The sequence below is a fragment of the Pipistrellus hanaki genome (assembly GCF_964339955.1).
Source record: "Pipistrellus hanaki genome assembly, chromosome: 8".
Classification (NCBI taxonomy): domain Eukaryota; kingdom Metazoa; phylum Chordata; class Mammalia; order Chiroptera; family Vespertilionidae; genus Pipistrellus; species Pipistrellus hanaki.
This window is the reverse complement of record NC_140510.1, coordinates 48783694-48927872: the sequence shown is the minus strand read 5'-3', so window position 1 is coordinate 48927872 and position 144179 is coordinate 48783694. Positions and strand designations below refer to the sequence as shown.

The following is a 144179-nucleotide window of genomic DNA, read 5'->3' as shown; positions in this document are numbered from 1 at the left end:
TGAGGAACAACAGACACATGTGTGTGAACACTATTTGAAAAACATTAAGCTTGGCATAAATGAGAGCATTCATCACGCCATGCAATAGAAAATAAAGATCCTGTAGAGCTAAGAATAAAACAAGTTAACTTGGTCTACCTGCACCCATTTTCTTTCTTATGAATGCATGTCCTCTCTTCCCACATTTCAGAACATTTGGAGTGGTTTCTCCATATGAGCAACCCGTATTCTTTTTCAGCTTTGAAATAATACGCAGAGGCTTTTTTTAAGCTGTACTTGACTTGTCCTTGACAGAACCACATTCTATTAAAAGAACGGTCAAGTATGGCTCCTGGTTGGGATCAAAGGAAAGTTGGAGAGGACTTCTTTCCTCTACCTACTCCGTCCCTCTCACCCTATTTTTCTGGATCTCTTCTGCTTCCGCTGAACAGGAAACACAGAGGGCTCAGCCAGGCCGCCCCTCCTTCCCACAGGAAGCTGGACCATTGAGCAGAAATCCCAACAACCGCTGGGCCCTTCCTCCCAGGCATCTAATTGTAGAAGCTGCTTTTAATCACTTCACCAAAATGTCTCTTTCCTTCCTTATAGCTGCATTAAATGAACACATTCTCTTATGATCTGAACAATATCCTTTTATTTTCTTTCAAGAAGTGAAGAGAGCCGAAACCGGTTTGGCTCAGTGGATAGAGTGTAGGCCTGCAGACTGAAAGGTCCCAGGTTCGATTCCACTCAAGGGCATATGGTTGCGGGCATATTCTCAGTAGGAAGTGTGCAAGAGGCAGCTGATCGATGATTCTCTCTCATGGGTGTTTCTAACTCTCTATCCCTCTCTCTTCCTCTCTGTAAAAAATCAATAAAAAATATATATTTAAAAAAAAAAAAAAGAAGTGAAGAGAGGAGTATTAGTTACCTGTATTGCTACAGTGTGTTGTGAAATTCTGGATGGCATAATGCTTGTTGGCAAACATGACTGCAAAGCTCCAGAGTTAATCAAGTTGCTGAGGTTTTCAGGATCCGGATTTGGCAGAATTTCCCCACACCCCTATGCCAATTTAAATGTTTACATATCTAGGGAACAGTAAATATAGAATATGCAAGTCCAGCATTAAGAAAGAATTGTGGCTGCAGCCCTGTCTAACAAGCATGTCCCCCTATGTCCTCAAAACCTTCCTATGGAATGGATGGGGAATAATAATATGTATGCCCTCCTCAGTCCTGGAAAAAGCTCTGCTGTGGCTCTCCAAAAGGTTGAGGCATTCACCTGCCACCTCATTTGTAACAACCTAATGTATGCTCTGTAGATCAGAGAAATGGGCTGATTAGGAACAGATTTGTGTACATGCGAATCTGCACTCTGAATGATGGACATGCTAAAGCTTATTGCACTCTGGAGTTTAGAAGTTACTCTGATTCCATCAACTGTCTCCAGTTGTTACAATATGGCCTATAAAAATACAACCCAAAGAAGCCTGAAAATAATGAGTTGGCAAGAGGTACAGTATCAGATTTTACCAGCAATACCCATAGAGTTCTTTACCAGATATGTAAAGGCTGTATGTTAACCAAGATGTCTCAATATATCACTAAAGGAAGAACTGCCAAATCCAGGTCTTAAAACTGACCGCCAAATATTTTCTTCTGTTTTCCCCCAAAGGCAAGAAATAATAGTAAGAAGTCTGATCCTGCTAGAGTTATTCTGTGCCATGAAGGGGGAAGAAGGTCTGGGCAGGGAAATTTAAAGCAAGAGGAAATAATAGAAGGAAAAGACTATTCCTCATACCAATGAAATTCTGCCATTCGCAAGCAAGATGTTCTGTCAAATCTGGACTGTGTGAACTTTGTAAGTGAACAAATGCCCTGGTTGCTACGGAAACGAGGGAGGAAACAGTGAAAGGCCCAGAGACCCAGAGAGAAAAAGCCTGTGTTAGCTTGGAGGCATTGGATGTTTTTCCTCTCATCTTTAAGAGTTCAAATTGTAGAGGATATGAACAAATGAAAAGCCCAATGAGACTATGAGGAGGAGCAGCAAACCCACCTAGAGTAGGGGAAATTAACTTTCCCAAACAGAGCACCAGGCCCTTTTCTTTTTTCTTTCTTTTTTTAAAAAAAAATATATATATATTTTATTGATTTTTTACAGAGAGGAAGGGAGAGAGATGAGAGCTAGAAACGTCGATGAGAGAAAAACATCGACCAGCTGCCTCTTGCACACCCCCTACTGGGGATGTTTCCGCAACCAACGTGCATGCCCTTGACCGGAATCGAACCCAGGACCTTTCAGTCCACAGACCAACGCTCTACCAAACCGGTTTCGGCACCAGGCCCTTTTTGTAGGCACAACGCACAAGGTTGACGAGGCCACCCTCAGACTCCTTGGTGGCATTTTAGGACCTTGCTTTACAGCTCCCTTTCATTTCATTGGGATGTAAATAATTGATAACTTGATGGAACCCAAGAAACCCACTGCAACTGAACAGAGATATTTTTTCTGACATCAATTACAGGGCTAGTGACTTGATGAGAGCACAAAAAATATTTCAAACCACATTTTAATGATCTCCACCAAGAACTCCTAGTGTTCCAAATGAGAGCTGGGTCTCTGGGCCTTGTTTTTATTATTTCCCCCCTCCATTTGCCCTCATGGGAAATATAAGTTACAGCTGAACAGAAGAGATGGTTAATTATTTTCGTGTTTATACTTTGCAGGGGTGGGTGGCAGGCCCACTTATTCTAATAGAGGAGGAAGGCCTAAGGGAGCCGAGGGCTTTGAGGGGAGGTTCCTGGTGTACCCATTAGGGCCACGTGCTATGTGACAGAGGTGTTGTGGAGGTAGGCATGGCAAACTAAGGCTACGATTATAGTTGAGATTGTCATTTATGACATTACAACACCAGGGTGCATTAAACTGATACAGTAAGCGGTACCATGAAGGCTGTTGAAAGGAAGTCAGAGTTCAATTATTTGCACTCGAGACACTTTATGTGGTGATGACTTCTGAATTTATAGTTGTCAGAACAGAAGTAGAAATGTTGATTTGGTTTGACAACAGGTCTGTTCACGCTTGTGTCTGGTTGATTGTGAGGTCCAATTCATATTTCTTTTTCTCTGGGAAAACTCTTGAAAGGTTGCTCTTTCTTCATGAGGAAGGTCCAGAACTGTGTCTAGAAAGTTATCAAAAAACCCAGATGATGCGGTGCAGTGGGAGGTGTACCCAATACGCATCACACATGGCTGCTGTGGAAGGGTGCTTTAAGGTAATATTGGGGTGGGGAGTGTGGAAAGGACCTGGGTATGTCTCAAAATGAAGGGGGTACAGGGTAGGAGAGATGTTTCAACCCAATTCCAAGAATAATAAAATCCTATTCTTCTGTGATTCATGACATACATTGGATTCCACCATATGCCAAAACACATCTTTAAATATCAGGACAGGATACAGGAAAAATCTTCTAGAATTAGGTTATAATAGACACTTGGATGTATCTTTCCACTACCACCACTGTCACTGTTGGACTGCATTTCTTTCTTTCTGTGGAGAGGCCTGAATAGCCAAGGGACAAACTTTTTTGGTTAGTTAGTTTAGAACTCAAGAACTCGACCAAGTTGCTTGTTCTCAAAGTTGAAAAAGATACTGGCTGGCTGTTAGGCCAGGTTATTGAATCTCTCACACTTTAAAGCAATGTAATTCTAAGCTTCTATGTATTGTAAAGAGCTGTTCATTGACTTGGCTCATAAGCAGAAAGAAGCGGGGGTAGGGGTGGGTGACGGTATTTTGGGGAAGGCAGTGAATGGTGCAATGAAAAGAATAATTCTTTCTCTCCCTCCCAGGTTCTTTATACAAATACATCCTGTTTCTCCAGTTTTATTTCCTCAACATTCTTCTCTACTTTCTTAATACTCTCTATCATCGGAACATGTAAAATAAGTTATAGGACATAAGAGCTTCAAAGTGTCAGCAGCAAAGTGCTTCTTGCGGCTACCTTCCTGGCCTCTCTGTAAACAGCATCAGGAAAAATCAATCTGTTTTTATAAGTCTTCCAACCCAATTGGGTCTACTTAAGAAAAATCTCCAGATGAAATTTATTGAAATGCTCCTAAATGCCTTCTATTTATGTATCACAAATGAAACATTATTTAGAATTTGGAAGTGGTTTGTGGAGTAATTGAGCCATTTCAGATTCCGCCTGTAATAAAAACTTATCAATGGAGTAGATATTTTATCACATTGGTGTTAATGCGGGGCTGCTGATTTATCATTAATAGAGCATTTGGCTAGAAAACAATGGCCATATTTGATGGTCTGATGACTTTTTTCTCCTCTTTTATGCCACAATCACTTCCTGGTCTTACTGTTGCCCACTAGAAATGTGTAAAGTTTTATGGACTAAGTCATGTCAAACGACAGTGTCAAACAGATCTGGAGACAATTTTGGAGGATTTAGGTGGGAAAGGAAGTCATGTGATCTTTCCCAGCCTTACTTGTAGTTTTCCTGTGGACAGATACCTTTTTGCACACAGATTTAGCACCCAGAATGGTGATACAGAATTAAATTTAAATACCAGAGCTTCTACCTCAAAGGTCACTCTAAAGTCACAGCCATATTTGACTCAATGGTTTCTGGAGCAAGAGTTTATTAGAACTGTTCATAAAAGACTGCATGGCTGTCAGCTTGCCATGGAGAGGACACATGCATTATAAACTTCTGGAAGGCTGGTAAGCAGCTTTTTCAGAATCAGGTAAGCTGGATTGAGTTCTAGAGTCTCTTTTTAATAGCTATCAGTTGTCAGTATTGCAAAACATGTGCTGTATTGCTATGAAACTTAATGTTCAAATATAGGAAAGGAGAGAAAGAGAGAAAGGGGAGAGCGAGAGGGAGAGAGTGAGGGAGGAAGGAAGGAAAATACTTGTCCAATCATTAAGGTCGGCATAGAACTCACTCCCATACTTCCTGAGCCTGATGTCAGGCTGCCACATTTCTCTTTGATCATCACTGAGGCACTGCAGGGAAAGAGGAAGGAGCAGATAATTGGCCAGTGGACCAATTGCTTTGGGTTCCATAAAGGTCAAAGGTTATTCCTCCATTGCTGGGTTTAGATTCTGGGAGTGCACAGAGCATGGAGGGGGAAGTAGGAGAACAAAATGAGACTTATTCATGGCAATCTAAGTTGATCCTTTTTTGCTCACTTTTTCTTCTAATACCTTGGGCAATCCTATTATTTCTTCTCTTATAGTAGTAAAACAAGAGACAGATCCAGGTTAAGACCAAACCAAGGTTCAAGTGTGGATTTTCTCTTTTGCAGTATGAAAATGTGTAGATTTCAAAAAGGAAATAGTATAATTATATCTGGTCTCCCCATTAATCTATACTACTTATTAAAATTCAATAGTTCATGAGGTTTTGTAAAGAGTTAAATGTTGAATCGCTAACAAATTAAATATAACTTATTTCAATCAAATGACTAGGTGACTGAACCCTGTGTTTTACACAATTATTACATTTAATTTTCTTTTAATGAATTAGGCAGTTGTTCTCAAGGTGTGGTTCCTAGAACAGCAGCGTTACCTGGGAACTTGTTAGAAAAGTTACATGTTATCAGGCCTTCCAGGTGATTCTAATGCACACTACAGCTGAGAATAACTGGGTTATGGAGTACTCCCACTTTAGAGATAAGACAACTGAGACACAAAGAGCCTACAGCAATTTTCCCAACACCACACCACTAGAAAGTAGTAGAGTCTACATAACTACAAAGTCCTTGCTCTTAACCACTAGGTTATGCTGCATGATGGATCTCAGTTTACTTGGGTCAAGAATATGGACAAATGAGAAACATACTCCAGAGAAAGAACTTAGTGTTGCTTTTTTTATTATTATGATCTAAAAGAAATGGCTTTAAAATAGTCTTCCTTGGTTGACTGTCTATCTATAAAATACCTGAAATGAAAGTTATGATTCAGAATAATAAATTCAAACACCAGGTAGATGGAGGAAAATAATGCCTGGAACTAGAAGTCCCAGAGAGCAAACAGCTCCTGCACCCTGCGGAGGGCCCTCAGCCTGGCGCCAACAGAACAATGCTACATCAACAGAATCTCTCAAGAGACGCCAGGTATTCAAATTTGCAAGTGAAATCTTATAACTGTAAAACATTAGCTACTAATTCATGAATTTTGTAAAACTATGTAGATTAAAAAAAAAATAACATGGATTTTGCTTATAGAATGCCATTTTGCAAATTCTTACTGAGAAATCCTCATACCATTTAATGAACCCAGATCAAAAGACTGAAGGGGCTTAAGGCTTATGGAAAATATGTTTGTGGAGAGGCATGGAAAATTGAACTCATGGGAACTATGCTAAGTGCTCACGTTATCAAACACAGCCCAAACCTGATGGCTATGTCATAGGGGCCACTTTTATTAATGTATAGTTTGGAACATTATTTTACCACATTTTCATGCTTGTACAATCTTTCCTGAGATCTTGTGATTGCAGACTCTCGTTTCACAAACGACTATCTGAGTGTTGGGAAATTACCTTTTGAGATATATGTCAAGTGGTTATGTGGGCACCATTTTCAATTCTCATTGAAAAAGCCACTCTACAAACTGAAAAACATTCGGAGGAAGCAGGTTTGGAAAGGTTATTGCAAAATCCATCTCAACTGCAAACAGAAGTGATTTTAATGCCTGTTATTTTGGAAGCAGTTCAAAGTTGTTTTTTTCCATTGTAAATAGCATTAAAGTGCTCTGCGGAGGCAAGTATTACTTTTTTCTTGGCCGGCTGCACTTCAGTAATGGTTCTTATGCACTGAAAGCATAACAATAAGACTCAGGAAGTCATGCACAGTGTATCGAGGATTGCAGAGGGGTGGGAGGGAAGAGGAGGTCATATGGTAAGTATGGAGAAGAGAAATTGGGAGGGGGAGTGAGGGAGGGATGAGAATGCTGTGTATGTGAATAGCAGCCAAGACAGGGAACATCTGGAAAACCTGCTCTATATTATGTGGTCATTCCACAAACTTTTCCGAGGAATCGCATAAGGAGAATATTACATTTTAATTAGAGCTGGGATTGATCCAGAGAAAAGGGGAGAAAGAGAGGATGGGTTGGTGAACAAGCTGCATTTTAGTTTGGCTGGGTCCACTTAGCTCCCTCTAGATATGCTCTGCATGTTCCCATCGCTCTGTGACTTAATGAAACAGCCCACCGGGCTCTTGCCCAGCCCTACCCTGTAAAGTAGGAGCAGAAGCAGTGGATACGTATCAATTGAAAGAAAGAGGTCAAGCCTGAGACATTTTTTTAATATATATGTTTTTATTGTTTGGTTTTTTTTACAGAGAGGAAGAGAGAGGGATAGAGAGTTAGAAACATCAATGAGAAAGAATCATCGATCAGCTGGGGATGTGCCTGCAACCAAGGTACATGCCCTTGACTGGAATCGAACCTGGGACCTTTTAGTCCGCAGGCTGACGCTCTATCCATTGAGCCAAACCGGTTTTGGCCTGAGACATTTTTTGTGGGGAAGGCACCATAAAGCCAATGTGATATCCTTGTCTCTCCCTTCCTTTCCTGTTTATGTCACATGGCAAGTTTATCAGTTATTCTCTGATAGCAAGAAGGTAACAGGGAAAGGTGGGTTTAAGAATGTGGTAAAGTATGTAATTTCTTTAAGGTAATATTATTCCACTTCATTTTATGAGAAAATATAAGTATTATGCCAAGAAATGAAATAGTCCATATGTCTTAAATCCTCCTTAATGGAAATTAAATGCTAACAATTTATTAATATTGTAGTTAAGCATCTCACAAATTAAACTTAATAAAGCTAATAGTAATAGAAAAAAAAAGAAAAAAGTACTTTTCAGAACTTTTTTTGTTGTTTACAAATTCATCATTGTACATTTATTGAGTTCAAATTACAGCGTGGGTGCTATCCTAGAGCAACCAACCCCTTCTGCTCAAGGGACTGACAGTCAAGTAGGAAAGACTAAGTGTAGAGCCTTGAAATGTTAGTAGCAATATAAGACAATGATGCATATGATGGCAGTCAGTAAATTGCCAAGCTAATGGTTCAGAAAGAAGCACCATGGGCTGCGGGGGTAGAGAAAGCAGGGGTGGCTTCCTGAAAGAGGTTGCATTTGTCTGAACCTTGAAGGCAGGTGAAATCTGGAAAGGTGGAGGGGAGAAGGAGGATCCAGCAGGGAGATGGCTATGCTTGGAGCAAATGCCTCAGCTGGCATTAGAAGTGATTCAAAGAAAAGGGGAAGAGGCTCCTGGAGGCAACACAGGGAGGGTGGCATGTGACAGGAGCCAATGGCCAGATAGTATAAGGCATTGGCAAGTCCTATATAGGGCATTATTTAGGGTTATAAGGTCCTTGTATGAGGAAGGGTCCCTGTTGTAGGGAAGAAATGCTTATAAATAGAAAGAGTCCAAAGTAAGTATTTCAGGAATATACATATAAACATATACCAGGAGAAGTGGAAGAGGAGAAAAGATCATATGGTAAGTACAGAGAAGAGAAATTGGAGCTTGGAATACTTCCAAATGTTCAAGGAATGTTTCTTTTCTTGAATGGGAACTCTGAGGCATATGGAAGGTTGGACATCATGTCCATTGTGATTTCTGTTTCCTTTCCTTTATACCCCAGGCCCAGAAGTGTCCTGCCATCTGAAATACTCTAAATTCCTGACCCCTTGCATTATTGACCCCATGCCAATAACATGTCAACTCCTTTTCTTTCCTCTTGCAGCATATCTTCTCCAGACCGGATTTTACCCTTGTGCACGAGCTACAGATTTTCCAAAAGTTGGAGAAATCATGCAAAGAAAGAACATGGCATCTGATTCTTGGCAACACCTCCCCTGTATAGTCTTCCAGCTGCTGCACATACTTATACTGCTTAATTTCATTTAATAAGAAAGCTCAAAACATTTCCCAATTTGAAACATAACCCTGCATGCTGCTCCCTCTAGTCTAACCAGAAATCCCATTCTCCTTCTTCTCTAACTCAATAAACCAAATCTAATTGGAGGATAATTATAAAATACACTGATGTGCAATTTGTTTCACTAACCCAATAATTAATTAATATGCTACTTATGGTTCGGAAGAGCTCTTAAGACACAACACAAATTCCACTAGATGAAAGAGAATACCATAGACATAAACCAGGGGCAGCCTGGTTACATAAGACAGGCCAGGAGAAAAAGATAAGAGGGAGAAAAAGTCAAGATCTATTTGGCCTTTTTGAATCTATGGTGAGATTTGTTTTACTTCATTGGGGATTCTCCTCTTCCCCTTTTTTCGAAAGTGAGATAGATTGTGTGTTTTGCAGATGAATTGGCAGGATTACTCAGGCAGCTGAATCCAGCTGGTGGATGGACTTTTTTATGTTTAAACTTTCCAACCACCAGATGCTTTCCAGTGAGAGAATAGTCCTAATCAATGGAACACATCTCCTATGGACTCCTGGTTGGTTTGAGTATACATTCTGTGCTCATCCGGGCAATATACAATTCCTAACCCTTTTTGCCATTTCACAGTTGAATTTTTTTTCATTATTCTTTATTGTTTAAAATATTATATGAGTCTCCTTTCCCCCCCACTTACCTTTCCCTTGCCATCTCCTCCCCCAAGTACAAACCCTAACCCACTCTTCCTACTGTCTGTGTCCAGTGGTTTTGCTCATATGCATGCATACAAGTCCTACAGTTGAAACTTGCTGAAAGAAATGCTTTGGATTTTCCCTTTTGTTGTTTAAAATGTGCAGTGCACACGCTGAAACCGGTTTGGCTCAGTGGATAGAGCATCGGCCTGCGGACTGATAGGTCCCAGGTTCGATTCCTGTCAAAGGGCATGTACATTGGTTGTGGGCACATCCCCAGTAGGACTGATCTATGTTTCTCTCTCATCAATGTTTCTAGCTCTCTATCCCGCTTCCTTCCTCTCTGTAAAAAAAATCAATAAAATATATTTCAAAAATAAATAAATAAAATGTGCAGTGCACATAAACTGGTCTGGAGATTTCATTTGACATGATTATAAACCTAACTTCTATTTGCCTTTGGGAGTGCTGAAGTTGAATTGAACTTCTGGTCATTATTGCAATGAGCAATTATTAAATGATCCCTAAATCCACCAATTTTTTTTTAAAAGGTATTTCTTCTTTGTGGACAATTGAGCATATGCCTCAGAGCTCAGATTCTGGGAGACACCAGGCATGGTTCACCAATGCACCTGGATAAACTGGTATTTTATGTGGGGCAGCTGCAGTGCTTCTCATCTGAAGCTGATAGAACCTCCAGTGCCCAGAATGGTTCCTGTCTCCATAGCCTCCTCTGCACAAGGCCCCTGGCAGCCTTGCTTTGAATCAGCACCCTCCCCTTGACAAAGCACGTTTGAAGTGCTTCCCCAGCTCAGCCTGGGTGCGCCCGTGTCAGAACCCTGTTTTCCTGGAGACCTCATGTTTGTGCAGCAACACAGTTCCCTTTGGCAGGCCGGTACCATACATGATGAATGAGGACTCAAACCTACAAGTTCAGCTGATTTCCAGTCTATGGTAAGGCCTATATGAAGGAAATGGTGAATCCGCTGCTCTGTGGTTCTCTGGCAGGGTCTGCATATGAGTACTGATTTATATTTTTATTGCTGTTAACATGAGGTTTGAAATTCAGGGGAGACTTGCCTCCTCTTATAAAAAGCAACTGATCAATTGCCTACCTATTGTCTGCAACAAAGGATGTACTGCACGAAGTCATTGTGCTTTCAGTCCATATCTCTGTTACACAGGATGTTATGTAGAAATGGGGAGGCTTTCTGCTCACATGCAATGTAGTTAACTATTCAAATCTCTCCTAGGTGTGCCCCCTGACCCTGTTTATCCTGCATTAGAAGTCTCCTGAACTTGGCGGACAGAAAAATTGTATGCTAGCTTACTTTTTGGAAACATGGACCTATTTCGAGAAATTATTTTTTCCTTAAAAACAAAAACAAAACCAGCTTCTTTTACAGCCAGGGGTTTTTCCTGAACAAAGAGAATTAGGCAACCCAAATCTTATGGACTCATCCCATGTCGATTTATGAAAGGAATGCTAATTAGGAAATTCCATTTTATTACATGAAGCCATATTGGACAGAGATAAGACAAACTTGCTTAAATGAATTACTGAATTACTATTTCAAGATAGGAGGAATTTTCAAACTATAGAAAACTGAAAGGAGCAACTCCCTTCCTCTCCAGCTCTTCAAGTTCTGCACTGTGTGTCCTCAGTGGTGCTGCCCTATTTCAGGTTTTAACTGTCAGGAATCTAAGGGGAAATCTTTCTGCCTGTGTTTCTCATTCTATAGACACGTCATCATGGCACAGTATGTGCATAGATATTTTTAATAAGGATTGTGATGATAAGGCAAATAGATGCATTCAACACTACGATGCATCAAACAACCTGATAAAATAAATGAAAATAGGTTACAGACTTCCTACAGATAATCTCCAGAGAAGAAACTAAAATATGCAAGGAGCATGGGAGTTGCTAAATAAATGTTTATTGATGTGATGATAATGTTCACATAATACAATGCTCCTCGACTCTTTTATACCATAGAATTACTGGAGCTGTGTTAAAAGTGCAGCTTCCTGAGCCCATTCCCGGGAATTCTGATTCAGTAGTTGAGAAATGGGGCCCAGGAGTCAGTTTGACTAACTCCCCAGGTAATTTGGATGTAGGTGGTCTGTGGGCCATCCTTTGAGAAATCTGAATGCCGGTAGTCTGTGGTCTGTACTGTAGGACATGGATTATGAGTAAAGCATCATTTATTTCCAGTAAGTCAAGAAAAACTTCACAAAGCAAAAGGACGACAAACACTCTAGAAAGAGCAGGAGGAACACCACTAACCTGGAAGGACATTCTGTTTATTTGTTCGTTAGCCCATTATTTCCTCATTCATACAAATCCCACTGAGCATCTATTACAAAGCATTTCTTTGCTTGGCCCTGTGACTACACTGTAAGCCCCAGGCATAGACAGGGGTCATAGAGAAGCCCATTGTCAGAAATGGAATATCAGTGAAGAAGAGCATTCATTTTCTGCTCAAATTTTCCCGACTTTGAGGCCATTAGCCATCACTCTGCAAGCACAGTCTTTGCTTCCAAGAAGGCCCCGTGCAAGCCCACTTTCTGCTCCCTGCTTTCTGCATTGAGAACACCCTTTGACTCTGAAGCTTTAGTGGTTGGCTTTGAGCTTGAGCCCATATCACTGGACATTGAGTTGGACCCTCTTTGTTTAGATTACAGAGGTAGAGCATGGAAACCAGTTTAACACCAACCCGGGCAAAAGAGGAAATTCTGTACTGGAGGACTTGATACTATTTTTCTCAACTCAGCGTTATTGCTTTTTTCCCTCAAGCTAAAAGATAGGCCAATTAAATTTAGCCTTTTAAATAGATCACATCCCAAATTCCTTATAATTGTATGAATATAAATAATATTTAATACCATGGTAAGTATTACCTGGTATAGATCTTGGGTAAGTAGGGTACTCATGAAATCTCTGCTACAGGATTTTAATAACTCAAATTGGTGGGACATGCACTGCCGACCAGTACAGGGGAAGCAAAAACTGGTCTCCTTGTTCTACCTTTGAAGTTCTGGCTTACTGCAGTGCTGCCTTGAGATATGATTTAATTGACAAACAGATGCTTAGAAATTCTCACCTCAATTTTATATCTAGAGAAGTTCTATTTACAGAAATGGTGGGATAAGTATTTTCAGACCACATTTACTATAGAAAACAACTAAAAAAAATGAATAAAATATTAGCAAACACACACACACACACACACACACACACACAAACAGAAGGGAAAAAAAACCAACAACTTCGTGAATGTATCAACAACCTAACAAGGCTGAAGGAGCTACTAAGTCAAAATCTAAGGGAAACGAGACCTGAGCATCCAGAGGGCATTGGCTAACTTTTGTGGGTCTCAAGTAGAAGGGAATGTCAAGGCTCAAGATCAATACCAAAGGGGAGTCTAAGAAAAAAACCTTCCCACATTAAATGGGCCCCCAGAGTATATGCGTCAACCAGAAGTAAACTAGCTTCCACCACACCCACAGGTGGAGAAGGAAGGAAAGTTGGGGGGTGGGGGAGGGCAGAGGGATAAAGAAAGAAAACTAGCTCAGAGATATTACAACCCCAGGCCAATGCTCATGTGGATTTGCACCTAGATTTGATCTGCCTGGATGTTCCAGAGAAACTCAAACTTTGCTCTTGATTGAAGGTGGTGGAGGACCGGTAATGCCTACAGCCAGGCCAAAGCAAAAGCCCTCCAGAGGAATGTGCCTTCATGACAAGTCCCAAAGGCCCCTGAAAACAATTGTTCAAAGATGATAACAAGAAAGTTCCCAAACACCAAAACAAGACACCAGGAGCAAGTGTTTTATCAGCTGGAACTCCCTACAGTGGGCCATGTGAGAGAAGGATCCTTAGGAGAGGAGAGGACACCTGCCAGCTACTCCAGAACAGGTGCCCTTTAATCTACTTAATGTTTGATGAAAAGTTTCTGTGGCTAGAGCAGATTAAAAACCAGTGTCAGAGGAATGTAAACACTGGGGTTTCTCAATTAATTACATGATTCAGAGTGGCTTTCAACTCCCTGACAATTAAGAAGCGAAACAGAGTAAAAGTCATCGAAGTCCTTCAGGTGAGAAAATAATCTATTTGGAAACAAAACTTTGTTTTGTGTTAGGAATTCAGAAAGCACACAATTTATTTAGAAATGAAAAAACAAAAACAAAAACAAAAACAAAAGAAAACCTTGACAAGAGGAGGAAATTAGTACTTTTGTCCCCTTTCAGAGACAAAAACTGAGGGGTCAAACTGATTCCCAGGTACAGGGCAGTGTCCTGTGGTCTCCTGGGGATTCTACAGGGCAGATCCCATGAGTCCAAGGGCACTCCTCTGAATTCATCAGGCCTTTTGGTTTCGTTCATGTGTTTTAGATTCAGGGGGAAGATGTATTCTGCCAGAATTCCCTGCCCTTGATTTTTAAAACCATGTGTGTTTTAGGGTCAATTTAATCTGCATGTTTCCCATTTTCTTATAATTAAACCATCAAAATATTGTTCTTTTAAAAACTATTTGATGTCCACAAAACCTTCTGAGCCCTTTCAATAAGTTTCTTAAGGGTTTCATCCCACTTGAAAACAGAAGTTGCACTGTGTTATGGGTGACCTGATGCAGAAACCAAGAATCCCCTTTAAATTCTAAAATCCTTGAAGTCTGAATAACTTCTGAACGCGGAGAGAATGAGTTCACCCACTGCAGAAGTTCCTGTGCTGCTAAAGAAGACATTTGGAGCAAAGATGAGCTCCATGCGAGGGGGAGTGAGAGCTGCAGAAGCGGGAGGGAGGGGAACGCAGTGAAGGCCCCTGAGGAATAGCTGAAGCCTAACTTGTCCCACTGCCATCCACAGAGCGAGCAAACACTGGAGTGTACATCAAATGCCTGCGAGGATGAAAGAGAAACGTGATATCCATATGCAATAATATCTGCTCCCGGCACTAAAAAAAAAAACAATGGAATATAAATGTGTGGATTTCAGCACATCCTATTTGCTCTCTAGGATAATCCTCTGTTGATGGCAGAATCCTCTGTAAATTTACCAACACTGGCTAATTATTTCCTCAGAAAGGATAAATAGAATCTGTTATTCTAACATTAACTCCTGTTCCATGGAACCCGAGGACTGCAGTGGCAGGGCCAGTGGATGGAGAGGGACTGTCATGGAAAGCTGTGGACCACAAGCCAGGAAAGTGAGTTGAGCTCCATAGAAAACCCTTCCTGCGCCCCCCACCCCACCCCACCCTCGTGCTGCTGGCATTGACAAGAGCCCAAGAGCTGAGCTGCAGCAAGCACGCCTGTGTGGGGGAAGCTTCCAGCCAGGCTCCAGGGTGCTTTCAGCAGGCATTTCCAGGGAATCCATAAATACTTCTGTCCTGAGCAGTTCCCAGCTCTTGGAGAGCACAGGCCTGTTATCGCCAAGCATCAAATACTGAGCAGACAGGATGCAGGGGCTTCCCCACCGCGGGAACTGGCACACGAGTCTAAGGAAAAGGGATCTGAGTCGCTTCCTGCAATTGTGAGAGAAGGATGGCGACCCAGCCCTGGGGTATTCAGAGTCCCGTGTGCATTACTGTTCTCATGTGACTGCTCCGACCTCCGTTTGTGCGGGTCTTACCCTTCCACACAGAAATGCCCTCTGCGTAGGCAGCCAGGAGAATCAAAAGGCTGGTGTTTCTATTACAGATGATAAAATAATGCACAGAGTGCTTCAGCGGTGTGCGAAGCTCTGACACAGGCATTAAATATCACCTTTGATAATCTTGTTGATTTGAATTACACCAGAAACTGTAATAGTAATAATTAAAAAACATCATTAGAACCAGGGAGTTTAGCAAAGTTGCAGGATACAGGGTTAATATATAAAAATCAATTGTATTTCTAATACTAGCAATAAAAAAAACTGGCTTTGTTGAGATACAACTGACATATAATAAAATGCATGTATTTAAAGTGTATATGCACAAATATGCATTAAAGAAACCATTTCCACAGTCAAAAAAAAAAAAATGAATGTATTCATCACCCTAAAAACTTGTCTCTGTCCCCCCTCTCGCCCCTCCATGCCCTTTCTACACTCCATCTGTTCTCTGTCACGATAAATTGGTTTGCTTTTTCTAGATTTTTATATATATGAAATCATAAACTATGTTCTTGTTTGGCCTGGCTTCTTTCATTCCGAATTATTTTGAGGCTCATCCATGTTGTTGCTTGGCAGGTAGAGACCTTCAGCTTCTTGGATCTGTAGGTTTGTAATCTTCCTCAAACTTGAAAGTCTGTTTAGCCACTATTTCTTCAAGTACTTTTTATGCTCCCGTCTCCTCTTCTTCAAGGAACTTAGAGTACCTATATGACTACATTAAGGCTGATTATTACTTATTAGCTCCCCAATGCTATGTTTTCAGTATTTTTTTTAATCTCTCAGTTTCATTTTGAGTAATTTCTATTGCTTAAGATTTACCTTTTTTTGTTTTTACTTTTTTTTTTTTTTTTTTTTTTTTTTTTTTTTTTTTTTTTTTTTTTTAGTGTCCAATCTGCCATTAATTCCATCTAGTAAATTTCTTTACCCAGACGTCATAGTTTTCATCACTAAAAGTTCAGTTTAGGTATTCTTAAGATATTATTTGTGTCACACTTCACATTTTCATCGTTTTTGTTTCTTGAACATAGGAATAGTTATAAGAACACTTTTTAAAAACTATATTTTATTGATTTTTTTACAGACAAGAAGGGAGAAAGATAGTTAGAAACATCGATGAGAGAGAAACATCCATCAGCTGCCTCTTTCACACCCCCCACTGGGGATGTGCCTGCAACCAAGGTACATGCCCTTGACCGGAATCGAACCTGGGACCCCTCAGTCTGCAGGCTGACTCTCTATCCACTGAGCCAAACCAGTTTCAGCAATCTGGGTCAATTTCAATGGAATGAATTTTCTCTTAATTACAGGTCACATTTTCCTGTTTCTTTGAATAGCTGATCATTCTTATTGGAGGCCAGACAGTGTGAATGTTATGTTTTTTGAGTCCTGAATATTTTTGTATTCCCAAATAGTCTTGAGTTTAGTCCTGGGATGCACTTACATTACTTGGAAACAACGTGTTTTGCTGTTAAGCTTTGTTAGGTAGGACCGAAGTAGCATTTAGCCTAGAGCTCAGAAACTTCATGAGGTTTTTCTACTCTGACTGGTAGGAACAAAATCCATTCTTGGCACAGCATGAGCTCTAGGTCTTATTCACTCTAAACTTTTCTGAGTGATTCTTACTCTGACCTCTGGTGGTTTCCTCTCAGGCATGCACTGGTTAATACTCAGCCGAAGACTGCAGGTTTCTGGAAGCCTCTCTCTGCAGTTCTAGTCTCTCCAGTACTCTGACCTGTGAACTTAGCCACTGTGGCCTCCATGAACTCCGAACTCCTTTGCTCAGGGAGGCCGCTAGGCTCTGCCAGGGGCGCCGCCCTCTTTGCTGTGGCCAGGAAACACTCTCCAGGTGATGAGATGAGCAATCACGGGGCTCACCCCGTTCTCCCAGTCACTCATACATCACTGCCTTCCATTGCCTGACATCCCGTGACTTGAAAACCATTGTTTTATGTATATATTTTGTTCAGCTTTGATTGTCTCAGTAGAGAGGATAGATCCAGTCCCTGTTATTCCATTTTGGCTGGAAACAAAATTCCATACTTGTAAACTGAAATTGAAATATTTACAATAGCATTAATAATATAAAAATCTTAGGGGGGAAATTAGTACAATGTAGCCTGTATAGTGAAAATTACAAAACATCTCTGAGATAAATTAGAAAGGGACCTAAAGAAGTAGAGGTATTAACTGTTCATTTATCAGAAGACTCGATATTAGTAAGATGTCAATTCTCCCCAAATTGATCTATTGACACAATGCAATTTCAATCAAATCCCAATAGGCTTTTTTTTAAAAAAAAAAATTGACAAACTGATTTTTAAATGTATATACAAAAGCAAATGAGGATCTGGAAAGTTAATTTATTCTGAAAAGAAGGACAGATATGGTGCCCAATTTAAAACTATAAAACTATAGTACTAAACATGGTTTGGTATTAGAATGGTTTGGTATGAGCATATAGATCAATAGAATAGGATACAGAGTCCAGCAGTAGACCCTCAGATCTATGGGCAATTGGTTTCCAATGATTCCTTAGAAGAAATGTCCTTTTTTAGTAAGTGGTTCTGGAAGAAATGATCATATGGGGAATGTGGGGGGAGGGACCTGGATCCTCACGCCACTTACAAAAATGTATTTAAAATAGATCAAACACTTAAATGTAATATATAAAACTTCTAGGAGAAAACAAGGGAAATGTATATATTGGAGTTAATAAAATAATTCTTAAATAGAACACACAAAAATAAATGAACCACAAAAGAAAAACTATGATAAATTGGTCTTTCTAAAAATGTAAACTGTAATAGTCTGTCTCCGTTTTGATGTTGATTTTGACTGCTGACAGCTTTCAAGCCCCATCACTCCCCCTCCTCCTTCTGCCCCACATCTGGGGCAGCTGATAAGAAAGCCCAGGTGCTCCCACCTTTGTTGCCAACAGGAAGTTCAACACACGCAAGCCCCGGCTCTCAGGCGCAGGAACCCTACGACAGCCCATCCCCTAACAATAAAAACAAAACCAGGCTCTTTTCCCTGCTCTCTCAGCCGTTCTGGATCTGTTCTCCCAGAAAGTCTCCTTACTGAGTAAACAACCTTTTCATACCTTCTTGGTGGCATTAATAGTCTCAATACAGAAAGGAACTCATCCTGTTTGGGATAACCACCAAAAAAGTTTGTACTTCGAAGCCACTTTGGCAAGCCACAGACCAGGAGAAAATATTTGTAAACACATATCCATAAAAAGCATTTATCTAGACACATGAAACAACTCACACGCCTCAGCACAAAGGCAAAAAACATTTGTAAAAGTGGCTAAAGGTTTGTGAAGATTCTTTACCAAAGACGATGTACAAAGGACAAATAATCATCGGAAAGCCTGCTGAACATCATTCATCTGAGGATGAATGCTGCAATAGATGTGGAACAACTGAAAACTTTATACATAGCTCGTGGTAATGCAAAATGGTACAGCCACTTCAGAAAGCAGTTTCTTTCAAATTGAACACAGACTTGCTATGCAATCCAGTTAAACCACTTTCAGGTATTAATCCAACAAAAACGGAAACATATTCATGCAAAGACATATATTCAAATGATTATAGTAACTTTGTTCTGAATCGCCAGAAATTTGAAACAAGCCAAATGTCCATCAACTGGTCAATGAATAAAACAAAATCCTGTATACCCACATAATAAAATGTTAGTCAACAATAAAAAAGAGCTGATACATGCAATATCATGGATAAATATTAAATGTATTATGCCAAGTGAAAGTAGCCAGACACAAAAGATTACAGACTGCATGCACTTACATAAAATTCTACAAACAATAAAGACATGGGTATGGGAGGGAATAGATGGCAATGGAGCAAAATGGAACACTTTAGGGTGATGGAATCCTCTCTAATAAAAGAGAAACATTGACCACACCTTCGCTACACCCACAAGCCATGCTCATCAGCCAATCAGGCTGAGTATGCAAACTAACACAACCAAGATTATGGTTAATTTGCATATCCAGGCCAGAGTGAAGACATCGTAGAAAGAACCCACCAAGCACTGCAGAAGGGAGTGAAGCAGCAGAGAAGCAAGCAAGAGGGCTGAGGAGAAGGGAGAGAAGCAGGCAGGGCTGCGGAGACCACAACAGGAAGCCCTATTGCAGGAATCTTCCTGCAAGAGGCATCTAGTTATTCTATGACACCACTGTGGTGTCAGTTATATGATTATATATGTTTGTCAAAACACATAAAGTTGTACCTTAAAATTGTTATATTTTATGTATGTATATTAAACATTGATGAATGTTATGAAGGTTTTCTTAATTAATAACTAGTATCTATCAATGACTAAGCTCTGGGCTGAGCTCTGTGGAATGTTCTGTATCACATGCACTATCTCACTGGATCCTTGTTCATTTTCACTATAGTTCTGAAGGTTATTTCTACAAAGATGAGCTCAGTTTGGCCAGGGACTTGCCCAAGATCATACTATCTACAAATTGCAGAGTTGGAAATTTGTATTCTTATTTAGTGCTCTTTTACTAACAAAGTCTTTGTTTCATGGAAATCTATGTTTTTAAATCTTTTCTTAATGTTTTCAATGTGTTGCTTTCCCTACACTAAAAAGGTACTTTTATTAATCTTCTGTTTTTAACTAGTTACAGGTCAGTTATTTATGGAGGTCTTTATAATTCTGTACATAACCACCTTACTTAGTACTTAGTTTATATTTTACAATAATTCCTCACCCTGATAGAGTAAACACATTGCTCCCATATAACTTAGAAATGAGCATTGTCTCACTTTTAATGAGAACCTTAGAGGGATTGACTGAAGCTGATGAAGGAAATATCTCATAGTAGGTTGTCTACATGGAGTGAAAGTTTAGTGTTTAGTCCAGAACAAGCATTGTTTTTGTCACACTTGGGCTGGAAAGAAGAAGAAGTTATATGAGAGCAATGTGTTTACTCTATCAGGGTGAGGAATTATTGTAAAATATAAACTAAGTACTAAGTAAGGTAGTTATGTACAGCACTGTCTCATCTTTATATTCTCCCGCTTAACATGATAGTCTAAGAATATCACCATGAAGGTTTTTGCTGTATCCATGAGTCACTTATCTTATCATTCATTTTATTTTTTTTTTAAAGTTCCTACTACTTTTTGTATACATTCGAATCCCAAACAATAATATGTATGAAATCATACACTTGGTAAGTTATATAATTTCTGAAATACAGTAAAATAAAAACAGGATGTGAAAGGGGGCTTTTTTGGCCACTTCAGAATTTTGGCTAAAGTTTCAAAGCTTTAAAAACGGTGATGAGAAGATACCCCAGTAATCTAAAGCAAAGTGCTAATATGTGGTCCTTTGAGACTGGCAAGAGAAGTTGTGGTGGCGAGCATGCACTACAATATACAGATGATATATTATAGAATTGTACATCTGAAACCTATATAATGTTATTAATCAATGACACCTCAATACCAGTAAACTCAATAATAAATAAATAAATAGTTAAGAACCCTTCAGGAGGAAGATGCCTCATTAAAGAAGAGAGTACTATAGTGTCCTCCTGCCTTTTCTATGAGCTCTTCCACCTCAACCTTGAAATAAAGCAAGGAGGCCTCAAAAAACCCACTCAGAGAGATTAACGATACATCGAGACATGGAGGCTGGCCTCTTACACCCTGGGAAGATGGAAGCCTTTGACAGCTCCAAAGTATTAGTAGTATTAGTGAATTCTTAGGAGACCCCCAAATTGTGTTCCCTGGAGTTTGGAGAAATTAAGAAGTCAGAGGGCAAGAGGTTGGCAGGTGTTGTCCTGGACAGCGGCACAAGGAGAGAGGGCCAAGTAGAGCAGCTAATTTATTGGCCAAGGTCTTTTCAATGATGAAAAGTAAATATTTATTTGCTAATTCTAGACACATTTTTGCTGTATCTGACAGACAGAGCAAGGTACGGGAGCTCCTGTGAGCCACAGGGGTGATGCTCCAGAGAGTAGTGGTGTTAGACCATCTTGAAAGGATGCTGCACCCCAGCAGAAAAGGGGAATAAACTGCCAAAAGATTGGAACAATGGCGCTGTCATACAAAGTTAGAAAGAAGAGTCCATCAGCTCACTGCACAGTGGTCGTTTGTAGGGTGGTGGAAGCATCTCCTATAAAACACCACCAGAGAGAGCCAGCTTGGGCCTTTGTCACAGGAAGGCACTGACCACAAGCTTACAACAGCTCCAAGACAGCAGTCTTTCTGTCTTCTTCTAATCCATCTCTTCCTCTTGGCCTTGATTCTGGGAGAGACAAAGGCAATACTGTGAATTGAAATCCATGCATTAAGAAAATCAAAGTAGGGAGAAACCAAGATGGCAGCATAGGGTAGACACCCGAATGCAGCCTACCACAACAAATTTGAATTTAGAACTGAAAAACAAGGGAGGCATTGCCCTGAAGCACCGGACGGCTAGTTGAGAGGAGGGTCTGCCATCTGGGAAAAAGAGAGAAGGCACGCTGAACCTCAGGCATGCTGAACCTCAGGAACTGTGAAGGTACGGAGAACTGTGTGCACAAAAAGGTGCTGGCTTACTCCAGGCTCGCGGAGAGGAAGGGCTGGACTGAGATTGCTGCTGGCTTACTCCCGGTGTGCAGAGAGGGCAAACAGCTAACGCGCGGCTGGCTTTCTTGTTCGAGAGGAAAACAGAATCACCCTATTGCTCTGATAGACGGCCCCAGACAGGGAGAGGCCAGACTGTCAGGCAGTGGGCAGAGATCTCTTGGAGGTGTGTGAAACCAGAGGCCATTACTGCAGGACTTGGGAGCAGCTGAAGGGAAAACAAAGTTTGTCTGCACCAACCCGAGACTCTGCCCCATCTGTGGCTGAGCACAGAAGCTCTCCCAGAGGCTGGCTTTCTCTAAGGAGGGACTGGCCGGAATCCAAAGCTTGTCTGCGCCTTTACCAAAGAGGTGCACGCGCCTGCAACCAATCTTCCAAAACTCTCCACTAACAGGACTTTTCTAAGGCGAGACTGACAGAGAACCAAAGATTGTCTGCGCCACCCCGAGACCCCACCCTAACCAAGCAGAGTACAGAAGCCCTCCTAACTGAGACACTGCTGATCCTCACAGCCAATTGGCTTGGAGATCAATGCTTCCCAGTGATACCAACAATAAACAAGGGTTAACAACAAGACTGCACACACAGCCCGCAAAGGGCTACACCAAGACTGTCTACCACAGGTAACTGGGAAGGCTATGCTACTGGGCTCTACCAGAACACCTAGCACACAAAGCTATTCCATCAAATCAGGGAAACAACTAAAATGCAGACAAGAGGAAGGACACAAAGGAAGGAGATGGAGTAAAAGAAAAGATTGGACATTGAGTTCAAAACTGGTTATAAGGTTATTCAACAATATCCTAAAAAAGGCCGATAAAATAAATGAGACCTATAAGGATATGAAAAGGGAGCAACTAGAAATAATAAGGGATCAACTAGAAATGAAGAAAACATTGTCTGAAATAAAAAATATTATACGAAGTCCTAAAAACAGACTGGAAGATCGCAAGAATCAAAACAAAGATTTAGAACACAAAGAGCCAGAGGACACTCCTCTGCAGAAGGGAGAAAATAAGAGAATCCAGAAAGTTGAAGATAGTGTAAGAAACCTCTGGGACAATTTCAAGCGAACCAACATCAGAATTATGGGGATTCCAGAAGAAGAGAGAGAGCAAGATACTGAAAGAATACTGGAAGAAATAGTGGCAGAAAACTTCCCCCACCTGGGGAAAGAAATAGACTTACAAGTCCAGGAAGCCCGCAGAACCCCAAACAAAAGGAATCCAAGGAGGACCACACCAAGACACATCATAATTAAAATTCCAAGAGCAAAAGAGAGAATATTAAAAGCAGCAAGAGAAAAGCAGGTAGTTACCTATAAAGGAGCACCCATACGATTGTCAGCTGATTTCTCAACAGAAACCATGCAGGCCAGACAGGAATGGCAAGAAATATTCAAGGTGATGAATAGCAAGAACCTAGAGCCAAAAATAATCTACCCATCAAAGCTATCATTCAGAATCAAAGGACAGATAAAGAGTTTCACAAATAAAAAAATAAAATAAAAAAGCTAAAAGAGTTCATCACCACCAAACCAGAATTATATGAATTGCTAAAGGGGATTATTTAGGAAGAGGAAGAAGATAAAGATAAAAATTATGATCAACAAATACGTAACTATCAACAAGTGAATCTATAAACCAAGGGAATTAAAAAATCTGACGAACAATATTAACTGGTGAATATAATAGAATCAGAGGTATGAAAGGGGAGTGGACTGACGATTCTCGGGGAAGAGACTGAACAAAAACTGTGCACCTATGGATGAGGACAATAAGGAATGGGGAAAGGACAGAGGGTGGGGTGGGAACCTGGTGGAGGGGAGCAATTGAGGGGGGGAAGAGGATCACATTTGTAATAATCTGAACAATAAAGATTTCTTTAAAATAAATAAATAAATAAATAAATAAATAAATAAATAAAAGAAAATCAAAGTAAAATATTGTTCCCTCTTTCTACTGTTTTTCTTCTGGATCAAGGATCAGATGGTGGAGGGAGAAAGCTCTGAATTGGATAAAAGATTGAAATTTAGATTTTCATTTGACTGGAATCTTTAATACATGAGTCTGAGACTGGTCTAAAATATCACCCAGCAGCAGGATGGAGGTCTGACAAAGTAGTAAAGCAATAGGGAATTAAAAACAGTGCTGTTTCCTGATTGTACCTTATGGTGTCTGCCCACTCAGTAAGTTCAGTAAAGTATTAAAATTAAAAATATTCATTCATGTACACTTAAAATCATGTTGCATCCCATCAGTGACCCATATTTCATCGCTTACACTTTGGAAAAGATTGAGTCACATCATATAGAATTAGAAGGCCACAGAGACAGCATTTCAGCATTGAAAAGGCCTTGACCTTGGCCATTGCCAATGTTAAGTGTCAAATAGAATCATTTAGAGATAAGGATGGGATCTCAGAGATAGCAAATAATTTGCCCCAAATAACATAGCTCTTTAATCAGAACTCAATTATGCTAATTCCTAGATCAGAGTGCTTTCCTGATATTACATTGCATTGCTGGTTCACCCTTAGTAGGTTTTAATATTGTGTTGGAAATTTAATTATCAACTATATATAATTTGTCTGCCTGATTGTTTTACAATAAAAAACAATAAATAAACAAAGAAAAACAACTCTCTGAATTTCCCCAATTTAATTAATTCAATATTAAAACCCTGGGAAAATAAATTGTCTTCAGATTCCTACTCTATCTCTAGTATGTCTACCAGGCCACCCACTTATCTCAGAGGTTGGGCTTGAACAACTTGACATAGGAAATTTTATACAGAGTTTTCGTTAATTCAACAAATGTTTATTAAACCTCTCATGTGCCAGACCTTTCACTAGGCATTGGGAATACAACAGAAACAAGTTACAGTCCTTGCCTCCCAGTTGTTGGGTATTCAAAGATGAGAAAACAGGCAAATACAATGAGCGCTCTGCTGGAGGATTATTGACTGGATGATATAAGAACCAAGAGACCCCTGAACCAGTCTTAGGGGACCCAGAGGCTCAGGCAAGGTTTTGCTTAAATAAATACATATCAGTGTACATGGTTGACATCAGAGGTCATGACTAACTACAGTGACATCAAGATTTGCACTGGTGCCCTGCTGGTGTGACTCAGTGGTTGAGCATCAACCCATGAACCAGGAAATCACAGTTTGATCCCTAGTCAGGGCACATGCCTGGTTTTGGGTTTGAGCCTCAGTGGGAGGATTTACAACTCCTTCCAATGGAAAAACAAAGGTAGTGGTCATCAGTGAACCGGCAAGCCATAGGTAGGAATGGCCTGGATAAAGGCCTGAGCACAGAGCCCAAGCACTCATTCTCCTGCCAGTACTCTATGCTGCTGAGAATGTACCTAAGGAGACAGATAGGTTATTGTGGCAATAAAAACCAGAGATATGTGGTGAGAGACTCATTACTTGCTTTTACTGTCCAAACAATCAGAAAGAGTAATCTGTAAAGTATTCTTTCATAGCGATGTTGAAAAAGAATTCTTCTCCTCCCCTTCTTAGGCATGTAAAGGCACCCAGGAGGATATGTGGAATTGCATCATGAATTTTTCCTGTCCTCAGCAGAATCCTGCTTTTGCATTTGCCAAAAGTGGAATTTATGTGAAATAGTCTCCAATTCTTTCTAAAAGTTAACCCACAGGCACAGGTCAAACAATAATGGCTGTGTGATAAAGTACGTCTGTCCTGATGATGCAAGGAAACTGCCCCAAATGTAAATGCTTTGAAGATCTTTTCCATCTTTGCTTTCTCTGAAGTACCAATCATTTGTTGTTTTATTTTATTTTCCTGTGTTGCTTTTTGCACTCTTTCTATATTCACATTCCTCGTGGTGGGGTGTTGTGTTTGAGGATCTTTACATAATATCACAAATCCCTAGACCTGACAAGGTCTTCAAGAATCTATCTATCTTTCTCTTTGCCCAAGTCAGCTGAGGTACAACATGTTCTCCATATTCCTAAAGGTTCCTGCCTTGGTGACTGTTGTAGGCAGAATAGTGTCCCAAAAATTCATAGGCTGAAGTCCTAACCCCAGTATCTACAAGATGGCTGAATTTGGAGACCAAGTCTTTAAAAAGGCAATTAGGTTAAAATTAAGTTAGTAGAATGGGACCTAATCTTATAGGGGTAGTGTTCTTATAAGAAAAGAAGTTTAGGGCCCAGAACCACAGAGAGGGAAGACCATGTGAAGATATATTAAGAAGGTGGCCACCTACAAGCCAAGGAGAAAAGGCATCAGAAGAAACCAACCCTGCTAATGTTTTGATCTCAGACATCTAGAAGTGAATTCCAAGAGAGAGAAAAAAAACTTCTGTTTTTTCAACTACCTTGTCTGTGGTACTTTGTTATGGCAGCCCTTGCAATCTTATACAAAGACCAAACCCATTAGTCTATTTACTGTTAGGAGAATTCTTCTTATGTCTCGTACAAATTGCACTTGCTCTAACTAGTGACCTTTTATTTTGTCTCTCATGGAAAGGTTAGCAAGTTCTTTAGAAAGTACTTTACCTTGAATGTATTAAAGTGATCCAGAGTGTTAGAGAAGGAGTGTAGAAATTATTATTTCAACTACATTTTCTGGATGAGGAAACTGAACCCAGAGAGGTTCAGTAAGACCTCCAAGGTCACACTGCAAGATGGCAGTGAAGCTCAGGAGATTGGCACAGGGCCCTGGCCCCCTGCTTCCTAACTCTGCCAGAACAACCAGGAAAGGGCTTAGAGGAATGATGTTGGGAGGCAGAACATGAATCAAGTGAGTCAGGAGTGGAGTGCGGGAGCACAAGTTTTCTGTTTTTCCTCCTTTTTATCACCAATCCTTCAACCCCTCACATGGTGAAGGAATAGCAGAGTTCACACATAAAACTCAAAGCACTAAACTTCCTCACTTTGAGTCCAGTTCTTTTCCCACTGGAGCACATTGAGTCTCTCTCTCTCTCCCTGCACACAGGTGACCACTGACTCCACTGGGAGCCAAGGCAGGGGCCCACCCAGCTGGCAGTGGGAGTGGCCACTCTACCAAGACTCAGAAGCAACAAGTGGAGGCAAAACCTGCAACTGAGAGGTGAGATTTAGCCCATTTACTGGAGTACAGAGGCAGGAGCCAAAGCAGAGCTGGATTGTGAGTCATCCAGCTGTCAACTAAGCAGACTTGCCTCCTGTGAACCTTCTGACTCATTGGGCGAGTTCTCAAGGTGAAGTCCGCAGACCACCTGCATCACAATCACCCGAAAGCCTGTTAAAAACTCAGATTGCTGAGCCCCACCCCAGTTTTAGCAGCTCGTGAAAATCATGGGTGGCAGCCTTTAGTACACCAGCTTGATATTGCTGTGTTTATTTTTAAAAATCAAATAGACATTCTATTATATCAAGAGACTTTGGTGAGATAGTTACTTTACTATCCTTTTATTTAAAATAAAATACTATTAAATGATATTTTGAAACTATACAAACTGTTTTAGTTTAAGGGATCACCCCTGCTTTTGACATTTAAGAAATCAGAATCTCAGGGCCAGACCTTTTCTGTATGCTCATTAAGTTCCAGTGACTCAAGTTGACTAAATTTGGAAAACTACTTCCTGTGGATTCCTTTCCCTACCCTTTCGTTGATACTTTGAAGAAAGAAAAAGAAAAAAGAAAAAAGGATGGTGGGATGAAGTAAAGTAAAATCTCTATTGTCACTTTAGTTTGCCAGGTTCAATTTGGCCTGTACTTGCCCTGTCCAGCAGGTGCATTATCATCACATTTTGCTCTGTCCAGCATCCAACATTATCTCCTGGGTGGAGTGAACCATTTCCTAGGTGTAGTGTTGGTAAGGCACAGTGCCCTGCATTCTGTGGGCAGCTCAGACATAGAGGGCTTCTCTGGTTTCCCACTCTCCTCCCCTGGCAGCCAGGTCTTTCGCATGTGACCACATTAGGCCATCTGATGCTTCCACCACTGTGGTTTGTAGCTATGGCAACAGCATCCTGCCAGAGCAGTGATATCTTGGCCAGATCACATTGCCTAACTATCATCTACTTGATAATGGTACCATTTGATAATTAGACAGTTTGGTATGACAAAGAGCCCTAAGCTAGACATTGCAAATTCTATAGTAATCCTGGCTCTTACCACTGGTGAGCCGCCTGACTCTAGGCAAGTCTTCGTCTCTTCTGGGTCTTACTTGTATCATTTGTAACAAGGAAAAATCATTGTCTCTAAGCTGCTTAGCAGAATTATAGTGAAATCCAAACTTTAAATATATCTGTGCTTTGCAAATTGTAAAATGCAATAGAAATATTAATGGGGAGTGAATTTCTAGTATTGATACCTATGCTCACAGAAGCCAAAAAATTCCACTTAGCCAGAATATTTTTAGAAAGAGATTCTTGGTATTCCTGTATGACTTTTAGATTTAAAACGTGAGTATTTATATATTACCAAGTCCCTGTTGTTTCATCTATTATCAGGCAGGCAAATTCTCCAAAGGAATAAAAAGCAACAGCTGTTGCTTTTTAGGGAAACCAAATATTTTTGGAAAGAGCCACAAACATTCTGGATTCAAACCACTTATTAGCTTTGGAAGCATAACATGCAGTCGTCTTGCCAGTCTTAATCTTGCTGTTCCATTAAACACACCACAACTGCATCATAAAACAGAAAGGGGAAGAATTTATAAACAAATAAAGCAGTTAATTGGGGCAATAAAATAGCAGTCCCCTCCGAGTGTGGAATGGGTGTGTTTCAACCCTGAAATCTGTTTTTCAGGCGTCTAGTGACTACCAGAGGCAAACACAGATCAAAGGTTTCAGGACAGCTCCTAGATCCCCTCTGCCGCCAGGCCCTCACACCCTGTCCTCTCCCTGGCATTGACTGCACTGCACATCTTTCCAGGGAAATTTTTTTTTTTTTTTTTTTTTTTTTTTTTTGTGCAGTTAAATGGTGATGCCAAGTTCCTACTTCTGAGAGTTGTGAGAGTCAAATGAGAAAAAATTATATAGATAGATGGACATATGTGTGTGTATATTTGCATATGGTATGTGTTCACAAATATTCACTCCATTCAAGTAGCAGATGAGAATTAAATATATTATATGCAAAATTAAAATTATAATATCTTGTGTGTATGGTGGGGTCTCTCTTTTTCAAGTCCAACATGGAAAGAGGATGATCTGGTTCTTTGAGTAGAGGGGCTGGAGATTGAGAAATAAAAGAAAGAGACAAGACACAGAGAAAGAAGGAAAAGCTGGGACCGGGTGGACCGCTGCCCGCTTCTGATGGAGAGATAGTGACCCAGAGCTGATGCAGTGTGTTTCTTTTATACCCCCAAATACCAGGAAGTTTCACCAAAAGTCAAGAGGAAGGAGATTATTTGCATTATTGAGAAGGCCCAGTCCTATCCATTCCTGGTGCTTGACTGGATTTACATATCAAAACCCACTCCCAGGCACTTGGGCAAAGATAAGAGTCAATGCTGAGAACACATCTGCCTTTTTGGTAAGATGTGTATCCAAGACACGGCTTTGCCTGTCGCCTTGGGTTCAGCTGACAATTATTAAGGAAGAATGCCCATGTGCCTTCCCAGGCGCTATCTACATGTGTGGTTTGTTTTTATTTAAGAAAGAGACAGAGAAGAATTAGAGAGTCCTCCTTCCCCTCCCCCCGACTCCACTCCACCTCCAAAAAGAGCCCTGTCTTCACTCATATGACCTGCAGAATAGCCAGAGTGGATTGCAGGCTCCGAGGGGCTGTGGATGGAGCAGAGCCCATTGGTCCTTGTGGGAAGTGCAGTCATGACTTTCCTCTTGTTAATACCCAGGACCCACACTCTCTCCCACCCTGGAAATGTTTACGGTCCGCTTATGTAATCAGATACTCAAACTCTCTTGTCTCTCTCTCTCTCTCTCTCTCTCTCTCTCTCTCTCTCTCTCTTTCTCTCTCTCTCTCTCTCCCACACACACACACACACACACACACACACACACTATCTAGCAGGAAATTGTGCCTCTTCATAGAGGTCTGGCTTTTAGTAAACCTCTAAAGATAAACTGCCACTTACCTTTGTTTAATAGCCCTCATAATGCATAGACCACAGCTGCACCTAAATGATGTTCAGTTAATGACATAGTCCCTATGAATAGTTATTTTCCCAATTTAAAAAGAATGAGACTACTACAAGGTACTCCTGTAAACTATTTCCCAGGTCCTAAGTCTGCCAAAAAGAAGGAAATACCTGGCCGTCAAAACTTGGGAGCCACCTACATCAATGCATGACACTGCTTGGAATCTTTTTTTTTTATATATGGACATCTGTGTTTTTTTAATTTTTCTCAATTACAGTTCACATTCAATATTATTTTGTATTAGTTTCAGGTGTACAGCACGGTGGTTAGACAATCATATACTTTACAGACTGTTCCCTGAAATTTCCAGTACCCCGTTGGCACCGTGCAGTTATTACAAGGTTTGAAGTCTTTCTTGGACATAGCAAGGGAAAGGACTTAATCCCTTCTCCAGGTTAGTATCTTACATACTTACCATTCAGGCTGTGCGGAGAATGTGTTAGGTTAACTGGCTTCCCAACGTACTGGGTTTGCTCGAACCCAAATGAACCTTTTATTTTTGGAATCATCTGTGGCTGGGGAGATTGAACCCACGTGCCTCGTTCATTGGCACATTGGCTGTACAAACATGTTTCAGTTACAGTTACGCTCTGGAAGAGATCCGTACACCCAGAGAAAGCACACCACCTCTTCCACCTTGAGACCTACCGAGCCGCTTCACGGGTGACCGTGCCTTCTCCTGGTCCCTCAGGCCCGCGGGCTCTCGTCTCCTCTGACACGCACACAGCGCTGCGGTGACCCGGGAGCCGTCGGGAAGGCCGCTGGAGGGCTGTCCTTTCATCAGCTCACCTGGTGCGCTCATAAAACAGCCCTGAGGCCCACATCTGGTCGGTAATAAAACCCAGAGCGACGGAGGCCGCCTGGCTGCTGAAGTGCCCTAGCCGCTAGACAAAACCCTCCCGACACAGCTCTCCTGGCACGATTTCCACCCCAGCCCATGCCAGGGTTTTAATGGGGCAAAGCTGAGAGCCCTCTTTCTGGATGTTTTTCCTGCGCGGGCTTCCCTGGCTGAGTGGCTCCCACCCCGCTGACGATCCCCCTCCACAACACCATCCAATCGACTCACAACCCGGACAAGGAAAATGCTTCTGAACATGACAGACTCAAACACAATAACACTTATCTCTCCTCCCGTTTCCCCAGGGCCGTGGCACCGAGGCCGAATCTTCTTTTTCCCTCCACCTCTTCTTCTTAGTCTCCCAAATAAGAATAAATGTTCGATCTCTTTGCAGGAAGAGACAGTTATGCCAACCGCAGAGGACATGTTCTGACTGTCAGCGGTGATGGATGAGATTCCGTACATTTAATAAATATAAATGTCATAATCCGACCATCAAATTTAATAAACAAAAATACCACAAACCATCTTTTCTCCCCGCTCCATGTGCTCCTTGAAAGCTGATAACATTAGAACACATTTTGCCCAAGCTATAACCTCACCATCTGCCTGGCTCAACTTCTGAGGGCTTGGTATGGGCTAGAAAGAAAAGCAAATGACTTCACACTGAGGGGGGGAAAGTGGGAGGGGCGCTGGATGGCTTTTTTCACTTCTTTCCCTTCTGACCCACTTGTTCAGTACAGAGCCAGATGTAATGATGTGAGCGTAAGTTCAGGCCCCAAGAATTATTAGGGAGGCAGGTCACGGGCAACGTTTTTTTCCCCTTCTTTTTTGCATAAGCTACACAAACTGAACTCAAAAGCCTGCTTCATCAGGGCTTTGATTTGGAAATGTGGAGATGAGAGGCAGAGACTAACTTGTTAAAGATACACTTTTTTTTATGGCAAATTAATAATAATCCTGACCGTAACAATACACACGCATAAAAAATAAATAAATAAATAAATAAATAAATAAATAAATAAATAAATAAATAAATAGCTTTGTATCCCAGGGCATCCAGAAGGCCAGATTCAAAGCTAGAAAGGGTTTCTATACTGAATTTAGAAAACCTCAGGGGCTTAGGAAATGGTGAAGAGGATAACAAGTCCAAAGAACCTTAGAAAATGTCTAACAGGAAGAAAGAGCAAAGAGAAGCTAGATCTAACTTTTTATTTAAATTCCCTTTTCTGGAGAAAGTGTTATTTCCCAGAGGCTTCACATACATTTTTGCAATTTAATCTCATCGCGTCCTCCCAAGAGCCCACACCTGGTGATACTATTAACACTGCATAGCTGAAACTGGTTTGGCTCAGGACTGAAAGGTCCCAGGTTCGATTCCGGTCAAGGGCATGTACCTTGGTTGTGGGCACGTCCCCAGTAGGAGGTGTGCAAGAGGCAGCTGATCGATGTTTCTAACTCTCTATCCCTCTCTCTTCTTCTCTGTGAAAAATTAATAAAATATATATTTAAAAAAAAAACACAAAAAACACTGTGTAGAGGGTGAAGTATATAGAGGCTCTACAATGTGGTCCAGTTGACAGTGCTAGCATGTGGGCAAGCTGGTCTCACTTTCCCCACAGCCGCTGCTCCTTCCTCTCTGGAACGCCTCCACTTTCCTTTGGGAGCTGCACCTCCCAGCTCCAGGGCTCGCTGGGACATCTGGCTTGGAGCCCACCTTCACAACTACTATGCAGCAGTGTTCGGGAAATAGGCTCCGATGTCCCCGCGGCGTTGGTGGCTGGGTCATTGTCAGCTGTGGAAAGCACATGTCTTCACACCTACCAACCCCCAAGGTGTTCAAGCGAAATGAAAAGAGACCGTGGGTTTCAGGACGTGTCTGTTGGTTGCTACTATTCTCATTTCCCATCAGTAATGTCCAGGCAGCACCCTGTGCTCACACCTGCACCAGAGAACTCATTTGCCTGCTGCCAGGTGTGGTGTGATCCTCCTCTCTTCTAGGTAACCAACCCGTCTCTGCAGTTCTTCCAGGGCACGCCTCCAACCTCACACCATACACAGCATGGCTCCTTCTGGTTCTGAATGTCCAGAAGGAGGCTTAGCTTGTCCGGGTGCTGGAACTTGTTTAGTGACTAGCGGAGTATTATGTGCCCCAAGACATAACCCAGAAGGGAGAAGGGGGGAGAGGAAAAGGGTGGTGTTTGCACATTTGTCTCTCTAGGCAACCTAACTGGATTCTTTAATACATAAAACCCAGAAGGCTGTCGTGCTGAGCAAGATGAGGGATGAGAGGGTGGAGCCTGAGCAGAGGAGTTCTTTTACTTACGCTGAAGTCTGCCCACATTCTCCTGGTACACACTGAGGGAACATGCAATAGAAAAATCTCGCAGAGATTTTGCTACCAAATTACCAAGCAATTGCAATTGGAAATTATTATTTGGAGCTGGGTGGGATTTCAAATTGCAAAGGGTATCTTTCCCTTCTTAGTTTTGATTATACTACAAGCCATTTAGCCAGTGTCACAAAAATGCAATAACTTCAGTGTAACAATTATCGTTTTTCCTCTTGACAGTACTCTCCGGCAGTGGGAAGCAGCAGTACCCAGAATGAATATTGCTGCTTACCAGCAAGGAAATCAGGGATGGGCAAAATTCTGCAGAGACTCTTCTTCCCAGAGAGCCAGGATTCTAATTACACAAAGGCCATGGTCAATGCTACAGTTTGCAGACTCCTGCCAGTTTCATAGCATGATTTTATATCTTGAAGGCCACAGTTGACTACTTTGAATTTCTTCCCTCCGGAGTTTTCTCTAATAAAAATGGGGTGAGACGGAGGGGGACACAAGAACCAAATTTTCCACCCCTAATGCACTGCACCCCGTGTTCCCCCCCGGAAAAAAAGTACATAGAGGTGAGAAAGTAGAGGGAAAAAGATGGAATCCAAGCCTCCCTCTGTCCAGATCTGTCCTTTCTTACTTGCCAATGCTTTTTTAAAAGTAAGAGGTTCTATGGAGACATAGAACCTTGGGCTGCTTGAGGGAGGCTACCAAGCCTCTGGGCCGTATCGATATTCAACAGCAGAAGAATCGAGCATGTGGCCCTAATTACCTATTTTAACCCAGAATAATAGACAATGAGCTCAATACCCCACCTTCTTCGTTGAATCTAAAAACTCCTGTGTTGTTTTAACTGTCTTCCCCGGGCGCTGGAATCCAGAAAGGTTAAGTGTGTTGCCCAAACACGCACAGCAGGTGCTTAGAAATGAACAGTGGACATGGGACTTGTTTCTAACTCTGCGTGAGTTAACAATGGCTGACCAATAGCAAACTTATTTTGAAAGTGCTTGCTAGTTATTCTTCCATCACTAGATATTACCTGGTAGTTTGCCTCATAAATATTGTATTATTATGATTCCTAATATCTCCGTCAGAGTTCTTAACTTTTACGATAATAGGCAACTTAGAAACACTTTGCTAGACATTAGGCTGTAATGTACAAAAGAAGTAACTTGCAAATGGGTTGTAGCTATCTAAAGCATGTCTGGTAAACAAATAACTGACACAGGACACCAGGGAAAGTCCACGTTAAGTGCTGTCTTTGTGACATGAAATGAAATGGAATGAGGCCTGCTTTATGGTTCTTCACCTCACGGGGAACTGCTACAGCGGCTGCTCTTTCCTTCTTATTAAAAATAGCTCCTTGAAACAATAAACTCAGGAAGAAATTGTGAGAGGCCAAAATACAACTATAGCCATTCTCCAGCAGTACCTATTACTACGCTATCTGCTGAATGGCTCATGTAAACTGAACATCTAATTCCCTAATTTTTAATTCTTTAAATCCAAAGCAAACTGCCCTCATGAAGAACTGAGGCCATATTTTGAGGGTGGTGACCTAGAAACCAATTACTCTTTGGAATATTAGCACTCAAGTTCTAATTGAAAATGTTTTAATACAGATGAAACCAGATTTAAATAAATTTCAAGGGCAACCTTGAGAAGACAATTAAATAAAATTTTGAAAATTGCAAAGTTTAGAGGAACTGGCCGAAACCGGTTTGGCTCAATGGATAGAGTGTCGGACTGCGGACTGAAAGGTCCCGGATTCAATTCTGGTCAAGGGCATGTCCCTTGATTGCGGGCACATCCCCAGTAGGGGGTGTGCAAGAGGAAGCTGATCGATGATTCTCTCTCATCAGTGTTTCTAACTCTCTATCCCTCTCTCTTCCTATCTGTAAAAAATCAATAAAATATATTATAAAAAAAAAAACTTTAGAGGAACTGTAAGTAGAAGGATGAAAGGGTTTTTTGCTTGAGTAATGGGAAGGGTTTATTTGGAGAGTTTTACTTTGTTGAGTTATTTTATTTATTTTAATCCTCTGTCTCATTCTACCAAGGATTGGTGATGGTTTATAAAAATATAATAGGAAGGTATTTTTTAAATATATTTTATTGATTTTACACAGAGAGGAATTGAAAGGGAAGAGAGTTAGAAATGTCGATGAGAGAGAAACATCGACCAGCTGCCTCTTGCACCCCTCCACTGGGGATGTGCCCGCAACCAAGGTACGTGCCCTTGACCAGAATCGAACCCGGGACCTTTCAGTCCTCAGGCCGACGCTGTATCCACTGAGCCAAACCGGTTTCGGCAGGAAGGTATTTTTTAAATGGAAGAAGTGAAAATAAAAATTTTGGATGAGAAAACACTAACTCCAAGGAGTGATATTAGCAGAGAGGAATGTAGACCATATGGTAGCATAGGGTTGCTCCTAAGTTTCCAAGGAGCCAAAATAAAAAGAGAAACAGATATTTATAAGATTTAGCATGTCAACAAGACCAAGACAAACCAAATGTTCAGGAGAATCACACTTCCTGAAACAGAGACCTAGAAGCACTTTTCCCGTGGCTTCCCACGAGGAGGATACAGGCTGATGCCCAACACATCCCTGCAGCAGACGCCACCAGGAGTTCCTGCAGGCACATTCACCTTCGTGTCTGCTATGACATCAGGCCAAGGTCAATTGAGGGAGCACAATTTTAAGGAAGGTGGGGTACTGTGTTTTAGAACAATGTAATACAGTGAGCTTCAACGCTGGCTATGCATCAGAATCTTAGGTGGAGAGCTTTGAAATATCCTAATACCCAGATAACACCCTAGATCAATTACATCAAAATCTCTGGGGATGGGTCCCAGGAGTCAGTATTTTTTCAAACACAGTTTCCCAATTGATTCCAGCGCACAGCCATGGTCAAGAACCTTTGTGATGGATGCTATCTCTTCTTTCTCACAGAGGCACATTCCAATTCTATGCCCCATTGTGAGGCCCAGGGCAATAAAGACACGGCATCTTAGAGGTTTCTTTTTCTCCTGCCTCTACAAACCGTGGCTTTGACTGTAGCCATCTTCCTTGGAGGACCCTCCAGACTATCTCTGACTTGGCTATGATCTAGCTCCTACGGTCAATCGTCATGCATTAGCTTTTAATTAAAGACAACATCAATTGTAATCCTCAGGGTCGGCATTTGTCTCTTTAGTCATAGTCATACACACAGATAAATATGATTTTTAAATTTTTTCTTTCCTTTTTAAAAAAAAATAATGTAGAACAAATCATCTATTTAAAGGGTGCTATAGAAAGGCTCACTCAATACCCACTCTATCCCTCCACCCATTTCCTCTGCCCTCTGTGAAAAGGGCTGGAAAATTAGCATACCTTCCAACTTCCCGTACAACTAGGGTGACCCTCTGGCAAGGTCCTTAGGAAAGACTCCTATTCCTAAATAAAAAGAGGAAGCTTCATCAAGAGAACTGTTTTTGCTCAACTTTCTTCTTCCTTCCTGGGAGCAGCCAATTTAAAGTATGTGGATGAAAGGAGCACAGTAAGCATGAGAAGAGCGAACTTTGGTGGGACATGGAGCACAGGCACCAGCCCTAAACCGCCCGTCCTTGGAGCTCTTATTACAGAAGAAATATAAATCCCTGTTTGGTAGTAAGCCATTGTCGTCAAGTTTCTCTTAGACACATGACATGCAGCCTCAGCCAACACATGTATGATCTAGTCCACCACAGCGTTTTTCAAACAGCAAGTTACAGTCCTACACTTAACCTAACATTGATATGTAGATGCTGACATGGACAGAGATGCTAGACAGATAGATTTATTTCAGTTAAAATGAAGAGTTTCTCTAATTTTCCTCATTTTTCTCATTTTTTCCTCATTTACTATAAGTTAATATGGTTGTGCCTTTTTCTCTGCTGTACAAATTAAGAAAGAATACAAAGGCATCTCTTATCCCTTGAGTTAGATTGCCCAAGGGTTAAAGGAGGTGGACAAGGCCCAAAGGGTGCCTCCAATGCAGAATGAAAAACAGGGTGTGACAAATTCCTGAAGAAAGGAAGACCTATGCCCCACTGTCATGAAGAGACCAGTAGTAGGTAGATGGTAATAACCTAGAGAGTTGGCAGATTGGCCCAATGGCTGGCCTGCGGTGAAAGAGAGGAAGCCCACAGAAGCTTCCCAGCCAATAGTGCCTGACAACACTGAACAGAACTTCATTTAACAGAAGGTTCATTGTAAAGAGTAAAGCCACCACGTGCTAGGGTCATGGTGTTTCAAGTTTTCCTGGCACTGCTTAAATTCTTGTTAATTCATTGGAGGTGAAGGAAGCCCCTCAAATTAACTGATATTGGGCTCACTTTAATAAGAGGGAATTTAGGGGGGGGGGAATTGTGGGTATCAATGATTCTTGCATCTAAGCATTGAAGCATTCATTCCTATTGCCCAACAATTGTTGAAAGAGCCATCCACTTTGCACTCTAATCTTTGGGAGCAACCCAGTTGCTGAGGTTTATATTAATCAGAAGGTAATTAAACCTTAGAGAAAAGGCTCATATTTGTTTTTGATAGAACCAGAGAAACAGGGTGAGGACATGGCTTGCCCCTTTTGGTGAAGCTGTAGAATCATACAATTGAGGAATGGAAGGGACCTTGAAGATTATCTGGTCCCACTACTCATGTGATGCTCAGTGTCCTCCCCAACATCTCATCATTGTACCACCTCAAACTTTGATTTGAGCATTCTTTCTGCACACAATGGACCACAGTGGGACAAACTGGAAGTGAGGGCACAGCTCTGCCCTCAAGACATTCAAAATAAAAAGGTGAGAAGTGAGTACATAAAGATTTATAGCAACACCTGAGTTTGGGACCAAAGTGGGATGATAAGACAGGTGAAGTATGGAATGGGATGTTACCTTCAAGAACAAAGGTCTTCAGCAAAGGTCTCTAGAGGTAGGAGTGGGGACAGACTTCACCAATTTAACAATGTTGCTGTGGACCAATTGCTATGGGAGGGTCAAAGAAAGGTATAGGTCAAGTGGCAACCGGAGAAGGAAAAGGGTAAAAAATATAGAGATAAGCTAGGAAATGCTTCATTCACAATTCCAATCCTACTTCCTACAGTGTTCTGTAATATTAACTTTCCCCAAGAAAATTATTGTTTTCCATCTAGAGTTTTGAAGCCATTAGAAATGTTCTCAAGCTCTTCCACCACCTTGTCCCGCAATAAACATCACCGAACCCAGTGGCAGTCAGCCCTTCCAGCCGCACATGAGGGACTGTTGAGGGAATTTGAAAATTTTATGGTCTGAAAAGTGGGCCTTAGCACTTCAGCTTTTATTCTCTCAGAGAGCTTATAAATCCCTCTTCATTTAGCAGTTTTCAAGAAAGTAACAGCTTTTGTTAGTCAGGCTACCCCAAGATTAGAAATAAAAATTTCAACCATTAATCCTCACTGATTAAAGTGAAACCAGAAATCAAATTGTTACCAACTGTGTGCTAATTTCAGCTTAATTCTTTGGCAAGAGGCGTTGGAAATTTTCGTCTCGCTGCACTAATTTACAATGCCTTACTACTGATGGCAGCAAGTCAAGGTCTCCTTCCCTCCTGGGCCCAGGGTGTGAACAATGACTATTTCGAAATCAGTCCAATAAAATATAAACATTAAATCCTTAGCTATGCTGCTTTTCCGCCGTCACTTTCCGCACCGCTCTCCCCTTGTAGTCCCCGCCAACCTGGCCCGCCTCCACCAGCAGCCATGAAACGCCACCTCCCAGGAGACCAAAGACTCACAGCTGAATGGCTGGCCTTTCCGCATCTAACAGAAAGGCTGCAGCATCAAAGCAGGTGTCACCCCCACACAAGCCGTTTCTATTACATACAGTGCTGGGAGGGAGGAAAGTCTTCATGCCAATAAGCCACATCAATCCATCCGTCAAAATGAATTCATGCACTAATTAGACTAGCAACAACAGCAAAAAGTTTTTTTTAAAGGCATTTATTTGTGTCACAGACCGGGAGGACGGGGTGGGGAAGGAGATGGGTAGTTAAAATTCCAGGGAAGTGAAAACTTGACAGACACAACACCAAATAGAAAAGGCAATAAATACATCACTAGAATGAACTGTGAGCCTTTCCTTAACTTAAAACTAATAGATAGATAGATAGATAGATAGATAGATAGATAGACAGCCAGCACTCACACATGCCACAAATAAAATAAAAAATAAAAAAAGAAGGCAAACTGAAACCGGTTTGGCTCAGTGGATAGAGCGTCGGCCTGTGGACTGAAAGGACCCAGGTTCGGTTCCGGTCAAGGGCATGTACCTTGGTTGCAGGCACATCCCCAACAGGGGATGTATAAGAGGCAACTGACTGACGATTCTCTCTCATCGATGTTTCTAATTCTCTATCCCTCTCTCTTCTTCTCTGTAAAAAATCAATAAAAAAAAATTTTTTAAAAGGCAAATATTTTCCTGGTTGGGCCGAACAGCGCCATTAGCTGGAGTGCCCTCGGGGTTGTGTGCATTCATTGTGGAAGCCTGTGAGCAAAGGGAAACTCTAGCCCTCTTTCTTCATAGCCAAACCGGCCTTGTGACTAAGCATTTCTCCTCCTCCTTCTAATGACTTTCCGGTGCCCCTGCACAGCAGGTCACGCACTGACCAAAGCTTCGCGCCACGAAAAGCAGGGAGGCTGACATCAAGTACGCGTTTTGGTGGCCGAGCCGCACACACAGGTTGATGTCATCAGGAAGCAGTGCGTTTTTCTTCATTCAAACGTGTCCTCTGCTTGTACCCCCAGAGGGCCGCGACCCCACAAAGCTTGGTGGGGATCCTCACCCTGGCTTTTATTTACTTCTCTTGTCTCCTGTTTCTCTGTTTCCTCCCTCTGAACTTCGAACAAAATACTTCTTCAGCTGTTTCTGTATATCATGAATATCTGAACAAAAAGAAAAAGAAAAAACCTCCATTATCCACCCAAGTGTTTCATCTATATGACACCAAGTATCCACACATAGGGGAAACAACTTAATGCTTAGTATTGTGTAGACAAAACATCTGGTTGATCAACTTAGTTCATGTTTCTTTCAGATGCTTGGGTATCTTAGAAACACTTTCATACCCACACACAGTCTGGATCCTCCTTTGTAGAGGACAAACTAGTTGTTTTTCTAGGTTCAAAAAACCTAGTTCCGTAGAGTAGGGGTCTGAGAGATAATACAGAGAGAAAGGCACTGTTTTCCTCGACATTGAATAAACAGCGTTTCGCCTATATGCTTAAGATTACGGGGAGAAAAGTTTTTATCTTTAGTCCAGTGGTTCTGACGCTCCATTTGACAAGATGCTTTCACTGTTTCTTGTCTGTATTATAGTTAGAGTGGAACTGTAAGACTCGCCTCAGTTTTCCCATCTTATAAAGCCTTTCGGGTACCCCTTTTTCTTCCGAAGCCTGCTCTTGGAAATCAGGAGCCCAGATGAATGAGGTTCTCTAAAGTTAATATGAGGACAAATGATTGGCCCAGCCTCCGCTACTTTTGTTTGGAAAATGATTACAGTATATGGAGCATGTCCTTTGAATTGGGCCTCATTTCCGGAGCCCTCTATATCACATTCCCGTGAGGAAAATGGCAAAAAGTCATTCTCCCCATTTCCCAGACAGAGACTGGTCATGTGAAATGCTAGGTCCACGGTCAGACAGTGAGTGGACAGCTAGGTCCATGGTCAGAGAGTGAGTGGACAGCAGCCGGGAGCACTCTCGGGCTCTCGAAGATGATACACTTTGGTGCACAAGCGGGGAAACGAAAGCTCCTCTCTGCTTCCCTGAGGCCAGACCGTGAAACTGTAAAGATGAGCCGGCATTTTGTTTCATTTTGAGTAATAAACTGTTCTTTTCACAGCAGCGGGCCCTGGGGGAGTTTCAAATAGCGCTGCTCGGCTGCAGCTGTGGGTGTGGCCTGCTCCATCCAAAGGCAGCTTGGAGGCACAGCTGTGTCAGGATCTTAAACTTCACATCTGGGCCGCACACTTTCAAGTGCACCCCCCAAACACGTTGAGTCATTTTCACAAGCCAGGCCCCCTCAGATGGGGGTTCTGCTCTCCTTCTGCCTGTGGTTGCTGGGAGCACATCAGACACCCCCTGAGCCTGACCCACACCCGGCGCAGGTCAGGTTCCGCATCGTCCCTTTGCCGCTCAGAAGAAAACTAACTCCACTTTTGAGTTGGTAAGAGTGGCCAGCATTTGCATGCCAGCTATTGGATGATAGCTTTTTGTTTGTTTTTTCATTAGATTCTCGTGGGTTCTTTGTACGTGTGTGTGGCTCTCACCGTCCACTCTATCAATTGGGAAAGTCCCCAAATCCAGTAGATTCACCCACATTTCCAGAACACTTTTAAGGGCTTTTCTTTGCGCCCCTGCTGTCCAGCTGGAACTAATAACGGACAAAGTAACCCTCCGTCATTAGTGTCCAAACCCAAGAACGTGAACTCTGAACAATAGAAAGAAGAATCACTTTCTTCCTTGTTTCAGGAGGGAAATGCCTGGGCTTGTGCATGGCCTCTTTTCGGACTGGGATGCAAATGGGCACCGTCCGAGAGGGCCCGAGAGAGAAAGCTTAGCGCCGGGTCATGGGACTGGCTGCTGGATCACAAACTGCATTCTTGGTTGGCAGCTCGGCCGGGCTGCTGGGCCTGGTCGCCGTCTGAGGAGCCACCGCTAGGGGGCGCGCACGGCGGCGGAGAGCGGCGGGCGGGTGGCCTTTGTCTGGGTGCACTGAGCCAGTGGAGGGTGGGGACCCGCTGGGAACCGTCATTCCCTTTGCTGTGGGAATAACCGGCGTCTCTGGCCATCCGAATCGCATTCTGTCCTTTCGATGGGTATTCATTCCCGTTGCCTGGGGCTCATCCCAGGTGTCCTGTCTCCACGGAAAAGCCGGTGGGGCGCCCTAAGCGCTGTGATGATGTCCCCCTGCGCGGCCAGGGGATGGGGACAGAGACACACTGCCCTGCCTGAGCCAGCATGAGGAAGAGAGAGAGAGAGAGAGAGAGAGAGAGAGAGAGAGAGAGAGAGAGAGAGAGAGAGAGAGAGAGAGATTGGGGTTGGGGAGAGGCCGAGAAAGGAGAGGAAGGGAGCAGCTCAACCCCACAAAATCCTCAGGGCAAAGCGGAATGTTGTCCCCTGGGAGAGGCACGTGTCCTTTGGGACCCTGCCGCTTGGGGCAGGGAAGACAGAAGAAGGAAGCATTCATTGCAACAGCAGCCATAAACGGTTCGATAGGATTACCCACCTGACAATACGTGCACTCCTCTTCCCAGGGAAGTGTGATAAGGGCACAAAGTTCCTTTGCAGCTGGCAAATCTGAACAAGTTCCTTAGACCATGGCTGCCTCCTTCCCTTGTTGCTCCTCTGCGCCATTTCAGCCGGTCTGGCAGCCTGATATTCCTATAGATTTGAAAGCCCATGTCTGCAGCCAGGGCCAGCTCTGGGTGATTACCCTTAGGCTGATGTCACCAAGAGGGAGAGACTGGATGCGATCCTAGAAATGAAGTTACTGGGACCATTGTCAGACCTACTTTCCTCAGACTGGCATGGGGAAGGAGCATAGAAATGTGGCCACTCAGGTCTAAGCACTGCCTTTGAACTTGAAATTCCACCCAGGATACAATAGGAAACAGAGCATATATTGGTTAGTTTATTTGATTTCCTTTTCGGATTTGAGCCCTTTACCTCCTAGAATAAAATACAAACCATTTCTTTCATGTGAGCGTGGATGAGCCACGCAGTCTTCTTCATTTCTAAAACTGAGGTGTTGGACCCAGGTACCTTCCAACTCCAAAATTAGAAAACGCATCGTCTGTTCAGGAATTCGCAGAGGAAGGCTCCTTACTTAAGTGCGTAACGCAGTCACGAATGAAGAATAGGAAATACAAGTTTTCAAAAAGAGAGAATGAAACAGCATTTCATCCCGCTGATTCTCCATTTCCGAAGTTTTCATTGCTGATGTCGATACTTTACTCTTACCTGAGGTCACATCTAAAAGAGTTAATGTTCCTTAAAGGAAGGTAATGTCACCTCTGAGGCCCAGCATGGAGCTCCGTTTTCCTCCGCTCAGGAAAGGCTCAGACCCCAGACTTTGGAATCCTTGGGTTTCCAACACCCGCCCCTGGCAGGATGAAGCTGAGTTCTCAGAGCATCTAATCCTTTTGTTCGCATTTTCCCCCTTCTCATTGCTGTGTAAGTCTGGGGGTTTGAGAATAGAGACACCAGTCGAACTTTGTAGCAAGAACATTTCTCAGTAGGCATGTCAAATTGGAACGGTTATGAGAATATCCGCAATTAAGAGTTCTTTACCTAGCATTTCCCTAAGCTGAGAAGATTCCAGCAGTGAAATTTAAAGTCTGTGGCTAATGAGAAACACACTTTTTTGAAACTCCGTTTAGAGGGCGGAAGCCTTTCTGTGGAAGCTATGACTACGCGGGTGTCATAAAATATGACTTGGTTTCAAACTATCAGATAGTGTTATAACAATGTTTGGACGAGATTTAGTTCTTCTAAAGGTGGCAGATTGATAGGGCATGGATAAAGCAAGTCAGCTCCCAGGAATGGCTGCTGCGTGAGAAACAGGGCTCTCCTTTCTCCAGAAGGTCATGGACATTCCCAGACAGCATCCTTACTTGCAGAATTCCCAAAGCATGCAGCCCCGCTTCCTTCCCTGCTGAGGCCTCTCGCAAGCGTGGGGATTTCTGTAAGAATGCTGCAGCCGAATGATCCCTTCCTGAAACCGGGGTCACCAGGTCATCGCATTCTGATCAGCCGGAAGCTGCCATGGCTATCACCACACTAAACCTTCCGGAAGAAGCCTGTGAACTGTGTTCTCTGAGCCTTCTGATCCCCCAGGTCAGCCAGCTCCCCTCATGTTCTCACACTGACTGCAGCTCCACTCTGCAGTCTGGCGCTCCTGGCCCTGCTCTTTGGCTCTCTTCCCTTCCTCCGGGCCCCTTCCCCACTGCCCTTCCAGGTACAGCTGCATCTCCTTGGTGGGACTGGTCCACCCCAGGCCAGTGGCTCCCTGAACCAGGGATGGCTGTGTTGTCATCACTCCACAAGAGCATCTTACAAAGCTGGGCCAAGTGTTTTGACTTTAAGCGCTGACTAACATCACTTCTTCCAGAAGTTATTGTTAGCTCAAAACTTTTAAAGAAAAAGAACAATGTGAGATGAGACCAATAAACCTGCACTATGCAATAAGTAATATGTTGTTCACTAAATAGATCATTTGCATGCACTTGCACATGTTCACAGATGCAGATAAAGTTCCAAATAAAGTTACAATGAGCCAGGTTTCCCCCACGGTTTGGCTCTTAACTACATCCCTGTCTGTTCGGAAACTTTAGTGCAGATGGGCCAAAGGGAACATGTCTGCCTTCTTCACCTTCTTCTGTCCTTAGGGGATGGTCCCCTCCTGCATCTCATTGCTGATCCACTACTTGCAAAAAGTCCCGCCAGTGCTCACATGTTCAGAGCTCATGCTTCACAGAGCAGCAGCTCTCTCTTCTCTTCGGCCTCGCCGCCCCCCCCCCCCCCACACACACACACACACACTCTTCCTCCCTCCTGCAGTGAAGGGAGGGACTTTACCAAGGATCTTGGCATTTTACTAGATCTAATAATTCATGGACTAAGCACCTTGCCCATGCCTCGGAAGTCAATCCCCCCATGGTTAGGTCCTGGGTTGGCTATAAAATGTTCCTTCTCTTGCTCGCCATAGCCATCTCACGGGGAAATTGTTGGTTCGTCACATCACCCCGGTTTCTGAAAAGCTCCGTCGCATGTTCACAGGACAGACCAAAGTCAGAAGCCAAGTCTCAGCCAGACCACATGACACCCCTCCACCCCCACCCCCCAACCCCACCTTGAGATGGCTTAATCGCTTTTTTTCCTACAAGGAAGCAACACCATTTGCCCCACCTTCTGACTGCCTAAGCATCCTGTATCTGTACAAAAACCAAGCCAGCCCACATACATGGATTGCAAATATACTTAGCAAAGCACGGTGCTAGGCACTCAGCCACCAGACGCTGGATCAGGTGAGTGTGCTGAGAAGACTACAGAATTACTAAAGCTAGCAACAGAGCCCTGGGAAGGGGAGTGAGCGCCCAGGGGCCACCCTGCAGAGGATCCTGGAAAGCAGGGCAGGCCACGGGAGGTCCAGACGGCCAAACGGCTGCTCCGGCAGAGCAGGGTGTTTTTACAGAGCTCATTTAAACCAATATGTCGGGTATACTCTCTGTTTTTTTAAAATGATACATCACTGCTGACAGTTGGCATGTACTGTTTTCATAGCTTGCCCTTTATAAATATTATGAGCACATATCACAGCAGTATTGTTAGAACGAGTTACAGTGATGTGTTCTTTGAGAGAGTGCCAATGACTGGTTTATATCCTTGGTGATGTTGCAGCATCATAATAAACGTGGTATAAATCGTTTCCAAGGTTCAGCAGCCCCTTTAAGCCAAGAATGCTACATGTGGGCTGTTGGGTTCCCTATGTCACATCCCCCCCCCCCAACCTTTGAAACCCCTGCTTCCTCAACGCTTTGATATATGGCCCCCAATTTGTGAAGATTTGAATATGGTCAGTGATCTAACTGCACTCATTTAATAGAGGGCAGCCTTTATTATAATCTGGAAATGATTTTCATTTAAATAGCACCAAGAGCCAAACATGATAAAATATGTATAAGCCAAGTAACATTTCACAGAGGCCCAGAGGCTCCGGGAGAGGCAGCTGCAGCCGCTGCCCAGCCGAGGGTCTCAGGAGAGGGTGGGGTTTGGAGGTGCGCCTCTATTGGCTCTCACCGGATGCTGTCACTATGGGGGGGGGGGGTGGATGGAGAGAGCATCATCCTCTGGGAAGACAGCTCTGTTAACTGCAGGGTGCGGCCACAGCCTTTTCTCTATGAGCACCAGGAGCCCAAAGGAAAGGCCGGGATGTGGACTCACCAGCAAGCCAGACCTGGGGGCCTGAGAGAGTTCACCCCTTTCAGCCGTGAACTCACTTTATTTCTTAAAAAAAAAAAAAAAAAAAAAAAAAAAAAAAAAAATATATATATATATATATATATATATATATATATATATATATATATATTATTGATTTTTTACAGAGAGGAAGAGAGAGGGATAGAGAGTTAGAAACATCGATGAGAGAGAAACATCTACCAGCTGCCTCTTGCACCCCCCTTATTGGGGATGTGCCTGCAACCAATGTACATGCCCTTGATCGGAATCGAACCTGGGACCTTTCAGTCCGCAGGCCGACGCTCTTATCCACTAAGCCAAACTGGTTTCAACTGAACTCACTTTCTTGGTTTGAACGGTGGCCTGGACTTGATTCCCTTCTTCCTATGATATGGGACCAGGATAGGGCTGAGACACGGACCCATAACAATGGCGCTAAGGCCACGCTCACTTGGGCAGCGATGACCCTGCTGCACTTCCAACCCTTTCACCAGCTCCCGAGTTGCTGCCTGGAGGGCGGCACCACCTCCAACCTCACAGCCCCTGAATTTTGTCCAAAAAAAAATGGTCTCCAACGCACTGCTCCCTTCGAGGGAGTGGGCCTTAGGATGATTAGTTGGAAATTGTTGGTCGAGTGAAAACCAAACAGCTGGATTCTGGGTCATTAAATCTTCATTTAACACTGCTAATCGTACACAGGGGCCAAGAGCTGCCTTCAGATAATCAAGCTCAACAGAAATTGGCTGTGGAAGCGGAATTGATCTCCAGTCAGCTGCCCCAAGCTTGAGATGGTAATTCTTTTGCCAAACACTAATCTGTCCTAGATCATCAATGAAACCGCACTTTCGTGGGTCAGAACAAACCCAGGAGCTATGTTAGGAGAATGCAGAAAGGGCCAGAGTAAAAGCTCCCTGGATAAGGGACAGCAGGTCCTCAAACTGTGTCCTTTCGTCCAACATCCTTCTAACATTGACAAGGAAAATAGAAGGTTCTCAGGCAGGGCTACTGTCTTGGTGGCATGTGCATGCTTTTCCTGTCTACCTGAGTGCACCGTTTCCCTCCCACATCCCCAAAATGTGCAGATTAGACAAATGGGTGTGCCTCCATTGTCCCAGGCTGAGTGAGTGGGGGTGAGGAGAGGAGGGTGCCCCCTGATGAAAGGGTGCCCTGCCCACGTTGGGGTCCCACCTGGCACCCTGAGCTACCAGGATAGGCTCCTGCCACCCATAGCCCTGAACTGGAAAAGAACTCTCTTACTTGTTTTTATTCATCGTTCTTAAAATGTAGTTAGAGTTCACATTGACTTCCATGCTGAACAGGAGAAGCCTTTGAGGTCTTTATTTAGAAGTTTAGTGATGTTTTTGTAACCAGAAATATGGCTTGGGAACTTAACTCTTGTTCCTATCAATTAGCCCCTGGGAAAATTGGTTTCGTTGTAGGTTGTTTCTCTTCAAGTTGCAGTTGCCAAGGACCTGCAGGCGGGAGAAGTGAGGACTTAGTGTACGTCCTTCATTCAGGCTCTAATCGCCTCTGTTCCAGACCAGGCTGGGTTTACTTCATTACCCTTTCCTGTGAATTATTAATACCAGAAGCACTGGGCTCCAGGCGAGGGTTTGAGAAAACAGGCAAGGAGGAAATGAACCCCGCCTATCTTCAAGTGCTTCTCCTTTTCTTTCCCTGGAATTTCCGCGTTGCCCCCAGCCCTTTAAGTGTTTGTGCATTTGAAATAGAAAATGTTTGGGTCATTAGTAATCCAGTTTGTTTATTCTTTTAGAAATGCCTTTTAGAAAGAAAGGGGAGAAAATAGTTCCTCTAACCTTTTCACAGTGCATGTCCCAAGTGACCTGTGAGGACGTGAGTTCTAAGCAAATTCTCCATCCGCTCTTTCCTTTGGTACGAGAATAAAATGGTGAAAAATAACTTCCATCAGCAAACCTTCCTGTTGCCACAATAACTTGTAATCTCAAAAGACAGATGCTCAGAATCAGGGTGTCAGACTCCTGCTCTCACCACAAGCACAGATGAGCTCTCTGTGGTCTCCTAGGTTTCATCTCCACTCAGGTCCTCCCTAACCCTGATGCTCCCAGTACTCTCCCCTGTCCTTTTCCTCCTCCCTCTCCCTGACCCCAACCCTGGCAGCAACATGGTCTCAGGACCTCTAATTTGCCCTCTTGTCCTTGAACCTGCTCTCTGCAACAGATAACCTCCCTTGACTGCCCAAACATTGTGAAAGCCATCTTGTTCCAAATTAATTTTGTTGTATTCCCATCCCCCAAGACCTATCTCGGCACTAGGCTTACAGGAGATACTAGACAAATCTCTGTAAGGTGTTTGAAATCAGGGAGATTAAGTCAAAAGAAAATCTTGCAGTTTTTAATACATAAACCAAAGAAGACATAGAAAATCAGGAGATTGGAAGAGAACTGTGCACACTTTTTGGATCACTATTTCTGAAGGAGACATATTTCAGAAGATGTTGGGGATTAAGTTATAGTCCCTTGGTGCCAAGTGGCCTTCTAAGCTTGTGAAGGAAGTGTTTGACTGAGGTGGAGGTGGAGGGAAGTTCAAGAGGCTTCTAGAACCTCAAACTTGTCTCAGAAAATAGCCTCTGGAGGAATTAGGGATAAATGAAATCAGAAACATGTGGGATGCATTCCCCCAAAAATACATATGAGGCTAGAAGTTAAAGGAAAAGTGTGTAGCTGCAGTTATTCAGGGTTTGGCTTTACCCACAACATCTGAAAAATAGTTCAAGATGTTAGATGAACCCAAAGTGCAGCCACCTTCACCCTCTCCTACTGAAAATAGAGTGTGCAGAGCAGCTGAGGGGACGCATGCTTCATGTCAAGTTAATAAAAGGAGAAAAAGGTATGTTAGAGCTGAAAGAAGGAGGGAGTATTAAAATACACACAGAGAAAAAAAATTAAAAGCTAAAGGGACTCTGGTGGAGAGAAGGGGCAAAGGAATCTGAAGTCTTAGCACTGGTTTCTGAGATGTGTACCTCCCTGTGGCATACGATCCACTTAGCAAAGAATGCTTTTTACAAGACTTTCTTTGGTCACCAGACTTACCCTATAAAATTTAAGTTATTGCACCTTGGTTATAACAGAGATGTCTTATATGCACCAAAGATAGGTATGAAGTGAGACTGGCTTTTAGCTTATGTTTTTAAAGAATGGGTAGATTTTTGTGCCTAGGAAGTTGAACTCCAGGGTGCCCCAATACGCTCAGTAATTCAAGGACCACACCCAGCTACCTTGTGATAAGTATTTTGATAGTCTGAAAATAACCATAAATTTGAGTGTGTTCTTAATGCCTTAAAAATGCTAAGTCTGGAAATTTTTCAAACTATTTTTCTAAGCACCTGAAAAGTTTCTGGGTAAAAAAAAAAAAAATGTTTGAAATTTAGAATACAAAAAACTCTGTAAGTACATGTGCCAAGTCTTGGCTCCATGGATTCTCTAAGACAAAATCCTAATTCAAAAATGGACTTCCCCTACCATATACTATCAGTGATTCATACTCAAGAGAAGACAAAAAAAAATTAACATTTTTCTAAATAAAATGTATTTAGAAAAGGAAAACCCATTGCCAGAAATATTCTGTAAACTCTTACAAAGCTAAGCATGAATGCTTTCAAACTATCTGCTGTTTTAGATTATTCTTAGGTCAGAATTTTAATGCTTTTGGCCACTAGCCATTTCAAAACTTTCAGAATAAAAAAATCAAATATAATGTAATTTTCAGAATAAGTCATACATTATAAAACAGAACAGAGCTAAAACATTTCTAAGCATTCAGTCTTTAGTCAATTACGTGCATTTTCATTCTAATCCAGAGACCCGAATAATCAAAAATTAACTAATTATATGTAAATTTTGATGGCACCTTTACGCAATGATCTTCAAAGGTTCGTAGACATAATCTGGTGTCAAGTATAATTAATCTCAAATACAGAGGACTTGGGTGATTTGGGCAAAATTGCAAAAGCTTAGTGTAGCAAGAACTGTGTTAGGTATCATGAGTCTTAGAACCCTATCCCTCCCTCTCTGCCTGTCATATTCCTAAAATCAGCTCCACCATCCAATTTCTTAGCTGTTCATATGCAAAGTGAGAATATGAAGGCAGATGATTTCTCAAAAATCCACAATTCTATGAATTAACATACAGAACAAACTGTAATGGGAAAAAGTTTCTTCAAGTGAATCCATTTAAAGCAGAAACTAAACATTCAGTTAGAGCCTGATAATAAGGTTTGAATGAGACTTCACTTAAAAAAGCATAACTGAAAATTATTACAAGGCTAACTTTAGCACACTTAAAATTTGGGGTTATAATTGTTAACTATTAATTATTTTTTCAGAACCAAGAATAAAACAAATATGAGACTTTTTACAGAATTTACTCACTAAGCATTAAGATAGTATAATACCACATTATGATATCCATTACCATCATAAAAATAGTAAAATATCTTAGGATGTCATCATTTTCTCTAGGATACACTTAATTATTTAATTTTCAAACATTTCTGATGAATTACTATTTCATCATCATTCTCCTTGACTTTTTCCCTGTTACTATTGCTCATTTTTCTAATTTTTCCATTCCCATCTGTCAGAAGCTTTGTGTGTGATTTAAACAATTCTCAACCATAGCTTTTATCAACTTCACAAAATCCTGCATTTTTAGTAAGATTGGCAACTTCACTTTGCAATGGATTTATATTACTTTGTCAAAGTAATGACCAAGTTAGCATAAAAAAAAGAGGGTGATTTTTAAGTGAAGACTAATCTTAATATATAAAAACCCAGAGGATCTGTCAGGACCGAAACAACTGGACAGACTACCAAACAGCAGGCTGCATGGGGTGACCAGACCAGCAGGGGGGTTAGTGAGGGATGACCAAATGACTGAACAGCAGGCTGCATGGGGAGACCAGGCCAGCAGGGGGGCAGTTGGGAGCAACCAGGCTAGCAGGGGAGCAGTTGGGGGCAATCAGGTCAGCAAGGGGGGCAGTTAGGGGCAACCAGGCTGTCAGGCAGAGGCAGTTAGGGGTGATCAGGTTGGCAGGGAGGGGCATTTAGGGGCAATCAGGCAGACAGGCAGCTGAGCAGTTAGGAGCCAGTGGTCCCGGATTATAATAGGGATGTCCAACTGCTGGTTTAGGCCCAATCCTGAGGCAGTTGGACATCCCCCAAGGGCTCCTGGATTGGAGAGGGTACAGACTGGGCTGAGGGGAATCTACCCAACCCTGTATATGAATTTTATGCACCAGGCCTCACGTTTTATAAATAAAAAAATAACATTGGTGAATGTGCTCATGATGGGTCACTTTTGCTTCTGTTTCATAATGAAAGACACCAGATAATAAGGACCTGTGTTTGTGAGTTCTGGAAGTTATTTCTCTTTCTGTCTACACAAACCCCTCTTATATAAAAATAAAAGATGTTTCCCTATTCCTAATACTTTGGAACATTCCTATGGGGACATTCTACATGTTAGAAACATAATATTAACATTAATGGAATTCTCTTTTGAATAATTAATAAATGAAAGACTTGGTGAAATAATGCTGATCAACTTCAAAACAACTCTTTTTTTTTTTTTTTTTTTTTTTTTTGCTAGGAAAGCTTATAGCAAAATTGTGATCACTGCCTTCACAGGCTATTTCACAGTGAGAAATATTCTTTTTTTTAAAAAAATATTCTTGGCAGCAGAATTCATGATATCTTTATGGAAAAGTCCAGTTATCAGGTAATAAGTCAGCAGATCACTTCACAGGGATCCTCAGCATGAGGTCATTTGTTTCTGAACAAAGGTGGTCTCAGTGGGGTCAGTGTCCATATTATGGAAAAGAGAAATGGATTGACCTATTGATGCTGGAAGGTAACGTTCAGAGTATCTAGTGAAAACAAATCCCTTTATAGAAGGTGCGTTCAACCAGCCATTCTAATGATTTTGCTTTCCCTGTGCTGCTTTTTTGTTTGTTTGGCTTGTTTGTTTGTCTGTTTGTTTTAGCTGCAGATGTGTCATTTGGCTCCAAGAGGGAACCCTAATGTCCAGGTGGCTTAATGGTGCTAAACATGGTTTTCTAAACCAGAATTCTCCCTCAAATCTTTTCTCCAAACTACCACTTCCAGGCAGAGTCTAAGACAGCAGATTGCATTTGATGAGAGGCAAACCCAGGAAGTGGAAGTGAGACATTGGGAACAATGAAACAGGAGAGAAAGTTGTGCCCTCCAGTTGGTCAACACTGTGGATGACGGGGGCTCTACCTCACCGGGACTTCTGAGAAGCTGTGTGTGGTGTGCCTCAGAATCATCTGCCTGAGGAGCCGAGCGGAAGCATTCCTCCTCCAGCTCAGGCCCGTTGACCCAGGGCTGCCTGTGAGGCCTTCCCTGCCTTTCCCACTCTTCCAGGCTGCATGTGTGAATCTGGCAGATTTGGTGTCTGGCTAGACCACTACTTCATTGATGAGTATCTTCTAAGTGTGACGAGGGACAAGAGAGCTCTCTGGGATATCTATCATAATGGCATTAATTCCATTTGTGAGAGCTCCACCTTGAGACCTAGCAACCTTTCAAAGGCCTCACCTCCTCATATCATAACATTGAGTATCAGGTTTTCAACATATGACTTTGGGTGGGCCACAGCCATTCAGTCCAAGCAGTGGGGTTTCTGTAGGGGGATGCCTGGTTTGTTATTGAGAACACTGCTGACAGAAAAATACTTCTATCACTAGTCATTGATGAGACTAGGTCTGGCTCTGTATATTCCAAACCTCCTGTCTCTTTATCACTCACCTGTTTCTGATGCCTGGCCCTGTATAGCATGTTGAGGCTGTGACATGACTTCTGTGCTCTGCTTTTTCTGTTCTGAAGCCAAGTCAGCACAGTGAGCAGCGGAAGTACTGCAGAGCATGGTTTCTACAGTGGGATGGTTAGCAAGAACTTCACTAGACATGGAAGTGACTACAGAACACCTAAATACATCTCAGAAAACCCAAACTAAATGTTGTTCCAACCCAATTTCCCTCAACTAGATCTCCAAAATACTGGTGGCCATTCCAAACACACTAGCTACCAACTAGAGGAAATAGTGAGCGGGAAAGTTAGAGTGGACAAAAACAAGGGCCTTAAACAGTAGCTTTGAAATGTCCAAACTTTACAAAACATGTGGCCATACTACCTAGTTCCTGCCCAGGGTCTTGGAAGAGATGGTTACAAATGAGGAATATTCAATTTTAAGGTTCGCTAACCATATGGTAAACTTATGTCTAATCAGAATGATAGCCGAAACTGGTTTGGCTCAGTGGATAGAGCGTCGGCCTGCGGACTGAAGGTCCCAGGTTTGATTCCAGTCAAGGGCATGTATCTTGGTTGCGGGCACATCCCCAGTATGGGGTGTGCAAGAGGCTGCTGATTGATGTTCCTCTCGCATCGATGTTTCTAGCTCTCTATCCCTCTCCCTTCCTCTCTGTAAAAAAAAATCAATAAAATATATATTTTTAAAAAAGAATGATAACAGGTACTCAACAAATTATTGTTCTGCCCTTTTCCCCCCAGAAGCTCTTCTGAAGTTATGCCTCTCAGGACTCCCATGCCTGGAGCCCAGGACACAGCTTCTTGCAGGATTTGCTCAACCCACACTTTACAAACACTACATTTTATTTACCATCCTCAACTTGACTTAACTATACTTTGGATAGATTTTTATTTGAAGTAGGTCCAATATTTGTAAATAGAAAAATAGACTTAATATTTGCAATACTCTGGCAGATTTCTTAAAATGTAATCTATAATAACCATACTTCTAAAAATAAAAGAGCTGGAGATTGGCTTTTGAAGCCCAGATAAATTACATCGGAACAACACCCTCCTAATAAATTTAACTAACACTTCATTCACAGCAATATTGTACAGATGAAAACAAAGAAATTTATTATGAAGCTTGGCCCCAATCCACTCTCTTCACTATAGTGTATTGGGTTTGGATTATTTTTTTCCTCTGCCAAGTAAAGAAAGAAAGGATAATAGCAAAAAGCTCCCCCTCCTGCAATAATTTATTACATTTACTTCTCAAACAATTAATTTTTCTCAAGAGATAAAAAATACATGTTTCTATAAGCTCTACAGAAGTAGAAGGCTGTCTTCTCCAGAAGCTTGAATGCTTTTTGTTCTAAGCAAGATTCTAATAAATGCACACAATTTATAAGTGATACTTTGAGGACTATCTCACAGAATTTAAAGCAATCCAGGATTTAATAGCAATCAACAGAATCAAGGCAAAGTGAAACTATTACGGCTGAACACACTGGAAAAGTGGAGTTTGAATTGATGCTGCATATTACTCATTTTGACAAGTGCAAACTCACATTAAAGATAGCAGGAGTGGAGACGGGGACTGCAAGGAAAGGTAATACAAATGTATTATTAACAAAGAAACAAATCTGACTTTAAACCTGGCGTGTCTCCTGGTTAGCAAGAATAATAATAAGGCCTTGAATTCTCATTGTACTTTGCATCAAATGTAATCAAAGAAGCCCCAAATTTCCATGGGAGATATAGAGGTTGGTCTACATCAATTATATCTTCCAGAAGAAACCTATTACCAAGTTATATGTATGCATGTTGGGGATGGATGCAGATAGGCAACGTCAAAATGCACTCAGACACTGAGAAATGTGGAAAGTGTGTTTCAGTGTTCTCCCCACAAAGGTCAACCAGGCAGCTAATCAGAGATTGACCCAATCCATATAATTCAGTGATTCACTGAAGACACTCGCAATGTAGTGTACCCCACCAAGTCTCTGAGCTTCTACTACAAACCAGTGGGGGAAACTCTAGTGAAACATCTCAGCAGATTGCCTGTGAGCAGTGAAGTCCAATACATGCCACAAATACTCCAATAGGATGGAGAGTGCAGAGGTACAATCAGGATTCGACTGTGCATAGCAAACGCCAAGCCTGGGAACGTGTATTGAGCCACCTGCCATGTGCCTATACAGGCTCTGTGCACATGCATTCGTCTTACATACATACTAGTACTCTCAGAGTAATCTTAAAAGGGGAGGCCTGTTGATATCCCCATGTTACTTAGGAGGAAGTTGAAGCACAAAGAGGTTGAGGTACTTGAGAGGCTCACATCTAGGTGATGCCAACACAACGGCAGAAAAGGAAGAAGCTTAGTTAAGTGGACATAACATCACCTTTAACAAGCGTTTGTATCTTATTTGTTTACTCACTGGGTCAGTGGATTGTTTCAAGAATCTCAGATGCAGTCGAAACCGGTTTGGCTCAGTGGATAGAGCATCGGCCTGCAGAAGGTCCCAGGTTCAATTCTGGTCAAGGGCATATACCTTGGTTGCGGGCACATCCCTGGTAGGGGGTGTACAAGAGGCAGCTGATCAATGATTCTTTCTCATTGATGTTTCTAACTCTCTATCTCTTCCTCTCTGTAAAAAATCAATAAAATATATATTTTTTATTAAAAAAGAATCGCAGATGCAGTTCAGCATTCTGGGTGCTGATTTCCCACAACCTCTGTCTCTTCACTCTTCTCCAGTGACTCCTCAGTAAGAAATGTATACACACAGTTGCTGACCTTATACCCCAAACCAAACCGAACAAAAGGCGGAAGATGTGGTTGGAATGCATCTCCCAGAGAAACTGCTCTAGACAGGGGATTCCGGCGTGTGCTCTGCGGGAGAATGACCACCGCCTCCTGAAGAGCTAAAGCGGCTGCTCAGTAACCCCCTGTCACAGGTGGCCATTATTCTAACACCACTGCACCTCCTGAATTAGTGTCAGGTAAGTAGGCCCAAATTTACATTAGCATAAATATTGAGGAATGTTTAATGCTGGGCTGTATTCTTGATTTATAGGAGGACAAAACAAAAAGATAAGTCATTTTTCTTAAGCGCCAGAGCAATACCTCTTTAAATATGCAGCCCCTCGACTCCAAAGGCACGAGTTTCTCCTTTACCCACGTTTGTCATTCTCATGAGCATCCAATGAGAGCTGTGTCCAGGAAGGAAGAAAACTGCATCGAGGCCTTGTGCTTCCGATTTTCAGAGTAACGTGAGATCTTTTGACTCGATTACTGTGAAGCAGTGCCACAGAGCAAAAAACACCAGAACATCAGAAACCCCCAATTAGATGCTCATTAACATTGAGCTTCATTACATTCAGCAAAGGTGGAGATCTTAAATGGGTTAATTCCTTACAGAAATGTCACAGGCTATAAGGAGAGGAAGAACATTTAAATGAAAGCACATCTTACTTATCGGCCCAAGAAGTCTGGGTCTCCGATCCACCAGGAGTACATTGTTCTTTAAGAATTAAAAAGGAGAAGTAATTTTCAATAATGTAGTCAGCTTGTGCATGTCAGACAGATAAAGTCAAGCCACTCTTAAAAAATCAATGAGATACAGAAAATGAATTTGTATTCTGATGGATGGGCACAAATAAAGGAGGGGAAGGCATAACCACAATACTAGACTCAAGATTGTCAAGTCGGGTCCAAAATTTTCTCCTAAGATGCTTCTTAGCACTAAAAATAAGAGTGAAAAAGACTGAAGAGACAACTGCCAGAGTGAGCTAGCTTCTAACTGGCTAAGAGCCTTTTGTTCAATATTCAGGAATTTACTGAACTAGGCCTTAAACTGATGGTAGCTTAAAATCAGCTATGGTGGGAGTGTTTACACAAGGGAAATCAGCAGATGCTGCAAAGCAGGCTCCCCATGTTCCACCCACCTCCCAACTCACCCCTGCCCATTTACCTGCACACCACAGGGCCACTTTAGGGATGCGTGTGAATCTATCTTTAGACTACTTTCAAAGTCATAGGCTTCTCCCACACTTTTGAATATTGAGTCGAAATAATGCACTGGTTGTCAATTGAACAGGAAACTTGCCATTTTGTTTAAAATGCAAGGGGCCTGGCCAGGTGGCTCAGTTGGTTGAAGCATTGTCCTGTACATCAAAAGGCTGTGGGTTCGATTCCTGATTAGGGTACAAATATAGGTTGTGAGTTTGATCCCTGGTTGGGGCAACCAATTAATGTTGGGAGACCCTCTTATGAAAATGAATACAAAACTGCAAATACGAAGTTAGGTGTAAAGATGAATATTTCTTAGCCATCTATTGTTACTGCATACCAGCCCTGGCATGAGGCTCTGCAGATACAGGATGAATGCCGTAGACAGAGTTTCACTCACGTGGGTCCAGCAGGCTAGAAATTTTCAGACAATGCTAAGCCTTTTCTTGCCTCCTCAGAGGGTTACCTGGTCCATGACCTTCTCACAGTGGAAGATCTTTGAACACAAGCACCCTTTCCTGTTTCTTCCTTACTCTGCACTAGAAAGAACCCAGATGCTTCTATACCCAGTGGCTATCCACTCTCTCAATTTCCTCCAGCTCAAAAGAAAAGATCACCTTCCTGTGAGTGTTAGTTGGAAGTAGAGATTCTGGAATTTTCTCAGAATTTGAAAACTCATTTACAGATAAAATTATGGGGTCCAAATGAAACAATGTTCTTAAAGTAAAAAAATCATTATTGTCTGGCTAGAATTGAAGCTGCATGCTCTAACACCATATCGTCTTTCCCAGACTTGTTGTCCAAATGAGGAATAAGAAAAGGTAAATGAACTTTATCCCTCCCCGGAGAGGAATTTTACCAAGCCAGTCCTCAATGTCATCATGGATAGTTAGTTGTCTTTATTACCTTCTTGGCACTATAACCAATCAGCCTTAAAAATTACACAGTTGTCATTTGGGATTGTGTTTTTGTCAGCTTTATCTTTAAAAAATACACTGATGTCTAGGAAAGTGTTGCATCTTTATAAGTGTGAAAGATAAATAAAAACCAGAGCACAACTCGTGTGCTCTTTTTGTTTAACCTTTATTTTCTCTTCTCCCTGAAGGACATGGTCATGTGCATATAAAGAGCTGAATTCAGTCTTACCAAATGATCATCTTTTTTCTGATCCGGGTACAAGAGCTTGGGTGTGTGTAACTGCTGAATCTTTTATCTTAAAGTGACAGCGATTAGCCACTAGATGCTCCTTGAAATATTCATCAATGTCTAATGCATGCAGAATATTGCTTAACATTCAGGACAATATAATCTTGCCTTTTCTAAAATTTCACCTTTTGATTAAATGGCATTGGTATTCAAGAAATAGAAACAATGATCCCTGAAAGCCCATGTGTATACAAGATTGATATTGATTCCATTTTAGAATAATAGCAAACCACAACACTGCTGTGAAATGATCAAATTTGGGTTAGAAAGCCTTAAAGAATGAAGGCTGGGGAATTTATTGTACGATCAACATATTGCATCTTTGCAACAGCAGAGAAAAAGCATGTAGCAATTGCGGCTGAAAACATCAATGTAAACGTTATTATGCCTTCCCATTTCTCAGTCATATTGGCTGATGACATGTCTCAGTGTCGGTTGACTGTCAGTAGCAAAGCAGGTCTGCTGTCTATTGGCTCGCCAGTGTCACATGATCCCCCTGCCTGCACCCAAATAAATCACGGAGGGAACTGTTGGGTGAAATCGGTCCTGCACCCTTTGGTGAATTTACAGTGTGACAGCTCGCACCAGAAATAGATTGGAAGTCCTCAGACCACATTTTCACTTTCAGCAATCCATCCAGAAACCTGAGGTTCCTGTGTACCTAAAGACTCCCATCTTATTGTCTTTAATTCACACGCCTGGCTGTGTGGGCGTGGCTCCCTCACTGGCACTTCACCTGCATCTTTATTTGCTCGGCTTCTCTCAGAGCAGTCTTTTTTACAGGATTGCATGATGAACATCCTGCAACAGCTCAAACTGCCTTTTCAGTTGTTCTTTCCCCGAATCTGTCAAAGAGCTTAGCAATGCAGTCCAGCATTTGCGTTTGGATAATTTATGTGGTAAAGATGTAACAAGGTCAGGATTAGAAAGATATTGAGACATCTTTTTACCTACAAGAAAATAATACTACAAACTACATCCCAAAATCTCAATGTGAACATTTTGCTTGAAAGATTTCTTATTTTCTTAACATACAATAATACTTTCATATGCTAATAATGAGGATGAAAAGTATTGTAGTATAATCTTTCCAGAAGGTAACAGGGCACTTACCCTGGATGAACTGTAAACTGGGAAGGGACGCATGCAAAAATATAATTACAGTTATAAGAATATTGAACCAGAGTTGCTTATAATAACAAAATAGCTACTTATAAATGTATATACTTATAATTGTTATATCATATACTTATGTATTTATAATTATAATTATAAGAGTAAAATAACTGGATAAAAGATAGATACATAGATATGAAAATAACCTAGACATCTGTCCAAATATGAGCTCCTCTGCAATTCTGCCATAGTTATTGAAATATTTTGAGATTAGGTTTATAATTTTAGTATACTTAGTAAGCAAGAGACCAAACCCAGAAAAGATTAATGGTTTTTACTATATATAAATTTAAATTATCTTTGGAGTAGCAAACACAAAAACAAAATAGGATAAAGTCAAATGCTTGTAACATAATCTGCACCTACAGATCTATTTGAGAAGAAAGAGGAAAGGAAGAAGAAAAGAAAAGGATGCTAATAGAAAAATAGAAAAGGAGCATAAACAGGTAACTCATAGAAATCCAATGGCCAATAAATAAATGAAAAGATGCCCAGCCTCACCAAAAATCAATGAAAAGCAAATGAATGCCATAAACAGATATTTTTTTGCAATTACACTGGAGAAAAGACTGATAATATTCACTCATGGCAAAGGAGTGAAGAACCAGTAGTGGGAGTATATATAGGTACAACACATTCAGAGAGCATTTGAAAATACATCAAATAATATATATCTATAGTAACATATAGTGATTGCTTGCATTTATTAAGTGTTCAGTCTGTGCTCAGTTTGGTGCTTGTACATGTACATGTATCAACCAACCATTTAATCCTCACAACTACTCTATGAGCAGTGCACTACCCAGTTCCAGAAGGCAGTTCACTCAGACTTCCTTTGGATGGCGTCTCCTAGAGCTGTGCTAAACAGGCTTCCTGACTGTGAGGTAGCAGTTTACACATAACGAAACTAGGCCCTGAAGAGGTTTTGTAACTTTCCTACGGTCTTGATAGTGGTGTGATGATAAACCAGTCATCCCAATAAAGAAGAGGGAGGAGGGGCAGGAAAAGGAGGAGGAGGAAGTGGAACAGGGGGAAGAAAGAAGGAAAGAAAAGTAAAAACAAACAAACAACAAAAACCTTTATTTGTGGAGTTCACCAGTTTCTGTGGTGAAGATACTTCCATAATGGACAATTTTAAGCTACCAACATGGTCACTGAACACAGAGTTAAAATAAGAAGGCTTAAGTGATTCAAATGTGCCTCAGCACACTACAGTTTGTAAGTGGTGCAACCAGGATACAAATCCAGGCAGTTTGCCTTCCAAAGCACATGCCCTTGACTCAAAATTCTATCTCCAGGACTACATGAAATCTACTAAGTTGTATGTGAAGAACTTCTGTAGTGAAAAAAAAAATGAAAATAATATAAACATATAATATTCATTTATCAATTATTTACTGAGAGCCCATTATATAGCAGTCACTATGCTGGTGCTGGAGACAGAATGGTGATAAATCTGCAATGGTTCCACAGAGCTTACAGTCCAGTGGAAAGATAAAAGTGAGAACTTAGGCCAATTACAATTTATCTAATCAAGAAATCTACATATATAAAAGCCTAAACAACCATTATGACTGGACAACCAGATGACTGGACGACTGGCTGGTAGCTATGATGCACACTGACCAGCAGGGGGCAGATGCTCAACACAGGAACTTCCCCCTGGTGGTCAGTGCACTCCCACAGCCAACCTGCCTCAGCTGGCCAACCTCCTGCAGTTCCTCCCCCTGGCTGGCTGGCCCTGATTGGCCCCGATCGGGACCTGGGCAAGACAGCAACAATTGCCCAAATGCCAGCAAGACTGAGGGACCCCACCCATGCATGAATTCATGCACTGGTTTTCTACTATTATATAAATGGGGAAAAATTAATATATGTGTATATATTTTTGTATATACATGAAAAAATACAAAGTTCACAACTTTTAGCATAAATTACCTCAATATTTTCTTCTTTTTAATAATAATGGCATGCATTATTTTAATAATTAAACATTAAAAAATAGATAAACATCATTGTTATGCAAAGTTGCCTGAGGTTGTGGTTTAAAGAAAAGTAGGTTACCAAAAAAAGTATATATGGTATAATTACTTTTTCAAAGCAAATCGGTGTTACATAAGAAAAATGCCTACAAAGATATAAGGTAACTTGTTAGCACTGGTTAATTAAGTAATGCTTTTGTCTTCCTCTTTTTGCTAATTTTATATAACTTTTTTTTTTTTTACTATGAACTGATAGATTTTGGATTGAGAAAAATAAATAATCTAAGTCATTTTAATAAAAGAAATAAGAGAAAAAGTCAACCAATGAGACCTCTTTATTTTACCATATGAAATCCACTGGAAAGAGTGAGCTGCTGGTGCATCTGCCGTCCCTGAAGGATAAATGTGGCTCCCTCTGTTTGGAAATACCATAATGATTGGCAGAATGTTTCTCCTTTCATCTAGACATTTGCCTTCGTGTAGTAACAGCAACTCCATGAGTTGATCCAACACAAAGGGAAAAAATAAGAGAGATGCCCAATAAACTCCATACATGAAATCACTTCTCCCACTGGGAATCACTGTCAGGGTCAAATGAATTCACACATTTTTCCACATATCCTTATGCTTCCAGTTATCAAGTCAAAGGTCAATCTATGGTTTAAATTCATACCAATATGATGTGTCCAAACCATTGTAATTTTTATAAAAATACAATGCACCGCTGCACACAAGAAAAACAACCACCCAGCAAAGGGTAAAAACTCAATAGCATTAGGATTGCTCAACAAACCAACAAAAGCCAGGAAATTCAAAGTTAAGTTTTACACTCCCTCCTTAACTCCACACTATTGTGAAAGAGAAATAAAAGGCACAATGGTGAGTGTTAGGGGTGCAATGTCAGCAGTAACAGCACTTCCAGGCTTTTATTGACTTGTGTCATAACCTTAACATTCTATAAACAGGAGATTTGGCTTAACACCCGGTCCTTTAAAAGAGAAATATCTTCTGGAAGCTCAGACTAGGGAAACCCAAAGAGGTTTCCTAGTCTCTGAGGTATACACAGTAAATCATTATAAAGAGAGGAAACAGATAAAGTTGTTAAGATTACAGCCTTTCTGGCCTCTCGGGAAAATAAATAATTACAACAGAGAAATCCTATTTACTTATGAGACCAGAAGAGACTCTTGAGTAATCTGGCCTACCAGCCAATTATTAGATACAGTCTCATGCAAAGTTTTGCATTCGGGGAATAAAAGTATTGCTCAATGGCACTTACAAGTGCTAATGGTTTAATATCTCTTTTCTTACCATTAGCCGAATACAAAAAAAAACAAACCTTCTTTTGGAATATTCAATGCCTGAATAAATTGAAATTCCAGTCAATTCAAGGATGACAAACATTTTTAAAAGTTTAAAAATAAGCATAATTTCATTATTGGACATGAAAACTAGATATTTTAATTTATTTATTTTACCTTGAAGGAAAAGCATATTGAGAAAATAAAATAAGTGAATCTCCAAAAAAGTTCATTTTCATGAATTCGCTTGACTGAGATTGTAAGGGGGAAAAAGGTTCACCACAGAGCCCGGGCACAATATGTTCCGTCCTATGGAGAAGACGCCATCCTCAGAAGGGGGATGTGGACAAACTTAATGTGCTAACCCCGCCACCTGAAGGCAAGCCACCGCTGCTTAACCCTCATGATGAAAGATTGGGACTCTTTGGGGACCCTTACCGTTTTGTCCCTAAAATCAAAGTCAGACCAAGGAATCAAGGTTGTTTTCCCTAGTAACATACAGAGATTCTGGCAACAGAGAACCAGGTTCAACTGAGTGAACTAATTTTGTATCTTGGGAATCTGCACTATTAGTAAATGTCACTTGTCAGAACTGCTCCTAACTGACTAAATAATAAGCTGCTTTAAGGCAAATTCTTGCCATGATTTTTGACCATCAAGAGATATCTAATAAACAGGATAACAGTTCCCAGTTATTAAGATCCCTTTAACAAGTTAAAGAAATTTCTTTGATTTTAAGGTTATTTTTTTAAAATCAGATAATGAGTGTGGAATTGTATTGAGTCCTTTTGAGGCATCTTTCAAAATTATTATATGCTTTTGATCTTGTAATATAGTAATATGATGAATAACATAACAGATTTCATAATGTTAAACCATCTATATATTTCTGGAGTAAACATCAATCCATCTACATGCAGTTGCCTAAAAATCAACCACGGGACCATATATAACTGAAAAGGAGGCTGGGGTAAATTAAAAATTGCATACAATGGAATATTAGCCAGTAATAAAAAGTAATAAAGTACTGATGAACATTCAAAACATGATAAGAAAAAGAAGCTAATCGCAAAAGATCACATATTATATGATTCCATTTATAGGAAATGTCCACAACAGGCAAACCCATAGAGACAGAAAGGAGATTAGTGGTTGGCTAGTGCAGAAAGCCTTAGGGCTGAGGAATGACTCCTCCTGCCTATGGGGCTTCTTATTGGGGAGATGAACGTGTTCTAAAATTGATTGTGGTGATGGTTTGACAACTCTGTGAAACACTAGAAGCCATGGAATTTTACACTTTAAGTGGGTGAATTCTATGGTAAATAAATTATATCTCAATAAAACTGTTATTTTTAAAAAACTCTCCAGGGCCAACCACAGATCCTGTCACAAAGTGGGTGTTTAATAAATCTTTGTTGATTTAATGAATAAATGGGGGTTTCATTTCTTGCAGAAGTTAATATCATGGAGTGAGCAGGCAGAGTTCAGACAGGGAACTTAGGTCTTGCCTCAATAAGTCCTTCCTTGGGAGGCCTTCACTGAAACCTCAAAGTCTGGCCCCAGCTGGTTTGGCTCAGTGGATAGAGTGTTGGCTTATGGGCTGAAGGGTTCCAGGTTCAAGTCAAGGGCACGTGCCTGGGTTGATCCTCAACAGGGGGCATGCAGGAGGCAGCCGATCAATAGTTCTCTCTCATCATTGGTGTTTCTATCTCTCTCTCCCTCTTCCTTCCCCTCTGAAATCAATGAAAATATATATTTTTTTTAAAAAGAAAGAAAGAAAAGAAACTTCAAAGTCTGGTCACTCCTTTTGGTCCAGTCTCTAGCGCCTGGCCTTCTCCTTTGTTTCATTCATGTCACATGATTACCTGTTCTCTGTGAGGCCAGAGGCCATAGCTACAGCCCTACAACCCCCTAAAATAGTTGGTGGTGCTCAGTGAGCACTTGTGAACTTAGTACTTGTATGTGAAATCAGTCAGTATCCATTTATACCTACTTTATTAAGTACCTACTTTATTCAGGCCACATAGTGGATGCTGTGGGGACTATGAAAAGATTAACAGGCCGAAACCGGTTTGGCTCAGTGGATAGAGCATCAGCTTGTGGACTGAAAGGTCCTGGGTTCGATTCCGGTCAAGGGCATGTATCTTGGTTGGGGCACATCCCCAATAGGGGATGTGCAAGAGGCAGCTGATTGATGATTCTCTTTCATTGATGTTTCTAACTCTCTATCCCTCTCTCTTCCTCTCTGTAAAAAACATCAATAAAATATATATAGTTTTTAAAGAATTTCTCTAAAAACAAAACAAAAAAAAAGATTAACAGGCTTGGAGAATATTATGTTAAGTGAAATAAGTCAGTCAGAGAAAGATAAGTACCACATAATCTCACTCGTTTGTGGAAACTAATGAATAAAATAAACTGATGAGCAAAATAGATCTAGAGACATAGAAGCATGGAACAGACTGATAAATCTCAGAGGAAAGGTGGGGAAAGAAGGGGGTGAGGGGGAAGAGATTAACCAGAGAACTTAAATGCATACTAGAGGCCTGGTACATGAAAATTCATGCACTGGAGGGGGGTCCCTCAGCCCAGCCTGCCCCCTCTCACAGTCTAGGAACCCTCAGAAGTTGGAGGCGACCTGGCAATCAGGGGAAGGTGACGCCCCATCACACCTCTGTTGCTGCCACTGCCAACAGCACAAGCCTCAGCTGGCCCTGGTTACCTTTGCCTCCGGTGGACCCTGGGCAGCTGGGGGCTGAGGGGATTGGGGGTCTGGAGGCAGGCGCCCTAGTGGGGCTGAGGGAACTGGGCTTTGCCATCTTGTGGCTGTGGACGCCACCATCTTTGAAGGTGTGGCAGTCAATTAGCATATTCCCTCCTTGGCTGTGGGTGCCACCACCTTTATGACAGCATTAGGGCCAATTAGCATATTCCTTCTTTATTAGATAGGATATGCATAGCCCATGGACATAGCAGTTGTGTGGTGAAGGCCTGGGAGGGGTGGGTACAAGGTGGAGGGGACCAATAGGGGAAAAATCAAAGGGGACATCTGTAACACTTTCAACAATAAAGATAAATTTTTAAAAAAGGAATGCAGCCGAGACTGGTTTAGCTCAATGGATAGAGCGTCAGCTTGGGGACTGAGGGGTCCCGGGTTCGATTCCGGTCAAGGGCATGTACCTTGGTTGTGGGCATATCCCCAGTAGGGGGTGTGCAAGAGGCAGCTGATAGATGACTCTCTCTCATCGATGTTTCTAACTCTCTATCTCCCTCCCTTCCTCTCTGTACAAAATCAATAAAATATATTTAAAAAAAAAAAAAAAAGGAATGCAAAACAAAAGAAGAAAAGGTTAATAGGCTTCTGAAATGTTTGACTTTTTACTATAAGCATGCATTTCCTTTGTAATGCAAAAAAATAAAATAATGTACAAAAGTTTTTCAAAAGTTAAGTCCTGGTTTTATTTTAATATTTGAAAGAAAATAAGAGATAACTAATTCAGAAGCTCTGCCATTGATATCTGATAACCATAGATGTGAACATAAATAATTTGGATAGAAGCCAGTATATGCTAAGAAGCAGAATGAAGGGTATTAAATATGAATGCACTTCCTCTTCTGATCCTTGGCTCAGCCTTATAGTAACTGGTGACCTCAGAGAGGTTGATGGCTATTTGGAGCCTCAGTTTCCTCATCCAATAGGATCTTGATCCTATTATCTACTTCATAGGGCTGTTGTGATGATAAAATGAGAAACCCAAGGTAGCTATTCTGAAAATTGCCAGTAGCAATATTAGCAGTGGTACAAAGGGAAGAGGTAGTCTCTACAGAGATCTTAGAAGGAGGTGGCAGTTGATCGGGGCGTCAAGTTGACTTGGTTAATTCCATGGTCCCTGAAGTCAGACCATGGAATTCTGGTTCTAATCCTGCAGTAACCCACTTATTAGCTTGGGAAATTTGGACAAGTGATTTCTCATTTGACTCTTTTTTTCACTGTTAAGTAGAGAAATTAAAAGTGTCTACCTTTGCCAAAACCTGTTTGGCTCAGTGGATAGAGCATCAGCCTGTGGACTGAAAGGTCCCAGGTTTGATTCCAGTCAAGGGCATGAACCTTGGTTATGGGCATATTCCGGGTAGGTGTGTGCATGAGGCAGCTGGTCGATGTTTCTCTCTCATCAATGTTTCTGACTTTCTATCCCTCTCCCTTCCTCTCTGTAAAAAAATCAATAAAATATATATTTTTTAAAAGTGCCTGCCTTTGAAGTTGTGAGAAGAATTCAGTGAGAAACTGGTATGTTGCATGTGTTCATCAGAGAGCAAGCCTCCCATCCATAGGAGCTGCTACTCAAATCCTGCTGCTTAAGGGGGAGCTTTGCCCAGCACTCTTCAAAACGGGTAAGAAGATAAGCTGCAACCCGAGAGAGGTTTATGTGCCTCAAAGCTCTATGAAAAATTATGAGCCGCTTAATAATAGTTTCTGCGATAGCATCTCCAAACGATCTTGTAAAAGCTATCACAGTTGCCAAAGCCCAAGTTTTCCTTTCTGTGGCTGGTTTGAAGTACCTGAGAGAGAGCATTAGCAAACTCTCCAGCAATTTGGTATTTAAGGAACTCTACTATAAAATCCATCATCATTAAACAAATTGTAGCTTTCCATAAGAGTGGTGTCAAAACTGAGGGCAGTACTCCTGTCCGACCCCTCTCAACAGGGCACTAACTAAAGTTGTGCTGTAGGGTCCAGAGGAGGAGGAACCCACTGAGAGCCTGCCTTTGGCCTCACCTTAGGTGGAGGCTTGGGGTCACCATTTCCCCACCTCCAACCTTTCCCATCATATATTCCCAGACTAACTAAATTATTACTTCCTCACCTCTTTCTGTGGTTCTCAAACATCAGTGTGCATCACAATGACCCAGCGAGCTTATGAAAATACAGATTGCTGGGCCTCACCCCAGAATTTCTTAATGGCCTAGGGCGGAATTCCAAGTCTCCCAGAAGAAGCAGTGCTGCTGGTGCGGTGAACATTCTTAAAGAACCAGTTACCTATGCCAACAAACAGCTACTTAGAAAAAATATTTATAAAAGCAGCCTTTCTCTTTAAAAGAAGTGTGACAGGAAAGAGGACTTTCGAACAAAGTTCAACATGCACAGCTTGGGAAGTGGCTACAGGGTGGACCTTCTGAGAGGCAGTGAGTCAGGACCTGATCGGTTGCAGCTGCTCTGATGAAATATCCTATAATCAGTGGCTGCTTTTCTCCGCAGACCTGCCTTAGCACAAAGGGTTCCCAGCCCAGCTGCCTGCTCCCAGCTTCCTGGAGCAGGGTTGCAGCTGGACCCACTTCCCTCTGCACAGGGGACCCAGGGGTGTGGTGAGGACCTGAGCCGCGCCTCCTGGGTGGACTTCCTCCCCACTTCCTCCCATTTCCTGATGTCAGCTCTTTCTCTGAGGTACAGGGAAATTCACTGCTGAAGGTTTGGTTGCCAAGGCAGCTGATCCTCTATCCACAGAGGTAAGATGAACCCTGGTGTGTGATTTGATGGGTGGGCTACACCAATTCAATTCCCCAAATGACAACCATTTCACCTCTAGGGACTCTTTCTTTTGGACTGAGCACTCTTCCTCCCAGGAATCCCACCTGTCAATGCAAACAGTCCTCAGGAAGAGTGTGCATTCCTTCATCAAATGAAGCCTGGTACCAGCCTCAGAGGAGAGATTGCCAGACCTCACCCACATAGGATGCCCACAGCAGCAACTTTGTACCCGAGCCCCGCTGCGAGGTCAAGAGAGGAGCGACTGTGGCCACAACCAACTCAGGATGGGACTAGTAACTCTCCCTGCACATGGGGTGATGTTATTAAAATCTCATGATCAAAAGCTGAAGACTGGGGATGTTTCCGTCTGCCCGTCATGAAACTTCAGAGAAATGAAGAAATGTCATTTGCAGTTGGAATCCTACTACATGGCACTATTTGTTGATGTTTTGGGACAAATGCACCTTCGTGTTTATTGTTTATTTTATATCTTATTTTGCTATCATCTATTTTAAGATCTTGAGTCAGGTTTCACATAAAAGAACTAGAGCCAGAATGTTTGGGAATTTAGCAGATGATATTTAGCAAACATTTTGACGGGTCATAAAGAAACATCTGCAGGGAGGCTGGGACTGGGAGTCCTGCGTTGGGGGAAGGAGGCCTCTCTCCAGCAGCTGCATTAGGTTACAGGGCTGAGCTGAGTGAGCTAAGGGTTTGGATCTAATGACAGTGCAATTCACTGAGTCCCCAGCAGGGAGCACCCTTTTGCAGTAAACTCTTTTTTTATATATATAGCTCTTCTTTCCAGCCACAGGCCTTACAGATAACTGACATTTTGATTTCTTTAACCCTCTGCTTCTTCCTTCAAAGCAGACACCCCTCTGGGAAGCTTTCCTCCCACCTCTTAGGAAATTGGACATTTTGATGGGAGAGGATCAAAAGCAAAGTCTGAAGAAGGAAGACAATCAATGAAATTAAATAGATTATAAAGGTCAGATATATACTCACGAAAGTTTAAAAATGGCCCTTGCCTGATTTTCGTGACTGACCCAAAGAGCACAAGAAATTTCTGGACTGTCTCACAAAAGAGCGAATAGGGCACAAGAGTATCAGTATAAAACTAACCACCTGGGGTTTCATTTCTCAGGGGTCAACTGTGTTACTTGACAGCCTGTGTCTGTGTGGAAAGCATCACGTGTTCCCTTGGCAGGGCATAAATAATCCTCTCATTAGCCAACACAATCAGCCCTCTTTTAGACCATCTTAAAATGTCTTGGAAGCAAATAATTCAGAAATGGACATCACTGTTCTTCTCTCAAAACCAGGCTCCAATTACTACTTAATGCCAAGCCATTACTATTAAACATTTCAAATAACCTATTTTTTTGTCCCCTGAATAAAATTAGACAGTTTAGTTCATTACAGTCACACTTCGAAGCCCTGTTCACACATTTGGGCGATATTCTCATTTTAAAGTTGTTATGGATTTTGTAACTTGATGGGTGTTTTTTCATTTTCTTTTAAAGATTTTCTCACTGGAGTTATTGTCTACCAAGGTTTTACTCTTCACGCTGGCTCTCTTCTCAGCAACATTTTAAAAGCCAACTCACTCTCGATATCTTAAGTCATTTAAGTCTTGTGTTGTAGATGTCCTGACACAGAGAAGTGAACTGAGGTACAGAGACATTAATAACTTGCCAGAATATACAGAACTAGCAAGTAGCTCAGTAAGGATTTGAACCCAGGGGGTCTAGCACCGAAGTCCCAGTACTTAACTACCATGCTATATTGTTCTATATAATAAAAAGCTATAATATGCAAATAGACCAAACAGTGGAACAACTGAACAACCGAACAACTGGTCACTATGATGTGCGCTGGCCACCAGGGTGTGTGTGTGGAACATGGTGGGCGTTGGCTGCGGAGGGGTGGGGGAGAGCAGGGGATGATGGAGCAAATAAATGGGGGCGCCAGTCTCTGTCATTGAGGCGAGACTATAGTGGTTACTGAAAATTCTTTGCTCCTGTGTGCCTCAGGCCCACCCCGTGCTCGCACCTGCTGCCAGCACCAGCCCTGCTAGCACCCCACTGCCAATACCGGCCCTGCTCACACCTGCAGCTGGCACCAGAGCCACCACTCGCACCTGCTGCTGGTGCCCAGCACCGGTCCTGATCACTCGACACCATGAGCGAGTGCAAGCAGTGGCCGCTGGCTCTGATAATCCCTGAGGGTTCTCAAGCTCCTTTTGCTCCTGAGGAGTTATCGGGGTAGCTGCTGCCACTCGCACCCCCTGCTGGCGCCGGCCCCAGTTGCTCCACGCCATCAGTGTGTGGAAACAGCAGCAGCAGGAGCTGGGCTTCCCACAGACAGTGGACCAAGGGCTGCAGTGGGAGGGGCCAGGCAAGGGTGTGGAGGATGGACCACAACCTCACGACCCACAGTTCCTTTCAAGTTGCATGAATTTGTGCACTGGGCCCCTAGTATCTTAATAAAGAAGAGTCCTTAGTTGTATACAAACTCAGCTAGCAAATGGCTCGTTTAATTAAATATAATAACCTATGTAAGGTATCCAGTTCAATTCCTGGCTCATAGCAGATGTTCAATCAAAACTGGGGGAGGAAGATAGATGTATGTGTATAGATTAACACTTTGTAGTCAATCAGTGAAGAGGCTAAGAGCTCTGGGTTAAATAGAACTAGGATATTTCCACCTCTTTCAATCACTCTGTGTGATCTTACTCAACCAATTTAGTTACACTAAACTCAGTTTCTCCATCTCAGAATAATACTAGAGTCTACCTCATAGAAGTGAGATTAAAAATAAATGAAATAATGCAGGTAAAAACCTATTCCAGTGCCCAGCACAGAATGAAAGGTTATAATCCTTTCTTGGGGTTTCATTTAGAATCAATTTTATTTAAGCATCATATGAGGACAAATATTTATTGAAATATTCCCCCAAAAATAAGGCCAATCAAGGAATAAGTCTTTCTGGAGAGACACAGAATAATTTGGTAATCTATACCAGCGTTTTTCAACCGCTGTTCCGCGGCACACTAGTGTGCCGCGAGATGTTGCCTGGTGTGCCGTAGGTGCAGACAAGACAAGAATTTTATAATTTTTCACTATTTTGTTTACTTAATATTTCATAATAAAGTAATTATAAAATACTTTCTTTGTGTTTATTTGATTCCTATTCAAGAGAATTACTTTATATATAGTCAATATAGGCACAGAGTTAAATTTTTTAACATTTTCTAATGGTGGTGTGCCTCGTGATTTTTTTCATGAAACAAGTGTGCCTTTGCCCAAAAAAGGTTGAAAAACACTGATCTATACTGATTGAGGGTTTTGAAAGAAAACAAGATTAAGAGCACTACTTGATAATCAGTTGGGGACTGAAATTTGGCGAGGTTCACAGAGCTTTAAGTTCAATACTCCTTTGTAGCCAATACTTTTTAATGTGTGTAAGAGAAAGCTAGAACCTCTGCCCTTGTCGAGCCCAGTGGATGAAGAAATCAGAGAGGAAGAGTTGTGGTAAGGCCTGGTGAGGACCACAAAGAGGGAAAGCAGGCTTCTTTCTTCCTCCTTCTCTCCCTCCCTCTCTTCAGCCTTCTTATTCTATCATCGCTTCTTATTTCATTCCCACTTCCCGGGGTCAGGCTTCTCCTCACCATACCTTCTTGCAGCAGCTGTTCAATGGTGAGAGGGCATCATGAATGGTCTTGCTGCCACAGGGCTGTGACAGAGGCCAGGTGTCCTCAGTGAAACATCCTGTAGGCCAAGTTCAAGAGTAAGTATATCCTCTAGGCAAAAGGTGTAAGTTCAAGGGTGACATAATCAGATTTGAATCTTAGAAAAGTCATTCTGGTAGGAGTGTAGGAGCTATTGGCAAAGGTTGGTCTGATGATGAGAAGACCATTAGCTCTGCCTTTCCAGAAAAGAAGACTCACTTTACATTAAGCAACAGTCCTGACAGTCCAAGCTGATAGGAGCCCATGGCTCCAACCTTGACCTCTCCTACCTGTTGTAGATTAGGCAGGGCCACAAATTATTTGTAGCTCCTCCCAATAAGAGGAGGCATTCCTTTCTGATCTTTTGAGTGAGAGCTGGTCTGGTGATTCACTTTGACCAATAGAATGTGGCAGAAATGACAGAGTGAAAGCTTCCACCTTTACTCTCTATGATAACCACTGTCACCATATATGATTAAAGCCCAGACTAGCCTCCTTGAGGATGAGAGACCAAGTGGAGAGAGAGGCCCTAACAACAAGCTATTTCAGTAATTCACTCACATATGAATGAGACCATTGCCAATCAGCCAGCTTCTGACCAATACCACCAACCAATTATATATATATATATATATATATATATATATATATATATATATATATCCCTAAACACAACAGCAGAAGAGCCATCCAGCTGAACCCAGCACAAATTACAAGATAAAGAGCAAATTAATGGTTGTAGTTTTATACTATGTCTAAGGGCAGTTAGTTACATAATGATAGATAACTGGGCCCCCTGGATTCCTGAAAACTGGCACTGGAACAATAAGCTGTCCAGAGCTTCGCAGGAATTAATTCTGTCTGGAGGATAAATATACTCCATGTACCTTATAGAGGGAGAGTTTCTGCTAGGATCGTCTGAGTGCTGATTAGGATGCCCGACTTTCTCTAACTTTTCTCTAGCTATAAATGCACTGCCCTGATTGATGGGACATCGATATTAATTAATAATTCATAGTAAGTCAGACTTTTCCACATGTAATCACAACTTTAAATTATGCTCCTGTAGATAGCTGGAAAAGCAGTTTTTCCTTCAAATCCTGACCTTAAAAAAAAAGTTCTCTTAGTCTCCTCAGAACAGAATTTTGGGAAAGAGTATGAAAAAGTCAAAGTTGGCCAGAGATGCCACTTTTCTCCTGGGACAGGATGCCCCTCCTACAGACGGTACCTTTTAAGTGAACAGACCCAGAGTGGACACCAACGGGGAGAAGACAAAGTGACTGGGTATTCACAGCCTCTCCCATAAACTACTTGGCCTCCATATGGTGAGGATTTGGGGAGGGGCACTGACTTAAGCACTTGAAACTAAGTCCATGTTATGAAATTCATGGCATCAAAATTCCTGCATGGACATCAAAAGGGAAAGAGCGTTGTTGCCACACACTTGAACTCATTTTGAACCTGCAGGCATTCCCTGCGGCATACTACCATGCCTCATCTTTGTTCCATAAATCTAACGTTCAGTTTCCAACTTTCTGCTGTCACCAGATCCTTCCAAAACAGCTGGACAGCTTTTCGCTGCATTTAGAGGATGTATTTGGGATGTCCTGACTTGAAACAACAGACCCTGGGATTTGCAAGCAGGAGAGTCACTTCAGGAGACTCCAGTGGGCCAGTAAAATGAGACAGGAAAGGTACTTGTAACTGGCCATTGGCGACATGGCAAGGAAGGAAAAGATAGGGTCAGAGAAAACAAAACAGGACACTTTAAAGCTCCCAGTGCAGGCACCCGTTCTAGAAGGAGCTAATGTGTAATGTGCTCCAGGGCGAGCAGCAGTGGAGTTTGCTTACTTGGCAAGGGTTAGAGATTCTTTCTAGCCACTCAGGGGAGGCCAATGTAGGTCATAAACATGTAGGGCAGTGCCCATGGGAATTTACCTTTTAAAAACAAAGACCTAGTCCCGTGGTCGGCAAACTGCAGCTCACGAGCCACATGGGGCTCTTTGGCCCCTTGAGTGTGACTCTTCCACAAAATGCCAACGCCCGGGAGAGTCTGTTTTAAAGAAGTGGCGTTAGAAGAAGTTTAAGTTTAAAAAATTGGGCTCTCTAAAGAAATTTCAATCGTTGTACTGTTGATATGTGGCTCTGTTGACTAATGAGGTTGCCGACCACTGACCTGAGTTCCAACTTGACTAAGAGATGGCATCTTATGTTCTTTCTGGTAAGACTTTTCCTCACAATAAGGTATCTCAGGGCTTTACCCTATAAACAAGCACAGTTGTTCCATGTAAACAGTTCTACCCGATATCTGCTATGAATTTCCCGGAACCACTTGCTTGTTTCCATTGCGGCATTAAGCGAAATTGTGTGTGTGCTTACATATATGCTCACAGAGGTATTTAATAAGCAGTTAAATGAGCGAATGAATGAATGAATGAATGCTGTCTGAGAAGCTGTACAAGGTAGAGAAGTGAAATGAAGCATCTCACAGAACCCTTCCAAGAAAGCCAAACCTTGTCAGCGAGGCTTCCGTTGAATGGCATTTTTAGTTTCATTACTTAATAGAGCATTGAGATTTTTCAAACTATATTTAAAGGATCTAAAATATAAATTTGTGGCTTTAAAAGGCAAAGATCACGGTGCTTGCATAATACTTTTCACAAGAACTGTTTGCCTCATGTTTAATATGGGCGCTGCCACTGTTCCTGCAATGAATTGACAAAACAGTTCAATACACCTCATTTAGAGCCATTATGGGGCATTTTATCAAAGATCTGGTTATGAATGTCTCCAAAGAAAGGATCAATGAGGTTTTTATTATGGTTGGGAGGGATTTTTTTAACGGGAAAAAAAAAATCCTATAAAAATGAAGGTGACTGGAATAAAGTGTGGCCTGGGGAAAGGACATGTTCCATTTTATTCTGTTGAAGGTAAACACAACTTTTATTTTTACAGTTTATTTCCACGTATATTATCCATGTGATTGTTTATGTTTCAAAACCCACTTGATGGCAATTTCGCAGGCAGCATAGACAGACTGCTCTCAGCCGTTTGTGCTCAGGGACCGCCTCAAAGAGAAAACTGCCTTGTAATTAGCACATGGGGTACATTAGCAAGAAAGCACCCCTTGGAGGGCAACACAAGCCTGCAGCTCACCAAACCCCCTCTCTCCGGCGAATCTGAGTGAGGTTCTGGTGGCTCACACATGGCCACAACTTGGTCAAGGTTCCCTTGTATCGTGATCTGAAAGATCCAGTGAGACATGGTGCGTTTAATCATTCACTCATGTAACTTCCTGATGCAAAATGCATTAAGCCTTAGTATGGTTCTGTTTAGCCTCAGATATCTTATAATTTGATAAGGAAAAATATTTCTAACTGGCTTTAATATATATATATATTAATTTATACCTACCAAGTCAATAATTTGAGGAAAGCTGAATAAAATTTACAAAAATGTTCTGTTTGATATTGTCTCCCCAGGTTTGTGCAGCCTTATAAATAAACTCCTACACTTTTTGTCCTTTATACAAATCTTAGAAGCATGTAATGCAAGCACTTGAGAAAAGCAAACACTGTTTTCCTCCTGTAGGTATCAGTCAAGATTCTTCGGGTGCAAGGCAAAGAACCAGACTCTGGCTAACATAAGTCAAGAAGAAGGATGCTAGGACAACTCAGGTTGAGGAAGGAAGAGCTGAATAGTAAGTCTCAGGCAGCGCTGGAGGGCTCTTCATCAGAGCCCAGCCTGGTCTCCACCACCCCTCCATCTCTCAGGATGGGGAATCTGATTGGCCCAGCTAAGTCTAGCATTTCCACTTTTTAATGAATCAGACATGGTCAGGAGCTGGGGAGGGACACCATGAGCTGAGAAACCACCCTCCCTTATGTTCACTACACTCTAGACTTGTATCCTGTAAATATCTACCATGTGACTTTGGTTGTTGTCTTTTTTATATTTTTTTATTGAGTTCAGAGAGAAAAGGAGAGGGAGAGAGATAGAAACATCAATGAGAGAGAATCATTGATCAGCTGCCTCCTGCATGCCCCCGAATGGACTGGAAATCAAGCCCACAACCCAGGAATGTGCCCTTGCCTGGAATTGGAATTAAACCCTTCAGTCCACAGGCTGATGCTCCATCCACTGAGCCAAAGTAACTAGGGCACCTTGGTTGTTTTATATCTACCAATGGTAAGTGCCTATATGATTTTTTTTTTTCAGTATAAGCTCAATATCATTAATAACACCTGCTTTTGTGCAGGCTTTTATAGTTTCAAAATTCTTGGCTGACATTATTATTAATATTATTAATAGTAAAAACCTATCATTTGTTAAACACTTACTTTCTCATAGAAAATTACCACTTGTGATGTGCTAATAATGTGCTAGTCCGGGGCTAACAAAGAGGGGGGGGAGAGGGGGGGGGGGAGAGAGAGAAACTACCAGGTTTGTATTAGTACCAAGTTTTTTAGATCATTTTAGGAATAAGAAAATATATAAATAAAGTAAAATAATAAACACATACAAAACTGAAGTGCTATCTCACATATGGACTTATTTGACCTTCAGAAGACCCTGATGAAATCATAATTATTCACAGGCAAAAGACAAGAATGTCAGGGCCCAGGGAGAGAGTGTCTGTTCCCCACCTATGAACTATATGATAGGATTCTCATCTCTGACTGCCTGCACAGTGCTCTTTACAACGTTAAGCCAATAGAGCTTGAGTGAAACTATTCATATGAGTATTTCTAGACTTTGCCTACCTTAGATAAACTCAGCTGTAGTTTATAGGGTCAGGAGTAACTGCTCAGTAAATCCTCGCTAGGTTAGGTTTTTGTTTTGTTTGTCTATATTGTTTAGACAGGGAAGAGGAGGAAATGAATGAATTAGAGTACAGTCTAATCTGCCCTAATTTAAAAATTCAAAAATTAAGTGACTTAATTTCTTTTGTACCTAAAAGACTAAAGTGGGCAGAGCAGGAAAGTGGGGGGGTCAGGGGGCAGTGCTACTGTCCTTCACATGTGGCTTCCAGTCATGACCATTCCCCAGCCAGAGGGAAGGAGAAGGAGAGATGTTTAGGGCAATCAGCTTAAAGACCCATAATTCATACAATCGCACTGCAGTTTACCTCCTATTGGCCCAAATGTAGTCACATGGCCACAGATACTGCAAGGGAAGCTGGGAAATCTACTCTCTAGCTGAGCAGACAAGAGCCCACCTAAAACTTAGGGGGTGCTGTTACTAGAAGAGAGGAGGGAACATGGCAATCAGGAGGAGAGTAGCCATTTCTGACACAGGAATGTTTTGACATGTTCTTTCTTTAAGCAATCAGGATTTGAAGAAAAAGTTACTGATTCTCAGGCAGATATAGTTTTTTCTGGGGCCTAAAGCCTACACAATCCAGGAGGAAGTGGTGTGCGGAGATCTTTTTCAAGAAAATAATACAAAACTATCAAACTGTGGAAATACTGCAAAAGCGTATGACCTTGGGGTCACATTGCTGGGGCGCTCGCAGGGCACTGCCTGGTCTAGAGGTTGAGCAGCTTAAGCCTCGTTAGCTGCAGGTTAAACCGGTTTATGCCTGTAACAGCTGCCTTTCTCAACAACTTGTTCCTGCAAATTTATGAACACATAAAGCTGTGACTTTGCCTCTGAAATAAGTGGCTGAGTCAGTGTCGGAGACAGCCAGTGAGATTTTTCACAGTAGCCAGCTCAGTCGGCCTGTAGCCTGGAACGCCAGCTGGTGCTGCAGAGGCCTTTGTGAGCCACACTGACCAGTCTCTCTGCCGACCGTAAATGAACACAGCCAGAACCATGACTCATAAAAAGCAAATGGTGCCCTGGCGGGTATCTCAGTGGTTAGAGTGTCGGCCCACATACCAAAGGGTAGCAAGTTCGATTCCCGGTCAAGGGCATGTGCCTGGGTTGTGGGTTCACGCAACACCCCTGGTTAGGCACATGTGGGAGGCAACCAGTTGATGTGTCTCTCACACAACAATGTTTTCTCTTCCACTCTCTCTGAAAAGCAGTGGATTTTGCTTTCCAGAGGAAGTGGAAAAGCAGAAGAGCAAAAGGTGATTGTTTGTTTGTTTGCTTGTTTGTTTGTTTTGTATAAGCTGAACTGGAAGAGCTGCATCCCACTCCTGACCAGCACTGTGGCCATGGCAGGATAGAGCAGCTATCTGCTACCGGCCTCAGGTCCAAAATCAGTAAAATGAGGAGCAGAGCGGGACCCTGCTCAGACCTGCTGCACTGAATGGAAGATTCTGGTGGAATCTTAGTGAGATGTGCCCTGACCTGCTTCACCTCATGGGCCTGAGCCCAAGGAAAAATGATCTAGCATGAAAATGGTCACTTAAGCTGAAACCGGTTTGGCTCAGTGGTAGAGCGTCGGTCTGCTGACTGAAAGGTCCCAGGTTCGATTCCAGTCAAGGGCATGTACATTGGATGCGGGCACATCGCTGGTAGGGGGTGTGCAAGAGGCAGCTGGTAGATGTTTCTCTCTCATCGACATTTCTAGCTCTCTATCTCTCTCCCTTCCTCTCTGTAAAAAAATCAATAAAATATATATATTTTTTTAAATGGTCACTTAACCATTTGCCCAGTGCAAATAACTAAGTACAGCAGATACCAGTTTATTTAATAGGGGAAGGAGAGCTGGTTGTATCGTCCACTCCTCCTGAAATGCAAGTATCTCCACTGGGTATTTCCAACCGTACACAGTTCAAAGGCTCATTCGTTCACTCATTCATTTATTCCACGAAGATGTATTTGCTATGTGCTTTATGTAGGTAGGCCCAAGGATGCGGGAACAGACAAGAGAAGGGCAGTGATAATGAGAGAGAGTGTGTGTGTGTGTGTGTGTGTGCGCGCGCACACACACACCATACACACACACACACACACACACACACAGTGAAGGGTGGGAAGGGCTGTGCCAGGGTTGTACGCAGTCTCCAGGGGATGGACACGTGTTCCCGGACTGGGAGGGGGTGGAGGTGCTACATCAGGGAGGATGTTTCATGTTAGTCACCGGGATGTTTATTTCTCTCCTCAGCTCACCAGGCTGGAGCTACCTCTTGCTTTTCAGAGTAGCAGGTACACCAGCCGCATCCCCCACATGGCACTGGGCATAGCCTTACCTTACCCCCTGTGTAAGGACACTAATATTTATTAAGCACCTATTTTAAGTCAGTTTACATACACTTTTATTTAAAATCATTGTTTTAAAAACTCAGTGAGAAAGAATATCCCTATTTTTGAGATAAGAAAACTGAGGCCTCAAAATTATAAAGCTTAGGGAGTGTGTCCAGGCTCACATACCAGGAATGGTGGAGTGAGGGTTTGAGCACAGTAGTCTCTGACTGCAAAGCCAATATACCATCAAGTTATCAGACTTACCGGTACTTTGCTTTTGCCTCACAGAGGACAGGTGGCAACTATTTGTTAATTAAGGAACTTTCTGCTCCACCATCAGCCTTGCTGGGCCTTTCTTCGTGGGCCTGGTTTCTCCTGGTTCAGACATCCCTAGTCAGCATGAACATGTGGTGAGCTAAGTACCTTAGCAACAGTCATTAAATAATGATCAATTGATAACAACTTTGATCTTAACCACATTTAATAAAGAATTTTGGCAATTAAACACTTCAGAACATTGTGTCAATAAAAGACCACGCCTGCTGGTAAACCTGTGCTCCACACTTTCAGTTCTGAAGAAGAAAGCCATGAATATTGGAAGTTTACACACACACACACACCAATAAACTGATTTCTGTGTTGACTGGCAGCTATGTGATTTCATTTGGCTAGTTGCAGTGATACCAAAAGCAAATTTTCTTTTTACCAAATCCCATTATATATCTTATTACTAGGGCATGGAAAAACACTACCTAGTATTTCCTACTTAGTGTTCTTAGAAGAGAATCATCTATCTTCCATTCTAAACAAAAGCAAGTAGGCATGTTTTTTAGTTAATATTAATATCCCAGCCATTAAGCTCCATGTGCAATGATGGAAATAATATATAATAGATTATTGAGAATAAATAAAAATATTTTCCATAGTCCACATGATATATATACTGTTCTCAGCACCAGTGTTAGACTAACACAACTCAAAGCTAAGGATTTTGTGTCTATGCACAAAACTCAGTGGTTCTTTCTTTTGACACTTTTCCAAATTCTTTTTTTTAAAATATATTTTATTGATTTTTTTTACAGAGAGGAAGGGAGAGAGATAGAGAGCTAGAAATGTCAATGAGAGAGAAACATCGACCAGCTGCCTCTTACACACCCCCTACCGGGGATGTGCCCGCAACCAATGTACATGCCCTTGACCGGAATCGAACCCAGGACCTTTCAGTCCACAGACCGATGCTCTACCACTGAGCCAAACCGGTTTCGGCACTTTTCCAAATTCTTATCTCAGCCAACTTAAATATTTAAATAATTTATTGTCACAGTCACACTTATATTTGAATCAAAATCATTTTAAAAAGTAAAAATGCTTTGCACTCTCTAAGATTCAAGATCCTTCAAATGTTAGAAGCCTAACATAGACTGATAGATTGAGATTTTTCACAGAAAAAATACATATGTGGTGATGTAAGCCACAACTAGCAGACCAGAAATAGGATGAATTGAAGAAGCTAACTATAATACAAAGATAGAACCCCAGTAATAATTTAGGCAAAAACAGGTAGTTATTTCCCAGTTTATTTCAACATAAATAGGACCTTTTAACTCAAACCCCAATACAGTGTAATCCTTGCCTAGATTTCATGAAGAGAAAAATCACTCCACTTATGCTTTTTCAGGCATGGGCATTTTTATTTACCTTCTTTAATGAACCCTAGAATCATAGATGTCATGTAGTTCTGCAAACTAACTTTACAGTTGAAGACCTAAGGCAGAGAGAAGCAAAGTGACACATCTAAATTCATAGCCCATTGGAAAAAGCAAGCTGAGATTCCAGTCCTTCAGATCAGGTTCTCGGCCTTGGCACTATGAATGTTTTAGACCAGATAATTCTTTGTCATAGGGGGCTCGGTGTGTCTTCTTATCCATTGGATAATGGGCATCTCCTCTGAGCCTTTTATTTGTGAATAAATTGATTCCAGACTCTCAGCCATCTCTAGTCTACTTCATTTGATAGTATCAATGTGTGTGTGATAAGATATTTATCAACATCCTTGGCTCTACTCACTCAGTGCCAGTAGCGCCCATCTCCCCGTTGCCACAACCAAAAGTTTCTCCAGACTTTGCCAAATGTCCCCTGGGGGCCAAAATCACCCCAGTTGAGATCCACTGGCTGTAGACTAACCTTGATTTGTCTACTGATTCCTCAATCAAAACCAGCCCCAGGTATGTCCAGTCTTGCTTTAGGAGTGTTCATGGCTGAGAAGCCAGGCTTTTTCTTGGGAGGAATAGTGGTATGATGGAAGGAGCACATAAGATCAAGCACCTGGCAGATTCGGGGTTGAATTCTGGCTTCGTCACTCACTTGGACAATATTCTTAATTTCTCTGGTCCCAGCTGCCCCTTTTTATTTCCTTGGTTATAAGTGGGAATGGCAACGCCTGCTTCCAAGGTTAAGTTTTAAATAAACAGCCTGTGAAAAACCATGACTCAGTGCCTGGAACCCAAGGAAAGCACAGTAATCTTAACTCCTTCCTGCTTTGATACTTCAACCTTGAACCTTCCCAGTAATCACTGTACCAAAACTACTAGAAAAGAACAATTATGGTAGTGCTGTGGTATAGATCTTGAAGGCTCAGGTTTGGAAAAGCTAGTCTATAGTGGAGAACTTTATGACCAACTTTTCCCAGAAAATCTCAGCCTCCTCAGAGAACAGTCTACCTGAATTCTAGCTATTGGTGAAGCTAAGCCAAGAGGTAGACAACAAAGTAGCTGGGATCAAATTGAGAGCCACAGGGAAGAAACATGCAAATAGGTAAGATTCCGGCCCTGAGTCAGAGGCCTAGTAGTGAGTCGTGGGTGAATTTTTCAGGGTGGGGAGGAGGTTGGAGATTGAGTGACACCCCACAAATTACAAAGATCTTACTTCTCCAGCAAGTCTTTCCAGAACAGAAGTTCCTTCCTTTTGAAAGCCTTTGTCAATGTTAGAACTTCAAAACATGTTGAAAACATGACTCCCAATTATCTTTCATGGAAAATATCTGGAAAAATTTTACTACACATGGCAAGGCAACATGATTCTCAAAACAACTCTTTAGAAAAATGATTAATGTTTAGTTAAAACTTCCAAGTCTTAAATTTTTATTTAGCTTATGATGTCTTATTAACTGTTGGACAATGTCCATCTCATTCTGAACCTATTATTTATGAATGAACTGATTCCAAGCTCTGAACTATCTCCATTCTACTTCTCTTTGCAGTACCAATTGAAAACATGTGAATAATGAAAAATAAAAATTAATAATTTAATTAAAATTCTTATTTCCAATTCATTTTCATTGCTTTTAAATTTTAACATTATATTTCAATAGATTTATAATGCCATGTACTTGAAGATATCTATAACAGCTTTATCTGTGATAGTACCACCACCATCAATAACAAAAACCTGGAAACAACCTAAATATCTTATATGGCTTGAATCTTATATTGATGTCTTAGCCCCCAACACCTAAGAATATGACCTGATTTAGAAATAGGGTCTTTGCAGATGTAATCAAGTTAAGATGGGGTCTTTCAGGAGGCCATAATAAAATATGACTGTTTTCTTTATAAAAAGAGGAAACTTTGACCCAGATACACACAGCACAGAAGGAAGACTACATAAAGAGACACAGGAAAAATGCCACGTGAAGATAAAGAACTAAAATGATATCTACAAGCCAAGGAATTCCGAAGATGTGCCTGCAAACCACTCAGAAGCTAGAAAGGCAAGGAAGGATTCCCCCACAGGTTTCAGAGGGAACATGGCCCTGCTGACACCTTGATTTTGCACTTGTAGCCTCCAGAACTGTTTTAATTAAAATAAATTTTTGTGTTTTAAGCCACCCAGTTTGTGGTGCTTTGTGTGGCAGCCTTAGGAAACTAATATAGTGTCCAATAAGAGAGGAATTAATTTACAATATATCAAACTCAGGAAATAGCTTATGACCACTAAAAATTATCCTGTAAAAAGATTTAATGGATAAATGTTTATTATAGGATAAGGGATAAATGTTGTAGATGATGAAAGAATAGGTCATAAATGGCATGTACTCTGAATGTAATAATATATCTGTTACTGGGGTGATACATTGCAAATATTAAACTCCTGTATTTGTATATCCCACGTTAAAGCCTGTCCACTTGCAGCCTTTTCTTCCCAGACTAACCAATATGTTTATTGTTCCAGGGATGGAGGATCTATTTCTAAGTAGCATGGGTGAGGGGTGTAGTCAGAACAAAGAGGCTGTGGGTTAACTAAGCCTCAGAATCACTTTTATTTTTTTCTTTATTGAGAGGTTGGTTTTGAAAGTCAGACAAAGTTGAAGGAGAAGAGAGTATCTAAATAACAAAATGCTCTTTTTGAAATATCAAAAGTGAGCCATGAAGACCTAGCTTTTTTGAGAGAGGTTCGTACCCCACAAGAAGAAGAGGGAAAGCTTGTTGGATATGTGGGAAGGAAGTCTGAATTGAAGGAAGGCTTTGGCACCACCTTTTTTTGGACTCTCAAAGCTTATACATTGGCCAACACCAAACCAGAAGCTGCCATCAAATAAATTCTGGGCCTCCAGCATGAGCAGTGAAAGACGGGCCTCCCTGACTCACCCTGGAGTCAGTGTGGCTTGGATGGGACCAAGAAGTTCTTGCATCCCCCCGAGGGAAGACACACATGGTAGCAGTTGAGAACCAGCTGGGGGCCCACCAAGGTGAGAAACAAAATGGAAGGGCTAGCCCAGTGGCCAGAAGAAACTTGTAGCACAGACTCAAAGGGCCGCAGCGCCAGGAGGGGCACCAAGTTCCTATGGGGGACCCCCGGCCTTGTCCACCCAGACGGAAGCTATCCCAGCTGCGGCCTCAGCCATGGCTGCCAGCCAACACTCCCCAGGAGGCCAGTTACAACCCAGAAGAAATCACTAGACCAACAACTAAATCAGGGACAAGTAAGGATCTAAGAGGCTCTAAGACTCGAGGACTCTCCTGCTATCTCATATCTCATACAGCCAGATCCTTTGAGAGGAGGGGGACAGGAGCAGGCCTGAGAGCCCATTCTATCTGAAGCATCTGAACATCTATAGAGACTTCAAATGGTTGCCTCAGATTAAATATATCCATTAGCAAAAATCTAATTTTTCAAATTTTTCTGCTACAAAGAAAAATGAAAATTTGTGAGGAAGATCAAATTGGTCTTATGTAAAGCATCTGAGTATATTATGAGAAAACGTGTGACCCTAATACATGGGTAAGTAGATAAAGATTAAAAGGAAATACTCAAAATAACAATAACTTATTTTTAAAATATTTTACATTGTTTTAAATTTTTTTTTCAATCCTCACCCAAGAATATGTTTTTATTCATTTGAGAGAGAGAAAGAGGAAGGGGTAGGGAGAAAGAGAGAGAGAAAAGAAAGACATAGATCGGTTGTCTGTCTGACCAGGAATCGAACCCACAAACTTTTGGTGTATGGGACAATGCTCCAATCAACCGAGCCACCGGCCAGGGCTACATTGTTTTACAAAAAGAACCTCATGCCTAGCCCCTGAATCTGAAAAACTTTCCACAGTTGCCGCATACAGTGTATTTACATTAGGAATCTAAATTTTTGGAAAGTAAAACTCATTCCAGTCAAGTCCTGGTTCTCATATAAAGGCTTCAATAAAGTAAAAGATGCAGGAGGGGAAAAAATTTCTTCCTTTTTTAGTCCTCAATTCGTTCAACTTTCCGGGTCGTCTGAGAATGAAAAAGGGCAGAGTAATAGAAATAGCTCAGAAAATCTTCCCAACATCATTCATTCCCACTCATCTGCTGATAACCTGCAGATATCATTTGTGAACAGCAGTTTTTCTCAGCCAAACATGTTCCCAAGAGCCTGTAGAGCCGCCACCCAGGTCCTGCCCCACATCTGTGACCACTTTTCCCTTCACACACTTTTCAGAGCTCACATGATGTCTCCCAAAAGTAATCCCAACATATGTGAAAGAACTGTCCGCGTGTTTTTGTTTCTCACGTCTCTCTTGTTCAGAAGGAAGGCCAGCTGTCCCTTGCAGGTTGCCTGAGAACAGGGTCAGTCTCATGACTGGAAGCGCTCGAGGCATGTGGTTTGAAGGGTGCGATGACAGGGCAGTCTTCCTCCCCAGAAACATCTGCTCCCTCTGTGCATCAGGTGCCCGGAATCTTAGCATCAGGGACTCATTCCACTGGTCTTTCAAATGCCCCTGCTTTCAAGAATTGCTTCTTAAAATGAATCCACTAACCGGCAGAAATAACACCTTCAACATTTGTCAGCTACCACTCACCCAGGGTTGATCAGCCAGCTGTGTGCAGGCCCCAGAGGACAGGAACCAGGGTAAGTGCTGAATGAAAACAGAATCACCCAGTAGGTGGGGAACAGAAGGAAAAAGAAATCTAGAGACGACTACCTCACTCTTAGAAAGTAATCACAAGAACAACAGTTACCATTTTAAATGGCCTCTCTATGCTTGGTACTTTAATACTGTACCTTATTAATTTTCATAGCAATCCTTTGAGATAAGTATTTTTATCTCCAGTTTACAAATGATTAAAATGATGCTCATCCCCAGTCAAAGCATGTACTGGAGACAACTGATCAGTGTTTCTCACATTGATGTTTCTCAATCTCTCTCTCTCTACTTTTCTTTCTCTCTTTCTCTCTCTCCCCCTCATAACACCCCCTACTCCCCCCTTCCCCCGCTTTCTCTCTCCTTCTCTCTCAAATCAATAAAAATATCCTTGAGTGAAGACTGAAAAAGTAACAACAATGTAATTTACTCAAGGTCATCCAAGTTGTGGAACTGTGGTTGGAACTCAAGCCTGCTGATTCTAAAACCCAGGTTCTCTCCTCTATTGTGTGTGTGTGTGTGTGTGCACACGTGTGTGTGTGTGTGTGTGTGTGTGTGTGTGTGTGTGTGTGTGTGTGTGTACAGGTACACAGACACTACTGGTAGATTATTTAAAGCAATTTGTTAAAAGCATCCGCCCTGGCACTTCTACTTTTTGAATTTTTCTAAGTTATCTTAAGGAAAAAAATCATATATAAATACAAAGATTCTGCTAGAACGTTAAGCTACTTAAGGTACTCTAATATTCAGTGCTGGGTGATTAATTCAAAACAGTATGTTATTCTCATACAATAAACCTGTGAGGCGACCATTAAAATGATACAGAAGGTAATGGAATGAATCTAAGAGTTCACAGTATGTTGCTAAGTTTGTTCATTTGTTTGTTTTCAGCATGTGTTCTGGTTATTATTGCTACATAGCAAAGCACTCCAATTATTCCATTTTGTTTTTCTTAAAAACTTGTAGGTCAGGAATTTCAGCTGGGCTCAACAAGTCAGTTCTTACTTGAGATCTCAGGTGATTGCAGTAAAAGGAAAGCTCAGTCATCTGAAGGCTCTCCAGCCCAGACTGGATATCTAAGTGGCTGTCAGCTGGGAATGAGTTTGGGCTGCAGGCTGCAGTGCCAACACGTGACCTCTTCATGTGGGTTGGCCTCCCTTACAGCATGGGGGCTTCAGGCAGCTGAACTGGTTGCATGGTGACTCAGGGCTCCAGCACAGGTAACAGAGGAACAAGGCAGAGCTGAGTCTCCTTTTTGACCTAGCTTTGGAAGTCACAAAAGAGTCGCTTCCGCCACATTCTATTGGTTGGTTATAAGTGAGTCAGTCCCAAGCCTGCTTGGGTACATTGAGAGAACAATGAAAGGAATGTCAAGTAATTTGCTACCATTTTTTAAAGCTGCCCTAGCATGTTACTAATTTCTCTAATATAGTTGTATTTTTGTTAAGTTGATGTGTGGCAGGCAAAAGATTATAAGGACATAAAGAAATTATTACAAGTGTTCTCTGGAACTTGGATGAGTTTCATTTTCATGTGTTTTTTTTTTTACCTGAATTTTTATATTGAATCTTTATAGATGTTGTGATCAGAAACAAATCAAATAAAAAATATTTAATTTTAAAAATTTGAAATGAACTCTTAAATGATATTTTATCTCCATAGTCTTCACTAGCTAGAAACTTTCCCCCATATATCCATCTTCCAAAATCACCACAGAGCAATCTATCAAATCTATAAAACCCTTGGGTACAAATTGCACATGAGTTCATACTTGTTTCCTTTCACATTCATGTCAGTAAATCTCTGTGTCTTAGACCACCAGTTACCTGACATGCCTAGTGATCCATAATGAGCCCTAGACCACAGTCAGGGAAGGATGCCATCCAGAAAGTGATCATGACCAAAGCCTCCTCATACAACTCCTCCAGGAAAACTCACAAGGACCCCCTAGCCACACTCTCCTGAATATGGCAATTTTTTTGGCAGCTAGTGGAAATTTTTCTCTCTCGTGGAACAAAAGAGAGATCTCAAATCAATTAGTAACATCAGCTTTTGAGATTACTGGGGTGGAGGGGGAGCGGTGAAAAGGGTGAACGGGTCAATTGGCTAAGTCCACCAAAAATAATAAATACTGCCTCTCAATCAAATGTGTGGTTCATGACTGGGATGATCCGTTCATTTAGGCCTCCTTCAATGACAATACCAATTGCTGCAGACAGAATGAACAAATGTCTTTTATTTTGTGCATGGAGGTATGTACTAGACCAAAATATTCACAAAAGTCTCAGAAGCTAGACCGTATTACTGACCTTTTCTTATTCTTTCCTTCTCTCCTGAAAACACTATTAAAAAACTAAGGTCACCAGCTGGTGCATGCCATCAAGAAGTAAAGAATTTATGGCAAGAGTCCTATTTAATTACAGTTCAAGAAACTGATCCTATGGTTTTGCAGACCTTATTTATAAATTTTATTTATATCCCCAACTTTCAGGAAAGCAAGGTCTATTTCACAATCCTGCCAAAGGTCAGAGATCTGCCCCTGATGTTAAACATTAAAGGTGTTGTATAACATAGCTAAACAGATTACAGGCTGGTCTGCAGACATGGTTTTCTTCTCCACACAACCACAGCTCTCCTTCCCTGACAAAGGAGAAAGAGCTCCATTCAATACACATCTCCTTACGGCCAAGAGGACCTGTCTAAAGAGTGTGTACTTAATTCAGACAGCCGTGGGGAGCCATTGAGGGCTTACCAAGAAGGAATGACGTGATCTAAAGTATACCTAAGGGGGATTAAAGCTGAAATTAATAAAATAGAAAACAAAACTGCATAAATTGGAAAACTGATTTTGTGGAAAGACTAACAGAATAGGTAAAACTCTCCAAAGCTCGATTAAAAGAAAAAAAGAACAAAACAGTAAAATTAGGGACGTGAAAAAAGGGGCATAATAACAAGTTCTAAACAGGCTAAAGTATTCTAATAGGATATTACATAAAATGTATAGTGACATGTTTGAAAACCTAAAGAAAATTCCTAGAAAAATACAAATTTTTCTATTTGATCCTAGAAGTAACAAATGTGACGAGACCATGTACACAGAGAGGTAACGATGAGCCTCTATTGGATGAACCCAAAAGACATTTTTGCACTGGAGATTGTTTATAAGGAATAAGAAAGAAGTGGGTGAAGGTAACTCTTATTAATATGGCCTAATTGAGTGAAAAAGCTGATTTCATGCACAGGAGACCTCAGAGGAGGAGCTCTGAAGTGGAGCTGAGTGTAATGGGGACCAAACATGTCTACCCAGAGATTAATCAGGATGATGCCCTGGTATGCATGAGGAAAATAGATTAGATTTCTTTTTATATTATTTTAACTTCTAGACATTTGAGTCATTTTATGTGTAAAATATATTAGTACTATAGTACAAATATACTGAGTATGTGTATAGAAGGGTGTATACTCAATATTTTTTCAGTAATATAGATGAGTAACCAAAAGCATTTAGTGGTCTATCCACACATTAGGACACTCCTCAGCAACAAAAAACTAGAAAACAAACAGTCCCAATTGAGCACATCGTAAGGCTTATATTACTAAGAAGATGCAATTTCAAATTCTGTGACAAGGACATAGATAGTAAATAACAACAGCATTTTTAAAACAAACAATTATAAACTCTAGCAAAGACAAAATATTAAACGAAGTGGAAAAACTTATTAAGTTACACTACATGGTTCAATACATGAACAGCATTTGCATATTCATAATTATTTAAACACAATGCAAGTGATGGCATAAATAAAAGTATTGAGTGGGTGAAGACATAAGAAGGTGTGGGCATTATGGGACAAGGCAAAAGAAAGGTAAAGTTTCATCTTCCAAGTGAGAAGTCCATGTGATAGATCGTGTCTGACATTGGAAAGTATCTATATGAGTATGAAATAAGATGGTAAATCCCAAGAAGAGGACCATTATGTTTGCCCTCAAGGAGAGTAGACACTCAAGGAAGAGAGATGTACAAAATTTATTTACCATAAATAGGGGCCCCAGAGCACATAGAAACTAATTCTGCCTGAGGACTTCAAAAAAGACTTCACAGAGAACATGGGGCAGATTTGGGGGAACTCCCATTATCCACTGTCTCCTTCTCTTCATAGTGGAACATACTCCCTGCACCCTGTCTCCACTTTGGGTTTTACCTGAGCACGAAGTCACCGGAGATTCCAGCCTCCCTTCTCTCTAATTAGTACCATGTAATTAAATCCTGCAGGGAGTAACTGTGATACTTGCAACTACTAGATTATAGCCTTATTTTCTACTAGAGGCCAGATGCATAGGATTTGTGCACTGGTGGGGGGTGTGGCCTGCAAGGATCAGCCTGCTTCGTAGAGCAGCCACTCATCTTGGTCAGCTGAGCAGCACTCCCCCTGTGGGAGCACACTGACCACCAGAGGGCAGCTCCTGCATTGAACATCTGCCCTCTGGTGGTCAGTGCGCGTCATAGCGAGCAGTCGTTCTGCTGTTCGGTCACTGGGCTTTTATTATATAGGATTGTCTATGTTGCCCTTTCCCATGGGCTGAGGTGTAGGTGTTAGTAATATTTTTAAAGATCTATTTAGAAAAATATGAGAGCTCTACAATCAATCTTTACACATACTAACTTACTTTGAGTAGCATACCGTATTTTCCGGCGTATAAGACGACCCCCTAATTTTACAGTTAAAACATAGGTTTAGGCCTATATTCGCTGTATAAGACTACCCCCCACTTCAAAGAAAAGACTTATTTACCGTCAAGATCTGCAGGTAATTTTTGTGCAATTTTGGTCTTTTGCCCCCGATTTTCGGTTGACTTTTTTTCATTTCAAAAGTCGTCTTATACTCCGGAAAATGCGGTATTCTCAAGAAAATACAGGGGTAGACAAAAGTAGGTTTACAGTTATGAATAAGTAAAAGTGTTTACTTTTGTATCATTATTTATTTATTTATTACTAGAGGCCAGGTGCATGAAATTCATGCACGGGGGTAGAGGGGTGTCTCTCAGCCCAGCCTGCACCCTCTCCAATCCAGGACCCCTCAGGGGATGTTTCCTGCCAGTCTGGCTGCTCCCTAACTGCTCCCCTGCCAGCCTGATCACCCCTAACAACCTCTGCCTCAGTCCCTGCCACCATGGCTTTGTCCAGAAGGAAGTTAGACATCCAGAAGATGCCTGGTCCACCCGGTCTAATTAGCATATTACCCTTTTATTAATATAGATTGTATTATTTATCTGTATTCTATAAACCTACTTTTGTCCACCCCTGTATTTAAAAGCAATAAAAGTTACCTGTACAAAGTTGTTTCCAGCAATTTCATTCATACGAGCTTTTTAAAATGCCCAATTAGTAAATAGATAAGTAAATTGTGGTGTATTGTTATTGCTATTATAGATATTACATAGTCATTAAACAATAATGACATATGTGAAGTTATATGCAACAATGTTTAACTGAGACCCAAAAGTGTCAAATAAAATCTAAATTATTTTATTTACTAGTTATAGCCATTTAAAAATTAAGTTTCTCCATTGAGCCGGGACCAGTTTGGCTCAGTGGATAGAGCGTCGGCCTGTGGACTAAAAGGTCCCGGGTTCGATTCCGGTCAAGGGCATGTACCTTGGTTGCGGGCACATCCCCAGTTGGGGGTGTGCAAGAGGCAGCTGGTCGATGTTTCTCTCTCATCGACATTTCTAACTCTCTGTCCCTCTCAATTCCTCTCTGTGTAAAATCAATAAAATATATTAAAAAAAAAAAAAAAAAAAAGGTTTCTCCATTGAAAAGTATCAGAAGACATATGCAATTAAGTGGAGTTTAACATTAAATGGTCCTTCATCTTTTTTCTGTAAAATGTTGACATGTAGAATAAAAAATTAATTGTTAAAGTTAAAAAAGTACTTCTATCCATTTGTAATCACCTCAAACCTCAGAGTAATAACTTTCATAAGTGCTACTTTTTCTCTAATGTGTGCCAGCAATTCTGCTAGGCTTTTTAAATACAATATTTTGTTTAAGCATCACAGAAACTCTGCAAACTGAGAGTTACCTTTCCCATTTTACAGATGATGAATTGAGGCTCAGAGACACTAAATAATTTTCCAAGTGTCACACACCAAGAGCATGGTAGAGCCTAATTAAAATCTAGTTCTGCCTCCAAAGTTCTTACTAAAACATCTTTTAATGAGGATCAAAATAACCCATCTTCACTAGGGAAGATATGGAAAGGCACAAATATTATTTAAGAGAAAAAAAATCTATAATTCTACCATCCAAAGGCAATCACTCAATATTTTCACAAATTTCATTTTAATAGTTTTCCAGTATATTTTTTCTCATAATTGAATTTATAGGCCATACATAATTTCATTTCCTGCTTTTTAATTTAACATTACATCATACTCATAAGCTTTAATGGTAGCATGATATACTATTATATAGATATTCCATCATTTAATTAAACATTCTTGGATGCTGCCTGATTTTTTCTATTATAAAAAGCACTTCAATAAACCTCTTTATACACAAATCAAGCTTGGCAAGAAAATCAATTAAAAGATGAGTGCTTAGAATAAAGGGCATGAGAATTTTTAAGACTCTTATTGAATTTTACCAAATTTCTTTCCAGGAACGTTATATCTATTCAGCAGTGATTGAGAGCGTTAATCTTACAACATCCTTCCTGTGACAAGTATCATCTTTGAATCTGCTAACAGATAAGTGGAAATTTAGGCATACCATTCTTATTTGAACTACAGATGGAAGTTGCTTTTTCACATATTATTTTAAAAATGCAATATTCTTCTTCAGAGGTTATGCTAATTCCCCTGAATTATTCCAGTGTTAGGCACGTCATGAAGCAATCATAAGCCCTTGAGCTTTCTATTACAACATGCTGCCTCCTCAAATAAAATGCATCTGCCATCTTTAGTTCATTTATTCACCAACCCATCCATGCAATCCTTAAACAAACATGATGGAAAACATTTTGACAACAAGTATTGCATCTTCTTTATTTTTTTAAATATATTTTATTGATTTTTTTTACAGAGAGGAAGGGAGAGAGATAGAGAGCTAGAAATGTTGATGAGAGAGAAACATTGACCAGCTGCCTCTTGCACACCCCCTACCAAGGATGTGCCCGCAACCAACATACATGCCCTGACTGGAATCGAACCTGGGACCTTTCAGTCTGCAGACTGACACTCTACCACTGAGCCAAACCGGTTTTGGCAGTATTGCATCTTTTTTTAAAATATATTTTTATTGGTTTCAGAGAGGACGGAGAGGGAGAGAGAGATAGAAACATCAAAGATGATAGAGAATCATTGACCAGCTGCCTCCTGCACACCCCCTACTGGGGATCAAGCCCACAACCAGGGCATATGCCCTGGACTGGAATCAAACCTGGGACCCTTTCAGTCCACAGGCTGACACTCTATCCACTGAGCCAAACGGGCCAGGGCACAGACTCTCTCATAGTAGGATGCCTTCTATGGAACAGTCACATTTTATTTGGTCTTTAAAGAAACTTAAGGAAAGTAAACCCAAAAAAATAACCCGCCTCTTTTGTTTTTCTTTGTCTCTCTCACCTCATTTCAGAAGAGTAAAACATATTACCAAGAAAAACTGTTTTGAAAACAGTGGATACTAAGCAGTTGGTACAACCTATAGCTATGTAATTACAAGCTGTGTAAAGGGCTACCCAGTTGTGCTGATATTTAATTATTCTAGATTCTCTTGGAACCAGCTCCAAGCCTTGAGGAGATCCTAGTTCAGAATCTTTATGATAGACAGATAAGTAGATAGGTAGAGTAGATAAAGAGTTTATAGGAGATGATGATAGATAGATGATAGATAGATAGATAGATAGATAGATAGATAGATAGATAGATAGATGATAGATAGAAAGATGGCCTCTGAAATATCAATAAATGATCATCTTACTTTCTAGTTTAACAGCTGTCATATCAGTCTCAGCATGTTCCAGGGTTGATCTCTCTGTAAACCCACCACCTGCCTCAAGTCTGCCAGAAAGAGCAGATTGGTGCAGGCTAACTCTCCCTAATCCATGGTCATTTCCTCTGCAACATCATGAAAGCATTATTTATATTTATGTGCATGTGTGCTGGTGAGGATAGGTGGGTTGGCAAGTATTTTGTAAGCCTTAAAGTGCCACAAACCAATAGGCCTTCAAGCCTTATACATGCCTTCAATCCAAGCATGTACACATTTGTTCACTTAGCAAATATAATGGGTATTTAGCATGTGCTATATTTAAACATAAAACAAGAAATAAAAAGGATAAGGTCACTTTCCATGTGTAAGGTCTTTGCACAGTGCTTACATTCTAAAGGAGAAAGACAACATGAGGAAACAAATGTATAAACAAGAAAATGTCAGCTTATGATAAACATCAATAGCAAGATATAGTAGATAGAATAACAGGGGTGTGTGGCCAGTTTAGAACTCCTAGGTACGGATTTGGCATTCCGCCTGAGACCTGAGGGTGAGAAGATGCCTAGGAACCAACCATGATAAACCTCTAGGGATGAGGGTCTCGGGCAACAAAGAGAATGGGGTCTGGAAGACACAGAGGGTGGACCAGTGTCACTGGAATAACATAGGGCTAGGCTAGAGAAGAACAAGATACAGGTTGAGAGGAGAAGAACTTACCTTCTATGAGATCCCGTTGAAGGGTTAGACTTACCTTTAGGAGCAATGGGAAAACTGAAAGGCATTAAGTGTGAGGGAGACATTGAGGACAGACACAACCTGATTTATATTTCTCCTGCCTGCACGGCTCTCTCCCTCACCTCATTTTTTGCTGAAATATAACCTGGCCAACAAGACCTCCTCTCAGCACTTTGTTTAAAATTGCGAACACTGGCCCTCCTCCTTTACCGCTCTCATCACCCTTCTTCTGATCCCTTGAAACTGCTTGACCTTTTTTTTTTTTTTTGAGAAGTTTAAGCATAGTGGTAAGATTTATAGGAGTGAGAATAAATAATACACCCTTGGGTTCTAGGGAGTGGGCCGGCTCTAGTAGCAACTGCCTCCATCTTTTCTTTTTCCAGGACACTTAGCACCTTCTAACACACCATGAGATAAACCCAGTTTGCCTTTTATGGTCAGTCTCCCATGTGACTATAAGCTCCACGAGGGAAGGGATATTTGTGTGATTCACTGAACCATCCCAAGAACCCGGAATGGTAACTGGCACATAGTAGGACCTCGGTAAGCACTTACTGATCAAATGAATGTTTGCCCTCAAGGAGAGTAGACACTCAAGGGAGAGAGAGTTTACATGATGACAACAATTTAAAACAATAAATAAGTAGCATGGTCATATTTCAAACCATGCTACAATAGTTATTCATTACTTTAAATTATGATGATCTGAGAAAGCCACACTTTCTCCACAGCAATGGAAGAACTTGGATGGGACACTTCAGTGCCTGTGGTCATCACTCCATTCAATCAAGTCAATGGCAACTTTCTTACGGTATAAACAGCCGGCTTCTTCAAGGGGCCAAGAGCTGCCATGTGTTAGTCGGTGGGTCTTCACTCGTGCTGGCGTGTCATTTTACCTGGATTCTCGCAAGGGCATGAAGCAATGTGCATTTTATTGCTTGTGACTTCTTGTGCCTTACCATATAGTCCTGCTGCCAGTAATAATAAAGGGACCACAAAGTCTATTCATTTGCTGGAATGCACTGTTCTGTATTTTGCAGATGTAGCTATCAATATTGCTGCATAAATTCACAGAGGTATAAAAGATATCTAGCTACTACAGTTATGGAAGCTTCAGGCACAGATAATATAGAAAACCTGCAAGATTATTATATTTTATATAATATAAGCATCTGGCTTCCCCTCTGGCACCAGGGACCCAGGCTTGCCTTGCAGTCCTGGCTGCGTCTAGAAGGACGGAAAGATGTCCAGTCTAATTAGCATATTAGCTTTTATTATTATTGATTCACAAGTAAGCCAGGGTCATAAAACAGGATGAGGATGACAAAGGAGCCACAGTGAGGCTCACAGACAAACAAAAGATGGACACCTAAGAGGTGTGGTCTGGACCTTCCTTCTGTGAAGGCCATTTTGTTATCCAGTGCCTACTTTTTTCCTCTGTGAAAAACAGAAAACGTTCTTGCCATGCCTCAAGATTTCTGGAGCAACCAGCCTATATAAAATTACAATCCACTTCAGGATCCCAAAGAATTTCATGAATAGAAACTAGAATTTTCAGAAGAGTACCATGAGGGTTCTTGGTCCCAAAACACAGCTACTGATTTGTTAATCACAAGCACTGCTCCGCCTTCCTAAGAATCCTCTGCCAGGGGTGGTGGCTGCCCAAGGCCATACCCCTTGTCTTTCCCTGTTACTCTGGCTTCCATCCTCCCTCAGCCACAGAGGATGCGTCATGGTGGCCACAATGCTGGCCAGTGAGACACAGCATCTTCTGTGGGGCTTCTGAAAAGATCTTCATCACTGGGAAAGCGATCTGAAAAGAAACAGCCTCTTCATGCCTCTTGGTTGTTTCAGTTGAATGAGGTTATGTCCACGCAGTGCCTGAGGATGCGGCACATCTCACACCCAAAAACAAAAGACAAGCTGGCCCAGTTTGGCTCAGTGGATAGAGTGTTGGCCTGTGGACTGAAGGGTCCCAGGTTCAATTCTGATCAAGGGCACATGCCCAGGTTGTGGGCTTGATCCCCAGTAAGGGGGGGGGGGGGGGTGCAGGAGGAAGCCAATCAAGCATCATTGATGCTTCTATCTCCCTTTCCCTTCCTCTCTGAAATATATGTATATGTTTTAAAGACAAGCCGGAATGTTGAAGATGGCTCAGCAGAAATATAGGAGAATATAGGTTCATGATGATGTCCCGCACTGTGAATTTCCTCTCCTGAAGCCACTCTGCTTCTGGACTTCTTGATATGTATAAGAATAAAGCTCTTTATGGGTATAATGATGTCATAGGCTGGATAATGCCCCCAGAGATGTTCTGAACACAATCCCTGGCTTCTGGAAATTTAAGTTATAAAGCAAAGGGGCATTAAGGTTGCAGATAAACTCAAGGTTGCTAATCAACTGATGACTATCCTGGATTATCTCGTGGGCCCACCAGAGAGATGGCAGTGTCAGAAGGACTCAGCAGGACATTGCTGGGGTGAAAGACCCACAAGCCAAGGAATATAGGCAGCTAGAAGCTGGAAAAGCATTGAAACATATTCTCCCCTAAAACATACAGAAAAATCACAGCCCTGCTGACACCTTGACTTAAGCCAGTGAGCCCTGTGTTGGACTTCTAACCCACAGAACAGTAATAAATTTGTCTTGCTTAAAGACACTAAGTCTGTGGGAATTTGTTATGGCAGCCATTGAACACTAATGTGATGACCATATACTAGTACTTTATTGACCAAATATAAACAATTTTTAGAGAGGAAGGAATGTTATTAATAATTTGAACAGAAAAATAAGGGTAAATTGCAAGTATCCTGGGAACACCTCACTTTATTGTTTATATCACTATAAATTGAGTTTTCTGATATTTGTGGCCCAGAATATCCTAATTACAGTGAACATACCAATGCATTCCATATATTGACATAAATTCATTTTTTAAATGCTTTAATTTTAAGACATTAATTTCAATACACAAGCATAGAGCCAACATCACAGGAATTAGTAGTTACCTCAACCAAACACCAGCTACACATGTGAAGGGCACCCTCACAATATGGTGAACCCAATCCCAAAGTCAACTCAGAGTGTGGAGGAAAGGAAAGCGAGGAAGAACCACTTTCAGAAGTTGGTCATTAAGTCGGAAAGGCAACTGTCACAGAAATTAAGTGCTTGATGAGCTGATTTATAGAAGGAGCTGTTTCTTGGCAACCCTCAGAATGTTCCTATGCCAAATTGTTTATTCCCCAAAAGCCAAGGGAAACAGACAACTAGTATTCTCACTCCCTGGTATTCTCATTCCCAGAAGACAGGGATTGGGTCCTTACCACTAAACACAGTGAAAACTCTTTCCCCAACATGAGCTAAAAGAAACAGAATGCAAAGGTTCATCTTGAAAAGCTCGGTAAGAAAGGATTTGGCGCATAAAAGAATGACAGTCAACTGTTGAATGCAGAAAAATATATATGTATATGCATTAGAACCTCACTTAAAGAAACTCTCTTTAATGCAACTCTACCTCTATGCAAGCAAGTAAGGATCAGCAACGGAATGAGCTTAAGGGAATTTCCCTTTGGCATTTCAGTGGAGAGCAGCAGCAGATTTTAGAGGCATATGAAACCTGAGGGAATTAACTGAGATTATCTATCTATGAAGTAATGCAAGAAGAAAGAGGTAAGTTCAGGGGCTCCTGCTTGGGAAAGGAATTCCATTTCCTGGGATCACTGAAGCGGTGAAATCCCTGCACACAGAGCCATCATTCTAGGGAGGGATCAGAGGACCCGGCTGCTGTGGCCAGTCTGGGCATCCGTGGGAGAGTGACTCCACTTACCAGCACCATTTCCTGCATCGGGAGGAACAAGGAAAGATGAAGGGAGAGTCTGTTGGTTTAAGATGTATATAGGACGAGACTCAACCTCCCATAAAGTGACAGAATCTGTCGGAAATCACATATGACTTTTTCTTTTAATTGATTTGTTCAGGTGTATTAGAAAATGCTTGGAGAAAAGCCAACCACCCTTTGAAGACAGAAGGCAAGTCTGCAAAAGACTAAGCAGGTTAGGGAGCACGCTGCTGAGGCTGTGAAGCTGGGTTAAAGAATACATAGGTAGCCCATGCAAAATAGCATTTATAACAGAGCAAGCATGTCCATGGGGAACAAGACACCTGGGATTTGGCGTTTGATGTGTCTCATTGCTGTGAGAGAGGAAGCCAGGGAGCATTAAGGATATGAATTTGATTGGTAGAGCAGTTGAAGATCTGGTATAACCAAGGTGTCTAATTGAGTCAAAATGGTCCCTTTTATCCAGCTGAACTGCCACGTGCACCACCACAAAAAGAAACCACAGTTTCCATCTAGGTAATGACTTCTTCACTTTCATAAAGAAAAATGGCTCTACTCCATTCTGAACCTTCCTCAACCCTCCATAGCTTCCAACCATTGATCAAGAGCTATTAACTTGCTCCTGCTTCTGAAGTATCCTTCCAATTTAGGCTTCTTTCCTTCCTTCTTTCTCTCCTTCTTTCCTTCCTTCCTTCCTCCCTTCCTTCGTTTCTTCCTTCCTTCCTTTATTCCTTCCTTCCCTCATTCATTTTATAAACATGTGTCAATATCCCAGAGTGCCAGACTCTAAAGGAAACTAAATAAGATAAGTCTGATTCACATCTCCTTAGGCAACAAAATCAGAAAGATCATCCCCATTTCTTCAGACTCACCTTTTCCATGTTTTGCCCCATTGCCCTCCAAAAGTCACCCGGGGCTTTATCAACAACCTCATTGTAGGCTTTCTTTCCCAATCTGCTCTTCATATGGGTACAGTGTAAATCTGGCTCCAACCCCAATTTGTCTCCCCTACCTCAGGGACCCAGTTAGATCCTCTCCTGCTCAGCAGAATAAAGCAACACCTCACTTTGGTATTGCTCTAACCAGAAAATATCCTCCCCAACCACTTCTACTGATCAGGTTCATCTTAGGAGCTAGCTCAAATCTTAAAAGATCCAAAAAGTTGCCCTTGGCCAGCCCCACTTAACGCATCATCACTCTCATTATCTGTGATGTTCTCTGGACATATGCACATTTTTATCTTCTCTTGTTCAGGTGTTGCTATTTAATTGTCCCATGGTTCTGTGTGTTTGGCTTCTGCAAAAGTTTTCCTTTTATTTCATATTCTCAAAGTACCTAGTACAGAACTGTATTCATAATGCATTTAAAAATTTTTTCAACAAATATTTGCCTCATCATTAATTAAATGTGGAAAAGAAAGAAATTTTCCTGCTGGGACCGGTTTGGCTCAACGGATAGAGCGTCGGCTTGGGGACTGAAGGGTCCCAAGTTCGATTCCGGTCAAGGGCATGTAGCTTGGTTGCGGGCATATCCCCAGTAGGGGGTGTGCAAGAAGCAGCTGATCGATGACTCTCTCTCATCGATGTTTCTGACGCTCTATCTCTCTCCCTTCCTCTCTGTACAAAATCAATAAAATATATTTTTTTTAAAAAAGAAAGAAAATTTCCTCTTCCTTCCCCAATTTATCAGTGTTCTATTTACTCATTACCATAACAACAGTGCTATTTCAGACTCTCACAGACAAAAAAAAAAGGCCAAGAGTCATGTTGAACTCACACTGTCTTCTATGCATCCCCTATGACCACAGCCAAACGCTACTGCTCTGCATGCACCACATTTTCAGAGCCATCTTCTTCCTCTCAGTCTCCACAACTAAAGTGTCAGCCCCAATCCTGTCTGCTCTAATGTCAGTAGCCCATCTCCAAGACTTGGAGAGAAAATCTGTCCACCTCATCCACCAGACTTGACTCAGCAAGTAAGACAACTTGTTGAGTTGGCAAGGGCATATCAAATGAGGAGCACCTGGGACAATTTCACTCCCATGTCTTCACTTTACATGGCACTTTCAGGAGCAGCCCTGAGTGGCAGGTACTCACCTGTGGCCTTTGGAGCCAAATGGGTCTAGTTTTGCAAGCCAGGTCAGGCACTAGCAAAGAGTGTGAAGTGGGTAACATTATTAACCCTCCCTGTGTCTCAGTGTCTTCATCTGTGAACTGGAGATAATACCACCTGCTTTACAGGGTCAGTGGGGGCACTAAATGAGACAGCTCATGCCAAGGTTGTCACTTTTCAACACGAATGCCCTTCCCTCTTGCCCTGCTCGGCCACAGCACCTACCCTGCCCCCGCTCCTTTGAAAGTGTCCCAGTGGCTTCGCTCTGGCACTGGCCACGGTTTTATTTTCAAGTATCATGAAGTCCAATCTGAACCACTTCAGCAGAAAGGGAATCAATTGGGTCACAGCTGGAAAGTCCAGAGTAAGACCCACATCAGACACAATTGGACTGGGCTCAAGGTCTCCAGGACGCAGCCTGCGCCGGGCTCTGCTCTCCTTTGCCTGCTGATGCCCTTCTCAGCTCCACATGGTCCACAAGGCTATAGGTCTTCCTGCCTCCCAGGTTCAAGACCAGAAGGAAACACCAGCCTTTTAATTTTTTTAAATCTTTATTGTTGAAAATATTACATATGTCCCCCCTTTCCCCCTATTGACCTCTCCTAGTCCACTCCCACCCCCATTCCAGGGCTTCACCGCCTATTGTCCATGGGTTATGCATCTATGCATACAAGTTCTTTAGTTGATCTCTTCCCACCCACCCACAACCCTTTTAACCTTGACTTAAAAAAAAAAAAAAAAAAAGGGGGTTTAGATGAACTGTGATTGGAATAACTTGAACCTTGGACCCATCCCTAAGCCAATCACTGCCGTCAGGGGATACAAGCTGGATTGGCCAGGCTAACAAGCCACACCCATGAGAGGCACCACGTTGCTGCATATCCTGAGTTTAGGAAATCTTCAGATAAGATGGCAGATCTCAGCTTTGAATTGGGGTGGTCGTTGGAGTCCAGATTGTTAGTGTCTGTCTGAGGGCCAGGAGAGGGGTACTTCTGAGCAAAGAAAGGAAAAGAGGATTTGGGAGATCCCAGAATGACTTTTTGCTCGGTCAAATTGTGTTGATCTGGGTCATGGTTAAGTGCACAGCTTCTGGGCTGACTGGGTCCAAATCCTGGCTCTGCCACTTCCTAGCTTGACAAGTTATTTCTCTGAGCTTCTGTTTCCTCGTGTGTGAAAAATTATGAGCAATAATCGTCATCAGCAAGTAAAGAGCTTAAGACAGTGTTTGGCTTTGTAAGTCCTCCGTAAGGCTTCTCTGTTAATGGAAACCTTAGGAAGAGAGCGCCCACAACCCTGCCAAGGGCATTAACACTGAACCAACCGCAATGTGGGTGACTAAAGCTACATATGGAGCCCTCTTTGGAGAAACAGTGAGCCGCTGAGTTTCAGTGGCACGCTGAGTTTCCAATTTCCCTGTGATGTAAGCACAGCAACTCTGCATTGTACTGAAAATGTAATTACAATGCACTTCAAATAAAAAAAAAATCAAAAAGAAAGGTGGTCATTGAACATCCTACCCCCAAGTGCCTTTGTTTACTGGGTTCTTACATGGACGGGCATCTAACATGCACTTCATTAAACCAGGAAAGCTAGGGCCAGGCTAATTGCATACCTGGTAGCAGGATTCATTACACTGGCCCCTTAATCAGATGGCGAGCCTGAGTGATTCCCCTTGGAAGGTGACCTGACTAGTATCTGAAAACACTCAGATGTCCCAGCCAGGTTGATGGAGGGCAGGAAACGTAACCTTTGACCAGGCAAGTGGTAACAATGTTGCCCTTTCTGCAACCAAGAACCAAAGGAATTAAAATTGAGTCCGTCACCAAGCAGATTGCATTTAGGGTCACCTATAAATCTCTCAGAAGCATTTACCAAAATGTTTACTTTTCTTAGTAATTTAAAACGAATGGGGAAAGCCTTTGTACCAAACATTGAAAACAGAAACTTGGTTCTGTCTTCCTGGTCCCATTCCAGCAGTCGGTCTTCACTTCCTCTCCGAGCACCCGGCACCGAGCACCTCCTCCACATGATAATGATGCTGCAAATTACAGTTAATTCCTTCACAAATTAGATATGTTTCTGCCCCTTCCGCTGAGTACGCCAAAATGATTCTTCGGTAATATACGTATGTGGATGACACTGAATTTTGTACCAACAAAAGCAGAAATGACAACAATTTGTTTCATGTAATTTGCTTTACATCTCCCTTTGTTTTGCACTTCCCTTTTAATAACATTCAGATTGTGTTTTTTGCAGTGCCACCAAGAATCTGAGTGGGACGCCAGGGACCCAATTCTGTGGTTTTCCCTGTTTGCAGTTATGCTGTTTTATTCTAGGGAAGGGGGTGGGGTGTCGTGGAGGGAAATGTTCTTTTACAACTAAAACCAAGCAACTGTAAGTCTAAAAGCAACTCAAACCCGATTTTCAGCTTTATCTTGTAGCATAAGGTTTGGTCAGACCAGGGTAAAGATGTAGGTGGAATTGCAACTGCCTTCGGACCTTCCTTTCTCAGATGCTCAGCATTGACCAGGATTACTTAAGGCCTGATGCAAAGTAAATGCAGCTTTCAGAATGCTTCCTACTTTGACACTACATCATGTTATCCTTCTCAAGCAACGTATTGATTTTAAAATTGGCTTCCTGACGTCTAAGTAATTGTCAATTTTTTTAATGGAATTCCTTTTTGCTGCATACACATTCCTTTTTTGTATTTTCCCTTCTCTGGTGAGGGGCATTTTGAATTTCTCAGAATCGTTCTTGTGTTCTTCTTCTTTTATTTTTTTTCTTTTTTAATCCTCACCTGAGAATATGTGTGGGATTTTTTATTATTATTATTATTGATTTGAGAGAGAGGTAGAGAACATTGATGTGAGAAACATCAATCAGTTGCCTCCTATACACACTGTGACCAGAAATCAAACCCATAACCTTGTGGTGTATGGGACAATACTCTAACCAACTGAGCCACACCAGCCAGTGCCATTCTTGTGTCCTTAAGATAAGAGTTGACGTAAACCAATGGAGTTCTGACCTAACCCCAGGAACTTCCTCTGCTTCTCCACAAAGAGCACCTCAGCTCTCCCTGTGTTCATGTTCCCCCTGAACTTTAATTCAAAAACCCACGTAGCATTGGTCCAATTGTAAGAGAGATGATTCTTTGCCCTCATCGAGCAAAAATTTCTGTTTGGGTTTTACATTTGCTATATTAGGATAGTCCATTTTAATTGGCCTCTACCTGCCGGGTCAACATAACACAAGCAATTTCACTTGTAATCTAAACTTTAAATGCATTGTCAGAAATGGAATGCTACGTTGGTCTGGAAATTCCTGGGGCTAGACAGGGAAAAAACCTGAGGCGCCAGGCTATTTCTCAGGGTGTCCACCTGCAATTGATTTGAGTCGTTTTTGAGAAAGCCTGAGATGATCTCTTTATTAGGCACTCAGGTAGATGGAACTTCCTCTGAATGTCCTTGAAGGCTGTAGAATAGCAAGGGTACAATAAGCTACAGCTAGTGCTTCATCCAGAGAAAGCCACTCACTGCAAGGCCACCTGCTGCTCAGGGCCCGCAGAGTTTGGCTTAGTGCTGTCTCTCTAGGCTGTGCCCCATTGTTAATCGTCCATTCAGAAGTGTTTCTTGAGTGTTGGCAACATCCTCCTTAGACCCTGGCAACCACTACCCCTGTCCTGGGCTGCACAATCTGGAGAGCTTGCTTTGGCCCATCCCCCACTTTCTAAGCCATGCTCTTGGTACCCAAGACCCCCAAATCCCCTGTCCAAATGGCCCTGGAGGAGGAGGCAGAGACTAGCTGTGGCTGGGTAGAAGAGGATAGAACCTCAGTGAAAGGCTGGGTTGTTCAAGGTTGGGAGAGAAAGAAGGGTGGGGGAACTAAGGTCCAGGGCCTCCACTTGCAGCTTTGCCTCTGGTCCTGCATGCAGGGATTGGGTGGTGAAGGAGAGGGACTGTCCCAGCTCTGCAGAGCCTGCGCCCCAACTGGGGAGGCAGATGGGGAAGAAGTCATTGGAAGGGTGATGAGTTCTGCAAATGAGAAGTACAAGGTGCTTTGAGACCTTCTACTGGGGGACAGGGAGCCAGACTTGTGTGGGGGTGAGTGGGAGAAAGTAGAGATGTCTTCTGTGAGAAGTCCTACCCACAATTTCCTATGTCCCCAAGCCAAAATTTTCACACTAGCACTCAAATGTGCAATACCAGCAACTTTATTAGCATAAGTCTAAGAGGCTAAAGTAACAATCTCTTTCAAGAAGTCTTTTCCAGTTTAATTCACTTTTTTTTCAAGTTCCCCTTAATTGACAAATATACCCTTTTCTCCTAACAGCTGCTGAGTAGTGTCTTAAGAGCAAGATAAGATCCATTTTTAAATAAAGAAATCATTTTTTTCCTCATAAACTGTCGAGAATAAAGTCTGCACCTTGCTACCCATTCAGGTGTCCCTTGACTCCCAGCTCTATGACCTTGGGCAAGTCCCCTCATCTGTGTCCTGGAGAGAACACTGTCTATCTCAGAGGTTGGCATGAGAGATAATAGGATGAAATATTTAAAAGCAGGAAGCACAGAGCCTAAACTGCAGAATGAGGTAGGTTTTGGTAATTGTTAGTCATACTTCTCTGTTCTCCCATTAATCTTATAAACCCAAACTGGTTTCAAAAACTATATATATATATATATATATATATATATATATATATATATATATATATATATATAAAATTGATTTTTACAGAGAGGAAGGGAGAAGGATAGAGAGCTAGAAACATTGATGAGAGAGAAACAACAACCAGCTGCCTTCTGCACACCCCCACTGGGGATGTGCCCGCAACCAAGGTCTAGCCCTTGACGGGAATCGAACCTGGGACCCTTCAGTTCATAGGCTGATGCTCTATCCACTGAGCCAAACCGGTTTTGGAGAGCCCAGCCAGTATGACTCAGTGGTTGAGCATCCACCTATGAAGCAGGAAGTCCAGGTTTCATTCCAGGTCAGGGCACATACCAGGGTCGTGGGCTCGACCCCCACCCAGTAGGGCGTGTGTAGCAGCCAGCCAATCGATTCTCATCATTGTTGTTTCTATCTCTCTCTCCCTCTCCCTTCCTCTCTGAAATCATTTTTTTTTTAATTTTGAAGGAGAAATAAAGAAATGCTGATTCTTCGTTCTCAACAATACTCTGCTTCACTTTAATGCTAAGAAGCCATGATTATGTTTTCTACAAGGATAGATACCTAATAATAAATGCACACATGCCTATTTAGAGAGAGACAGAAAGAGAGCAAGAAAGCTGCTCCTTCAAGGCAAACAAAAATATAATTAGGGAAAAATATCATCATTCAGGTTTCTGTTTTATTTGCTACTAGTTTTGTAGTCAGAGAAATGGATTCCTGACCTGGAATGGTAGATTTGGAAAGAAACCAAACAGAAGTCATTTGGTGTTGCCAGTGGTAAGGGCTGTAAACAAGTAAGCAGATGTGGAAGTGATGAGCCCCGTGACACCACAGATTCCCTGTGAATGTGAACACTCCCTCGCCTTCTGTTGCTATCTGGAGTGTAGATACTCCGCACGCCACTCGTTCATCTTTGTTCCCCATCAGCCTCCTACCTTCTAGACTCTCCCTCTTAGTTTTACTAAAAAGCTTTCCAAAGATGACGGTCTAGGATAAAGAATCAAACCCTGGAATTATCTGAGCTCCGGCAACACGGAAGACATAAAATTCCACGGCATCATAGCTCTCAGTGGGTTGATAAATAGCACTTTTATCCTCACCTTGGGTTTCCGGGGTGTTATGGTAATGTAACATGCCACCTTTCTATATTTACTGTCCCTGCCTCCTTTTATTTATAGGGACTGACAAAACCAGACGTCTATATTTTTTGTTTTGTGTGGTTTTGCAGGGAAGGTGGATCTATCAATGCACTATTTTCAAAATAATGTAGTAAGTGCAGTCTAATAAAGGTTTTTTCTAAAGGCAGTGTGACTACCTCCATAAAGTAAATTTAAAGATAAAAGCTGTTTGGAAGTCTGTTTTGAGTTGTTGAAAAACATAATGGATGCAATAAATAAAATGTTAGAAAAAATTTTATATAAAAACCCACATCTATTCACACACACACACACACACACACACACATACACACACACGTCCACTTTCATCCCCCTTCCCCCCCCACACACACACACATTCAGCTGTTTTCACTGTCTTCTGGACAGTTTTCATTCTATGCATGCATTTCACAAAGCAACTTTATTTTAAATGCCATTAAAGGTTTTGCTTTCCGAACTTATATCCCCAGTTTTCTACCATACAAACAAGTTTTGTTTGTTTAATGTGGATCTATATAATTTAATTACTATTAATGGCTTCAGTCACGATGATTTATATTTTGCTAATCACCGCCTTCTGAAGAATTCAAAGTTTTAAAAACAGCACCTTGGATAGCTCATAAGCCCTCCTGGGGCAGTGTTCCATTTTTACAGACCGGGAAACTGAGGCTCTAAAGAGGATAAGGGACCAGCCAGGATTATTCTTAGCAGATCCGGGACTGCAACCCCAGACCCAACCACGGCTTTCTGCCCAAGCACAGCTGCCTCCTGACAGCCCCCAGCATCTCTGCTCCATCTTGAATGGATGTTGCAGTGCGGAGAGGTCACAGAAAGATAAGGTCCTACGGATCAGTTTTCCCAATGCAAGTGGACCAGGCAGCCGCTACCTGCTTCTACAAAAGGCTGGTTTGAATGGTACGATCCTAATCTGACTACTCAGAATGTGATCACTTTTCTACTTTTGAAAAACTCTTCTGTATTTCATGGGAAGCTGAGCCCAGGGTACTAGGTCCCACACAGTTGCAGTCCTGAATATCACACGGTAGAGCCGGAGGCTCTGTGAAGGTGGTATGCACCTTCGTGTGAATTTTACGGCATCCAAGTCACATCAAAGGACTGGGCCAGGCCTCTCCTGGAGGTAGCTCCCTGGGGTACCTCCTGGCGCTTTGGGGTGAGACAGGGGCCTGCAGGGAACTCAGAGCTACGTGACTTCTTCAGAGACATGGAGTCAAACCCAGAAGCCAAGCCGTCTATACACCAGCACGATCCTGGGCAGCTGGATCCACGCAGGAAAGGTTTCTCTCTGGGCTGACAGGGCTCGTGCAGTTCACACAGTCACGGGCCGGCACATGCCATGAGCCTGCAGAGCCCGGGGCGCTGGGAGGGCAGATGGCAGCAGGGCTGGCAGATCGTGGGAGTGCGAGTGGGTTGCCGTTTCCCTGAGTGCCAGCTGAAAGAGTGGTCCTCCTTGCTGGGGCTCCCGCCGCCCAGCTGTCGGCCAGGGAGCCGGGAGCACCCGCCCCACTCCCCAGCTGGCCCAGGAAGCCATCCTGGGCAATAATTTTTTGTAATGGCTGAGCACAGCTGCCTTTGAACTTGACAACCTGGTAATCTGCACTAGAAAGGCCCGGATCCCTTTACAAATCCCTCGAGCCCCCAGCCTGGCCATTTGTTTGACTGGTTGCTCTTAAAGTTTCACATAATTTTCAACATGTTAAGCCACCACTTCAAGAGTATTATTGAGTCTGAGGGGAAAGGCAGCCCTGAGCATGTTTTCTTTGCCACTTTGCCCTCCTCCTTTTCTTTCACAGCTCACCCACCGGGGCTGGCAGGCATAGCATTGGTCTGGAGATTCTGTGCTGCTTTGCTCACTTGAAGGATCCATCTGCTGAATATCTACAGAGGAATCAGCGCTGGAAGAAATGCTGTAATGAACACCTACGTGCCAATGTAGACGACTCTTCATGAAAAATAGTGATACAGCGTCATGCGTCCTACGAGAGTTCACAAACACACAGATGGCTGCTCCAGAACAATCAAGCGTTTGTCAGGAATGTTAGACAAAGGAAGTTTTATGTTCACTCACTATTACTGCTGCCAGCACCATCCATTTAATTCAGAACTTGCAGATCCAAAAAGTCATCTTACTTCTGCTTTATGAGCAATACTGCACTCTGTGTGTGCTCCTGGAAATTGACATATATAATCATATGCTTAAAAATAGGCATTTCCTTCTTAGTCTTTCACACAACCAACATATGATCATAACTATTCCATGAATCATATGTATGTTTATTAAGTATATATTATCTACTAAAGAAAAGCAAAAATTGTATAAAATATGATCCAATTAGGACTCCTGAATCATTTCAGAATTTTTAAACTATTCTTATTGTGTGTATTTTTACCACTTCTAATTCTTTATGAATTTAAAGGCAACAAAATTTATCTGAAGTCTCTTGCAATAAAAAATATGTGGAATACGTCAGAATTGTGTTTTCTTTTTTTAAATGGTTATCATTTTTTTGGCACTTCCTGGTGCTTTATGGATCTAAGGCATTATAATCTTTTATATTCTATCCAAACTGACAACTCGCTTTGTGCCCAGTATAACTCTGCTTGAAGAATTCTCTAGTGGTGAGTATTTGGCAGCATTATTTTTTATCTTATGTACTGATATTTATGACAAGACTGAGAAATGTGCAGGATAGCCAAATTCCTTCCTTAGTCCATAACACATTTTATTCCAAAAGAAAAGTAATGTTTTTGCTCAGGCTGTTTTGCAAAAGACCTAAAAAGGGAAACATTATGCAAAATGTGTTACTATTCCTTTGAGTTTGGGGGAAGAGGTATAAGGGATTGTAATAAACATATATAGTTATATGCTTAAAATGGGCATTTCCGTCTTAGTTTTCCACCCAAGCAACATATGATCATAGGATCAGTTTTAAAATAAACTAGCAATAATTTGTGCTTCTAGTAGCATCTTAAGTTTGAAAGTTCCAGATTAAAAGATAACCTTCCTAATCATCTTTTTCCCGAAAACATTTGTCATGGTCCCTCACTGTGGGATCCTGGGGGAAATGAGTACAATTTCCCTGATCCTCTTATGATTGCTAGACCTTACTTTCCACAGCCCATGTTCTAAAAGCATATTAGTCTTTTTTTTTTTTTTAACTTATCCCCATCAGGTATTGAAGAACAGAAATTGTCCTCCAAGTAGACAACGTCAAGGTAAAATGGTTTAACAACTGACCATACCACAGGCCAATTGTTAAGCTAGGCCTCCCTGCCCTTTTTACTCTGCTGTTAGGACTCAATCCAGAACCTTGTTTAAAGACACAAGTCAGAAGGGTGGTCAGTGTTACTTTGATTACTGTATTTGTCCTGGTGATTGAAGGGGTAAGTGAAAATGAGGACTATTTCTGGAGCCCTTAGCAGAGAAATTTGGATTGTACTTCCTATGAAGAAAAAAACGTGTTGAATACCGAGGGGCATTATATCCTAAACTGACAACTCTTTTTGCTAGTGGCTTTTTGCACAGCAAATATTTACTAAGGAATCCTTTAATGATCAAAGGGTAGTTTTTTAAAGTGCCAATATTCTCAGGACTCAACAGGTTCTGACAATTACACTGTATTTATCCACTTGGGCTGCCATAACACAATATCACAGAGTAGGTGCCTTAAATGACAGAGATTTTCATTTGCACAGTTCTGGAGGCTGGAAGCCCAAGGTCAAAGTCTCAGCAGGTTTGGTTTCTTCTGAGGCCTTTTTCCTTGACTTGCAGATGACTACCTTCTCCTGTGTCTTCACCTGGTTATCTATCTGTGTTGTTTGTGCCCTAATCTCTTCTTCTTATAAATACACCAGTCTTATTGAATCACAACCTGCCAATATGACCTTTTACCTTAATTATTTCTCCAAAGGCCATTGCTCACATTCTGAGGTACTGGGGGGTAGAACTTCAACATTTGAATTTGGGAAAGTTACACAATCCATCCCATAACATACGCTTATGAGAAATATGAGGTAACTCTTAAGTGGTAATGTTTGTTTGGGTTATTCTTAATGTTCTTACATTTTAAATGCAATGGTGACACTAAGTCACTTATCCATCTATGTGGTGCGGAAAGACAGAAGACTTAAAATTCAGGCAAAGTTTAGAAGATTTTCCTGCGACTATTAGTAGAAGTACTTATCCTGTAGCTGTGAGATACAACATACGCCTGCTTGTAAGAGTAAGGGGTCCAAGAGAAATTGCAATTTACCTGACATGTTTATATGTAGCCTCGTGAGCTCAAAAGAATATTGTGGTAGAAATCAATAGAGCTGAGTTTTACCCTGATGAGAATTGCTCAGGGCACTTGTGGCTTCTTTCCTCAGTAAAGGGTAGCAGTTAAGAATAAACTTCTGGATGAGAGAAACCAAGATGGCAACATAAGTAAACACCTTAAATTGCTGCTTCGTGCAACCACTTCAAAACTACAACTAAAAGACAAAACGGACATCATCCAGAACCACAGGAAGGCTGTCTGAGTGGAAATTCTACAACTAGGAGGAAATAGAAAAGCACACTGAGACTCACAGGAGCTGCAGAAGTAAAATGCAGAGGTACAGAGGCGCGTGCAGGGACAGGGCTGGCAACTGAGGACGCGGTTGTCTTTTTCAATGGGGAGGGAGACACAAGCTCCCAACTGCTCTGAACTCCAGATCCATGAGTGACTCTGGGGACCCAGACTTATATGGGGAGAAATTGGATTGTCTGGCTTTGGGTGGAACTCGAAGGCAGCTTTCTCTCAGAGGTGCTTGTAGTGATTACCAAGGGACATTAAGGCCCTGGGCCTCTTAAGGCAGGGCTGAGGATCAGCCATAGCTGTTTGCTCTGCCCTGTTGATTCCCTGAGACCCTGCCCCATCCAAACTGTGCACAGAGTCTTTTACATATGAATGGCTTGGCCCTTTGCAATCTAAAATTACCTAACAAACTGCAGCTGGGTCAGAGAGTGCAAGAACTTCCAAAAGAAGGCCCAAGGCCCCACAGCAGCTTACATTGCTTCACAGCTGGGCCTTATCTGGGCACCTCTAAACCCCAAACAAAGAAGAGGAATCTGCAGATTTCTCTGTAGCTCCTGCTGGATGGCCTCAGGCAGAGGCTAAATTTGCACCTCCTTGGATATCCAAGAGCCAATGTACCCAGTGGTCAGAGTGGGACCATCCAGATTACAACTCCTCAGATCAATAGGGACACACTCAAGGGGCAGACCCAGTGTGCACCAAAGCCCCACTGAAGCAAGTCTTGCCCCATAAGGGTGTCTCCAGCACAGCTGATCCTCACAGCCAATTGGCATGGAGGTCAATTCCTCCCAGTGATACCAACAACAATCAAGGCTTAACTACAATAAGACTGTGCACATAGCCCACAAAGGGGTGCACCAAGAGTGTCCACCTCAGGTAATTGGGCCACTGGGCCATATAGGATACCTAGCACACAAAGCCACTCTATCAACACAGGGAAGCAGCCAAAATGCAGAGACAAAGAAACAAGTCACAAATGACAGAAATGGAGGAAAGCAAACTACTTGATATAGAGTTCAAAACCACGGTTATAAGGTTTTTCAAGAATCTTCTAGAAATCGCCGATAAATTTAGTGAGACCCTTGAGGATATGAAAAAGGACCAACAATAAATTAAGCATACACTGACTAAAATAATAATAATATACAGAGATCCAACACCAGACTAGAGGATTGCAAGAATCAATTCAAAGATTTGAAATATGAAGAAGCAAAAAACACCCAACAGGAAAAGCAAAAAGAAAAAAGAATGCAAAAATATGAAGGAAGTGTAAAGAGCCTCTGGGACAACTTCAAGCGTACCAACATCCCAATTATAGGGGTGCCAGAGAGAAAGCAAGATATTGAAAACCTATTTGAAGAAATAATGACAGAAAATTTCCCCCACCTGGTGAAAGAAATAGACTTACAAGTCCAGGAAGTATAGAGAACCCTGAACAAAAGAAATCCAAAAAGGACCACACCAATACACATCATAATTAAAAGGATCACACCAATACACATCATAATTAATATTCTTTGAGCAAAAGACAAAGATAGAATATTAAAAGCAGCAAGAAAAAAAAACAGTTAGTTACCTACAAGGAAGTACCCATATGACTGTCAGTTGATTTCTCAACAAAAACTATGCAGGTCAGAATGGAGTGGCAAGAAATATTCAAAGTGATGAACAGCAAGAACCTACAACCAAGATTACTCTACCCAGCAAATCTATCATTCAAAATTGAAGATCAGATAAAGGGCTTTACAGACACGAAAAAGCTAAAGGAATTCATCACCGCCAAACCAGTATTATATGAAATGCTGAAAGTATTATATAAAATTATTTAAGAAGAGGAAGAAGAAGAAAAGGTAGAGATAAAATCTATGAACAACAAATACATATCTATCAATAAATGAATCTAAAGATCAAGTAAATAAAAAATCTGATGAACAGAATAAACTGGTGAATATAATAGAATCAGGGGCATAAAAAGGGAGTGGACTCACAATTCTCAGGGAGAAAGGGGTATGGGGGGTGCAGGAAGAGACTGGACAAAAATCATACACCTATGGATGAGGACAGTGGAGTGGGGAGGTAAGGATAGAGGGTGGGGTGGGAACCAAATGGAAAGGAGCTATGTGGGGTGGGGAGACAACCATGATAATCTGAACAATAAAGATTTATTTTTTTAAAAAAGAATAAATTTCTGAGGTCAGATTACCTAGGCTCAAATTTACTACCTATTAGCTGTATGGTCTTGAGAAAACTACTTAACTTCTCTGTCCTTCTGGTTCCTTCTCTGTAAAAATAATATAACCTACCTAAAAGGCAGTGAGATTAAATAATGCTCTATCTCCAATGCACTACAACAATGTCTGTCATGATATAAAGCTCAAGTATTTACCATTTTTATTGTCTATAAAATGCAAAGATTAAATGAAATACTTTTTAAGTCTTTTTAGACTCTAAAGCTAAGATAGTAATGTTGTTATTATGTTTTATGATTTTCAAAATTGCTGCTTGGCACTTGCCCATCAACATTTGTAGACACTATAGCACCTCGAGAGTAAATTCCCTTCATACTCTTTGCAATAAATTAGCTGTTTTATACTTTAGAGAATCAAATGCTCTGTCCATCACTTTACCAGAAGCTCCTGAAATTACTCTGTATCAGATCTTCAGCATAACACAATTATCCCTAAAATGCAAATAAAGTGGTTCCATATTGCTTTCTACTGTATTTCTCTGTTATGCTGTAAAAGTTTTTTTCTTTTACTCTCATAATGTTCAATATTTTATTGCAGGTAGGGGAAAGTAATAGCATTTTTCATGCTCATATTGAGGATGCCAAAGCATTCTATTATTAATAAATATATCAGACCATTATGAAGGTCCCTTTCATTTAGAAAATCAAGCATTCAAAGACACTTCACCCTCAATTACAGTTCTTCTATGGAAATTGTTTGGCAATTTAATTGATAATTAAATAACATGATAGGTGAACCATGGATTGGAAAGATGAGGAATAGTAACTATTAGAAGGCAATAGGAATATTGTTAAAAATATAGATTCCCAGATCTTTCTTTGGAATTCTTGGGTGGGGCCAATGACTATTTCAGTGAGTGACCCACGCTATCCTTAAGGAGAGTCAGGTTTGGGAAACACTGCAATAGTCCAGAGATTAGATATGTAGAGCCAGCCCTTGAGAAAAGAACAGGGTGGAACAATATATGAAGCCAGTATTACCTGAGTGCCAAAATAAAATTTAAAAATAGCACAAAAAAAGAGCCTACAATCAAATCTCTCTCATGAACTTTGACACAAAAATCCCCAACAAAATGTTAGCAAATTGAATCTGGTAATATATAAAAATAATTAAACAATACAGCAAAGTGAAATTTATTCCAGGTATTCAAGGCTGATTCATTATTCAAAAAGCCAACAATGCCATCTAACAATTCAGCATACTAAAGAAGAAAAACATATGATTGTATCAACTGATAAAGGAAAGGCATTTGATAATATTCATTCATGATTTATAAAAAAAAAAAAAGAAAAAAAAAAAGACAGCAATCTAGAAATAGAGGAGAACTTTCTCAACTGGATAAGAACATCTACAAAAAATCCACAGCTAGCATTATTCTTAATGGTGAAAGATTGAATGCCTTTTTCCCTAAGACTGGGAACAAGGTAAAGATGCCCTATGTTACTGCTCTTATTCAACATAGTTAATTTAAAAAATCACAGTCTTGGATGGAAAAAAATCATTAAAATTTTAGAAAAAAAAAATTGTGACCTAATCTAGGAGAAGAGTTCCTAAACTTGATGCTAAAAGCACAATCCATAAAAGGAAAATATGACAGATTGTACTTCATCACAATTTTAAAATTTTGCTCTAGGAGATAGATATGATATTTGCAATATATCTGATGGACTCTCAAAATTTAACCATAAAAATCAAACAACCCAATAAAAAATGGACATAAGACACGAACCAACATTTCACCAAGGAGAATATACAGATGGCATAAATGCACCTGAAAATATGTTCAAAATCATTCACTATTAGAAAGATTAATCCTATAAAATAAATAAATAAATAAATAAATAAATAAATAAATAAATAAATGCCTCGGTGGCGTCGTGCAAAGGCATCGTCACAAGTTGGCTGTCACAACGTTGTCACAAGATGGCTGCCACAGATGGCCAGCAGGGGAGGGCAGTTAGAGGTGACCAGGCCAGCAGGGGAGGGCAGTTAGAGGTGACCAGGCCAGCAGGGGAGGGCAGTTAGAGGTGACCAGGCCAGCAGGGGAGGGCAGTTAGAGGTGACCAGGCCAGCAAGGGAGGGCAGTTAGAGGTGACCAGGCCAGCAGGGGAGGGCAGTTAGAGGTGACCAGGCCAGCAGGGGAGGGCAGTTAGAGGTGACCAGGCCAGCAGGGGCGGGCAGTTAGAGGTGACCAGGCCAGCAGGGGAGGGCAGTTAGAGGTGACCAGGCCAGCAGGGGAGGGCAGTTAGAGGTGACCAGGCCAGCAGGGGAGGGCAGTTAGAGGTGACCAGGCCAGCAGGGGAGGGCAGTTAGGGGTGACCATGCCTGTAGAGGAGGGCAGCTGGGGTGATCAGGCTGGCATGGAAGGGCAGTTGAGGGTGACCAGGCCTGTAGAGGAGGGCAGCTGGGGTGATCAGGCTGACAGGGGAGCAGTTAGGGGATGATCTGGCTAGCAAGCAGAAGCAGTTAGGGGCAATCAGGCAGGCAGACAGGCAGGTGAGCAGTTAAGAGCCAGCGGTTCCAGATTGTGAGGATGTCTGACTGCCGGTTTAGGGGTCAGACCTAAACTGGCAGTCAGACATCCATTAAAGAGTCCCAGATTGGAGAGAGTGCAGGCCGGGTTGAGGAACACCCTCCCCCCCATGCACGAATTTCGAGCTCTGGGACTCTAGTACTACAATAAGATATCACTATGCACCTATCAGAGTCAATGGCTAAATAAAAACAGTGGCCAAAAATTGGATTACTCTTGCATTGCTGGTGTGACTATAAAATGATACAACCACTCTGGAAAACAGTTTGCAGTTTAAAAAACAAAACAACAACAACTATATAGGGAATTACCATATGGCCCAGTAAGTATATTCTTGAGCATTTATCCCAGATAAATAGAAACTTGTATTCACACAAAAACCTGAATGAGAGTGTTTATAATGGCATCATTCATCATCGTCAAAAATTGGAAACACGCACGCGCGCGCGCATAACTGAGTGCATGTAAAACTGGTGAATAAGCTCTGTGGGTTGTACCAATGTCAATTTTCCTGCTTTTGACACTGTACTCTAGTTTTACAAGATGTTAGCATTTGGAGAAATCGAGTGAAGGGTACATAGGACCTCCCTATATATTCGTTGTATGCAACTTTGTGTGAATCTATAATTATTTTGAAGTAAAAAAAAAATCAAGAAAATAAACCCAACTATTTTTACAAAAGCTAAAGCATTCAGGAGTGTCAGGTTGGGGGTTGGGGGTTTGGGGATGTCTTTCACTTTTTACTTTATATACTTCTATAATTGGTTGAGGTGAATATATAATAAAGGTGCAGATCTTGGCGGGGAGAGGGGGGGAGAGACACAGATTTCTCATTGAGGAAGCCTGGAGTAGAACTTAAGAATTTACATTTTTAATCAGTTTCAAGGTGAGCTGATGCTGCTGGTCTGAACCCACACTTAAAGAAAAAGGCTCCTTAACCTAGTGGTTTGATAATTGCAAAACTAATCTGAGCCATCATTTCAAATTTCACAGAAGCCATTTCTCTCAAATATACAAATATAGACAAATAGTTCATATAAAATATCTTTCAACTCAAACAAATGGCTGGTCCTGGAAAATGAATAAATAAATTGACTCAAATTAAAATGAAATGCAATCAGTCTGTACAGGGAAATATCCCCATCTAATCTGTATCATAAAACGAATCAATCCTTCTGAAACTCTAGACAGAAGCAGCCTTTATAAAAATCTCCTGCTCGCCCTGAGCCTGGTCATCCTGAGCCTTGTATTTTTATATCTACCTACCACCCGGAGGAGGGAGGCCCACATCTCACAGATGGAAGCGGAATGTAGCTCAGTAAGTAAAATGTCACTTTCTTCTCCAGTTCCTTTCTCAGTCACATTTCATACCCTCTTCTCCGAATGTTTATCACCACCAACAGCCATATTTCTGTTTGAGTATCTGGTAAGTGACTCCCTGCTGAACAGGCAGGGAGAAGCCCCATAAATCAGTCCTGCAGTCCACATGCTGCCTTCCTGCCAGTCATGGATCCGTGAATATTCTTCAAAGCTAAGTACTTCAGAGCAGCACTCTTACAAATAAAGACCCAATTACTCAAGGCTGGATGGCATTAGAAATACACCAAGTCCCCAAGTTAGAGGAACCCTCTGAGGGGCTGTGAAGAGTGCCCTTGGCTTTCAAGAGCCCTCATCAGCGCTGACCCAGAGAGTTTAATGGAAACACACCTGTCTGCGATGCCAGCCTTCTCAGATGTAAGAACAAGGTACCCACTGGGACACCAGGAGAGGCCAATAAAGTACAAAATCATGGGTCTGTAATTATCTGTAAGAGATCATGGCACTTCAACATAAGGAAGTTTGACATGTTTGCCACACTCTTCTAAAAATAACACAATTTGAGCATGAACAAATTTTTCTGAATATTGCCACCTTCTCACAATTCAAAGTATGTTCCTCAGAGGAGCAGCGTTGCATCACCTGGGAGCTTCTGCAAATGAGACTCTCCGGACCCACCCAGATCCACCAATCAGAGTCTACATGGTATCAAGATCCAAGCTGACACCTTGAAGTTTGAGTAGCTTTGGGGGAAGGTAGCCTAGTGCTCATCTAGCACTGACTCAGACACACACACACACACACACACACACACACACACACCTTCCAGATCACATGGTAGATATTCACTCTTACAAATCAGCAGGCAAGGATCACTAGACTTTTAAAGAAACACTTCTACAAAAGGGGGAAGGGAGGGAAAGAAGGAAAGAAGGAAGGGAGGGAGGGAGAATGGATTAGATGGACAATGTAGATACAATGTAGAGGCAAAAGAAAACATTAAAAAAATCAGTATTAAAAAATATTTTAAAAATATGTTATTTTTAAATACATATTCAAAAATCAGGAAGAGTTCTGAGAAATTATAACCATTGAAATGAGGAGGATGGGGCAACAGAATGACTGGAAGACAAAGTTGAGGAAAATTCTTAAAAAGATATTAAATGTATGACAGTGAAGGAAAAAAGAAGAAAATTTACATAATTTCTTCAGGAAGTCCAACTTTGATTATAGCAGCTTAACCAAGAAAATACAGGGAAAGAGATGGGGAGGAAACTATTGAAGAAATAACAGTAGAAAAGGACACAGAAGAGAAAATCATGAGATTCTGTATAAGGGGGTTGAAAAATCCAATGTAGTAAATAAAAAAGGACTGATTTCAAAGCTCGTAGACATGAAATTTCAAACTCTGGAAACAATGAGGAAATCCTGGAGCTCTGATATAAGGCCACACACAAAGGATGGCATAGGAAACCTTAATGGCAAACTTGGAAATTAGAAGACAATAAAGCAATGCCTCCAAAAGGCTGAGGGGAAATTATTTGCATACTAGAATTCTATTCAGCCAAACTGTTGAACAAATGTATGGATAGAATAAAAACATTTTTGGAAATGCATAGACAAAAAATGATCTCCTCTGCATGTTTTTTTTTTACTAGGAAGCTAATAGATTAGACACTTCCCAAAGGAGTGATAAAACAGGAAAGAGGAAGACTTGGGGTTCAGGAAACAAGGGATCAAGCACAGAGAAAGGCAAGGGAATGTACATGATGATGGTAAAGGGGTCTTCTAGGGTAGCAGCCATGAGCCAGTCTAGTCTAGAGCAAGGTGAAAAAGGCATCCTGGAGAGATGTAGCTAAGAAAAAAATATCTGATTTGTTTAATTGTCATCAGAGAAATATACCCCTTTGGCCCAAGATTTGGGGCTAAACCAGAACAAATATAGAAAACTAAGCAAATGAAAAAGAAAGTTATTTGTTTCAGGAGAAACAACAACATAGACAATAAAGGAAAAGCTATCGTATCATACAGCTCAGTTGTAAAAAAAAAAAAAAAAAAAAAATGTGCTTAGTCATAGACTCTGAATATTTATCCTACCAAAATAAGTGAAGGTGTCAGGGAGGAAGGGACCTCATTATTAGATGTAGAAAAGTAATAGGTAATACCTGAAGCTGAAAAAGAATTTAATCATAGGGTAAGGATGTTATTCAGAAACACGATCGCAAATACTAGAAGAGCAAGTTAGAAGACTGAAAAGTGGTTACACTGAAGAGGTCTCAGGAGAGAAAGACTGAGTCAGCGGCTGCTGCTTTTCATTTTAAGCCTTGCATATAATTTTCCTTTCAAAATTGTATCCATGTACACCTTTTTAAAAATATATTTTTTATTGATTTCAGAAAGGAAGGGACAGAGAGATAGAAACTTCAATGATGAGAGAGAATCATTGATCCGCTGCCTCCTGTTCACCCCACACCGGGGATTGGGCCCGCAACCCAGGCATGTACCCTTGACTGGTTCATAGGTTGATGCTCAACCACTGAGTCATGTCAGCCAGGCTATACCTTTATAAAAGTTTAAAAAATAAAGAGACAAAAAGAAAAGCAGAATCAAGATATCAAAACAAGCCCATATTTTAGAATTAGATGCATTTATGATAGTGAATGCATATTTCATATTTAATGACAAAACATGTTAAACAATCTTTCAAGTGTTACAATTTCAAGTTAATAATGTTTTTTTAAGGAAGAAAAATGAGAGAATTCTAATGGAATTATATAACCACAATATTAAAAAGTGCTTCTTAAGACCGTTTCAAAACATTAGGTACATTTTAAAATCTTAAGTATGTTGTATTTTTAAAATAACACACATCAATCACTATTTCCCCAGTATGTGTTCAGTGAGAAACAATTCTGAGTAGATGGCATAGTACAAAATCTCCAGTCCATAGAGGTTTAAAACATTTATTTCCCATGTTTTCCAGATGTCTATGTGGTAGAATTCTTCATTGATTTTTTTTTTCAATTCACTATTTGAATAGTTTTTTCCATTTGTAAACATGAGTATCCAAACAGTAGCTCACAACACATTTCCGTGTACACATATAAACATTTCACTGGGACAGAAAACTGCACTTCATTCAAACAACAGATTAGGGATAAAATAGTGGTTTTAAGGTTGTTTCTGACATTTAAAAAGGGTGAAGTATTTTTTATCCCTTTTCTGCCTGTTATATCTCTAGATACCTAATAACTTTGAAGAGAAGATCCCAGCATGTTATATGCACTGAAATCTCCTCCAATAGCAAGGAAATATTTTCCTTTCTATTTTTCATTTCTGGAGGCTGACTACAGTCAACAATATAATTGTGTTCTCGTATTGATTTTCTCATAAAAATGTATCCTTGTTAGATTCACTGATGACTATACATTACTGAGTCACCTGATAAAATTTCATTGTGTTGTTACCACTGCACTGGAAATGCTCTTGACTCGATGAAAAGAATGACTTTTAAGGTGAAGACGAAATTGCGTTTAATGCAGAATTCCAGAGAGTGTCCTCCTTACTTGAAAACCAATCATCAGGAACTCCCACCCTCAAATCCATTCAGTATTATCCTCTGCTGAGAAGATGCACTGCACCATTCTAACTTGACCTCAATTTTCCAATTTTAAGAAAAGATACATTTCCCACTTTAAACACTTACCCATTGAAAACTTCAAGTTCTTCACAAGAATCCTGGTTCTCTGGTGGGGGCTGTGCAGTGCACCTCCTCTATCACACTGGATAGACTTTGGTGGCCTGTACCTGGTTAATGTAAATTGATTTTGGTTAGAAGATTTGTTAGAACAACGCAACTCAAATAGTGACTTTGTGTGTGTAGGGTTGCACAAATATATAATCCATGGTTCTTTTTCCTTTTTTTCTTTTGAGGGATTATAATAACAAGTCCTCCTTTTTACTAAGAAATACTAACATATTCTCTTCCATTTTTACCAGAATTCTAGGCTTCCCGAAATTCCTAAATTTCCCCACTGACAAAACAAGGGAGAATACTTTCTTTAAAGTTTATCCAACCATTATAGGTTATTTCTAAGGAGTCCAACTAAAAAGAAAATAGCTAATACTGTCACTTAAAAATTTGATATGACATAATCTTACAAGATCCTTTACTTTCCAGTTAAATGCATCTCAGCCTGTGCCATTCCTGATGAAATGGATCCTGGAAATTCTGTTTTAAAAAATAAAATTTTCTTCTTGATGGAAAATAATTTTTAAAATCAATTTTTCGTTTAAAATTAGAATCATTGTTAATTTTAAATAATAAAAGTATTCAGAATTCCGCATCCATTAGATGACAGCAAAATTATGAATAAACTTAATTTTAAAGATTAGGGCACAAAACTAGCACTTTGCTACATAAAAGATGGTGTAAGATAGCACCACACTTCCTAGTTCAGTCTAATCTGAATTAGAAACTATTTTAAACCCATCTTCTTATTTCTTTAAATACATGCCATAACTCAGCCAGCTCACTAGACACTGCTGAGAAGAAATTATTTAGGAGCCTGATTGACAAATAGAGAAATAATTCATAATTAGCATGTCAATTGCATATGACTGGATGCTTCCCGAGACTTAAAATAACATGTACACTAAACTGTGCTTTGTAGAAGGTTAGTTTGTTTAGCAATTTTTTTTCTCCAGTCTAGAAATAAGAGCCCTGTTCTTGTCTTGATTCTCCGAGCTCTTCTTACAGGTAGCTCACTGGCAAGGTTTTCAAATAATCCGACTTGGCTCCTGACTACCCATTGTTTTTGGCTTAAACTGGAGTAAGGTATTTGTATATCTGCAAGCCTTGGTTTCCACACTTAAAAAGTAAGGACAAGGGTCTGTGCAAGTTCAAGGGAATCAAGAGTTCAAATTGAACTTGATGCTAAAAAAAGATGACCAGGTACTTAGCAGTTTTCTCCACAAATCATTTTGAGGGAGTTCTGCCCACAATAACATCCCACTTGGCCACTGCATTACATGTGTGTAAACAAAACTACTCTTTTAAGCTAGTCTTAAAAAATATTCACTTAGGGACGTATAAATAGCATATTTTTATTCATTAAATCATTTTTAAAATAGGCTGTGGATGAGGACTGAAACATGCTTAAGAAAACATTATTCATTCTGCAAAAGAGTTACTATGGCCTAGAATGCAAACTGGCCACTGGGGACTCTTGGAAAGCCACGAGCAGGAGGAGGCAGAGGCCATGGCCCTCCTCCCTCTATGACCGCTCAGACCCCCTCAGCCTTGGCCTGTCCACTCCTGAGAGACCGGACACTGAGGCCTTTGCAGCCTGAACATAACCGAGATGTTTGGTTTGAACAGGGCAGAAAATCACAAAACTAAAAACAAATTTGCTATAGGGGAGGAAAAAAGTGCTTTGCTCTCCAGATTTTATTTTAAAACATTTATTCAGGCTTCCCTATGATTTCAAGCCCCACCGCCCAAAGGCATTAAACTGAATTGAAGCTTAATGGCCTGAAAAGTTGCCTTTTGAATTAAAGCACATCCAGTTACAAAGCAGGGAGGGGAGGGCATCTGCAACTCATCTGAAAACTCCATCTGATCCTGGACTTTGAGGACACAGAAAGAGCCAGAAGAATACAATGCTTTTAAGTCACACAGGGAGCATATGATTTCGGGGAGCTGGGTTTCTATACCAATGCCTACTTAAGGGGCTTTCCCATTAGTGAAGAATAAACGATAGTATTGAGATGTTTAGATGGGCATGGAGAAGAAAACAAAACAAAAAAAAAGCTTTTCCAGATTCTCTTCTCACTAAGTTATTCACTTATTATGGAGGCAAATTCTACAACCTTTCATTTTTTAGGTAAATGGGGCACTGTTCCCAGACCAGTGGGCTCCAAAATAGAATGATATACTGGCTACAGGTAGAAATGTTTAATGTTTTTATTTCTGTGAGCTACTTTGACCATCTTTCTAAATTTTGTGTTTGGTGTGCGTAAAACACATGTGACATCATTTAACTAAATAAATGCACTTATATTGGGGTGGTTAATTAAGAAAACCCAGAGACAGCTCTTCTAAATATTTGATGTGAGTCACAGTGAAGTTGTTCTAAATCTTAGTCCATAAAGAAATTCCTTGAATGCTGCAGGTGCAGTCCGCACAGTTCGAAGAGCCTGATCAACAACAGCTCCCACTGGATTTTCTATTATTGCATCAGGATCCTTTACCTTCCTTAAAAAAAAATAAAAAATAAAAAAGTGCTATTCTGCATTAACAATGGGACTGATTTAAAAAGTACAAATTGTTGAGTCCTGTGCAAATCTGCAAATATTTAGTATCAACTATCACTGTAAAATATGTATATTTATGTTAGTGCAAAAAAAAAAAAAGAGCAACTCTGACACGATCATATTACACTGGACATCCCAGTTATTATGGTAGCATAGATTATCTCAGGAACAGCGATATGCCTACTATAAAAGTGAACATTTTTCAATCTACTATTTTTGGAGAGCTATTTTTTGTCTCTATAAACAGGATATCAATTATAACTTTCTTTTGTTGATTACCTGTATTTCCTTTTTTTAGTGTAAGTTGCCTGCATGGTTATTTAGCAAGTGGTTCTTTGGAGGTAAGAGAAATAAAGCAGGAGCAGAGGAAAACTTCCAAAAAAAAACTCCAACTAAAATTCTCCAGGGGAAAAGAGAAAATACTGCATCCATGAAACAAGAAGGAGCTATAAAAACAGAATAAACAAGGATGAGCTTTTAGGGGGGGAAATAAAAGAAAGAAAATATAGCCAAAATAAAAGTCCAGTAAGAGGACTGGGAGATAAAGTCAATATAATCTTCTAAGGAAATAGACAAAGAAAATTTTAAGAAAATTTGAGTATCAATGTAAAATATTAAACAGCTGATAAATAAAACAGACAAAAAGAAAATGATTAGAAGACACTTCTCAAATAAATAATATAAGAAACATTCCCAGAACTGAAGTTTATAAATCTGAGAAATGAAAGGCCCTTTGAGAATCTACTATAATCAATAAAAGATGTTCACATAAGAAATTTTAGATCACTCTGGATAAAGGGAAGATCCTAATAGTTTCCAAATGAGAGACCCGGCACATACAAAGGAGCAGGAATAAGAATGGCATCAGACTTCTCAGAAGCTACATTGGGACCTACAGAACAATGAAACAATGAAGATCACATTCAGTTAGCATTTCATAGCCAAACTATCATTCCAATGTGAGGGTACAGTAAATATATTTTAAAATGAGATGAAATCATCATTTCTCATGCCCTTTTTACCTAAAGAACCCTTTTTTGAAGCAAAACAAGCAAGAGTTAAATATGCACTTTAGCCAGTTTGGTTTAGTGGATAGAGCATACTAGGCCTGGGAACTGAAGGTTCCCAGGTTTGATTCCAGTCTAGGGCACATGCCCATATTGTGGGCTCGATCCCAAGTAGGGGTCATGCAGGAGGCAGCCAATCAATGATTCTCTCTCATCATTGATGTTCTCTCTCTCTCTCTATCTATCTATCTATCTCTATCTCTCTCTCTTTCTCCCTCTCCCTTCTTCTCTGAAATAAACATACATATATATATTTTTTAAATATGAACTTAAAGGAGATAGGGAATCTAATGTAGACAAAAGGCAAGGAGAATTCCAGGACCACAGGCCTCTGGAGCAACTTGACTCAGATTAGAGCAAGAAGATCCAGGGTCCAAGGGAGACATTTCCAGGGCGAAAGTCAAAGGAAGGGTGTAGGGGGAACCTGATAGATGTCATATAGGTTAACCGTTAGGGAAATTGGACAGAGAGACATAAAAGGGTATGGAAAGATCTATTACTGAGTACAAAGAAAACAAATCTAATGAAAATCAAGAAAGTAACTCTGGGGAAAGTGAAAACTTATATGACAGAAGTTTTATATGGTCTCAGACAAGAATAATGGTAGTCATAGTTTTAGAAACTCTGAAATACTAATTTAACCAAAACTAGTGGGGAGAGACTGCGGGGTGGTGTAAGAGAGCTAAGACCGCTCTGTCAGAGTCACAAAGGTGCTGAGTAACACTGACCACTCACTCTTATTTAGAAATTGTGGAAGTCATACCAAACAACAAACAAACAAACAAACAAAAAAGACAAAAGAGCTGAAAGCAGTTGAAGGGTGGAGAACAGAGTTTTATTACATAGTCAATGAGACATTTCCTCTCCATGGGAAACTTTTATGACTTTTACCTAAAGATGAACACCAGTTCTGACATTCTACCACAAAGTGCCTTAATTCTGTACTTTAAAAAGTAGATTGTCATGTTCTTGTTAAGCATTTAATATCAAAAGGCAAAGACATTCCTTCCATCATACCCAGTTCATCACAGGCCTGCCAAGCCCTCTATGCCAAGACGTTAATGGACCAGACTAGACACTACACTGGCCTGAATAAAATATATACTATCTCTAACCTGCCAGTGGATTCTTTCAAAAGTTCCTGGGCCAGTTGTTTGAAATAAGAGAATGTTTTTTTCTGCATTATCCCTACCTTAGGAGATATGTTTTAGATGATTACTTATCAGAGGATTCTGGATTCTGCTCCTTGGGTTGAGGAGGAGGGAGATTGGATGGAGGGAAACAATAAGTTAGATGTAGGGTATTGTTAAGACTGAGCTTTTGTGTCAGATGGTGGTTACCTAGATACTTATACATAAAATTATATTTATGAAAAAGTAAACAATAAAAACTGGGCCATTAATAAGAATATGTCATGAACCAAAAATTATTAAGTCGTTTCTACATACCAGAAACCCAATGGAAACAAAAATCTATTTACCCAGAATTCTGTTTAACTCATGATAACTCAGATGGTACATTTCCTATATATTCATCAATTACATGTAATGAATATTTATTAAATAGCTATTAAGAAGTAAGGCATTAAATAGGTCCTAGGGTTGCAGTAACAAATAAAGGTAGGGCCCAAGACCTGTGGGTATTAGAGAATCATCTTTATCTTTCAGAATTTAGAAATTATATTTAAATATCTAGACCATTTCAAATGTTTTTAAAATATACACACAGCAATTCCCTCGAACATCTCATATAACTATTAACAAAAAGGAAGGCAACAGTAAAATGGATTAGAAAAAGTGTATATATATACATATATATATATATATATATATATATATATATATATAGTTGTTGACACTTGTGAAAGTAGATTTAATTGGAAGTTAAAATAGAAGTCCAAACAATTTTGATAATGCTGGTCCTTCCCTTTCCCTTGACACGCATGCCCTTGAGCACTTCTTTATGTTTGTTAGTCAAGATTAGGGACATATTTAGGTCACAGATATACCAGATATACTGGGTACATGTTAATACTTAGAAAATAACTGAAGTTTCTAGATTCTCTCCACAAAGCAATATTTTCCCATAATTTCTTGATTTTTCTTTTCCAGACTTTATCTCTCATTCTCTTGAGTTGTTTTCTTTCATTCTAAAAATATCTCTGAGTGCCTTGATTACAAAACAAGTTTTAGCCCAGAGGGATTCTGGTTTAAACCATACTCTCTACAGGTCACAGACCACACACACACTCACCCCACATATACCTGACAGCTGCACAGTCAGCAGTCTCAGATCTGAAGTTCATGGTCATACATCAGGGCCAAGGCTTCACATGGGCTCATTCAGAGAAAATATACTAACCCTGAAGTTAAAACTTTGTCAGGGGCTGGGACTGTCTGGTTCCTGGTCCCAAACATATAACCTCATCCCCCAGAATACCAATGCTATAGCAAGGTAGTTAGAGGGAAGAGCGAAGAGGGACAATTTCTCATTATTTGAGAAACACTAACATAGCACTTACTCTTTGCCAGCTCTGTTCTCAGTGCTTTACAAATATTAACTCGTGAGGTAGATACTATTATTCACATTGAAAGATGAAAAGATGGAGGCAGAGAGGTTAGGTAACTTGTCTAAGATCACACCGCTACAACATGATGAATTTAATCCAAGCAGTCTGGCTCCAGTCTATGCTCTTAATTATGACTCTCTCCAACCTCCTTGAGCCTATTCTCTGCCTGGGATAATTAACAATCTGTTCTCATTGTCAGAAGGAATAAAGAGTGTGTGGGGGGAAAGTGCTTGGGCTAATCCCAGAATCTACCTTTCCAGGCAGGCAGAGGAGCAGCAGCTAGAACAGGGGAGTCAGGGAAGGAGAGTGTGGGTTCAAGATCTGTAGAGTGAGAATCTGGTACTCCTGGCCAGAACATGTGTGGGGATGGATAATGCTGGTAGCCAATGTGGAGGGAGGTGACTCCAGGCCTGGAGGCCATTCATAAATAGGAAATAAGCCAGAAGTAGAGGTTAAAGTCTGTCTGGACTGTTAAGAGGACTCCGGCTATCTGTGGATGTAGCACACATTGGAAAATGAGCCAAATCACTGTCATCAGAGAAGCATATAAATAGCATTAAGACCTTGGCCTCTTTTCCTATTCAACTCAGTGAATGTTCATAAGGTCTTCTATGAGGAAAGGATCATATTCAACAGAATAAAATAAGGATATGGCCCAGATTTTTCTCATCTCAGTGAGTCTTTACATTGAACTTGACTGTGGGTGTGACAGGCATGAGATGTTCAGAGGGGACCTCAGCCACCAAGGCCCCTTGAGAGCACTGTCAGCACAGCCTGCAAGACTGAGAGCCGCAGGGATGCTGGGACCCTCCACCATGTGGAGGGAAAAATAAATGGGGAAGGGGGAGGAGAGCAAAGCATCCAATATTAGTCAAGATAAAAGAAATCCACAATAGGAAGGTCGGCCACTCTAAGAATAACTGTCCTGCAAAAACAAAACCAGGCCAAATATAACGTCTCCTACCTCAGCCAAAATCATCTGCCTTTTGAAGTTCGTGTTATGTTCCAGCTTTGTGTTGTTTGTTTTTCTCTTCTTTATCCCCTGCAGGTTCTTCTAAGGTAGGCCATTCTCTGTGAGAAGATATATGTGAACAAGGTTTCATTTGGCATCTGTTTTCCAACTATTAAATTTGAGGTGGTTATTTTTAGAATAAAAGATCATTTAAGAAATAATTAGGTGCCCATATATGATACAGACTAGATGGTTTTAAATTTTTTTAGGATTATGTCTAAAATAACTCAGACTGACTGAAAAGTAGGAGAAAATAATGTAGATTTGAAGTTTATCAAAAGGACCAAATATTTAAAAATCAGCAATATAATGTATCTGCGTGTACCTCCATCTCCCCATTTGCATGCTGCACTGTCGTTTGCAAAACATGACTCCCCTGACCCTCCCAGCCCCCAGCATGAGCAGTTGGGTTTCCGGGAGTGGTGATGTGGTGATGGATTTGCTATGATCCACCCTCACCCTTTCTCCTGTTTCCACCCATGATGAATGGACACCATTACAAGATGGTGACTGGGGTTAGGAGTGCACCTGGGAGAGCTCACCTCTAAGGGGAATCAAACGCTGGACCTTGGCCCCTTTTGTGTGATGCTTTACCCCTACTGAACCAATCAGGAAAACAAGGATGCTTATCACTGGCTTGCCAAATGGAAGTGCTGTGAGAAAGTATTTTTTAAAAAGAAGGAGAAGAATGAAGAAAGATGTTAGGAGCTTTGCTTTCACAATAAAAAAATTAAAAAAGCTTTACTTTCAAATGCCAGCTAATATTACTATAAATCAGGAACTGAAGCAATGGCATAAAAGCTGTTTCTGTAAGTCAACAACTGGCTAGAGACTACATGTGTCTACAAAATAGGTTTCGTAAGATCATGCTTATTTTAGAAGCATCAATACTAAGACAGCAGTAACGGAAAGTGTTTTTCCCCTTAGTTTAAGCACTGCTTGAATATGCATTATATCCAGCCAAGCAATAACTGAACAAATTCCTTTCTTAAATGTCCCCAAGTTCAAGTATATGGCTTCGAGCACACCGCAAGCTTTATAAAACAGCCTAGCTTTAAGTGTGCAATAATCGCTCATTTCCTGGCCATTAATTCAGACATCATGCAATCAGTCAAAGGCATCCATTTTCCTCTGCTGCTATTTTGGGGACTGCTGCCCTATTGTCATCCCTGCCTGAGACCCCTGACTTAGTCGTCTTTTAATTAGAGCCACCAAGAGTGACAGGCGGAGTCAGCCTACTGCGGGTGATCCATCACATGGTTCATTTTGCTCCCTGGCCTCGTAAATGACAGTGTATAAACAGGACATCTTGGGTATCAAGATAGCTGCTTAAAGAAACAGAAGAACAAATGGTGACCATCTTGTAAGCTCCTTCCCTGTAAGCTCTAGTCTAGGGCTGTATTTACTGACACAGTATTTTGATTAATCATCCAAATAAACTTTACCAATGATGATGCTATCAAAGATGTTTTCTCTAAGCTTGCCCTTAAACAAATTGATGTCATAACCTAACATTTGTCCAAGGTATTGATTCATATGCTTACACTGAGCAATTGGGCTTATTTTTAATGCAACTGCTTTTTAATTCAATCCTTTCCACATTGGTCAACAGCTATAGTCCCAGTTCTAGAATATAAAATTTAAAAATCAACTCAATACTGGTAGGCTCTTTCTTTGTCCTTATAGAAAGCACTACAAGTTAGCCTACAGAATGTTACTATTCAATTATCTTTTCTAGGTAAAATTAAAGGAGTTATATATGCCTGCTTAAATATAACCTTATTTTTACAGAGAAAAGATATATAAGACCCAAAGTTATGTTAGGTTGGAACTCAACTCTATACCTATGTGGTGAGCCAGAGAAATGGAGTCCAGAAGTGATGTGGGTCAAGATGTAAATATTTGGTATTACCTTCCTGGGCTGGATGATTTGCCCATACCTGGGAAGGTGCGTGAAGTTTTGGTCCTCACACTCAATATCTACACATGGCCAGAAAGTTAGATGAAAGGCAACTAAAATAATCATGTGGATAAAACAATTTATAAAAAAAAAAAAAAAGGAAGAGTTAAAAAGTTAAGACTCCCTACCCAATAAAGTCTAAAAGAAAAACTGTATTAAAGCCTATGAAATTAAGATAAATAATGAGTAGGCTACCATGATATACTTGCTCATCAAATCCAAAAGATCAAGTTTTAGACGAAATCCAGCCAACCGGGGCATTTCACATTAACCCCAAACTTGCAGAACCTCCTAACAAAGGCCTTGGAATTTGTCTTTTAACAAATGTTTCAGACCGTTCTTATGCTTAGGCAAATTTGGGAATAACTCAAAGTAGAGGCTGCAAACTCCTAGGGTGAGTAATATTAATTACAAAAATATTAATTGCAAAACTGTTCTGCTGTTTGTCTTACATGTGCCAATTATCAGTGCAATTATCAGGACAGCTCAGATCCCCCCGAAGGATAGCTGGGGCTGTTTATGGATAACACAACTGGCCCAGAGCTCACCAGCCTCTTCAGCCCAGGGAGACAATAAAGGCTCAAGCAACAGTGTTAGACAGTGACGAGCTCAGCCTCCTTCAAAGTGTACCTGTGGTTTCCCAGGTTCTCTCACAGGAACGTGTTCATTTAAAGTCTTCTCAAGCCACAGGCCGTTCAAGGCAGTCACCACATGGCAGCTGCAGGTCCTGGTGTCTCCTGTCCCTCTCTCTCTCTCTCTCTCTCTCTCTCTCTCTCTCTCTCTCTCTCTGTCCTTCTCTAAAGCCCTGTCCTTCCTTTAGACTTCAGGACCACAATGGCTGGAGGAAAGGGCTGGGGCTTGTGCTACATCCCCGTTCCTGGCTTTGCTTTTCCAGGAGTGCACTGCTAAAGGCAACCCCCCTAAAAAGATTTGATTTTTACCTGCTTGTCAAAAGTTTTATTTTCATATTCATAAGTATCACTTTAGGTACTATTCCCGAGCACATAAAAGAGATTTTTAAATATGTTTATTTTTCAATTACAGCAGACGTTCAATGTTGTTTTATATTAATTTTAAATATACAGAAGTGTAGTGGTTAGACCATTATATAACTTACAAAGTGATCCCCCGATAATTTTTGCACACATCTGGCACCATGCACAGTTATTACAAAATTGGTGACTACATTCCCTATGCTGTACTTTATATCCCATGACTATTTTGTGATTGCCAACTTGTACTTCGTAATCCCTTCACCTTTCTCACCCAGCCCCCTTACCCCCTGGCAACTCTCTGTATCTATGAGTCTGTTTTTGTTTTGTTTGTTCATTTATTTAAAAGAGGGAATTAAAAAAATATCTATAATATAAATTGTTGTGTCAAATTGCAGCTTGATGGCATTTGAAATACAGAATCAGTAAAATGACAGGGCTTCTGCATCCTAGGAACCACTGGGGAAAGAGCATGTCTTTCCTGGCATTTGCATAAGCCAATAGCAAATGGAAGACATTTACAGCTTAATGAATATGGTACATAGACGCTTCTAAAATGTACTTGCATTTCAATAATCTGTATTAAGTGGATATGTTCTATGTAAGAGCTCAGTTAAACCAGAATCATAAATACAACTGTTTCACAAACCAAATCTAAAACTCCAAAGGTTTAGAGTGAGTGTAGAACCTTCTTTCGTGTGAGTCAAATTTGATCCCTTGTAATTTCGCTGCTTGCTAAAACTATCAACAAAAGGCAAGGAAAGACCCTAAATCAATCAATGACAGATGTTGATTTGCTACATAGAGAACCCTATATAGTCTGAAAAGTTTGGAAGGACCCTTCCTGGGTAAGGTAGACCAAGAGAAGTTTCTGCTGGGCAAAACATTCTCATATGCTAAACAAGTGTAGACATTCTGTTTACAACTTAATTAAGTTTACTTACTAGTCAACATCAGGGTCAATTTACGGCATCCACGTGGCTCCTCGAGAGAATTACATGAGTTTCATAAAGGAAAAAGAAGACATCGCCAAACAGAGCCACTCCCCTGCTCAGCCTGTTATCCTTAAAACCCATATTGCCCTCATGTGATGAGTGTGTGGATCTTTGATAATGATAATTCTCCCACTCAGATGCTTGTCCAGGAATGGGGTGTGCTCACCCTATCACTCCTGTTTCTCCATATGATTAAAGTCTGGCCACTTGTGATGTGGACCCTTATTTAGAAAAGGGAATAGTTCTCTAAAGATGTCAGCCCTGGCTGTAGGTATTGATCAACCACTTTTCATTATTCAACATTTTGTACTACAAGACCCTTTTCAAAATAAATGATGAGACAATATATTTGTTCATCTGGTATGTTTTGGGCCCTCGACATACATCAATGTTATTCTCTTTTTCCCCTTCAATTCATTGGATAATAGATCTTAGTGTTGAAATGCTTCATTCAATTAAACTTGCAGTAGATCTAAAGATTCAGGATTGTAAACTCATTACAATGGGAGTTACATAGAAGAATAATACCACTGCTGGTGGCCCTGGGTACCCAGATGTAAGGGGGGAATTCCTTATAACAAGTTTCAAATTTAATCTTTGTATGAGAGCATTCAATTCCTATGAAGAAGATAGAATCAGACATCAAAATGCAATAAAAGGAACTTGGAACATGTAAAATCAGTAGTGGTGAAATATTTAATAAAAGCCAAATACTGGACTTGGACCTGGAGAAGAAGACTTTGTTTCTGTTGTGACCCTTTGGGGGTGAAATGGAAACCCCCGGTCCCATATGGAGCCAGACAACAGAAAGTGTCCACATAATCCAGCTCAGACTGTGGTGAAAGACAAGCTTGGGAAGTCGGGGGAGGAAGGGAGGATGTTCATCCCCAGAATATTTTACATCATCATTTAAGCCCAACAACTAAGGTTGCCCTATTTAGCAAATAAAAATACTGAATACTAATTAAATTTATATTTTGGCCGAAATCAGTTTGGCTCAGTGGTTCATAGGTGGATGCTCAACCACTGAATCATACTGGCTGGGCTCTCCAAAACTGGTTTGGCTCAGTGGATAGAGCATCAGCCTGCAGACTGAAAGGTCACAGGTTCGATTCTGGTTAAGGGCATGTACCTTGGTTGTGATCACATCCCCAGTAGGGAGTATGTAGGAGACAGCTGATCAATGTTTCTCTCTCATCGATGTTTCTAACTCTCTATCCCTCTTCCTTCCCCTCTGTAAAAATCAATAAAATATATTTTCTTTAAATTTTGTATTTTGGATAAGAAATAATTTGTTAGTATAAATACGCCCCATACAATACTTGAGATATACCAAAAATATATTCTTTCTTTATCTGAAATCTAAATTTAGCTGGGCATACCACCATTTATTTTTTTGTTTGTTTGTTTTTGTATGTGTGTTTTTGTTTTTGTTAATTCTCAACCAAGAATATTTTTTCATTGATTTTTAGAAAGAATGGAGGAGAGAAGGCAAGACAGAGAGAAATGTTGATGTAAGAGAAACTCTCAAATGCACACATTTACACACCAAATATACATTTACACATCAATTGGTTGCCTCCTGCACATGCCCTGACCAAGGCCCTGGCCAGAGAGGAGCCTGCAACTAAGGTACGTGTCCTTGACCAGAATCCAGCCTGGGACCCTTTGGTCCATAGACTAATGCTCTATCCTCTGAACCAAACCAGCTAGGGCTGGGCATACTATAATTAATCTGTTAGTTCTACCAGTTCACTGCAACAAAAGGAGACCACGTTTGAGTCTAAGATAAGAAACAAAATTTGAATTAATTTGTCTGGTTCAATATTACCTGAAAACCAAGAATCCTAAAGCAGAGAACAGAGATTTGGTACAAAGGAAAACCTCTTATTTTTCCCGTAAAATAGAAGGACATTGCATGTTGTGATGATGGTTTTATTTTTGTTAAATTTCCTTGAGTTAATATAGTATAAAATCATAATCCTTTGCATTTGTAGTAGCCTGGGGAAGTAAGAAGAATGTTATCCCTATGGGAGTTTATGTGCATTTCTAACAAGACTACCGTGACAAAGGACCGAGTACACACCACAGCTGTATTTAACAAGGGAAGAAAGGATTGTCAGTGTGGCCCTTATAATTTGAGATGGGCAACCTTAAGGTGGGTTTACTTATTGTTTGGGGTTTAAGGTTTGGTGTGTCTGTAAATGTGTGCATTTGAGAGTTTCTCTGTTATAATAGGGTAAATATCAGAGAAGCATTGAATAGTACCCTGATAAAAACAAATTATTTTTAAAATCCATAATAAAAATTTATATATATATTTTATAATGCAGAATACATATATCTCTTTTTATAATTAGCAAACTGTAAGGACACAGAACACATTTATTAACTTCTACTAAAAATACCAAGGTGACTCAAGATAAAAAATTATCATATATAATTCATTCCCAAATACACAGACTATCTTTGAGACAAAGGAAATTACCCAGCCACTTACTATACTTCTTAGGAATTCTGATGTTTTTTAACATATATAAAATCCTATTCTTTCTCAGTATGCATCAGGAAATCGGAAGCTGATTCCAAAGCAAAAGTAAGATTGAACTTCTTTATTACACACATTAGTCTCTCTTTATTTATCTAGCGATCTCTGAAGCTCAAGAACATCTCTTTGTTTTTTATGTCCCTGCAACCCGGCAGTGCCTGACTCACCATAGGTGCTCATAAAGTTATGCTCAGTGGATGAATCAATGATTCTAATAAGAATTTTGGAAAATAATTCAATACTAAGAAGTGTCAACTGCCTGTTAGCATAGGTTTTATTGGGTAAGATTTGAAATGAGGTGTATGTGTGTTTTAATCTCCAGAGTTGGGGTCTAAGAAAAGAGATGTCAAGCCCTAACTTGGCTTTAGATTCCAGCCCTAAGATCTCCAAAAGCCACACTGGCTTTCTCTGCATCCAGAAACCGTCCCATTTGCTTCTGTGGGAGCAGAGCAGCAGAGATTCCTGCATCTGTTCGTCTCTCTAAGGAGACTGACCATGAAAGCAGGCGGCTTACTTACCAGCTCTTGTTACAAATACCATTCTATAAAATAAAAATAAAATAAAAAAATTTATTTATTCCTATATAATCTAACTCCAAATAAAATGAAATATAAATTAAATGTGAATTTCTTCCATAGCCCAGTGATAATAAAGCTGAGGTGTGTCAATGGCACACTGCAGAGAAGGAACAGGGAATGAAATAAACCATAGCCCTCTCTACCCACACCTGCATTACTGATGCCTTGGTAAAAGACAAGGGAGAAAGGAAAGAGAGAGTGTTATGCACTCAGCACCATACTGGAAAGCATCATGTACTCATTTTACAAATGAAGAAACTGACTTTGCAAAAGTAGGAAGCAGCAGTGCTAGGATTTGAACCCAGATCTGACTGATCCCAAATGCTGCACTTTGGGTAAGGTATCATGATGTTCTCCCTACACCAAGGGCAGATGGCTGGCAGCAGGCCATCACTGCTAGTGCCTAGTCAACTAGGTACACATATCTGACTATGAGTAGATAAGGGGTGTCATTGCCTGTTTGAAAGGACAATAGATAATTCTATTATTTTATGGAATGAGAAGTGCCAAAGTTAGGATGAATCAGTTCTCACTAAAAATTGCAATGGAGAACACAAGATCAGATTAGTACAAAAAGAATAAAATACATGACTTCTTTCATTGTTAAATTTGGATTTCTGTTCTCTGCATTTTTCATGCTAGCTTGCTGAAACATCAAGGTTAATGTCTGTTAGGTTCCAACTCCTGAATGACCTTTATCCCAATTATCCTTCCATGCAACACCTGCTTCAGAAAAACTAACCTTCAAAATTCCTCTCAAATGGAATTTTTCTGAAGATCTGTATCCCAATCCACTCACTTTTTGAGTTAAATATGCTCAAATGCCCATGCTGTCAGAAAAGATAAGATTTCCTTTTTTTAATTTTTTATAGCTGAGTAGTACTCCATTGTGTAAATGTACCACAGCTTTTTTATCCACTCATCTACTGATGGGCACTTGGGCTGCTTCCAAATTTTAGCTGTTGTAAATAATCTGCAATGAACATAGAAGTGCATGTATCTAAAGCTGATACAAGTCATCTAGAATCTAATTTAACTCAATGGCACACAGAAACAATGGGAATGTACTAGTTTGTATAGACAAGATTGTCTATGAGTTCATTATTATTGAAGCTGGGCAATGAGTATAGAGAGTTCACCATATTATTCTCTTTGGATTTTTATATATTTAAATTCAGCATAATAAAAAGTTGTTTAAGTTCCATATGTAAATAGTCTAAAGTAAAAGAGAAATCAAGATCTGGACATATGAGCTAAAAATAAATGTCATGAACAAGAGCGAGAAGACTTGGTAAAAAACTACAACTCAGCTTAAAGAACAACATTCTAAAACTCTATGCAAGAAGTTAAGAAAATAATATTTGATAAGACATGTTTGAGGAGACATAAATAATCAATCACATAATAAGGCCATGAAGTTCCTGGAGCTGGAAGAGGAAAGCAATACACGGACCACAAGGAAACATGTACCCAACTAGAGCAGAGGCAGAAACTGGAGACCTCAGTCTGGAGAAAATAGTTAGCAAAAAGTAATAGAACAATGAGGATCTGAAACCAGGAAACAGACAGCAGAGTGAAGATGATGGGATAAATTATAGAGATAATTCATAACAACAGTTGACAGTACCTGATGTTGGGATGAGAAAGAAAGAGGAACCAAGATGATTCAATTCAATACAGCAAATATTTACCGAGCACGATTTAGCCTGACATGGTCTCCAAGACCTGCAGTCTAATGGAAGAGCTAAATAGTTAAAACAATTTACTATATACAAGTGTTTCATAACAGACATCAGCATGAGAGTTGTAGGAGATCACAGACGAAGGAGCAACTATATAGATGGTGATATTAACTGAGATGGGAAAACACGGGAGGGGCAGCTGTTTAGAAAGGACTGTAGGATTTGAGATGCTTATGGGACATCCCATTGAAGGGGTTTAATAGGAGGTTAGACACAGAGTTCATATATCAGCATATAGCCAACGACTTCTAAAATAAATGGATTAGTTAAGTGTGCTGGAAGACAATTTTTAAAATGCCATTCCTTTATATTTTGGGCCTATAACTATAATTTGATTTTATCAACATCTTCATCAAGTTAAAAAAAATTTATTTAAATCTTGCCTGAATGCTAAATAAACAAAATTACGATTTAATGCTACTGTAAAGATTTGCCTAAATCATCTGAACCTAATGTCAAATTCCCTGATCAGCATTTAAGTGCATCATTTAAGACAAATTAAAACAATGTCTTTGTAAATGCTTGCCCCACTGCACTTATCAGTACAGATATAAAACAGCAGCGTGATAATGGCTACCTTCGGCGAAAAAAAATGTTACTTCAAAAATGGAAATGCAATAAATCTTTGCTTTAAGGGCTGCGTAAGAGAAGACAGATGCAGCTCTGAATGGAGGTAATTTTCCAAATGAAAACAAATCATATTTCTCTTTAGAAATGTTTGTACGCAACTGCTGAATGCCCTCTCTTAGAATTTATTGTTTTCTTGCAAAGTAGGAAATTGTGAAACTGTCTCTAAAGTTCATTTATCAATTGGTCCAAATATATGCACAGAGCAATGACTCTGAAGTGTCTACATTTGCTATGTGTAGTTAAGCTGTAACACACAAGTTTTCAACATCCGTTGACATCATCAAGAACTCAAAAAGCAAAAAGTGCCATATGGCATAAAGTTTGGGAGATACAGAAACAGGAGACTATACCGTCTGCTATTTAACCGCCACTTACAGTTATTTCCTTAGGTTGAGAAAGAAACCCCATATTACCAATATACAATATACAAAACTTAAGCAAGCTATGAGGTATCCTTGAACATCTGCATACTAACGTCTTTAATTTATTAGAAAACATAAGAAAAGTTCCTAGGATGAGCCATTTTCATCTTATACCTGTCTATAGATCGTCACAGTGAGAAATGAAAGTCTATGTTCTCCAAAGTCAGCTTGCCAACTTGAACAATGAACTAAAGGTGAGTAATGGTATAGATGGAGCGGTTTATTTAACTACCACCTCCCAAAGATACGGCGTGGAACACTGCCTGGAGATCCCCGTCCCCTGGAACGCGCGTTTTTATTTTTATCTAAGCCACGTGCATGATACAGTACATGACTACACATAATCCAATTCGATTTGTGTTGCCGCGGTCCTCCGGAGGACAAATCTGAAAAATGACAACGTGTGAAAGCTTAGCGCAAGTGATAGAAAACGGCAGCGGCACGGTTCATATCTTAAACTGACAGACTGATGGTGATTATTGCAAGGACAATGCCCTGCATATGTCAAGCGATTTGCAAATAATTTATGTCACCTTCCCCTCCGTTATTGTTTTTGCGGAGGACATAAACGGTGTCACCAATATTAAACTGTCTCGCAAAAAAAAAGAGCCGAGCTCAGCTCTCTCCTCTTCTGACAAAGCAGAGCCATCTGCACCCAGACAAACATGCATATGGCCATCATTTGTCCAACATCTTACACAGTGTGAAGGTTTTTCACTTGAGATGCCAACCTGGGTGGCAGATGATGTATGTGTTTCCCCAGTCCTGTGATTACCGGGCCCGCGCGCCGCGCCGCGCTCTCACCTCATCAGTTCCACCAGCTGCGGGCGCGGCGCGTGAGGCATTGGCGGCGGGATGGCTTCTGACACGCCGAGGGGGAGGCGGCCTGGTGTGGACATCCGGCTCCGGATCCTGTCCCCATCAGGGTCAGAGTCTGACCCGCCGACATTGGTGTGGGTGTAGAGATTTAGGACTCCAAGACGGCAATTTGAAAACCGGAATGAATATATTTCGATAAAGGAGAAAAGCAAAGGGCATTCGCTATCCCCCGCTGAACGGCTGTGCCAAATGCCTTGCAAGTGGCCCGAGCATTGTTCCTGGGGAAGAGGGTGCCGGGGAAGGCATACGGGTTGGCACCGGTGGTAAGGTTACACCTGCAAGCAGAAGGTGTCATCAGATGGGGGGATTTGCCACCCCTGCAAAATGACATGACAAGGCAGCCATCCTACAGACCTGTATGGTAAGGTTTAGGGACTCTTCAATAGGATTTTCTTTTATGTATTGGGGTGTGTGTGTGTGTGTGTGTGTGTGTGTGTGTGTGTGTACACACACACAGAGGATGCGAGATCCTAAAATGCAATTTCAAAACCATGAAGATCTTTTCTTTTTAAGAGCTCTCCAGGATCCAGGCATGTGATCCAAGGCAGAATACATTATTTCTCTCTTCCTGTGAGCCTCTGTTTTTGTTGGGGGAGGGAGAAGAAGCAATAGAGGAGAAGAGAACTGAGTTTAAAATTGTCCCAAAGGGATCTGTTTAGACATCAAATAGCTCTTGCAAAAACCACACATTTTGATGAGTTACGTGTAAATTCATTAGAAACATATGGACTTAGTTTCCTGTAAAATTCACATGGACATAAAATATCTCCCCGAGCTCCTTTATTCAGTGACGGGTGGTCGAGGGACTAAAAGAAGACATGTGATACTTAGTTCTTGTCATGAACAAAACACGTTTCAAACATGGACTTTGAAAATTCAACCAAATACCTAATTTTATTACCCCTCCTCACCCCCACTGATTTTTAGAGAGAATGGAAGGGAGGGAGAGCAGGAGAGATGTGAGAGAGACACATACATTGGTTGCCTCCTGCATGAGCCTGACCAGCCTGGATTGAACCTGCAACCCAGCTACGCATCCTTGACCGGAATTGAACCTGAGATCCTTTGGTTTGTGGGCTGACTCTCTCTAACCACTGGGTAACACCATTCAGAGCCAAAATACGTAATTTTAATTAAAAGAAATAATTGCTCAAAATAAATTTATTAAGAAAAAAGTCTCTGTACTTGCCAAATTGAAAATGTATCCCACCTAGGAGCGGTTATGCTTATGGGAGTAAGTGAATAATAAGCCATCAAGACCAAGAAATTGAATCCTCTCAATTGAAAATAACAGACAGCCCAAACCGGTTTGGTTCAGCGGTAGCACGTTGGTCTGCGGACTGAAAGGTCCCAGGTTCAATTCCGGTCAAGGGCATGCACGTTGGTTGCGGGCACGACCTCGGTAGGGGGTGTGCAAGAGGCAGCTGGTCGATGTTTCTCTCTCATGGACGTTTCTACCTCTCTATCTCTCTCCCTTCCTCTCTGTAAGAAAAAAATTAATAAAATATATTTTTTTAAAAAAAATAACAGGCAGTCAACATTGTCTCCATCAATATTTGCCACTTCTGATTACCTGCAGTTCTTTCAATTAATGACAAGAGGGATGAAAATGGAACATACATATGTTAATAATAAAATTATAGAAAAACAAGCATGATGGATTTTGTGGATCTACATTTGGGGAGTTTGTAAAATGTGGCCAGAAGCCCCTTAGGAACTTAACTTGACAAGTTTAATTTACATCTTAAATGAGCATTGTCAAGGTTGGCAGAGCCAAATAACATCCAGGTCCCTCTCCTCCAGGCTTTTTGTTCTCCTATACCTTAACAATATCAACTATATGGTTATTAATGGTCTCTTTTATGTACAGAAGGTTTTTTGAGAGATTCATTAAATTAAAATTGTGAAAATTTAGTCTTTCATTTATTTTTTTAATATATTTTTTATTTATTTCAGAGAGGAAAGGAGCAAGAGAGATAGAAACATCAATGATGAGAATCCTTGATTGGCTGCCTCCTATATGCTTCCTACTGGGGATTGAGCCAAAACCCAGGCATGTTCTCTGATGGGGAATCAAACCTGTGATGCCCAACCACTGTGGGGCTAATGTGTTTTAAAACTGTCAATGGGGGGAGAGGAGACATATGTAATACTTTCAACAATAAAGAATTTTTTTTAAAAAAGAGAGATGTCATATAAATAGATAGATAGATAGATAGATAGATAGATAGATAGATAGATAGGAAGGAAGGAAGGAAGGAAGGAAGGAAGGAAGGAAGGAAGGAAGGAAGGAAGGAAGAAAGAAAGAAAGAAAGAAAGAAAGAAAGAAAGAAAGAAAGAAAGAAAGAAAGAAAGAAAGGAAGAAAAGGGAGGGAGGGAGGGAGGGAGGGAGGGAGGGAGGGAAGGAGGGAGGGAGGAAGGAAGGAAGGAAGGAAGGAAGGAAGGAAGGAAGGAAGGAAGGAAGGAAGGAAGGAAGGAAGGAAGAAGTAGAAGTGCCTACTGGACCTTTCCATTTGGATGTCCAACACAGCATATCTGAAACTGGCCTCCAAATTGTCAAGGTCTCATGAATTGCTTTTCCATCAATTATACCTTTTCTTCCATTGAGGCTCAAAATCTTTGATGCTACTTTCTCCTTCACCACATCTGATTAGCTTATCAGCCCTGTAAACTTCTCCTTTCCAGTTTTTATCAGATCTGCCCCTTTATTTCCTTTTCCTTGGCAGTGTTGCTGATCCAAGTGCTCATTATTTCAACTCAAATTAATGAAAAGGCTTTTCATGTTTGCTTTCTACCTCCAGGAGGCAGATGACACATCACTTCCTGATCCATCCTTCTCAATGGCCAATTTAATCATATCTTATTCTTCTCTCCAATAAGAATAATATTTGGGATTTGTGGGATGCTTAAAAATCCACAAAGCGCTTTCATATTCATAAATCTCTTTGATCTTCACACCAAGCCTGTGAGTAGGCTGAATAGGTATGGACATTTCTGTTTTGTAGATAAGGAAGCTAAAACTTGCAGAGGCACTTGCCTGGGGCTGTACAAAGCTACCAGTTGGAACAAATGTCCAATCCCAAAGCAATTTCCATTACACTGTTCTGTTTAGGGTAACTGCATGTTGCCTAAATGTAGAAATTACTTTAAGTACACTCAAGGTCTATTGGAATCAAGTCCAAATTTACACTTATAAGATTATGTCTCATGGCTATCCTACAGAAATCTTCTGACCCAACTGCATTGATTTACCTACTGCCCAAAACTGTGCAGGGCACTCTTTATTCCTATTGTGAGCTTCTACTAAAAGTCATCCCCTATTCAAAGTCTACCTACCTACCTTTTAAAATGCAATTCAATTTACCTTCACCATGAAGCTTTCCAAAACCATTCCATTAAATGTCAATAATTTTTTCACGTTTAAACTCAGTGTGATTTATTTTTATTTTTATTATTTTTTTACTACTAATTCAGCCTTCATCCCCTTCTGAGGCAATACCCTTCTGGAGACTCCATTTGATGACCATGTGTATCAGGTGATCTTTCCGCTCACTGGTGGGAACACAAATGATTTCCAGCCCTTTGTGAGCTCTAAAGATCGTTTTGCTTGTTCTTTTCCAATAGTTCTTTTTGTATTTAAAGGTCATTCTTTATTCTCTTCTGGAATGAGAACAACTACTCCACTAGTTCTTTCCTGACTCTTGGTAGTGTCTTCATATCCATGTGATGATCAACACTCGATTGAAGTCTAGTAGCAGAACCATCTACAGCTCTCTAGAGTTCTCTCTATGCAGTTATCTCACCTCTGGTGTTCTGCTTTGTGAATTCTAGCCACCTTTGTCTTCTCAGACTCTGAACCCTTGTCTTCTCAACTCAGGGAACCTCCTGGGCTGTTTGGTTCCCCATTCCTGTGCTACCGCCTGGACATGCTCACTGAGCAGCAGCTGGGAAAATGAAGGACTCACCTTGTTTCTCTTGATGCAAGGATCACTATTCTGAACTATTGCTTCAGTCTGAACCACTGTTTCCTATATCTTGTCTGATTGCTTTAGTTGTTTAAAGGAGAATAAATCCAGTCCCTGTTACTCTCATCATGACAGGAGGTGGACATTCTTAGATAGCATTCTGAAATGTAAAGATTGCTCTAGAAGTTAAGAGTAAAAATAAACCTTTCTTATTTGGAAGTGTTAAAAAAAGAAAAAAGAAAAACACTAAACAAAAAAAACAACAAAAATGAAAATTTACCCTTTCCAAAAATAAGCCCTTCTGTGATGATATTTAGTTCAAAGTAGAAAAAACAAAAATGTATCGACTCATTAAAGTGAAATCTTTAATTTATACACATATAAGGAGGTAATTCAATATTTTAGAGGTAACTTACCTCTTTCAAACTCATTTTAATTTTTTAAAGGTCACAAAAACCACTGTTTCAATAGCCAGAAATATTTTCTGATGTTCTATTAAAATATAAGGCATTTCTCTATTTGTGTGGCTTAGTCTCAAAAAAAAAAAAAAAAAAAGTGGGATTGGCAACACAAATGTGTTTGTAGTCAGAGAGAGGAAGAGAAGAATAATTGATCTGAGCACACTAGTACTTTTTTTTTTCCCTACATGCTCCACTTTGTATTGGTAAGACCAGATAATGAGTAGCACTTTTTCTTTGTAACAATTCATTAATCAGAGAAATGATCCTTGCTAGTGTTTAGATGTTTTACTTAATTTGGTACCTCTGGCCTGCTGCCCCACTAGTGCCAAAATTATTATTTCTCACCCAGCAGGTGATAAATAACAACTTCAGTCGTGATTAATACCATGAATCCTTCAACCTGACTAATGCAAAAAAAAAAAAAAACTTGAGACCTACAGAACAAGTGGGTGATAATTGTTGTGAGAACTGTGGAAGCTCTGCTCAGCTTGTGAGGAATAAATCCACAGGAAATGGAGCGTTTGCTAGCAGTCCAGCTGATCCTAGGAGGCTTCATTAAGCCCATCTCAGCCACATTCGCCATTTGAATGCCAGTGTTAGCCTTTTCTCCCTCCCAACACTAAATTTTAAGTATCGTCTGAGAAAAGAAACCACTAACTCATTTTTGCATACATTTAAATATTTATTGAATGGATAAATGAATGGATGAATAAATAATAAATGAGAAAATAGAATTCTTGCCTAAGTACTTGTCATTGTTAATATGGGTCATTTGAGAGCTACATATGGTTATTTCTCTAATAACGCAATTGTGCACAAAAATGTAGTTTTGCTAAAGCCCATAACAATATTAACATTCTCTGCTTGCAAAAAGAAAACGGTTAGTGATGGCCAGTAACTAAGGCCATCATCTTAACTATTATCACAGCAATAGATATCAAGGTAGTATATGAGTAGTCAATTAGGCAGATGGTAAAGGAATATGTATTGTTTGAAGAGCTTCTCTGGATATTTCTTGCCCCCTGAGAAACTTCTTTAAATGGTACAATAATATTTTAAGTCAATGGATAGTGGTCAACCAGTTGAATATGATTTACAGGTGTGTTTGTTTGGCAGACAAGTTGTTTTGAATTTTTATGTTATTTTAATGCTTTAGGTGGAGATGCATTCTCCAGTTTGGCACAGCCCCCACTATTCCTATTGTCTTAATATCCAGTCTGTCTCCCTCTAATCACCATATGCCTGACTTCTCAAGTAAGTTTATGATCCCTGACTAAATGGGGTGGTGTTAAATACTGACAACCAAGGTGGGGGGCCCGGGGAGATGGAAAATTAGCTTGGATTGAGATATGTGGCTTTTTGATACAAGGTGGGTCAAAAAT

The 144179-nt window shown here is 40.9% G+C and overlaps 1 long non-coding RNA gene across 2 annotated transcripts; it reads right to left on the bottom strand.

The window, feature by feature from the left end:
* Positions 1-39169: 39169 nt before the first annotated feature.
* LOC311626825 lies at positions 39170-127678 on the bottom strand. Of its 2 annotated transcripts, none has more exons than XR_014795777.1 (3): positions 127578-127678; positions 120369-120469; positions 39170-40118 (listed from the first exon to the last, which is right to left on the bottom strand). It is a non-coding gene; the product is annotated as an uncharacterized lncRNA (long non-coding RNA). The 2 variants fall into 2 exon arrangements; XR_014795778.1 differs by lacking the exon at positions 39170-40118 and adding an exon at positions 119138-119223.
* Between the last annotated feature and the right edge of the window lie 16501 nt (positions 127679-144179).